This window comes from Ctenopharyngodon idella, chromosome 18, assembly GCF_019924925.1.
Source record: "Ctenopharyngodon idella isolate HZGC_01 chromosome 18, HZGC01, whole genome shotgun sequence".
Classification (NCBI taxonomy): Eukaryota; Metazoa; Chordata; class Actinopteri; order Cypriniformes; family Xenocyprididae; genus Ctenopharyngodon; species Ctenopharyngodon idella.
Window position 1 is genome coordinate 30,635,167 of NC_067237.1, and position 103,155 is coordinate 30,738,321.

At 36.8% G+C, this 103,155-nt stretch overlaps 3 protein-coding genes across 3 annotated transcripts; 1 reads left to right on the forward strand and 2 right to left on the reverse strand.

The window, feature by feature from the left end:
• Nucleotides 1-327: 327 nt before the first annotated feature.
• Nucleotides 328-26,761, reverse strand: zfhx3a (zinc finger homeobox 3a). Its single transcript, XM_051869823.1, has 9 exons — nucleotides 26,394-26,761; nucleotides 16,368-19,109; nucleotides 15,470-15,695; nucleotides 12,185-12,283; nucleotides 11,770-11,891; nucleotides 11,168-11,368; nucleotides 9,472-9,568; nucleotides 3,934-9,243; nucleotides 328-3,839 (listed from the first exon to the last, which is right to left on the reverse strand). Exons 2-9 carry the CDS (start codon nucleotides 19,092-19,094, stop codon nucleotides 2,524-2,526), a joined length of 10,098 nt encoding a protein of 3,365 aa, XP_051725783.1. The 5' UTR covers nucleotides 19,095-19,109; nucleotides 26,394-26,761; the 3' UTR covers nucleotides 328-2,523.
• Nucleotides 26,762-32,381: 5,620 nt separating this feature from the next.
• On the forward strand, nucleotides 32,382-38,589 carry LOC127499494 (uncharacterized). Its single transcript, XM_051869852.1, has one exon. The coding sequence runs from the start codon at nucleotides 33,284-33,286 to the stop codon at nucleotides 34,127-34,129; it is 846 nt and encodes a 281-aa protein (XP_051725812.1). The 5' UTR covers nucleotides 32,382-33,283; the 3' UTR covers nucleotides 34,130-38,589.
• Nucleotides 38,590-40,238: 1,649 nt separating this feature from the next.
• On the reverse strand, nucleotides 40,239-93,972 carry LOC127499479 (Golgi apparatus protein 1-like). The gene is given in 27 exon segments (XM_051869828.1): nucleotides 40,239-43,762; nucleotides 44,770-44,876; nucleotides 45,306-45,426; nucleotides 48,142-48,249; nucleotides 50,858-50,959; nucleotides 51,525-51,667; nucleotides 51,865-51,988; nucleotides 53,140-53,205; nucleotides 53,207-53,278; nucleotides 56,165-56,257; nucleotides 56,428-56,545; nucleotides 56,844-56,932; nucleotides 57,655-57,768; nucleotides 57,849-57,911; nucleotides 58,822-58,908; nucleotides 59,018-59,155; nucleotides 60,178-60,331; nucleotides 62,002-62,103; nucleotides 63,909-64,030; nucleotides 64,657-64,871; nucleotides 67,079-67,265; nucleotides 67,536-67,607; nucleotides 67,920-68,123; nucleotides 70,198-70,413; nucleotides 72,152-72,238; nucleotides 74,301-74,330; nucleotides 93,513-93,972. Coding segments are annotated over 27 exon segments (3,444 nt in total). The 5' UTR covers nucleotides 93,855-93,972; the 3' UTR covers nucleotides 40,239-43,594.
• Between the last annotated feature and the right edge of the window lie 9,183 nt (nucleotides 93,973-103,155).

Below are 103,155 nucleotides of genomic sequence, written 5' to 3' on the forward strand. Positions count from 1 at the left end.
TTGCTAATACACATGAACTTGAATCTCGGTTTGAACTTTAGCTGCATTGATTTTGTCTCGTTTAACCTCCATTGATTTCTAGTGCTTTGGATGATTGCCCGTCTCCTTTGCACTGCCTCAGCAGAGTAGGGTGCATGCAATCAGATTAAGGACATAGCAGAAACGCATATGATCAAATCACAGAACTTCGATCACTACAAATTTGGTGTGCATTTTCAGTGAAAATATGTTACTTGCAACTTTCAATTTGTCAGACAGGGGAGTCAAAAATATCTTTTAAAAAGACAGATTGCCTAGGCACCCCGAGGACCATAGAGACATGCCAAATTATTAAAAGGAAACAGATTTTATTCACTTTGAATGCTTGTATATAAGAGGACAGGAGACATTAGCCCAGTGAGTCACATGAATAAACACAAGTGCATCATGAACGTACATTATTTGGCGATCGCTACAGTAATAACATTTCCAGGAACACGCAGAGAAAACAGTCTCTCACAGCAGGTCCAGACTTAGGAGTGAGAGCATACGTTACAGTCCCCTTAGAAGCAGAATACAACAACAACAACAAAAAAAGAAAATCAATTCAAATGACAAATGTGATATTTGGAATGCAAACTTTGTATAAATATATCATCATTGGTTTTCAACATTGGTTGGCTAAGAGGAGAACATAATGTAGTTTATGGAGAGTCACAGTCTTCACAGTCATGTGTGGACAGAACTGCGGTGGAACAGGGACAGGGTTTGTGGCTACTGACGGTCGTCATTAAAGCTTCAGCAAAAAGCAAAATCAAGCATGCATCTTAGTACAAACCTACATTAGCAGCACACTCTATTTCCTCAACAATTAGACCCAGTACATTTAGTAGAACAAACAATAAGAAATGAAATCAAAAGAGATAACCAGACAAAAAGAAAGGCCAGACACAGAGAAGCAAACTGTGTGATCTCCACCTCTATAATACAAACTACAATGGCTGCACAAACAGTGCTGTCCCATATCCTCAGAGTAAGCTTTCTGTTTTGTTTTTATTTTTGGTTCTCTGGTTGTTTTATATATGAGGTCACAAATGTTCTAATAAGTTAGCTAAAACAGTATTCTCATAGCTGGCTCCATCATCTAAAAAGATTTCCATTCCTTAAAAACAGTAATATTTTTTAAAGTATAAAGTTTTTTTTTCCATCCTTTGTATGCACCAATGGTAAGACTACTTTATCTTTGGATTTTCCATTAAAGCAATACTGTAAGTTATTATTGTTTCATAATAGCGTCATTGTTATTGTTAGTCATGGCAAGTGCAGAAATGTTAAGAAATAAAATACCGTGTACTGAAGGAGAAATAAAAAAAACTACTGCCTTAAGTGAAATTACAGCATTGAAGGCAAAAGAAGAAGAAGAAAAAAAAAAAGATAAGTGCACAATCGAAATGTTCTGTTTAAAAGACAACAAAAATAGAAAATATCTTAGATGTCATCGATCTAATTCATACACAGATAGGGTCTTTCAACTTGGCTCAGTGCAGGAGAGGAAGTTGGTTGTACAGTGACAATTTTCAACAGCATTAGAGGGTAAATGCTATGTTTTAACATGAGCATGGCTAAACAGCCTCAAGTGTCTTTGACTGGGACAATACAAAAGTTAAATATACAAGTCATTTGTTTTAAACCTACCATACAATTAAGTCATTTGAATTCAACAATCTACGCAACACCAAAATGTTCATACATTTATCTATCATTAACACAGAATGTTTTTTGTCATTTTTCAGAAAGAAAAAAAAAAAAACTAAATTATATTTTTCCACAATTTACAACGGTCTGCAATACGCTTTGTGTCTGGACAAATACATGTCCATGAAAAAAAAGTGAACATCTACTAGCTTAGTTTCAGGACTTTGAATACAAATCAGAATTGTACGTTTTCATTCATTACACATTTCTTTTGGGCTTAATATATTTTCTATTGGTATGTCTTGTAACAGAACAAAATTGAGAGCTGTTGACCTGAGAGAAGACAACATCAAAAACATTACATCACTTCATTAAGCCAATAATATAATATTTTAACACTTGACAGGGCAAAAAAATAGTGTGGGTGTTTTATGGGTGTCTGTTAAAACTTACACGTTATAAACAGACTTTTGGTTAGTTAAGTAATCATGAAACCATCTTAGGTTCTTCACCAGTCTTTAGCTGTGCACCCTTTAGTTTTCAAACAGTTTACATATACTCAAGTTTTCATTAAAAACCAGCATATTGAAATGGAAAAAAACATTCTACTGACACTTGTTTTTGGTTACAAGCACTGGTAATGCAAGTTGGATCCTACTGGATTCAGTCCTTTTAAAACAGTCTGCCAAACTAGCTCCGGGTCATATCTTTTCCCCAGTATAATCTACAGTGGAGACGTTTTGTTTTACTTTCCTCTTGTTTTTTTTTAATCTCATGGAGTCTATTCTGAGGCTTCAAAGCCATAAAAACGAGTGTTATGAAAAGCATCAAACCTCTTGCTCCAATATATTATGTCGAGTCTTGTCCCTCCTCTGACTCGTTGCTGTCGCAACGCCCATCCACAGAGTCTATTGGTTTTATGTGACATGTCTTTGCAAGGCTTGTCAGGCTTGAGGTAACATTTGAAGGCGAAAGAACATGATGTGAGTGAGAAGCCTGTGAGCTTTGGGAAGCCTCAGGTAAAGCTGAAGTCAGGGGTGAGCTTTGGAGACGTCTACTGGTCTGGTCAGAACTGGCTGGGGTAGGGATGGAGGTTTCAGAAGGAATCCCTAAAGAAGACTGGGCAGTTGAAGAGGATCTCTGTTCACTGGATGGGTTTGACTGAGAGGTAGATGAGGGACTGACGTGAGGTAATTGAGGAGAAGCATGCTCTTTGGCATTCAGTCTCTCTGCCACTTTGTGTCTATGCTGAGGGAACTCTAGATGTTTGATGAGCTCTGCATTCCCAGTGAGAGACACCTCACAGGCGAGACAGTCATAAAGATGACCATCCTTGCCTTCTGTTCTACACTCTGTTTTGGAAACAATACAGTGGCTTAGAAGAAAGTTGTTATCCACATCTGGCTGCTTAGTGTTGACAGAGTTTATGAAGGGGGAATCTGTGCCATTGAGTGTGCCTTGCTTCTTGTCACGTTTGGATGAAATGATGTCCTCTGCATGGAGGCGAGCAGAGATTTGGCTAGGTTTTGGTTTCTCTGGTAGCTTCACTAACTGTTTCTGTTGCAGCTGCAGTCTTTGTTGCATCAGTGCACCCTGCAGATTTTGTTGATATTGCTGGAGAATGGAGCCTGGGGACAGCCCCATTAGAGCCTGCGGCAAGACTGGACCATATGGGAACATGCTTTCCATGCCAAACATGGGCTGCAGGAGGCCTCCAGGCATAGGTGTGGGAATATGGGGAGAAAAAAGTGGAGGGAAGCCAGGCATCAGACAGGGCAGGAGGGGACTAGGGAGCAGAGCAGCTTGGTCAGTTTTCATTGCTGCATGAAGAACTTGTAGCTGAGTTGGGTCCATGGCATATTCCCTTCCAGTATTTGGAGTAGATACTGTTGATCTGGAAGAGTCAGACTTTTCTTTACTGTTGCAAGAAGAATTTGCACGAGTAGCATTTCCCAATGGAGAACTGTCAAGTTTGTTTGTGGGAATTCTGTTACTCCCAGTATCATTTTCTTTGGGTAACTGAAGTTCTTGTTCCGTGGTCTTTGGGGTCAAGACAGAGTTGGTTGTGCTAACTACATCTTTGTCATCCATAGCTGATATGGCAGAAGAGGACATCACGTTTGGCTTGCGGGTCAGCTCATTTACAGGAGGGTCACTGGCACCTTCTGCGATAATGAATTAAGAAAAAAAAAGCATGGATTACAAAAGATCAGAATTTTAAGTAAATTAATTAAAAAACAAAGTGTAGATTAAACATACCTGTTTTTATGGAAGAAACACCCTCAGTCATTGTGCTGCTACCACCTCGTATGCTTGTAGTGGGCTGCGTCTGTAGACTTGAGTAAACTGAAGACTGGCTCAGACAATGAAGGGCAGTTTGGTTGAGGCCCACTGAGCTCAGTATAGCTTGTGGTTGGACAAGTCCCAGAATGTCACTTGTTTTTTTTGGATGATCCACCTCTTGTTGAGCCATCAGCTGGCGAGCAGATACTGAACCCAAATATTCCTTGTCCCTCTCCATCTGGCCACCCAGAGCCTCCTTAACTTTAGCAAGATGTTGCTGGGAGAAGACATGGTCACGAATAGACAAGCAGCCACTGTATTTAACCGAGCAAAGAGTACATTCAGTCTTAGGTCTATCAATAGAAGTACTCTCTGTACCAAACTGTTTTGCAAGGCTAAGCTTGGCCTTTTTCTCCTTGGCACGAGCATTCTGAAACCACACCTGAACCACCCTCTTGGCAAGACCAATGTCATTGCCCAAGGCTTCACACTCAAGCATTGTCGGGGTTTTATAGTCACTAAAGCAGGCTTTGAGCACTTTCACCTGCAGATTGCTCATTTGAGTGCGGTAGCGTTTTTGGCTGTGTCTGTCATTATCAAAGCCCTGACTGTTGGAGCTACCAGGGCATGGTGAAGCTGGATCAGCCAGGCTGGAATTTTCACTGTAATCTAGGACTAAATCATTATCAAAATCTTTAGCATTAAAGCTCATTGCAGGGCTAACCAAACCAGAAGACATCTTTTCATCACTTTCAGAAGAAGCCTCTCTTTCAGTGCTGGGAGACATGTGGTCGATACTGCCATGTTTACCCTCTAGAGAGTCATTTCCTTCATCAGTTGTATGGTCATCGGTCGTGTTTGTGTTAGCCTCACAGTTATTCAGCTTGCTCTGTACAAAAGTCTGATAAACTGACATGGAAGGCATCTCAAAATCTTCCATACCCTCACCTTTTATAGGTTTTGGGCTCAGACGCTGCTGATGTGAAGACAGGTCCATGCTTTTGCATGCTGGAGAATCTGCATCATCAGTGGAGCTCAAAAACTGAGAATAATTGGCTAAATCAAAGAGATCAGATTTAATTTGAGAACCTTCCTGATCTTGAGTCATACTAGACATTGCCATACTATACCCTGCATTCCTTGCTTCATGCCAGTGACGTGAACGTATGTGAGCAGCAAGAGCAGTCTGTGCTTTAAAGAGAGCTCGACAGAATGGGCAACGACGATGGATTTGAGATGGTCCCAATGCCCGAAACTGGCCTTTCCTCTCACGAGCTCGGGTGTTTTGGAACCAGACTTGAACCACTCTTTTCTTAAGCCCGACCTCGCTGGAGATATGGTCAAGCATCTTGCGTGTTGGATTGGAGTCCAAAAGGTATTTCTGATATAAAACCTCTAGCTGCTCTGGTGTTATGGTGGTCCTCATACGTTTGTCTCGCTGGGGTTCCTCCCCATTATTTTCCCAATCATTTTCCATAGAACTGGTTCCTGCTTTCTCTTCAAGTTTCCTCTTCAGAGAGTTTATTGTTGAATCTGGAATGGTCGTCACTGCAGGTGGATTTGCCACTATCTGAGAAATTGTTCCTGAAAGCAGATGCCTTGCAAGTAGGGGATTAGCAGGATCAAACAGCATAAGAGGCATGTCTACAGGACGGTCGAGGAACTGTGGGCTGGGAAAGTAACTTTGTGTAAGGAAGTGCATTTGCTGGTGCTCTTGCCAATGTTCAAAAGAGGGGAAGCTCAATTTACACTGGATGCAGTGGTAAGGGCTCATATCCTGGGCTGGTTTCTGTTGCAGTTGTTGCTCAGATGAAGGAATCTCTAAAGGACTAAAAATGTTTTGGGAGCTCTGTGAGGGAGCTGGGTTTGTTTCAGACGTGCAGGAAACCTGTTGTTGTTTAGGAGGTGAGTGAGAGTGAATCTCTGTGCTTATATTTTGGTTCTCCTCACAGAGAGGCTTTGGCTGCTGCATTCTGTTCTCCAATTCCTCTAACTCAGTGTTGATAGTAACAGCCTGTTTAGGGTCAGAGGATGCTTCATTTGCTTGTTCAAGCTCTCTAGTGAGACTTGTGTGCATATGCTCAGAATCAGTGGACTTCATAATAGTACTAGACACAGAACTGGAGGGGCTTGAGCAAGAAGTTGCTTGTGTATAACAAGAGGGTCCAGATATTGGACTATGACACTCAGTCTTAGAATCCATGAAAGTGTCATTCTGATCATTCTGCATTTCCTCCTCCTCATCTTTGTAACACTGTTTTTTCTGATGATTAATGAGATCAAAAATGCGTTGAAAGACTATGTTGCATTTCTTACACTGGAAATTGTTGTTGGAAGTACGAAAGTAGCGGTCATTAGATAAGTCTCTGCGTTCACTGTCCTTCACTCCCTCTCCTTGGTTCTCATAGTTCTTCCGAGCTTTTTGTCTGGCATTTTGAAACCATACCACAATCACACGGGTAGAAAGATTAAGGAGGTTGGACAGTTGCTCAAACTCATCATCTTTGGGGTATGCATTGGCATCAAAAAAATCCTGCAATAATCTTAGCTGATAGTCAGAAAACCTGGTTCTTGAGGACCTCTTACCCCCATAAAACTCTTGTCTTGGTGGCTCAGGAGAGGGTGGTCTAGAATCCACCTTTACATCTTCCAGTGTTGTGATGGGAGGGTTACTAAAGTTATATGGAGAATCCTTGTTGCGCTGGCGTTCTTTAAATAGAGTGTTCCGAAACCAATGCTTTATGACTTTATGTGGCAAACCAGATTTGTTGGCCATCTCATGGATTTGGTCTTCATTTGGAGAATTGTTTATATCAAAATACTGACGCAGGACTCTTAGCTGATCATCCGTGATCCTGGTTCGAGGTCTTTTATTTTGCTGCTGTAACATGGGTGGAGTTAACTGTTGTTGATAAAGCTGTGTCAAATCAGGACTCAAGCCGGCCTCCACTGGGGGCAGATGGACAGGGCCCTGAGGAGTTAAAGCTTGCAAAGTTATGGGGGGCATTAGGAGTGGGGGGAAGAGTGGCAGTTCCATGGGTAAGGGAATCTGAGATAATGGAGCTTTAACTTGAGGAATGGAGACAGTAGCAGGAGTAGCACTGAGTGTAGAAACAGGTACAATTGGTTGCACTGGTTGTTGCTGTTGTGGCTGCTGCACTGAAGGGTTGGGAATCATAGGAGGTGTAGGAGAAGGGGATGAGACAGGAGAAGCCTCTGGAGTTGCAGGTCTCAGTGGAAAGAGTTTGTCATATTGCTCCCTGTAGTCTTTGGCAAATTTCTCCAATGACTTGATAGGGAATATGGAATGATGAATCTGCTCTTTATGGCTCTTCAGAATCAGTGCATTTGAAAAAAGCTTCCCGCAAGACTCACACTCTAGCTTCTCCATGCCTTCTATATGATCCACCTCTTTGGTGTCAGACACATCCCCACCATTTGGTATCGCCTCAGTAAGATTTTTCTGATATCGTTGCTTATTTTCATTGAATTGCATGACTAACTCAAAACCAATGTTTTCAAGCAAAACCTTTGAAGCATTTCCAGGGGCATCATGGGCTATTCTGGGTGGAAGAAATTCATCAAAACCCTCCCCACTAGTTGACATCTCTTTGTTTACATCTTCATTTTCTTGCATTTTGGGATGATGTGTTTTTTCTTTGATACCCACATTATCGATTTCTTTTGAACCTTCATTACCGTTCTGTTCATCTCCATCCTTCACACACTGTGGATCACTGGTCAGTTTTTGTTCATTAATTTCAGGACGAATTACCAGATCTTCATTTTGTTTTTGTTTAGAACAATATTTCGAGCCATCTTTTTTGGAAGACTCAGCAGTATCCTCATTTACAGTAGGTTTTAATGTGCTTAAGTTTAGACCAGAGCCTTTAAGGTTCACCTCTGGATTCATGCGGAACTCTCCTCCTGGAATAAGAAAAGGAAGAAGCAATTGCTGTTGCTGCTGCACTGGAAGAAGAGCCTCTGTTGCCATAGGAAAAGGATGTAAAAGTGCAGGATTAAATAAATGGGACTGAAGAAGAGCAGCCTTCTTTTGGAACTCTTGCTGGAGATGGGCTTGAGCCTGGGCTAACTGCTGCTGCTGTTGTTGTTGTAATGACACCTGTTGTTGCTTGGCAGCTGAATCAATCATGTTTACCAACTTCTTCCTCATGTCAGATGTTGAAGGATGGCTGGTGTCTGGGTTTACAGGTGTGCCATTGAGTTCAGTGTTTTGTTGGTGGCTTAGACCAGCATTGCTCATGGAAGTAGCAGGCTTCATGGTTGCAGGGGTGCTGGAAAATGCCTTGCCTGGGGGAGGGCCAACAGATTCAGAACTAGAAGTGGATGAATCAAGCTTGGATGCACGAGCTTTTGTCTGGTGCAAGACAGAACGCATATGAATCTCTAAGGTTGAACTCTGACTATATGCTACATTGCAAATAGTACATTTAAATGGCTTGTGGTCTGCATTGTTGACAGGCTCTTGCAAGCCAGTTGACGTGTCCTGCAGAGACCGTTTAAGTTTGTGTAAGTGTGACACCGAGTTGTAGTGAACCAAGAGAATATTCTTCTGGGTGAAAGATTCCTTGCAAACAGTACATTTGAAAGGCCTCGATGGATCCAGAAATTTCTCCATTGTGATATTCGGGCCCTTTCTAAGTGGAAAAACAGGCTGCTTGGGGTCACATTCAGCATTATCTTTAACCAAACTTGAATCATTGTCTGTAGGACTTAGTTTTTTCTCCAAATCACATTCTTCATCATCTTTCATCTCAGTTTCTTCTGGTGATCCCTCCTCTTCACCAAATGTTTGGTCTCCGGAGATCAGGGTGTCACCATTCATCATTAAACCACCGTAAAGCTGCTGTATCTGGGTTTCACTTAGCTCCAGGTGGCTTGTCTCAAGGTGTTTCCGAAGGGCCTGCATTGTACGAAAACTGCGTTGACAGAGGCAGCATATGGTGGCAGCTCTGATAGCATGGTACTGAGAATGCAGTTGCAACTTTTCAGGGGTTTTGAATGCTAGGCTGCACTGATTACACCGGTACTTGTAAATGTGGCGATCAGATATTGCCGTTTGAGATTTCTGGCTATGAAGCTGGTTGAAGTGTGTCTGGAGTGCACTTGAGGATGTAAAGACTTTGTTACAGCCCTTGTGCCAACAAGGAAAAGCAGCATTGTTTTCCTTTGTGGATTCTGCATCCTCTGATGGTTGTTTATAGATTTTTGCTGCCTCCAAGTGAGGTGTGGTACCTCTCTCAGGTTCGGCATCGGTTGAAATTTCTAAAGAATAAACAGAAAAAGGTTTGCTCTGAATATATAATTAAGCAAAATTAATTAAAATCATAATTTAGTAATTAAACCAAGCACAAATATTGATAAATCACCTTCAGACTAATTATTGAGTCAGATCATAACTGTCAACCTTATTTAAAATTATGACAAACAAAGAACCATGCTCAACCTAGATTATTTATTTATTTATTTTCAAAAAGTAATATTTATACTAACCATCCAGTCTCTTTGTTTCATTAGCATTTATTAGCTGTGTATCAGAGTTGTGCACTGGTAAAAACATCTTCTCTGGCAGCACGTCTGAAGCAATCACCTGATCACAAGGGAAAAAAGAAATCATAATAGGTTTGATAAATCCATTTTGTGGATTAATTAATCCACAAAATCTCATTATTAAGTCATTTGATTGTTATCTCTGAAAATGATTGGTCATTATGCCGTGTTCCTGCTACGTGTGCATTAACGATGCATCGTGCAAGAGAATAGACCCTTAACTTCAGAAAGCAAAATGGAATCGCAGTCATGAACCAACACTTAAAGCAGTTCAAAGGTTAAGTATGAATGGAAGCCCTCTTTGGTCCATGACAACACAATTAGCTAACTTTGGATGTAAAAAAGCCACTTTATTTATCTTCCTCTCCTTCTCTCCTCCTGTACCCACTCAAATTTAAAATGTGTAAATCAATGCAACTTTAAGGGGGGGAGAGGGAGGGAGAGCAACCAAACAAAATGGCTGCTATTTCCATCACAAAGCACACCATTTCAGGAAAGTGCTGTATTAAAGGGACACAAAGCAGCACACAAGTCCTCTTCAAGGTCACATTTAATTTAGAACATAATTACCAGGCACGGTTCATAACGAAAATCACCTAGCACTGGCTCAGAACTAATGAAGCACAATTATTTTCATTACTGTATTTCAGTTCAGCTGGGGAAGGGGAGAGGAACGGCAAGTGCCGAAGAGAGAAATCAAGAGAGATGGCAGAACAGAGGGCAAGGAAGACCAAGAAAGATAGGAGAGGGAAGAACACATGAAATGGAAAGAAAAAAAAAAAAAAGACAGAAAAGCCTTTTACGCAAGAAAAAGCACTCAGCGCAAGCTGACTGAATTGGCAAAAAATGTCCAACCTTTCAGAAACAGTGAGGCATGTCTGCTTCAGGTTCAAACAAGCTCTGGGTGCATTAGTATCAATTTATATTCTGCAGATAAAAAAAGCTAATTTTAATATTCATTGGATCTGAGGCAGCTACCTCTCCCCTCCCCCCACTCAATGTCATTACTTGTCTCCGTTCGCTCGTGCTGGAGTCACTGAGGGTTTAAACACCCCTCCGTATACACACATGGACATTGTGCTAAACATTTTCTTGCATAAATACAATTTTTACACCATGTATAAAAATAGCGGTCCACTGATTTTTTTAATATTAATATCTAGAAAGCAGCATGGCTGATGGCTAATATAACATAAGCGACTAAGATGCAGGCTACACAAAATTGCAGAATTTAATCAAGCACTATGCAATATTTACCCATTTTTTAAACTTCTCAAAATTGCCAAATATCAGCTGATTATTTGGCTTGCCCCTCTAGTAAACATAAAAATCCTTTTAAAAGATTAAAAATCCATTCTGTTTTAACATCAGTAAATATTGCCTATGGGATAAAAAAAAAAAAAAAAAAAAAAAAATTCAAAACATATTGTCTTTAAAAGATTCTTAATACCCAAAGCAATTCATCTTGTTTTAAGGGAGTTTAGATGTTTTTACTAGGGAACAGAACTAATAAAAATTGTTTTTGCTGTGAGAATTGGACATGTGTTATTGTTTAAAATCTCTGGTTGCTTTAATTATTTATATAGCACTAAAATACTAAATCTGCATGATACATGCGTACTGTCTTTTCCCCCCTCACCGTGTTGATGAGCTTCTGAGTGCAGTCTGCAGTGACACTGTGCAGCTGTGTGAGGTGGGTACGCAAGAGGGCAATACTGTGCAGTGTGTCTTGGCACAGTGGGCAGCGGAGAGCAGGCTGAACTGCATGCTGGTTCATCACATGACTCCTAAGACGCTCAATATCAGTATGACGGAACCGACAGAATGGACACTGCCGCATCTGAATGAGAGGAAACAAACAGAAACACTTATAGAAGAACAATAATTACATACAGAGGTACAAGAATTGCATACTGTCTTTGCAGTATATCTTTAAATAATATTAGGCTTTGTTTCTATTCTTATTCCTTGCACAATGGTATAGTTATTAGTAATTTAATTAAATTAGTATTAAATTACCATATTATTATTCCATAACCCTAACTACTCATTTATACTATTATGCTAGTCATACAGAAAACTAATAGACAAGCCAATGTTGTTTATCTATCTTATGTAAACAATAATATGGAATGCAGCATCAGTAGTCTAATAGCACTTTTTAAGAACTTGTAAAATAAACACTGCAATACAAGGTTACATTTTATAAAAAAAAATAGTGCAGAATGTATTCCAGCAGACCTCTTCTTGTATTCGTGGCCGTTTGCAGAGAGAGAGCTCAACTGACTCGTCAGATCCAGATGAGGGACGCTTAGGACTGGAAGATGACTCATTTTGCTCCACCTCCGTTTGAATGAATCCTTCTAAGAGCAAAAAAGAAGCAAACAGAAATTTTTAAGTTTAGCGATAATGTTAAACAAAATTATTATTTAACAACACTAAGCTTATTGTAAAACAGTGGTTCTTGGTTTGTATCATGGACAGCAGGGAAAACAACAATGCACAATGCAAATAACACAATTGGTGATATGGTAATATTAATAAGATAAACAAACAATATTGGTGTGGGGTCACCACAGCATCTAATGTAAAATCTGGGTCCTGAAGCAAAACCAGCTGAAACAAACAAACAAAAAAACATCATTTTGGTAAAGACCTGTTTTTTCCCCCATTATGTCTCCATGTTTACTTCTGTCTTCTTGGTTAGCCGTAATCTCAGTGGGAGAGTCCATCCCATTCTGATCTCCTTGAAGAGCTGAAGAGAAAAAATATGTATATATTCAGAGAGTACATCACAATAGAAAAATTCATATGTACACACTCAAGGTTGTTTCTTTACTATTTGAATTATCAGGCCCACTATTTGATTTCAAGGCAACTGGTCATTGCAAAAAATTTCTTGCGTGCATGAGCCACTGCAAAACAAGGCTGAATGCAGGAACACATTCTAACCTATAGGGGTCAGTCTACACTAGCTCGGCGAGACCCAACCAACCTGCTCAAACACATTAACAGACAGACCGACACAATACTGTAGCTAGTAATCTACAAATTCTCTTTCACACAAAAGAAGCTAAATATATTGATCTTCTACAGTAAAAATACAAAGAAAGATATATGAGAAGAAAATCAGGAGGAGGATGAGTTAAAGTCAGCGGCATCAGCAGAGCTTCATTTGACCTGTGGGGATTTGAGAAGTCACAGGAGGAAGATAATACATCAGAGGTCAGGAGGGTCACACACAAAGAGTCCATTTCAAAGCACAAATTGGCAAACAATGCTGCCATGACAGCCTTTAAAAATTATCTTCATACAATAGGTCTTCTCATCGTGCTCAGTTTGAATCTGTTGTACTGGTTGTAGCTTTCTTGCTAAAAGAAGCATTTTCTAAATCACTCCCTGAAAATTGAAACGAATGTGTATATCCAAAACATGTGGGATGGCATTTACTGACAATATTTTGACAACAGTCTTTTTAAATATTTTCATCAACAGTTTTTATCTTCCCGATGAACTCTAAAATCAAAAAGAGCGAGCATGCTCACATTAAGATGGAAATTCAAAAAGGGCAATGATGCTCTGTTGTTCTTTTGCAGCGTCTAAAAGCTTCGGCTGAGCTTTGTAGGTACAAAACACACAGCCTCGGGACACACTAAACCAGATACCCCATTCAACGCCCTCCCTCCCTCTCCTCATCCTCTTCTCTCTTGCTTTCTGCCTTTCTGCTTTCTTAGCAGAGTAATTGTTCTGCTATGTGGGGGGAAGGGAAAAGAAGAACAGAGTTGATTTGGGTGGGTTTTGGGCAGGGGGGTGGTTGGGATATGGGGGGGGGGCAAATGGAAACAAAAAAAAAAAAAAAATGCATGAGGGTTGTCATAACAGACCAATCAAAGGCAAGCCGAGGTATCTTCTGGTAATTCTTTGAGAAGGTGATTATGACAGAGGGTGAGAGAGAGAGCGAGAAAGGCCATCTGAACACCAATTATCCTGACAGACACGCTATTGATTTCCTATCAAACCAACACACCCATAAACACAGAACACATAACCTGAAACTGTCAAATCCGCTCTAGTTACGACCGCCCCATTGAGCCCTCTCGCTCAGTCATTCTCTCAGAGTCACACACACCGCGCCGAACCTGACCAAAAAAAACGAGTCTATTGTTGAGCATCTCTCACAGGGAAAATCACAACAAAAAAAGCTTAGGGATGGAAATTAAAAATAAATACATCAAATGAACAATAGCAACTAAATGTATAGGACAGAAGGAAATCATTAGTGAAAATTCATAATGTGTTGCATGATATGTTCAAATTGTGACAAAATGGCAAATTATCCATTTAATGCGAAACCTGTTAGTTAACTCATACATTTCAATTCTACAAATTTATAAGCCAATTTTAATCAAATGCATATGTGTGTTTTAGACTTTTTTTTTTTTACTCATGTAACTTAATTATCAAAAGCACATATATTTTAATTTTGAAGTTGCATTGAAAATGCACATCAAAAATCAAAGGGGACATGTGCATTCACTTAGAATGTTCATGACGCTTCTTGGACAAAACAGATGGCCGTGGCTCAGCGTGGTGAGGTCATTTTGGCCAGTAATGAAGTGATCAGATGCACCCACACATGCTAACACACTCCAGGCGCACACTCAACACACACTTCATCAGCACTTCCTACTCGTCCCGGGGATCAATATACAAATGCTCAGCAGCATTGATCCAGTATTGATTATAAATTAGGCAATGCCCTGGTGTTCCTAAAGAGATCAATAACCAGCCATTCAGCTGCGGCGCTCCAGCAGGTCGGAAGCAGCGCTGATCCGATGTTCCTACAGGTTCAAATTCACACTGAAACAGCTACTCACTCTCACTCACTGACTTTAGTATTGATTGTACACGACACACTGACTACTAACCTTTTCTTGTACGCTGCGTGTTCGCCATTTCTCCTCATCGGGAATATAACGCTACTATACGGTATTTCAGTATTTTTTCTTTTTTAAAATGTACCATGTTTAGGAAGGGCAGCTTTTCTATTTGTCTTTTTTAATTTAAAAAATGTGAGATTTAAAAACATTAGTAAACAAATCTAATCAAAATTGAGAAAAAGAACATTAAAATATAACATTTTTCTTAACACAAAAATAAACAATGAATATATACAAACACCTGTCAGCCTTTAGGAATCTCTATCAGACTTTTTCCTCCGTCTTTCCTTTAAAATGTTAATTTGAGAATGTTAATTAACTCATGCCTCATTAGTGGGTTGCGCCTTTATTGGCTGCATTGACTGGCTAACCCTCTAGTTTAGCCTCTTTCTGGCCAGTGAAGATGTTACAAATGTGATTATTGGCAAGTCAATTACCAAAATCAATTCCTACCATTCTGTACAAAAAGCACACACTCACTCTCTTTCTTTTTCTCTCTCACTCTCACACACAAATGCATATGCAAATATACACACACAAACAAGGACCGGGTGCCAAGGTCGGGCTATTGTTCAACTCATTAGCTGAGCTTATTTTGTGTTAGAACTAAATGCTAATTGCATCCACCACCCAGGTTTTCTCAATTACCCCAGTGTAAATATCTGCCCTCTTTCTTTTTCTATTCTTTCTGTTTTTCAGCATGTCTGTCAGCCCCTCCCCCTCTGTTGTTCTGTTGTGTTTTAGAGCCTTGAGCGTCATGAGCACAACACACAAGGGACAGTTAGTCTTTTGATTTGGGTTTTAAGGAATTCTCCCTGACTTTCTCCCCAACATTAATCTAGCATCAAAAGCTGGTGTTCTGCTTATGAGTGTGTTGGGTTTTGCTTATTTTCTTCCCTTGAAATTTGACTGGTTTGAAAACAATTTTTGGTGCTAACTCTATAAATTGTAAACGACTTTGGATATGGAGAACAAAGCGATCGTGCATGTGTGTCTCATACCATTTTCTTGAGCAGCGCTTTTTCGGATTGTAAAGATGGCACCAAGCTCCTCCTCATCCTGCAGACCCTTCTGGATTCGCTGTAGTCTGAGCAGCCCCTCCCCTCTCTGGTGGCTCAATGAATGGGAGTGCTGCACTAAAGAAAGGCTGTTCTGAGTGGAGAAATCACACAGCACACAGTGCAGCCAGACATCTTCAGACTCCACTCCATCCAGCTGCTGCAAATACTGAGAGAAAGTGAAGATAAACATTAATCATATATGAAGTGTGAGAGTGAATGGAAAGGAAGGATATAAGTAAAGAAGTTATATCACTTAATAAAACACTCTTCTACTTCGCCCATCTCACATTTCAACACCAGCATACTTAAGGTGCTTTAGCGGAAGCCATATATTGACCATACAGTCATAAATGATCAATATGTGGCTTCCTCTAATGTTGACAGCACAATATAGATCAATGCAGGATCAATACAACCCTATAAAAACACCTATGTAGATGTTACTTAACATGCTTTGCTCTAATAAACGCTAAATCTCCCCCACTGTCTGCGGTCTGGTGAAAGCTAAGCAGACAGATTCAAAGCAAATGAATCCAGTGAAACATTACATGCACACAGTCAGACACAAAAACACATACACACAACCACAGTGAGAAACACCAGTCCACTTGTTTTACAGAACTCTAAACTGATTAGAGATGTGCTGAGTTAATGGACCACATTAGGAGGAGGGAAAAAATAACATACAATCTATCTCAATTACCAGAGAGGCCTTACAGGTTTTGGGAATAATGGCGTCACTGAGGGCGCCTTGGGCTTTTGTGGATTTTACTAACAGGAATACCAGGCCTCAGACTTTTTGTACATAGAGTTTCTAGCTTTGAATTGTGAGATTTACCTTGTATAGTCTCAGGCTAGTCTCGTGTCTGGAGTTCATGGTGTGTAGCTTCAGTTTCTCCAAGCTGCTGGCCTCGTAGTCACATGCATTGCACCTGAGCTGCACTTGGCTTCCAGCAGCGACACACCTGAGGCGCCACTCTTCTTCCTCCTCTTCGATGCTTACATGTTGACTACTGGCCTCGCGAAGGTGTGCAGCTAGCTGGTAGCGCTGTACGTGTTTGTCTGTCTGGCAGTGCAGCTGGAAGTTTGCTCGCAAAGGCGTGGCATAATGGCAAAGCCGACAATGATGGGTGTCTCCGGTTGTGCTCCTCCAATAGGAATTGGGTAATGAACGCTGCATGGTCAGGTGTTGACTAAGCTCCTCTAGAGTGTCACAGGAAAAGCGGCCACATAGAATGCATTCAAAGAGTTTCTGTGAAGAGGTTTCATTGCAGGACAGAGGAACGATGGCATCGGACAGTTTGGTCTGAGCTTGGCAGTGGCGGTAAAGCTCGGTGGCATTGTGCTTACGTTGACGTTGCATGTGTGCCAGGTTCTGCTGCAGTAGAAGCACGTTGTGCGTGTGCTTTTCACTGGTCATGTGGATTCGGAGGTTCCGTGCCACGTTGGTTTCGTAGTCGCAGACTTCACACCGCCACGATGCACGTCCCCGAAGCTTAGATGGAGAAGGGGAGTTGGCTTGGGTGGGGTGAGTGAGAGTAGGATGCGAATGGGTTAAAGGATTGGGCTGGGCTGCTGGGCTGTGTGCATGTGACTGCGTCTGCAGGCTCTGCATGTTGTTGAGGTGTTTGTCCGATTGCATGTGGATGCTCAGGTTGCCCTTGGTGGTGGTGGAATATTGGCAGACCTGGCAGCGGAACGGCTTGTATCCGCAAGAATAAGTCTCACCTCTTGCTAGGCGTGGGTGGCTCTGACCACTGCTGCAGTATGGACACTGTTCAGACTCCGACTCTGGGTGCTTCTCTTTCATATGGGCTTCAAGAGTTTGCTGGTACTTGTAGTGCCAGTTGCATTTTGGACACTTCAATGTCTTGCAGGAGTTTCTGGAGTGTACCATAGAGGCCTGAACGCTATAACTGAAAGATGATCCTTGGACATCATCCCCAGCTGCAACAAAGCCTCCGTCACTGGCCACCAACAGCCTTTTTCTAGAGGCCGTGTCCAAGTGCCCTTCTTCAAGAATAGGCTGACTAGTCTGGGTTAAGGTAGGACTCAGTGTAGGGGACGGGGAATGGCTATGATTATTGGGCAGGTCAGAATGAGTGACAGCATGTTTGTCATCTTCAGACAACCTACTGGTTGGTTCCATTGCTATGGCGCTACCATTCTCTAACTGGTCATTTGGTTCGGTTGCTGTGGCACTCTCTTGGTTGGCAAGTTGTTCTGTAGTAGTGACAGTGGACGGGTTTACCACAACAAGGGAAGCAGGTGCAGGGTCGTGGCAGTTAAAGCTTGTTCCACACTCTGACTCAGAGTCTGTAAGGGTTTTGGTGTTGTTCATAAAGCTGGTTGCTATTGTTACAGAGTTTGGAGGTTTTGAAATGCTTTGGTTTGACAGAGCAGCTTCAGTAATGTGCTCTTGTCCGCTACTGCTGCTAATACCGTGAGCACTGTCATCTACAGTGCTGCCTACCTCTAAATACAATCTCCTCTCTCCCTCCTCACTACTTTCTCCATCCTTCCATATCTTGTCCTCCTTGCCTCTTTGTGTGCCCTCTCTTCCCAGGGTTGAAGGGTCTTTGGCAGGGCTTGGTATTGAGGTAGCAGGGGAGGTTCTGGGTGGAGAGGGCAGGAGAGGGAGTCCTGGCTTAGAGATCAGAGGCTCTTCATTCTCTTTCCGTCTTGCCGTGTCCTCTGTGCTGTTCCCAGAGGTTGGAGATGCCAGGTTAAGTGGTACCACAGACTCACAATTCCTTTTTGGTTCTAGGAAACAGAGGAATGGGTGGTTGCCTGGGCCGGCAGGCTGTAAAATGGCAGAGGTGTGTTTAAACAAGAGCAGATGTTGTTCTTCATCGCTGAAGGTGATGTTGTGTTGCTGAGAAGCATGAGCCCTAAACAAGTGTGAACGGCCAAAAGACAGCCGACACAGAAAGCACATCAGGATGGGTTTGGTTAGACCAGACCATGTCACCCCTTTCTCTGATGATCCTGCCACGTCAGGAGCACTATCTTTGGATTGGCGGGTCACCAGAGCTAGACTATCACTGTCGTCAAGGTTATGCATTTGGAAGACACGAAAAATCTGTGGAGTGGAGCTTTGAGATGAGGAAATGTAACAGGTTCTAATGATGGAGGAAGGGGCACCTAACGAGGAGGAGGGTACACCACTTGTGAGTTTACTCTCCGTCACACAGGCGGACCCATCAGGCTGGTACAAGATCTCTCCGATAGGTCTCTCCACATCATCACCTTCTTCCTCTTCATCTGCCTTCTCCCTCTCCACTACATCTTTTAACATCTCTCTAGTTGAACATTCATTAACCTGTTTTTCCCTAACTCTTTCTTCATATCTCCCTGCAAGTCCCTCCTCCTCGGCCCGCCCCACTAGTCCACCCTGCTTGGACAGAGTTGCTGTGCTCCGATGAATGGCTTGATCTCTGGCCAGTAGGAGTGGATTGGGGGCCAGTGGTCTGCAGAGCCCAGGAGGCTGTTGTGTGTGGGGGCCAGAGGCTCCATTGTTGGAGACAGAGTCACAACACTCCATCCTCTGAGCTACTGAGCACATTCATCCCACCCTGGCCTAGAAAAAGAATGAAAGAGAGAGAAAAGTTAAATTACCCAAACTTTACACCTACATTATGATTTTCTAAATCACTTTGCATAATTAAATCACTAAATCACGATACATAATTACAGCAACATATGAAGTATCTTAAACTTGAGCAGCATAACAAACTTTAATGTCACTATTCAGAGAGAAGCAACCCTGGAATGATGAAGGAAAGTAGAGAAAGGTCTCGACTGTGATCAATAGCTCTTTGCCAAGCTGTATTAAAGACAGCTGAATATTACATGAGAGACAATTCCTGGAATCACCAAGATCTGCTCAATTAAATGTCTCTGTCTGTCTCTGGCTCTCCCATCCCCCTCCATCTGAATTATATTTCCCTTTAGGCAACTGAGCAGAACATAGGGCCGTGTCTACGGGGGATTGCCCCATGACAGTGCCTCTGGAATAAGTTCCCTATTGACTCTAGTCCCAGGTTTCTCCAGAGACACGGCCCCCACAGGCCTTGATCAGTAAAGCAGCTGAAGTGAATTAAATTGAATTATATTAAAGCAGCCTATCACAACAGGGTTCAGCTTATATTAGGCGTCTATAATAATTGCAATTTGCATTAATGCTAAGCAGAAACAGGTTCACATTTGGATAGGCATTTTAATTGTACCAGCAGCACAAACTTATACATTTTACAAATGCAAACATATGATGTAGTGACTTAAGCCTGCCTTGTGGTTACACCGTGGGCTATAGTTAAATAATTAAAATGTGCTTGTCGTTATTACTGGATTTATCTACAGTTAAATCACCTAAATAGTGTACAAACGTCAAGCATTTGCACAGAAGGTGTCTGAGGAGAGTACAGAGTTTGTGGATTGTAGTTCGGGGCTAATTGCTCTGTTTCCATGTTGAAGAGTGCAGATTCTTGAACTGAGATTCAAGCTGTTATATTGAGCTCTCTCTGATCCTCTCTACTGGAGGGGGCTAAAGTGCTAATGGGAAAATCAATAGCATGAATGCTAAGCATCTTACTGGAAGCAAGAGCAGGATGCTAGCACACCAGGCTAAAGGATGCGTTCACTGATATAAACTCGAACTGGACCTAAAACAACGGACTTAAAGGGCCAAATGTTTCAAAAATAATAAACAGCTCTTATACATAAGAGTCCAATTATTGAAATGAACACAAATGCTTATAGAGTGCTGGAGATACATATTCATAAACAAACTGCCATGCTGTCACAAACTAGACTTCCTGTACAGATCAATGAATATCCAGTCTTTTTTTTTCTCTATGTGTGCATGTGTGTGTGTGTGTGTGGTGTAATTAGTGATGTATCTCATTAGCTGCTAGGTTAATTACCCATCTCTCTGGGATACCTGATAGGGGGCACACAGCTGGAATCAAGACACATCTTAAACCAATTACTCTCTGTAAGCGTGTGTGTGGATTAAGACCAAGATGTCGGCTGAGAATTAGACAAAACAGCACAAAAACTAATATTAACCCTGACACTAACAGTACCAGCAATAACCCTTAAAACAACAACAACAACAACAACAACAACATATACAGGGAAACTATTTTTACTGCACAAAACTAAAATCAGGAAACCTTTGTTTCTAGTGACTAAATTATTTTCTAACATAAAATTAACCCACATGTTGTGGGCAATCTCTGTAATCTCCCACTTTGCGAAAATTTGAACATTTATGGCACTCAAGAAGTAACATTTTTTGGAGTTTTTACAGTAAGGCAGGGAAATACTACTAGTTTACTACTACTAGTTTATAAAAAAAAAGGACAAATAAGAAACAAGTTCCTTAATAACCACTAATTAATAACCACTGAACTAATCTTGCTCTTAATGAAAGCTGTAACATCTCATTATAGTGCATTATTCTGTTAATTTTGTCTACTTCAATGTTTACTTCATGTTTACTGATTGTGAGAAAGGTTGCAAACGTCATATAAATTAAATAGAAAATAAAACAGCTGATTTAATATTTAGTTTGACCTCCTGAGACTGACTAGCAACATTTTCTGACCGCTGAAAGGAAGTGCTTAACCTGACAAAAAAGATATTGTGTGGGAAGCCCCGTTTTGTTAGAGAGAGTGATTTCACATTCACAGCACAGATTGCTGATTCAGGGGCTCAGCTTCCTGTTTTAATGCTAATGTAATATTGCCTCAGTTTCTTAGCAAACATTCTATTGCACAGATATGACCGTACAACACACCTAATCCTTATAAAACATGCTTTACATGTCTACAACATGACACAGCAGCACATGGCTATACTACAGAGCACCAGAGACATCATAAAAGCATTTAAAATGATCAAGTGTGCGCACAATCTTTCTTTGTGCCAGTGTTTTTATCCTTTTAAGCACTTGCAACATGCATGAATGCATGAGCACACAAAAAACAAAAACTGTTACAAGGGTTGAACTGAAAAATGACAGTATCAAATCAAACCAAACTTAAACCAGCTAACCCCACACCCTTCTCTCTCACAGTCACGCAAACACAGACACATTTTCTCCCACTGTATTTAGACAGCTGTCCTCTCTGCTGTGCGCTTGTCTTTGATCTTTGATTTAATGCCCCATTTCCATTAGAGACACTAGCCCATTCAGGAGCAAAACTTCAAAAGAAAGAGAGAGAATGATAGAGAGAAAAAAAAAAGAAAGTGTGGACGAAAGAGAGGGCAAGAGTGGTGGGGAAAATGTATGACTTTTAATTTAGAAAACTGAGGCTTTAATTGTTTCTAGTTCAGTCAGCCAGCACAGAACAAAATATGTAAGCAGGAAGTAAAATGCTGATGCACTTCCTGTATGACATGCAAAAAGGAAGTGGCAGACAAAAATGCAGGGTCAAAGTTCAAAAGGTAATGCTAATGTTATGGCAGGGCCATGACAGTGTTGTGACAGCTGCCTCCTTAAAAATTAGCCTTATATTATAGTTCTGGGAAAAAAATACATTTGCTTACATTAAGTTTCCAATAGGCAGAGATGTAGGACAATGTTTGGCAAACGCACAGTGATGCATTCTGTCAGTATGCTTACAGTAAGTCACACACGCTTCAGTTTCTAGTGTGAAAGTCTGAGCGTGATGTAAACGTATTGATCTAAACTGCAGCAAGATCCGGCGGGATTATGAAATCAATGCTACACTGAAAGAGTTCTTATTCATTTGACTTGATCTTATGCCTCTGACAACGCATGGGAAACGCTTGTGTATGCTGCTCTTCCACAGTCAAATTGCGGCACTTGTTACACACATATCAAATGGAAAGTGGCACTGTGTACTAAAGCTTTTATCTGTAAGGATTATTCATGTAAATATTCTGCATTCATTACCCGAGTATATGCACTGTGAAATGAGAAAGGAAAAAGAAAACATTTGTGCAAGATTAACTCCTTTTAACAGCTAGATCATAATCCAAAATCCATAATCCTGCAGAGCTGAACAACATGCAAAACAAAAATGGAATTGACTAGCTAGAAAAAAATTATAAATGTTACTGCTATGTTGTTTTTAATCATTGGTATTAAAATGATTAATGCAAGCTCTCACAAACTGACAAGAGATTACATTCTGTTAGAGAATAATTACTGTTGAAAATGGGTAGTTGACAAATAATATAACAAATAACATTTTTTATCCATCAGGAATTGATTGAATAGTGAAAGGTGGGCCGAAATTCCTTTATGCTAAAACATTAACTAACGTGACAACTGGTTAGAAATCCAATAGTTCGTTGGACGTCATGTTGAGACCTATATATATATATATATATTATATATATTATATATATATATTTATTTCGCACGGGTATATTTGTAGCAATAGCCAACAATACATTGTATGGGTCAAAATTATCGATTTTTCTTTTATGCCAAAAATCATTAGGATATTAAATAAAGATCATGTTACATTAAGATTTTTGGTAAATTTGTTACCATAAATATATCAAAAATGTATTTTTGTGAGTGGATATGCATTGCTAAGGACTTCATCTGGACAACTTTAAAGGCGATTTTCTCAATATTTAGATTTTTTTTTTTGCACCCTGAGATTCCAGATATTCAAATAGTTGTATCTCGGCCAAATATTGTCATATCATAACAAACCATACATCAGTGAGAAAGCTTATGCTTATTTATTCAGCTTTTAGGTTATGTATAAATCTCAATTTCAAAAAATTGACCCTTATGACTGGTTTTGTGGTCCAGGGTCACATACATACATATACATATTATATACACATATTTATATATATATATATATATATATATATAAATAAAGTAAACTTTGTTTATACTTAACTTTTAAAATATCAACATGACGTAATAATGTACCCTTGATGCATGAGCTACTGGATTTCTATCTATATATAATGAATAAAACAATGTTATTTGTAATATTATTTGTATGTGTATATATATATTATAGCATGTGTGTGTACTAACCAAATACTAATATTAATATTGGAAATACAAACTGTAAAACATGACATCATAATATTTAAGAGTACATATGTAAATATTTAAATATGTAAAGAGACTAAATTGTCATGCAGAGCTTTCCCTTTTTCTTTCAATAAATACCATCCTTTTTCCATAAATCTAAGAAAAATGGTAATAATATACAGAACCCCTACTGAAATACATTTCAGCATTATTTGAAAACACTGCAAAATCTCTGTCTCTCACTACAGGCGCTGTCTGTCTCAATTTCTAGTCCATTTTCAAGAATAGGTGTTCAACAATCCCACTGACCTTTGCATGACTGTGGTTTATGCACCTTTTATAAACTATACCTTCATTCTATATAATCAACATCCACGGCAAACAGCACACACCTCTTTCTGCCTGGACTAAGGCAGACAGTGTAATATAGTTCAATATTTGCAGTGAATTCTGGTGAGAGTTGACAGTAACACGGAGGTGAGGCAGAATCACTGATCACCCTCGTTTCTCCTGTGCGTACGCACACACACACACACACACACACACACACACACACACGGTCTGTTTAAGGCGTGGATGGAGAGCAGAATTTGAACTGACAGGCTGGGCCCCTATGCATTGTTCTCTGGCTGAGTGTGTGTGTGCGCTGTGCGCGAGTGTGTGTGTGTGTGTGTTCGAGAGGCCTTAGTGACTGATCTGCCGATGTGCCTCACTTCTCCACAACCCCAGCTATTATTATGATAAACAGAAAAAGTCAAACCCTGAAGGCAGTGTGTGCACACAGACCCACAACTGAACACACACAATTCATTATTCAGATGTTGCAACACCTTATTTACAAACACAGCAACAACTATACAATCTTTACAGTATCCTGCAAGGTTGAAGACTTTACTAACACATTTAATAAACAAAAAGACCTACATACACACCATAAAATGGGACTGTTGTATATTTTTTTATATTTTTATTATATACGAATAATAAGAAACAACATTTACCCCATATATATTTAGATATTTTACAGTGCATCCACTAAATTTTGCTACTGCAGTAAAAGAAATAAATGCTTCAATGAAACCGGGAACAATTTCCTTTAAACACTCTCATTGGCTCAGCACTATCTGTTTGACACCGCTACCCTGCAGAGTCCACTTTTCTCTTCCCTTGCTGTGCCCTTTCATCCCATCTTCTTCCTTTCACCCTGTTCCCTAACTCTGTGAACTCTGACCTGTGAGCCAATCCTCTTTCGCCCCACACCATCTCCTGTGTATTTGTGTGTGTGTCAGTGTGTGTGTGTGTGTGTGTGTATTCTCAAAAGAAAGTCTCTGCTCGCTTCATTTGTACCTGCTCCTCAAGCACAGGCAGTATTTATTTTCTCGCAGTAGAACTGGTTATTCCAGTGTAAGCACTCTATTTAAGGCCAAACACTAAAATTTTTACCTAGAAATATAAAATTGTATATATTGTATTTCAAAAGTTGAACATTCTTACATTAAGTGAGCTAAATGAACAATTTGAAACAATTTTTGTTTTTTTTCTAAATCCATCCATGCTTTTTATAAGACCAGCTGCTCAAAAACAACCAACTGAACTATTAAGTCAAAAAAAACTATTGTATAACGTATAAAAGAAGAAACTATTTGTCACAGTGTGACAGATTCACAAAAGGACAGGAAAAAACAATACCCAAACACACGGTCAGTCGGTCACACACAAGCGCATCCACACACACTCACACACACTCACACACACACACAAACAACACGTTTATCCAGCTATCTAAATATGGACATACTATAGATTTGTATTGTTTTTATAAATATATTGATTAAAATTACAACACACTCGCTAATAAAAAACATTAACCTTATTTATGAATCATTTATCATTGATAACATTTGATATCATTTTTCTCTAAACAAGTATAGGTTTGTAAACATACAGCACATCCTATGAACTTAAAAAAATTATTAGTTCTTTTGTGCTTCATAGAATGTTACAAAATATACTCTCTTCCTTATATGACTTCTAGGTTTTATCATATTTACCTAACTTCTGGGGACAACACACCCACCCACCCACACACACACATACACACACACACACACAGTTGAAGGAATAAGTCCAAACAGGCTTGACCAAGCATGCCCAGAACATCAGGGCCAGCTTAATTCTTCTTCTTATACCATCTATACTTCATTTAAGACGGAAAAACAAAAAGTTACACCCTTGCGACCGCTTATCTTTTTAAAAAAAATAAGGCTCAATTGCGTCGCGACGCGGACGACGCACAGAGGCTTCGGCTCCTTCGTATCGTATCCTTACACGGACGGATCTGGACCCGTAGCGCGTGTCAATACTGATACATTCGCTGAAAATGAGCCTGATGTGTCAGTGTTGACACACACAACAGCAACAACAGCACTCGTCTAAGCAAAAGCATACACAGAAAGGACGTTTCTTTACGCTTTTCGGGCTTTTTCTTTTGCAACTAACAAGAGGGCGACAACTCTTGGAGAAAACAGGTAGGAGAACACCAGAAGAGCTTTTCTAACTTCAAACCGAACTCGAGAAAGACGCTGACATCAAAGAAAGTGAATAGGATGCGCTTTACATTCGCGACTATGTCATACATATGTAATGACAGCTACTAGTAAAGCTCAATAACAAAGCAAGGGATTCAAAATAATCATACATAATGTAGTTCGTAAGTGTTACGGTTTATACTTTTGTAAATACGCTGCGTAAATAAAATGCGTAATGAATGAGCTGAGCAAAGAATCAACTATAACGGGGAAGAACAGTCATCTGATACAAACTTACATTTGGACGCGTCGCTTTGTATTCCGGTAAACACGTTTATAGATCCCATTCGCACAGATGCATGCGTTCACACATCATGCTGCTGAAGTTAAACGAGGTATTTGACTGTTCCTTAAAGCATTTAAAAGGGTTTGTTTTTGGTTGTACTGCAGACGACAGACGCGCCCTGGCTTCGGTTCGAGGAAGGAGGAGAGAGTGAAAAAAAATCAGTCCGGTCTTTATTCCTGCTAATTACTTTCGTGCAAAAAATGGCTGGAATTAACACACTGCGCATGTGCTGATTACACAGTCACGAGGGGAAGAGATAATTAGCTCCTCCTGGATCAATAAGATTCCAGGATGGGAGAGAGAGAGGAGGGAGATGTAGGGAGGAGAGAGGGGGGAAGTGATGGAATTAGACTATAGGACAATTTTACATCTGCACATAAACAACAAACAATAAAGGAGGATAAAACAACAAAGTTGCCATGAGATGAGAAGCAAGTTGATGGAAAAAAAAAACGTTTATTGTAACATTTAATAGGCTACTCAAAATATGATTATCCACCAATGGAGAATGACCCGCGTTGTTTTGTTATAATCATAATCATACATGCTCTGCAAATCCTGAAATCATATATATATATTTTTTTTTTTTTTTTTTTTTTTTAAAAAGGTTCTGTCAATCAATAGGGCTGATGGAAAGTTTGAAGCGCTACTGTAAAAAGTGCATTTATGTTTAAAATACATCGATTTATTGGTTGAATATTGGGTAGAAATGCAACTGGATACGATATTCAATATAGGCTAATTAATGCAAAATTGTAAACTTGAGCATCAAAACAGAGCGGTTTATTTTAGCAGTCGTCGTTGTTCGGGGATGGACATAAAGATAAATAGGCTTACATTTATAAAATTTCATATTTATGTTTTTAAATTCTATAAATGATTGTCATTAGTGTAGGTACATTATAATTAACAATGTACAGTACACAATGTATCCCAGTGTCTCAAAGCGTTACGTTAAATAAAAACTCATCTGAACCGATTTTAAATCGTGTATATTGAAGATTTTGTAGCCTATAAATAAAAATACACATTATAAATAATAATAATAGTGATAATAAATTATTATTATTATTGTTATTATAAACAAATTAATATAATGTAATTTTACAAAGGAAATAAAATGTCCAGCGTTTTACAATTCAGTGTATAACACATTTAAATAGGGTACATATATAACATATATGAAAAACATCTTTAAGGTAGAGTAAAAGGAGCATGGCATATAAACACAACAACATCTCAATAATAATCGCATCAATATTTTACCAGTAGCACATGGCATATGTTTCATCTGTGCACGAGCAGGAAGAAAATTGTTTCCATTAAAACTTCTACATGAAAGGAGCGAGTGTTGAAGTGTTTTTCACTCTACTTGTGTCTTTTGTCATGATAATTCTTTTGTGTTCTTTGTGAATATATGTGTGTGTGTGTGTGTGTGTGTGTGTGTGTGTCCGTGCACGCGCGTGCTTGAATGGCTGTTGAGCCGTTATGGTCAACGTTTCCGTTTTGTCATAAAAACCGACTCTGCAGTACATAAAGATTTGATCTTACTTCTATGCACGAAATATATTGTTTGGTCTTTTCTAAGTTAAATATGAATTTGCAAATTTTCAAACTGGAGAATCCCAGCGAACACTCATTTACCATGCCTTAAAAAAATAGTCATTTATAAATAGCCTAAATAAATAAAATATCGTATCAAGCTAATGGATAATATGTTTCATATTTTTTGTTTATAATGAGCCAAAAATGTAGGCTATACACTTTCCATTGACCACCGACACACACGCACAGTCATATTCTAAGTTTGTTATGGTCAAAGTTTGATGAGTAAATATTAGCCTATAGGCTATTTGCATAAGGGGGGAAATCTGTATACAATATAAGCTCTTTGTGTTTGTGCATTTAAAAATGCCGTTCCTCACAAAATCTTGGTGCAATAATCTTTTTTCCATGCAATACTAGAGTTTTATCATTTATACACATGCATCAACAGAGCAGCAGAATCATGGTCATTTTCAAGCCCATATAATGACGTTTGCTTGAAAAGCCTTTATGAACAAAAGAGCAGAATTCATCAGCCACAGATGGACCAACAGCTGAAAACAAGTTCTGATTCATGCACCCATCTGCAGGACACACCACTCACTACTGCTTTAGAGAGATTTTGGGTTTGGGCTGATTTTTTTCTGGTTTATAATACTCGTTTTTCTAAATTACAACACTATGCAAACTTAGACTACATCCTGTAAAACAAACAAACTACATCTTATTTAAATAAGCAAATGTAGGCTATTTCGTACGCAAGCAAAAAGATGAAATATGCGGAGCCCCTAAATTGGAGTTAAAAAAAAAAAAAAAAACTAAAAAAAAAAAATCTAATTTTTGCCACACGCTCACCGATCCTCAGAGTGATGATTAAAATGTCTTCCAAGTAAATATATTTGTCATGTAGTCACAATTATAAATCAACTTAAATTTGTCTAGGACTCTCGCAAACTATACAAATGTGTTCGATCAGCATATGACCAGTGTGAGGTGATGACAGAGGCAAGTGCTTCTGCAGCGCCCCCTTATGGCTGCTTTGAAAGTTCAACCGCTTATAAGAACATCCTTTCCTCGCACTGAAGTGAACAATGCATTTAATGTTAATGCCAAAGCCAGCAGAGTATAATCTAATCGATATTAAAATAAAGCCCAAACAATAAATGTATAAAAATACAATAACCAAATGAGAGGCTTTTGGTTGTTTAAATGAATTATTATACAAAGATCAAAGTAATAACATTTATTAGCCTTAAAGACTATATATTTTTACAGACTTTTGAAGTCTAAGGATAAATGACAAAACATGTTACATATTAAATTATATGAGTAGAATAGTTATGATTAATACATGCGATTTTCCTATTCTAACAGCACCTAAATTTACCTGAACTGTTGTTAATGTGATTAAATTATTGTTCTGAAGCTTGTATACATCTCTTACACATCTGCAGATTAATGAAGTCAAATATACCTGCAAGACAGAATTCCTCGCATCTAGAAGCAGAAGCAGCATTAAAATATCTGGCCTATACATTTTTTTTTATTATTATTATTTATTATAGCTCTTCTAAGCTTAGAGATCGGAATATGTTGAGCTCTATTGTATAACCATCTTTTAAATGAAGGATTTGCTTAAATCTTTTATATGGAACAGGTAAATCAAAAATTCAGCTAAATTATTCATACGGACTAGTCTGTAAAATGTGTAAATTTATATGGTTAAGCCAAAGGTGGTTTACATAAATGTGGGAGGCTTGCAGCAAGGCCCGTTTCTTGTTGTAATTTCATGACTCATGCTGGATATATATTTATTTGTAAAACAATACAACACTCCAGAAGCAGCTATCATTTCTGGGAGTCGTTTTTCATGAATGTGGGCCACGGCACAAGCCACTTTGCATAAACACTATTTCTCAGCTTGAAAAAAAAAAGGAATTGGAATAATACATGTCTGCTGGGAAATCCCATTTATGTTCCCAATGTGATACCTGTGTTCAGGATCTTCAGAGGTTGTGAGGATAACAGAACACAAGAGCCCTAAATCCAGTCGCTATTGATCCAGGGTAAAGTTTCAATAGCTGGCAAATCCTTCTGTGGATTTAAATCTTTTGGAAGGAAATTATTAGGATAATCCAAGTGGGAATGTTTAGCCCAGATTTGCTAGATTCTGTATTATAAGCACTACAACTGATGCATTATCCTTAAGAAATGTTTACACTATATTTGTAGGAGTAAAAAAAAATGTGTACATTTTGAGGTGAAATCATACTACTTTGCTGTGATGGATGGATCTGAATGCATTATCCCTTGGATCGTTCCTGCTTGTGTGAATGTGTGCGTATGCATATGTGTTTGTTTATGCACGCGTGTGTGTCTGGCCCGGTGCCAGACCTCTATATGTCTGTGAGCCCCACGGCAGTGCTGGGGGTCACTGTTTTCATTGTGATACAAATGCCACCCTCGTAGATTAATCTAATGTGGGTTAATTACCCCAACATGCTAAACACACACACACACACACACACACACACACACACACAGATATTCCTATCATTATGGGGACATTCCATTGACATAATTATTTTTATACTGTACAAACTGCATATTCTCTATATATCTTTACCCCTAAACCTACCCTTCACTTACTGCATTTTTACATTTTCAGAAAACATCATCATTTAGTATGATTTATAAGCCGTTTTCCTCATGGGGACCAAACAAATGTCCTCACAAGGTCAAAAATGACTGGTATTACTATTCTTATGGGGACAATTAGTCTATTATTGTGGACACACACACACACACACACACACACCACTGGATGTGTTTTTAGCAGCATTATTTATTTGCATTATTCCATTTAGATTTGATTTCCTTGTCAAATCACAGATGTTAATTGATTAAATAATGGAATATTTTTGCTACTTTCTATAGACCAAGTTGCCTTTATGTGTTTAATATAAGGATATTTATGTGCATTATTCTAGTTACATGTAATTTCCTCATCTAATGCATATTTAGCTTTTTATCATTGTAAAATTATTCTCATAAAGTAGTAACCAATCAGATACTACACTCTAAAAAATGCTGGGTTAAAAACAACCCAGGTTGGGTTAAATATGGACAAACCCAGCGGTTGGGTTAAATGTTTGCCCAATCTGCTGGGTAGTTTTATTTAACTCGACTATTGATTAAAAATTACGGTATGTCTGGGTTAAAATGAACCCAAAATAGGTTGGAAATTAAAAATCAGACACATAATTACTAGAAGCAACATTAAGGTGAACATTTATTAATAAGCAATTTAATGTTTATTATTTAATTATTATTTATTAATAAATGTTAATTTATAAAACATATTAATAAATGTTAATTTCCAACCTATTTTGAGTACATTTTAGGTGAGCAATATAGTAATTTTTAAACAATAGCTGAGTTAAATTAAACTACCCAGCAGGTTGGGTCAAATATTTAACCCAACCATAGGGTCAAAACAACCCAATTGCTGGGTTTGCTCATATTTCACCCAACATGGGTTATCTTTAACCCAGATTTTTTTAGAGTGTATACTAATTTATTAAATAATGGAATATTTTTGATACTTTCTAAAGGCTAACTAGCCTTTGTGTGTTTATTATAAGGATATTTATGTGCATTATTCTAGTTACATTTGATTTTCTTGTCTAATTTAGCCTTTTTATCATTATAAAATTATCCTAATAAAAGTAGTAATCAACCACAGATATTAATTTATTAAATAATATTTTTACTACTTTCTAAAAACTAACACGATTTTATGCAATACGAGGATATTAAAGGATATTGCAATGAAGCACAACTCTTCCAGATGTATTATTTTTATAAGAAATATCTGGGATAAATAAATTCAGATCCATAACAGCATCTGTAGTATGCTGTCAATCAAAAACAATTGAGTCATCCTGAATTTTGTATAAAAAATGCACTGACAATGCACATTATATTGGTAGTCAAAGGGCATAACTGTTAACGTTGACTGTGGGTTGAGTTGACATTGTCAATATGTTTTAACTTGGAATTAAAGGAATATTCTTAGTTAAATAGAATTCAAAATTCTTTCATTTGAAAGTTTATGTGTACAATGAGAGAAGATGATCATCTCAAAAGACTGCAACACTGGAGCTCTCATCAGAAATACTAACCTTGTAATCAAGTCTATATTTGACTGTTCAGCAATATTACAATTATCACAGTTATCAAAAATAATTATAATGATTTGTGTGTGTGACACGGACAATAAGCACACTGTTGATTTGTGACCAGAACAAATGTCTTTGTTTGTGTTACAGTACAAAAGTCCCATCAGACAGACGCTGCATCTGTTACTACGTCACACCACTGACCCTTGAGCATCACTTCACTCTTGCCTCTTTCTTTGGACACAAATGTCACCCCTCTCCATGTCAACGGGTCTCTCGCTGTCTTAAGACGCTGTTCTTGAGAGCAGTCCTGCAGCGAAAGGGTTTATGGTCTTATAAGGAATTAAGATCCGCCACAAAATTTGAAACTAGCTGCTATCAGTCCTCTTTTGACTAGTAGCATTAGAGACCAGTATTATTCCTCGTTTCATTCTTTTTTAATCTAGATGTCCCTCTACCCCCTCCACCTTCACCCCTCCCTCTCACCCTTAGATGGGACATCTAATAAGCGGTTTCTGTCTAATACTGCTGTTGCCACAGTAACACGTCAGGTGGCTGGTTGATATGGCAACCACGGTCCTCTATTTGAGTTTTTGGAGAGAACGACTGGGGTTCAACACAGAGCCTTTAAAATCTAAAAAGACAGACTGACAAACTCAAATCTTAAATTGCACATTTGCATGTGTAAATGATTCATTGATAGCCCTCTGATTGATAATCAACCTGTCCTACAGCATTCTGTAGTCCAGTCTAAACGAATATAAACTCTCTGGTTTATTATATCCAGAATAAGGCCTTCAGATATGTATAAATATACACATACTAATAATAACATCCTCATTCATCTATGTACATTTAATTAACATTCTCTGTCATTTGGATTTAAAATTATTATTAGCATTTAATGCTGATTTTTGACAGGTTTTGATAGAAAAGGTGCTATTATTAAATACATATAAATATTTATTTTCTAAGATTCAGAAAGCTGCAGTACCTTTTGGAAGATCACGGTAATGACAAGATTTGATATTTTATCTAGTTATTGTATTAGAATCAGTGAATGGGCAAAATATAAACACTTTAAACTCTAAATTAATTCCACAAATAAAGAAAGAAATGCAGGCAGAAACAGAAAGAAATGCAGAAATGCAGAAAGAAAGAAAAACGCAGAAAGAAAGAAAAAAAGAAAGAAGCACAGAAAGAAATAAACGCAGAAAGAGAATGAAATGCAGAAAGAAAGAAAGTAAGAAACGCAGAAATGCAGAAAGAAAGAAACACAGAAAGAAAGAAACGCAGAAACGCAGAAAGAAAGAAAAAACGCAGAAAGAAACGCAGAAAGAAAGAAAGAGAAACGCAGAAAGAAATAAACGCAGAAAGAGAAAGAAATGCAGAAAGAAAGAAACAGAAATGCAGAAAGAAAGAAATGCAGAAAGAAAGAAAGAAACGCAGAAAGATACGCAGAAAGAAAGAAAAACGCAGAAAGAAAGAAAGGCAGAAAGAAAGAAACAAGAAACGCAGAAAGAGGGAAAGAAACGCAGAAAGAGAGAAACGCAGAAAGAGAAACACAGAAACAGAAATAAAGAAACTCAGAAAGAAAGAAACGCAGAAAGAGAAAGAAATGCAGAAAGAAAGAAACAGAAACGCAGAAAGAAAGAAATGCAGAAAGAAAGAAACAGAAAGAAAGAAACGCCGAAAGAAAGAAAGGCAGAAAGAAACACAAGAGAGAAATGCAGAAAGAGAAATGCAGAAAGAGACGCAGAAAGAAAAAAAAACGCAGAAACAGAAATAAAGAAAAACTCAGAAAGGAAGAAACGCAGAAACAAGAAACAGAAAGAAATGCAGAAACGCAGAAAGAAACGCAGAAAGAAAGAAAGAAATTCTGTCGAATGGGGCATTTTGCAGAAAAGTCATCTTAATCTTGCAGTAATGGGGGAAAAAAAAAAAAGAAGAAAAACAAAATAATCACATTTTCTCTCTTCAGAACAAATGTCAAATAGTGGAGACTGAAGCATCTTGATGCTATTCATGGAATTGTAAATCCTTATTTAACCCACCCAATTTCTGCCCTCCATATGACATCCAATGTGCTCTGCAGTTTAAAGCCCTGACTGCTGTCTGTCTGCTGACCCCATGACCTTCACCTCAAACAGCAGCCCGACACCCTGTCTCACAGCGTCTGCTCCTCAAATCTCTCAAAAATCATCAGACAGGACAACCACAAGCCCTCTTCTCTTCCTTGCCTTTTTTTTTTTTTTTCTAAAGGTAAGTCCATTTTGTAAATATATTTCTCTGTTCCTTCATGTGCAAGGCTATTTTCCACTTTGATTGCTTCTTTAATGTCTTTCATATTATACTGTTTCCTGTCATCATTTATAATCATTCAGTAGGCTATTTTCTGAGAAGACTAGGCCTTATGTCTGGCGTTAATAGATAGCTATACAAAACTAAAGTGTTGCAGCCTGAGAAAATATATGATGTAATAACCTTTTTAAAAAGTCTTTACATTTTAATCACAGTAAGTTCTTTTGCTTTCTTTCTTGTATTTTTCTACCTCTATAAAATGAGCTGCACGTGCTGTGAACATGAACTTGACTGGAAATCGCCGGCCTAAATTGATCGGACAGGATCAGAAAGGTCATTGAATTACTGTGGCGTTTTAATATCATCTTTATATATATGTGAAGTACATTTAGATGATATTATTGCTCTATATTTTCCTTTATATTTGATATCTTTATAAATGTAATTTCACGCGACGTGTTTAAGCAATTTAAATTGTCGGATTTCGCGGGTCAGTGTCAAAAAAGAAAGACAACGACACATCAGTTTGGATACAGTCCGTTCACGTGTGTTGTTGGTTGATATATGATCGAATTATACAGCGTAAGTATATCTGTTAGAAGATAAGCTTGAGAAAATTAGGAATTTTAATGAACAAACGACAGTCCTGATGCGGAAATGTATAGCCTAAATGTTAATTAGCTTCGGAAATTCTCTTCTTATAGGCTACCTGTAAAATTTCATCTCATTTTAAATGTTCAAACTGTTTAACCTCTGTACCACGTGCTGAAATATAATACAGCCTCTTCTGAAGTAAAATGCAGCGTATAATTATGACTCATGGCATATTATAATTTGATATCCAGCCTATGATTCGACAATTAACATTTTAACATTCAAATTGTAGGTAAATCTTTCAAAGTATATTTAAGACGTGATGCCCTTCTGCTTTGAATAATAATAATAATTATTATTATTATGACAAATAATGACTACAAAAATAACTGTTGAAATAAGAATTACCCTTAAAGTCAGTATTTTATAAACTTAAAAAGATTCGTTCGTTCAGACATTCAACCCCATTCTCTTTTACAAACAATTCAGATAATTATAATTCAAAATATATTAATATAAAATTACAATTATCCTTATATTAGCTAGGCTATTATAACTAATACGCTTATATAATTAGGCTATATACTACACAAAATATTTAGCATGAGAGCTCTGCTAAACAGTAGGCTATGCGTAAACAAAAACAGAGGTACCATTTAGAAAATATTCATAATTCACCTCATTAATAAAACCATTTTATGCCGTGAAACCTAAATGTTCGTCATTGTTATTTATTGAATGGTTTCTTATGTAGACGAATCAAAAAGCTGAAGATTATTTGATTCACGAACTCCGATGGTTTTAAACAATCGTAAATTTATCGTCTCAGATTTGTGTCATTTGCATCTTCGCAACATTCATTCGTTCGTTAGAAAGAAACGCAAAGAAATTAGTTACAACGAAAGAACAAAAAAGAGAAAATATCAGTAAGAAGCTTAGGTAAATTTGACATTTGAAAATCTTAAAAACGGAGCCTTATAAAATCCTCTAATGCTTCACATTAAGAACATCCACGTGTCGTTAGATTTAATCGCAAGTTTATAATGAAGTGTACAGTCAGTCTCTGAACTTTATGCATGTCAAACCCTCTTGTCAATGATTTGAAGTCCTGATATCTGGAGCAGACAGTGTCAGAAGAGCTCGTGGTGCAGCAGCTGTTCGGCAGTTCAGACAAAAGGTCAAGTGCATGACCCCAGGACAAAAGCCCAGAGCAGCCCGATGTGTTTATCTGCCCCTCACACACACACACACACACACACTTTATATAACATTGTCCATTTTACACATAGGCTATTGTAATTAAACAAGATTAATATTGCGAACAAATAGCAAATACTAAGCATATTTACACGCTTTTTTCAAGGTTGCTGATAAATATCAACAATGTAAATGTGTTCCTACTTCAAATACAATATCTCCAAAGACATACTATATGCTCAAATTATTTAAACTTTAAGAAGCACGAGAATACAGAGGAATAAAATAATTGTAAAATGAATGGAAATGCATTGTGTTTATTTTAGGCAGACAAGTCTAAATTAATAGCTTAGTAGGCAGATAAACCCGTTTTATTTTTGTTTGTTTTTTAGATAATAGGTTTAGTCAACCACCAATACACATGGCAAAATCAGATTACAGCTATTTAAACCCAAAACCGAAATTCGAGAAACGACAAGGACTGCCACAGACAGGGAAGATTTATAATGGAATTAATTGAGGCCGGATAAGAATGCGTTCTGAAAACGGTCGGTGTTATTGCAACATTTTTTTTATGTATCTAAGATAAACTATATGTTGAGCTACAGTATAAGCTCACTGACAGAGTGAGGAATTACATGAGCTGCTGTTTCATATGAAAACGCTGACAAGAAATGCAAGTGAGCAAAATCTGTACACACACTGCCATCTGCTGGACCAAAGAAGAAATACGTGACGGACAAACAGGCGTAGCTATATCAATCAAATAAGGTCCATAAAAAAGTGAATTACTAAAGATTAGTAACTGCAATTACTCATATGAAAAGTGAATCTGAATGGCACATGAGCATTAATAACTTAGTATATATAAAAAACGTCATACTAGTCATTATTACCACATGATAACATGAAACACAAGGATAACAATCCAATAACTGATCATTTTGATGTAGAGAGGAACAAACAACAATAAACTAAACATGCCAACAGCACTGCAAATAAAACACCAGCAAACAGTCCCAAAATGTAACTATATTATATAACTATTCATGCCCCAGTGCATGCTGGGAAGAGGATGAATTGGACACAAACAGGATATGATTTAAAATCTAAAACATATTCACCAAAATGAATAAAGCCAAAGTAAATCAGTGATGACACTTTGTATGAACTATAATAAAGGAACAGATAATCTAAAAATGAGAATTCTATCACTCACTCACCCTCATGTTGTCTTAAACCCGTGTGACCGTCATTCCTCCATTGGGCACAAAATATGGTCAAGGAATGGGAAGATGATGACTGTCAATTCCAAAAAGTGCCATGAAAAGTAATCCATATAACTGGTGCGCTATCCTCCATTATCAGGGTAATCATCCTGCTGAGCTACCGGACTGACGGGTTAGTTTGCCAACCACAAACTAACTGAAATCACAAAAACAAAATTGATACATGTATTGACACATATAAAATGGAGAAGAACTTGTCCTGAACACCCCTGCCATGGCTTCTCTGTGTGTCCTTAACCAGATTTAAATGTTTGTAAGTAGGCCTAAATGTGACTTGAGAACTCTAGGGAGGCCAAAGTTTATCTTCAAGGTGCTCTTTTTTTAAACACCACACTTAAAATGTCCTTATGACCTGACTGGACTGATATCACTGAAATAATTATATTTCCTGAGACAACAAACTTGTCTCTGCAGTCTGCAACAAACCAAGGCCTTGTACTCAACACAAAAGCGTCAAACTGTTTATAGCCAATTGGATTTATTCTCTGCCTGTCAATCATTGCACACAGTCAGGTGTGCTGACATCGGGTTGGCTGACATGTCTTTGGAGGGCGGGGCTTTTGATAGAGAAAGGGCGGGTCATGAATGCTAGCAAAATGGTAAAGCTAGCAAAAAGACTGAATAAACACGTTTACTTTTATGTGTAGATGCTTTAACGTTACTCGAGATTATTTTGGATGGATTTAGAAACCTATATTATAACTAGAGTGTAGGATATAAACTTATCTATTTGTTTTTTTATTATTAGGCTACTGTATGTGTTTTTTTCGTTTCAGAATGACAGTTTGCAAAGTAAAGAACAATACATTAGGCTATGCGATATTTATTTTATTTGTAAAATACCATATATACATAAAAAGATGTGGGCTTCTTATATTTTATAAATGATCTTAAATTATACATAAAGCTTTTGAAACAACCTAAAAAGTGCTGAAAACGTATGTTTTAAAAGCTATGTTGGCCTAATAACTTGTTCTTGTGGCATTAAATAAAAAAATATATAATATCAAAAATAAAACATGTTCAAAATCGTAATAAAAAACATTTGTGTGGATTCCTTGTCTGTTGGATATTGGCAAGTTTTTTCCCCCTCCATTAATCATTAATCTTATATAAAGTCTATTATATTAGAAAGTGCAGTGTTAAATGATCACTATCTACCTATGGTTTCTATTAAGTTTTATTTTTAATCTATTGCCTGGACATATTCTTAACATCATTGTGTTAAAGACATTGCAGGATACACACTAAACATGGATATAGCCTAGGCCTCTTCTTCTAACTAGCCCACACTTCTACACAGATAGCTAATAAAAGTTTTAACAAAGTTAAAGTTTGCAAAATGTCATGTTTCATTATATGGGCTGATTACATCCATGAAGTTTGGCTGGAAAGGCTGTTTTCCTGAAAAGAAATAAAAATGACGGCTAAACAGCGTAGCCTACAGAATATGCCTGCAGGAGAGATAGTATTGACCTCCTGGTATTTCTGGATGGATGGATGGATGGAAGACGGATGACTAGTAGGTAATAAATTATTTGACGTTTATGGCTGTCCACTTGTTATTTATATCTAAGCCATTCTGGATTGATGTCATTAATCTTTGTCCGTTGGTCCATCACAAACCTTGGCCACATTTTATAAAAGCATTTCAGTCCAAACACCACTAGATGGCAGTAAATGCTACACTTGGTTTATGATCGACTTCACACACAGCTTTCAATGATGCGTATGTCGAAATATGTTTAATAATAGTGTTTAAAATACTAAATAAGTAAGTATTTCACCACTGAGATTTGTATGTTTGGTCACCAACAGTCTAGAATTCAACAACGAACGTTTTAGAACTCTGAAACATTTAAAACGAACAAACACTGAGACGTAAAGTAGCATACCTATTCTCTATTTCCAAGTCACTCATCAAATAAGAATTGATCATGTGACTTTTTGTACAGATAATCAGATGGTCTTGCTTCAGTTGAAGCTCATGATGGATAAATTTCAAATCATGCTGCTCCAGTGCTGCTACTATTAAAGCAAAAGGAGACAAACCACATACTAAGACATTCTGATATTCATGTTATGCCATTTTGAGTACTGGGACTCTCATTATCCAGGTCCTCCTGGGTTACATAAGCCTCTTAATGCAGAGGAAGACTGGCTTTGACTAAGACAAGTGCCTCATTATTTTATGCATAGAGTATTTCATTATCATAATCATTGATGGCAGCAGCCCAAGTGACAGCAATCCTCAGGCCTTCTACAGTTGTATTAGTAATAAGAATTTGAAATAGGTCATCTTTAACCGAACTGAAATGTCATGTTTTTTTGGTTTTCTGCTGGCTGTATTTTTAAGACTGTACTGCTGATCTTCTAATGAGACATCCTAAACTTCTCATCTCTGATTAATTTGTTCTTTAATGGACATGAACTAACAATGAACAATTGCATTTTTATTAACTATAACAAAGATTAATAAATACTGTAACAAATGTATTTCTCATTGTTAGTTAATGCATTCATTAATGGGACCTTATTGTAAAGTGTTACCAAATGAATTAAACAGACACAGCCAGTGAGAAAGTGGTGTTATAATTTTGAAATTTGTGTAGCTTTAGCTGAATAACTGAATTAATATTCAATATACCATATGAATAATAAAAAAAAAAAAAACTGGAGACAAAACAGAATGGTAAGAAAATCTACAGCATTTTATTAAACTGAATTCATCATCTGTACAGAATTAGGGAAATCAACAAAAATCTGATTTGTCACAATGTTAAATGGCAAGATGAAGAAACTGAGAAAATATCACAGCCATAACTTTTTACAATGTTTAGTCAATTTGAAGTTAATAAGAAACTGAATAAAAAAACAAAAACCAAAAACAAAACAAAAAAACACGAAAACATCCAGCAGATGTTGGAGCTGCTTAAGAATCTTGTAGAGGAGCATTTTAAACAAAGCAGGATCATCTTTGGCTCTGCACTGACTGTTGGGAAAATGTGACTGGCAATGTCACTTTTCAGAGTAATGGAATCAGGTTTTGCTCTTGCTTGTGGCTTTAAAAGATGCTTTCAAAATGAGACACACACACACACACACACACACACACACACACACACACACAGACAAACAAACAAACAAACAAACAAACAAGAAACAATGGTCTTTCAACATATGGACTTCTACATTTTGTCATAAGAAAAGGTATTAAAATCTTCCAGGCAAAAAAAAAAAAATTCTTCAAAGAGAAAGCAAGCATTTCTAGTTGCAATAGTTGGAAAGGCTCGATATTCCATGCACATTCTCCAAAACTGTTTAAGAATCACTTGATTTCCAAATCGAACAGAACATTGGCTCACTTTGAGTTTCAAAAGAAAGTGATCAATGACCCATCACAGTCAGCTTTGTGTTTTTTACACGCCAATGACTTCCAATGTGTCAAGTCACCATTATAAACCAGTTATATGTAAAATATTAATTAAAAAAAACAAAAAAACAACATCATCATGATCAGTCTCTAAAAGCATGAATTAGGAGAAATATATTTGGAATAACATTTACTTATCTACAATATATATTCAAATGTGATCATATGATCAGTAAAATTTTACAGTCCAAATTTCAATCAACCAGAAATCTCAGACACTGTCATTTGCACATTAGATCTATTATTTACAGAAGAACATTGAGATCATCAATGCTAGAGGTAAAAGCAGTACGCCTGTGGCCTCTCGAGCTCAAAAATAGAAAAAGAAAAAAGCATTACAACATACAAATCTGTTCCCAAATTTGGGAGTCTGGGATTTTTAAATCTGTTGAAGGGATAGTACACCCAAAAATGAAAATTCTATCATCATATTCATTGGGAACCAAAACTGTTTAGTTACCAACATTCTTCAAAATATATTTTTCTGCGTGCCGCAAAAGAAAGAAATACATACAGATTTAGAATGACATGAGGGTCAGTAAATTATGACAGAATTTTCATTTTTGGGTAAACTGTCCCTTTAATACAAGGATAGTGGACAAATGGATTTCATAGAGCTCTGCACACTCTTTGAGAGACGATATACATAATGCACAATATATTTTCTATAGTGGTACAGCTTCTGTTAAGAAAATTAAATAGGTGAATCTCACAAAACCCCTCAAAATAATAGTGCAAATTTTTACTATATATATATATATATATATATATATATATATATATATAGTCTATTTTTGCAAAAAGCACATTTTTCTCATGTATGAGGGGATACAGAATGAGTTTTGGGGGAAAAGCATGCATGGATCTTTTCGAAAAACCCTATGTCTTCAGCAAATTTTATGCATATAATCATCACAGTTATAATCAAAGTAACTCAGTGACAAATAGACAAAGACAAGTAAGTCATTCCTTTTCATCCTAGAGATGTTTGTGGGTACAGCTTTGAAAAAATACAGAGCCACCATCAGTGGGGACTAATGGACGTTTCCTTTCACTGGTGTGACAGAGAAAGAGAAAAGGCAACATTAGAACATATTTAACTCTGCACACACACACGCGCACACGCACGCACATATTAAACCAAGATCAGCACATTTGTTGTAAACAATAAATAAGGCTTAAGCCAAACATAACAAAACATCAAAAAAGTGCAATCGTCCTGTGAACATTCAAAGTACCTCTGAAAAAAAACATCTAACAGGGTATACAGTCGAGTTCAACCTTGCAAGTTTGGTCCGCAGGAAACTTGGCCCTGGACAATCAAAGCATCTTTAACACAGAACCTTCTCTAAAGGTCTATCTGAATTTCGTACTCTTTGTCTATTAATCCTAATAATTGTGCGAACCGGATGTTTATAATGCTTCAGAACACTCAGATATGTAAGTGAATCACAAAAGAGCAGAGCAGTTTTGAGATATTGAGCTTCAAAGTTTTTGCATTCCATTTGACTTTGTAGACGGAACCTTTTTGTTTTCTAAATAAAAACTTCCAAAAAAAAAAAAAAAAAAAAAAAAAATCACATAACGTAAATAATCTGTCACAGAATTAGTGAATTTGTGAATAACTCAATTTTGACAAAAATGTCAGATAGAACCTTATAATTCCAAGGGGACGATATTTCCCTCCAAAATAAAAATAAATTTTGTTCAAAGTAAACTAAGCATTTTATGACTTTATTTACTTTTGCTGTATTTGTTGTACTACCTTTGCATATTTAAGCCAATTTGTATTACAGTGACCTTTTTAAAACCATAAAATAGTATAAATGAACAATGAGAAACACTATTGAGAATAGTGGGAAATGTGCCGACGTAATGGGCATTTTGGGGGGAAACCATTATGAAAATAATGTCACAATCTACAAAATTTTAATGCAGTGTTTGGTGTTTACTAGGTGTATTCGAATATCATAATCTTTGTAAGTTTACTGCTTGATGTTTAATGTAAAATAAAATGTCTTTTACCTAATAAAGACCACCGTTTCACGTGTCACAATCATTGTAGTTCATCATACTGGACTAGAAAAACCATCTTACCTCCCCAGTGCCAAAACATTCAGGAGACACCCAAAAATCAATCCCACCCAAAGTGGACTAAGATGAAAAAAACACTAGTGATGACTTGTTTGTGAAAACAAAACAAAAACAAATATAAAGATGGCTTCTGAACTTTCATGTAAGCTGCTGTTTAAAGCCCCATCTATGACCACACATTCTCAAGAACTGGAAAAGATACAACAATAAAAATACTGCATTGACACATGACCATATTACAGTCAAGAAGTAAGGCTGCCACTCTCAAAACAAAAACAAAAACCATGTATAATCAAGGCATAATGTCCCAAAACGATCTTGATCCTGTCCGAGAAGCATTTCAAAAGTTTAACGTTTGGATTCAGTGGCTGGGTGGGCTAGAGAGGGTTCCAAACATGGCACCAGCCCACAGAAGGTCCACTGACAGCTCCCAAAGTCTTCGCAGGTGTAAGTACAAAGAACAGCGAGGGCAGGAAATGACGTGTGAAACAGGAGGGGTGGATGGGCGGCATCCTCGCTCTACCTGTCTTTCAGCTCTCTGGTCACACGTTTGGTGATGCGGCCACACAGCAGCCCCACAAGGAAGAGGATGGACACAGCCAGTGCAATCACGAACAAGATGTAGTTCTTGGAAGGTGACGTCATGACTTGCACAGCGAGGTCCGAGAAACCTTCAGCTGGTGCCACCTGGGAAATCACATACCAGAACTCATAATAAGGAAGTGACTTTGTCCATAGAAATTAGCTTAACCTGACATAACATCCTTTAGGCAACATTCTCAAAGTGAAAATTTGTTAATAAATAACCATTAATAATAATAATAATAATAATAATAATAATAATAGTTTATATATAATATAATGCATATATTTATTATTAATAATAATACTAATACTAATATAACAACAAAGAAAATGTATTGTAATATAATAATTTCTTGTTCTAATAATAATAACAACTATTTTAATATTATTTATTAAATTATTAATATTTATTAAATTATTAATATTAATCATAATTTTTAATACTATTATTATGATATTAATATATAAATATAAATAATTTTTTTTAAATATAAATTATAATTTATATAAAATCTAAATTATATTTTAATATTATTATAAATATCTACATTATAATAAATTATAATAAAATTAATTTAATAAGAAAATATATTATATTTAAAAGTATTATTTTATATATATATATATATATATATATATATATATATTAATAAGACTTATTTAAATATATATTTTCTTATTAAATTAATAATTCATTTCATTATAATGTATTATTATAACAGATATTTATAATATTAAAATTGAATTAATATTTTATTAATAATATAAATAATTTATTTTAACAATTTCTTACTATTGTTATTACATTAATAATTGGTGCTGTGAAATCGATTAATCGCGATTAATCACATCTAACAAAAGTTTATATATATATGTGTGTGTGTGTGTGTGTGTGTGTGTGTGTGTGAGTGAGTGAGTGAGTGTGTAGATTCGTATTTAAACAGCACTAAAAAAAATAAATAATAATAAATACATATTTTTTAATGCAAAGGGGCATCTTTTAGTGCTTGAGGCTGGACTTGTATGTAGTAATTATGTTTAAGAAAAGTTATGAAATAATTATTTAGATCTCCATTTGGACAGCTAGTTAAATGTGTTCGTGTACTGACCTTCGCTGCATAGCCCCACATGTCTATGCGGTCCTGTAATCTTCTCTTACATTCAGGCTGTAGACGCACCTGCTTGTCCTGCAGAGCTTCCATCAAACAGGACATTTCTGGGAAAAGAGTACAAACACAGGGAGTCAGAAGCTCCAAATTGCAGAGTTTAGATGAAGAAGAAAAAAACAACACACTATAATCACACCATCTGTCAAGTTCCACATATTTCTTCCTCTCTTTCTACCAACACAGAAACAAGGTCTCTAAAATAGACCCTCAACCCAGTTATCTTGACTAGCCATCATAAATTAAACAACATGAAATTGTATTTATGATGCATTTAACTGTGAATAAGGAAAATTCAGTGTGAAATTATGTAGGATGGGAGTTCTTTTCCGAATGAGAAGCTACTGAACACATGACAATCAGAAGATATTTTGGGGTTTAATATGCAGATATGTGAAGCAAGAAAATAACATCTTTAAAAGTATTGGTGTATATTGTGAATTTACAAAATATATACATACAATATAGTGAATACTCACGTCTGCCCCTTCCAGGGTTGATGGCTGCACAGTGGTGTTTCAAATCCAGAGCACAGGCTGTGTGCAAGACAGGATCCACAAATATGTCTGCTTTGCTTTCTTTGAGCATGTTCAACACCTCCTACACATGAAGAAGAGGACGAAATGAGCGAAACGCGGACACTAAACCTGTACGTCTAACTATTATAGATGTGTGTGAGCGGACTGTAGCTCATTTCACACGTGAAGCACAAAAGAGCAGCAAAAAAAGCTTGTTTAATTCTTAAAAAAAAAAAACTGGGGTCAGTAAGATTTTTAAATGTGTTGAAAGAAGTCTCTTATGCTCACCAGTACTGCACTTATTTGATTAAAAACAGTAATAATCTGAAACATTAAAATTTAAAATAACCCTTTTAATAACTATTTGAAAAATAACTATTTGAATATATTTTAAAACGTAATTTATTTCTGTGATGGTAAAACTGAATTTTAAGCATCATTACTCCAGGCTTCAGTGTCACATGATCCTTCAGAAATCATTCTAATTTGCTGATTTGCTGCTCAAAAAACATTTATTATTACTATTATCAATGAAAACATTTGACCGTGATACTTTTTTCTTCTTTGATTAATAGAAAGTTCAAAAGAACAACAATTATTTGAAATAGAAATCTTTTATAACATTATAAATGTCACTTATGATCAATTTAATGTGTCCATACTCAAAACTATTAATTTCTTTAAAAAAATTATATATATATATATATATATATATATATATATGTATATGTATGTGTGTGTGTGTATATTATATATATATATATACACACACACACACACACACACACACACACACACACACACAACCCATACACATATATACACACTGCTCAAAAAAAATTAAAGGAATACTTTGAAAACACATCAGATCTCAATGGGGAACAACATGATGCTGGATATTTATACTGATATGAACTGGGTAATGTGTTAGGAACAAAAGGATGCCACATCGTTTGATGGAAATGAAAATGATCAACCTACAGAGGACTGAATTCAAAGACACCCCGAAAATCAAAGTGGAAAAAATGATGCAGCAGGCTAGTCCATTTTGCTGAAATTTCATTGCAGCAACTCAAAATGGTACTCAGTAGTCTGTATGGCCCCCACGTGCTTGTATGCATGCCTGACAACGTCGGGGCATGCTCCTAATGAGACGACAGATGGTGTCCTGGGGTATTTCCTCCCAGATCTAGACCAGGGCATCACTGAGCTCCTGGACAGTCTGAGGTGCAACCTGGTGGCGTCAGATGGACCGAAACATAATGTCCCAGAGATGTTCTATTGGATTTAGGTCAGGCGAGCGTGGGGGGCCATTCAATGGTCTCAATACCTTCATCCTCCAGGAACTGCCTGCATACTCTCACAAAATGAGGCCGGGCATTGTCGTGCACCAAGAGGAACCCAGGACCCACTGCACCAGTGTAAAGTCTGACAATGGGTCCAAGGATTTCATCCCGATACCTAATGGCAGTCAGGGTGCCATTGTCTAGCCTGTAGAGGTCTGTGCGTCCCTCCATGGATATGCCTCCCCAGACCATCACTTTCTGATTGTTTGGTCAGAGACATTCACACCAGTGGCCTGCTGGAGGTAATTTTGTAGGGCTCTGGCAGTGCTCATCCTGTTCCTCCTTGCACAAAGACAAAGACTGGCGCCGCGTTCGTTCCGTAAGTAGAATAAGAAAGGCGTAGGACATACAGCGTAAGCTTTTTGAAGAATACGGAAAGCGGAAGCACGTGCAAGGCGAACATTTGTGTTTATAAAGCTTATACATTTGTATATGACCGATCGTTTCGCTAGATAAGACCCTTATTCCTCGTCTGGTATCGTTTAAAGCCCTTTGAAGCTGCACTGAAACTGTAATTTTGACCTTCAACCGTTTGGAGAGACCATTGAAGTCCACTATAAGGAGAATAATCCTGGAATGTTTTCATCAAAAACCTTAATTTCTTTTTGACCGAAGAAAGCAAGAAATGAACATCTTGGATGACATGGTGTGAGTAAATTATCAGGAAAATTTTATTTGAAAGTGGACTAATCCTTTAAACTACGCCAGAGCGCATACACACCTCACACACCGGATGCCGTGCACAAGGCAGTTGGACATAGTGGTGTATTAGAGGTAAAAAATGATATAAATACTGTTCGGTTTCTTGCACAAACCGATCGTTTCGTGTCTTAGGACATCAATGTGTCGTCACGAGCCGCATGGTTTAATTTGGATTTGTCTGTGCATGTTTTTTTGACTCTTATAGATGGTGTTTCCCATTGACAAGCATTATACGACTGACAGACCGCAACGGTTGGAGTTAAAAATGTGTGTTCTACTGAAGAAACATAGTCACCTACATCTTGGATGCCCTGGGGGTAAGCAGATAAACATCAAATTTTCATTTTTGGGTGAACTATCCCTTTAACTGACCAGATCAATATCCAAGGAGTTTAACTGACTCTGATTAAAAAGTGTTCCTTTATTTTTTTGAGCAGTGTATATGTGAACTGAAGTATTCATATTTCAACATATCTAATATGACCCATGCAGCCAGTCAAAATCTAAAAATGCTCATATTATATTATATATATATATATATATATATATATATATATATATATGAGCATTTTTAGATATATATATACACACACAAACATAAAACAACCACCTATTTGTCTAGTGTGGGAATCTCAACTGATCAAAAAGGCAGATGTGGGTTTAAAGACACTGATGGTGTTTCCATAGCAACTGATACAGAGGAAACCAGTGTGTAGCAGATGAAGCATGTTTGAGGATGTGTTCTGTACCGTCTTGCACTCCTCTTGTTTAATTTTCAGTAGGTTGTTCTTCAGACACTCCTCCACTTGACCCGTCTGTTCCTGTGCGGCAGCTTCCTCTGCGCACAGCCGCGTGATCTTACACACACACACACAAACAGACACAGACATGTTATGAAGTGACTTAAGATATAAAATCTCCATTTTCTTCCTCAAAAATGTGTCTTGTCTTTGTCTGTTGGCCACCTGCCAGCAGAATATAACAGTCAATTTTCTTTACTGACCCATCAAGAGACCCATTTCACACAGTTTCTGCTTGATTGCTCCATGAGGGCCAATGGCTCATGGAGACCATAAATAAAAGGCTTTTCTCAGACAGCCTGCAGGAGGAGGGTCCCTGTCCCATTGCGTTACAAACAAGCCATTATAATCTGCAACACTCTCTGCTGAATAGCAGATCAAACAGTCCTAATACAATAACAGTTTTCAAAACCTTTCATTAAAACCCATTAGCCTTGGTGCAGCGGCAAGCACAAATTCTTGTGACATAGCATGGAGCAGTTCAGAATGTCATTTCCAGATACAATATTAAAGGTGCAATAGGTGATTCTCTGCAGAAACATTTTGTTATACTGGTTTAAAAATGTATGTTTTTACATTCCCTCACGCACCCTGTTCGTGCAGACATCACACATAATCAGCACGTTTCATGCTATGCAGAGTTTTGGAGGAGGTATGGCTTTGAAGACACTCTGAAGGGATTTGAAAGCTAGCTTGCTATTGCTAGCCGTCTCCAAAAATGTCCTATTGCACCTTTAATTAAGTTCCTGTCATTCTACACTGTCTAGGGGTGACCCTGAATAGTCGACGATTCGATGCTTCGATAGGAGGAGCCTGATTCGACTATCTCACAGTCGAATCTTCGCAGAGGTGTTATGAAACGAGATATGGGGGTGCTCAATATCTGATTTTACGTACCGGTTCTCTCCCAATAGGTTAATATACAGCCATGATAATGCTGTAAATAAAAATGTGAAAAGAAAGAAGCTTTTAATAAATATTTTTAATGTGCATGAATAAATCCAACCACCCCTGTGACAGAGTTAAGTTTCACTTTCCATGATCCGTGACCGACAGAGGGCATCTTGGCGGCAGGGATTAAATCTTTAACAATGTCTGGGATAAGAAAATCTAAAGTGTAGAATTGGATGCACTTTGAAATGGTAAAAGATGATCCAAAAAATGTAAGATGCAAGTTACCACTCAACAACGACAAACACTGTGGCGTGCTTCTGCCGGCCAACGTTAACAAGTTGACTAGAGTACTATTTGAAAAAACTCAAACGGACACGTGCAGATCACGGGAAAGACTGGATTTTTTTCTCTCGATCAGGAGGGGTACAAGTGATTCCAAAACATTTCAGCTGGTTCTAATTTGATTTTTGGATGCTGTGAAAGTTTAGCTAAAAAGACTGCCACTCCAGTTAGCGTTTATTGTCTCTGCAGTTAAAAAGACAAAGTTGACTATTTTGGCTATACTTTCGTTATTTTAATAATTTCTTTAATTTTAATTTATTTATTGATCACTCTGGGTTATCTAATTGAACTATTTGTGGCTTGTGTTTTGAATATATGTTCCCCTGCACTTTAGGCATTTTGCACTTGTGACTTGATTATGACTATTGTATTTTTTAAATAATTTTTATTTATTAGAACGGTATATTCTGTTCTAATTCAATTCTGTAAAGTAATTTTTTATTGTTTTTTGGTGCATCGATGTTGATCAGTTAAAGCTTGCACAGGCAATTTAGCCGATTTAATTTGATTTGTCGACATGTGAAATGCATATCTATCTGCAGTGTGGCCTTTCTGCAGTTATTTATATATATTTTTAAAGTTTATTGATCCAAAATGTTTTTATTAATTTTCTTCTATATCTTTTGTGTAAATGTTTATCCACACTGCCTTTCATTTCAGTTTAAAAAAGATAAAATCATTGTCAGTTTCGTCTAACAATTGACAGGCAGTTTGGTCGCTTTATTAGAAAGTTGTTTCTCTGTGCTGTGTGTGAAAGAAAATAAAAGTTTTCTTAAGGCGCGGGTATAGGCCTTACTTCATTTTCCGCGTCCCGCTCCATCTTGTGCACAGTTGAGCGCGCGAGCCTTTCAAAGTAGCCTATACTCCTTTGGCCTTGAGTGCGGAAAGAGTTTGTGCGCACTATCTAGTGAACTGCTGTTTTTCAAGCACCCCCCAACCCCCCAATTCAAATAAATTGTAGCCTTGGTGAACATGAGAGACTTCTTTTAAAAATTTTACTGACCCCAAAATTTGGAACGGTAGTGTATATTTATGAAGTTAGCTGGTGCTAAACATGGCAGTTTTTTACTTTTTTAAACTGGAAATCTGTGACATTACAGATTAATTTTTCCTATTCACTTGAAAACAGAACTGAAATATTTCTGTAGATTAATCATTAGAGTTATTCTCAGACACCCCCTCACTCTCTCTGTATAGTTCAAAATGAGTGTTTAAACATACTGTTAGATCTCATAAAGATACTGTGTGTTGAAGGCCATGGGCTTTGTTCCTACCTAGACAGCGTTTTAGGTATCATTTTAAACAGTAGGCAGTAAATGATGCTGATTTATATACACAGTTTGGTCAAATTTCAAGTTTTAAGTTCAAATTGTATGTATCCTTTGCAGACAATGCAATCCCAAACTGCAGAGCCTATGTTTCCACTCACCTCATTATTGCAGTGAGCCTGGAGCTGCGGATCGAGCCGGTAGTCGAGTGCTGACTCCTGAAGAATCACTCTGATCTGATCCTCACATTCTCCAGACAACCGCTGAGAACAATGACAATTTTTTAACCAATTTATAATCCATTAAATCAAAATGGGTAATTCTTATTATGGAATATTGCAGTGTTTATTATGAATGATTTATGAGTGCACATCATTTTTTTTTTTTAATCTACATGCCCTCATAACCTGTTATGTGCTTGTGTCATTATTATTTTTTCTTTATATTTCTATATAGCTGTAATTTATTTTTATTCCAGTTTTAATTTAATTTTAGCCCATTTAGGCAGCATTTCTTTTTTTATTTAATTTATTTGTATTTTTTTTTTTGAAGTTTAAGTTTTTCATCTAACATTTATATTTAATTTCAGAATTATTTAAATTATTAAAAGTGCTTTTTTAATAGTTTTAGTTAACAATAATTAATAATAACAACATTTATGTAAGTAAGCACTAGCTGTGCAATAAGCAGGATAATGTACAGTCAGATGGTCATTATCGCAAAATAGATCCTTCGGTAATGATACAAGACTATAATTTTGCTATAATAATCGGCTGACTGTACATTATCCCTTACTTATTCATTGCTAATATTCAGTGACACACATACCTGGTCTGCATACTTGAGTTTGAGGCAGGATATGACTTGACCCTCCAGTTCATTGGCATCACTGGCTTTGTTGAGAATGTTCTGACAGAACTTGGGAATGTCTGGCTTACAAGCCTTCCTCAACACTGGGTTCAATCTGTAGTCTGAATACACCAAGACAACAACGACAAAAAAAAAAAAAAGTTCTGATCTCAAGGTCAGGAAGTAAAGACAGAAACTAGCCTCAAAACAGAGCCAAACAGAGAGATTTTTAGATGAGAAAGCTTCAAATTAAACATCTCGACTAACTAGCTAATTGGAAATGAAAGGTTCTATTGGTGGAGATGTGTTTGGTCTTCACCTGTATTCTGAGTGATTTGTCTCTTGGTGATCATCTGCTTACACTTTGGATCCATTAGCTCGCTGTTCTTGTTCAGTTTTAGACACTGCAGGACGTTCTTAGCATCTGACTCTGTGCAAAAACGCTAAACCAAGAAGAAATAGGTTGAGAAAGACAAAGGAGAGACAGAATACTGACTGGACAGATCTATGGGAAACATACGAAAGCTCATAGACTCTTGGGTAAGCAAGCATGTAGTCATTTAGCATGTGCCTTTAGACAAAATGAATTGCCCTTAATGCAGATTCAGAATGTCTGTACTCGAGAGCAAAATAGTGATAGCTAATGGCTCAGTCATTTTGGCAAATTAACCAGCAATTTTGTGATTATAAACTCTTAGCTTTAACCGCTACATCACTCCATTGCTCTTCTGTGATGTAATGTGGCATAAAACAAGTGATACATTTAAAAATCAGGAGCCTTTTTAAAACCACACTACTTCACAAACATTTGAATAATCTGCATTTACATGCATTAAAAATACAGCATTAAAATACAGTAATAACGTGAAATATAATTAGAATTGAAAATAACTTTTCTATTTGAATACATTTTAAACCGTAATTTATTCCTGTGATGCAAAGCTGAATTTTCAACATCATTACTCCAGTCTTCAGTGTCACATGATCATTCAGAAATCATTCTAATATGATGATTTTTGTGGTCAAGAAACATTTGTTATACAGAAATACAGTTGCTGTTTAATATCTTTTGTGGTAACCATGGATTCTTTGATGAATAGAACGTTCAAAAGAACAGCATTTATTTGAAATAGAAATCTATTGTAACATTATAAATGTCTTTACTGTCATTTTTGATCAACTTAATGTATCCTTGCTGAATAAAAGTAAAACATTTGTTTCAAAAAAGTATTTATGCGTTTCAAAATAAAAATGTTACTGACACTAAACTTTTGAACAACACTACTGTATTTGTTCATTACATAACCTTTAAAGACAAGGTGATGAGTTTTGAGAGTTTAACACTCTTTTCCAAACCAGGTCAAATCCATCAACTGCTTCACTTCGGCCTGTTGATGTTGATCTTATTGAGCTTAAGTAATTAAAACGTGGAGGTTACACTATTACCATTGATCTTTGACAATACAGAGTACGTTTATAACCATCAGATCGCTCTGTTTGACAGGAAAGCTTTAATGAAGCTAGATACGTCAGGGCATGACTGAAGGAAACCGAAGAACTTGGCCTAAGTTAGTTACCTGCTAAAACACCTCACCTTGATCATCTGCTTGCACACTCTCATGAGCTGATAGTCCAGCTCTGGATCCATCATCTCAGTTTCCCTGAAGCTTAAAGACCTTCTGATGACACACCTGGGAAAGCTGCTTCTTGTTCTCTTTGAGACACTCAATGATCTGAGAGGAAGAAAAGAGATACCAATGAGAAAAGAACTCCAAAAGGAGTTTGTTAATAGGGCTCTATTCTACACTTCTCCAGCATTTTATTCTTTCCACTTATATTGTCAAGTTAAAGGTGCAGTAAGCGATTTCTGAGAAATGCTGTTGAAAGTAGATTGAACTGAGCACCACAACACGCACTGTAGCCAATCAGCAGTAGGGGGTGTGTCCAGGCATGATGGGGGAGGACAGAGAATGAGCGAGAGGAAGATTTGAAGAAAGACTGTAGAAAAAGAGATGGCTGAGAGACATTACAAAAGAGAAAAGGTCAGAGGAATATCAATGAAAAAAGAAGGGTTATGATCAAGCAAGAGCTTTTTCATCACAGGGTAATGAAGGGAGGGGTGTGTTTGTTTGGGTTGATTTCAAATATCAACAGTGTTTCTCTGAAATTGCTTACTGCACCTTTAAGGTTAGTCAAGGTTTCTTGTTTATGGTCATCAGGGACATGACTAAGTGCATTAACTTTTTCAAATAATAATCGCACTGAATTAAAACGTTAAACTGACACATTTTTTATATATTTTGTAGGTGGTAGTTAAAGCTGGAATTGTGCTGAAGGTAGAAAAATTTACATTTACATGTAGGTCAGAGGGCATGATTAAACGCATTAATATTTTATGTTACACACATTTTTTCCCCCACATAAATATTTTTTTTAAAAGACCCATTATGATTGGCTAACCATTGCTGTTACATGACTAAAAAGGACCCTGCCAGGTTGTTGACTACTGAATAAGTGTAATTATGTTAATGTGTGTGGTCATATGTTAATATTCTCACGACTGTGTCAACATGATTTATGACTGAATCATTTTTATAGCTTAGTTTCAATGGAATGGGTGAGAAAGTTAAGAGTGTAGCACATTGAAAATGTATTTACAAAGAGTAAGGAAAATCCCATTTAGTATAACATGCAATTTGAACTTTGCATGTTTACATACTGTATATGCGTGACACCATCTGTCTGTAACGTAGGGTTTTTTCACAGGGTTCCTACATTTAACCAGTGGATTTCCATGACTTTTACCATTCTTTCATGATCACTCAATAAGTATTTTTAATCATTTTATGGAGATTGATGGGGAAGATTTCCATTTGTACTGTATGTTAGACAATAATACTTAAAATCAATGGATTTAAATCAGTGGTTTTCAACTAGGGGGCCTCAACAAACTTTTAGGGGGGACTTAATAATTTAAAATAAGACAAAACAAGTCTTAAAATAAACTAAAACAGATAAAAATCAAGATGTAAGCCAACATTTTATTTCTTATTTTTAATTTGGTTCCCACAGTCATGCAAAACAAGCATATATAAGGAGAATTTAAAAAAATCATGGAAATTAATAAAATAAATATTTGGTAACACTTTAGTTTAAGGTTCATTCTCACTATTAACTAGCTGCTTATTAGCATGCATATTACTAGGATATTGGCTGTTTATTAGTACTTATTAAGCACATATTAATGCCTTATTCTGCATGACCATATTCTATATGCCTTAATCTTACCCAATACCTAAACTTAACAACTACCTTACTAACTATTAATAAGCAGTAATTAGGAGTTTATTGAGGCAAAAGTCATAGTTAATAGTTAGTTAATGTTACATCCCCAGCTAGTCTAGGGTAAGGAACAGGTAACAGAATAAAAATGGTGAGATGTGTGGAGGCAGCAAAGGTGCAATTCCCAACCCCAGAGCTGTAACAAAGACCAAAAACAACTCAATATCAAAAACAACAAGTTCTTTTATTTACTAATGTGGGAGGGTTAAGGCTTCAAGAGGGGGCAAGGCCAAAATAACAAACATAAACCCTCTAACTGTTAGTTTCTTTCTAACTAAACTACAAAAGAAAAGAAAAGAAAATACAATAATAAACTAACTCCCTAACTAGCTTAAACAAGAGAAAACAAGATATAAAGAAAATGGCACCCACCTCTCTACTAACCCTTCCCCAAATATTTAATATAAACTTGGTAAAGAAAGAAACAATAACAAAAGTATGTACAAAAGAGATGATAACTTACAAAAACAAAAGGGTTTTCTGGTAGCACCAAGTACAACAAAAGTGTCAACACAATAACAAAGAAATTAATCAACAAGGTATAAGTCAAAATAACAAATAAGTCTTTCTGGGTTGGGAAAAGAAGCCTCACAACGCAGCCTCCACACACACACACACACTGCTCTGTGCAATGGCTGCTTAAATCTCCACAGCTTTCTCCCCTCCTCCAATCAAGTCAGAACACCAATTATTGGAGTCAGGTGGCAGCCATCACTTCCTGCTTATGGAAGTAGTGAGAGAGAAAAAAAAAAAACAGAGAAAGGGAAAAACAAAAAACAAAACATATGTCCTTGGATGTAACAGTTAATAATGAGAATTGGACCCTAATCTAAAGTGTGAGATATTTTATCAAGTAACATTTATTTAATATATATATATTTTAAAATCCCTGTAATTACAAATGACTAGAAAAGTCATGTATATTAATTGGTAAAAAAAAGTGTAAAAGCTGAAGAACATTCGTTTATTGAAACTTCTGGAATTATGGAATGTAATTGTTTCATTTATTTTAATACAAACCCTAGTTTACGTAAATAAAAAAATGCACAGAAAACAGATATTTAAATGTGGTTCAATGGAGGATTTACCTTTTCTTAAGACATTTATATGACACAGAAATCTCAATTTTAAAATTCTCTACTATTTCCAGGTGTGCCATGACTGTGGGAATCTTGTTATATGAAGCTTCTTTCACTAGTTTCATCATGTGTCTGCATGCAGCAACTGTAGGTGGGTGCATAAAGCTAGAAAAGTAAAAGATCAAAGTAAAACTTTACCTGAGCATTTCCATAGGCAAAAGAGGAACAGAGCTTGTTGATATCCTTCTTACAAGCGTCATGTAGCTCAGGTTCTAGTCGAATGTCCTCTGACTGTAAACGAATAGAACAGAGAGTGTGACATCTGAAAGTACAGCTTCAGTGTAATGAAGTTTTAATGATGCTTTTAGGTCCTTGATTGTATAAAAATCACAGTTCAATTTTGTTGTACAGAAATAAAGGTCTGAACGACATAGTGTCTCATTTAACTTAAGTGAATTTACCATCTCCAGCTCTTCCACCCTCAGCTGTTTCCGACATTTCAGAGAGACACGCTGATCTTTCACTTCCTGTAGTGTGTCGTTCCTCACTGTGGTGCTCAAACAGATGACAACATCTGCCCTGAGGTGGAAGAAACACGAAATGACACATGAAGAGGGTGAAAGAGACACTAGGAGGCAGGGGATCAAGAGGATAAATTTGTGTCAGGGAGAGAGAAAGCAAGAAAGTGCCAAAATAAGAGGAGACACATAGACTAGCAGTGATGATTTAAGCCTCTATGGAAAGATGTTATATAATAAATATAAATCACCATCAAAATTAAATTACAAAATCAAAACAGTTTATGCAGAATGCTTCAAAGCCTGCAGAACAGCCATGAATCATATCAGTAATGGATCTCTGGGATATGTGAACTCACTTCTTCTTAATGTTTGGACAGAGTTTGAGTACGTCCTCCTTGCAGGCCATTTTGAACTTGTAGGAGAAGCGGAAGTCCTTCATCTGAACCTACAGGGTAGACAAGTATACACTTGAATAAAAATACATCCCATATCTCAAAACTCACAAAGACTGTTGGGTAGTACACCTCATTTCAGTGTGATATACAGTACCATTCAAAAATATTAAGCAGCAAAATGGTTTTCAACATTGATAATAATAAGAAATGTTTCTTGAGCAGCAAATCAGCATATTAGAATGATTTCTGAAGGATCATGTGACACTGAAGACTGGAGTAATGATGCTGAAAATTTAGCTTTCCCATCACAGAAATAAATAACATTTTAAAATATATTCAAATAGAAAATAGTTATTTCAAAATGTAAAAATATTTCACAATATTACTGTTTTACTGTATTTTTGATCAAATAAATGCAGCCTTGGTGAACAGAAGAGACTTCTTTCTAAAACATTAAAAAAACCTTACTGACCCCAAACTTTTGAACGATAGTGTAATGTTAGTATAAAGCCTATGTGCATTATATAAAAATTTTTGTGATAGTAGTTAATTTTCACAATATATACACATAATTCACTCAGAAAATATGATGTCAATCTCAAAATGTCAAATGTCAGCTGATTAATTAGCATGGTCAACATATGCATCAATACCCCAAACCAACCCAAAACCATTCAGTAGGATCTCTGCTGGGACAGGATGACATTTGGGAAAACATTTACTGTCATCATTCAAATGTACCATAGGGAAATTGGTTGTGTGACTAGCTTACCAGCTGGAAATGAGTGACGCCCACAGCACATTTATCATTCATTTCCCTCTGATGTTTGTTCTGCACCAGGCATTCTAGAAGATTCCCTGTGTCTATCTGATTATCAGCTATGTCCTGGGAGGAAGGATACAGAAATAAGAAATTCAGATTTAATAAATACAGGGAATATTTAGATGTGTGCGGTTAGTACTTACATGGCAGTGGTTCTGGATGACCTGTTCACAGGCTCGGATCAGCAGGGCTTCAATCTGAATATCCTGTAAACACAACAACAGTATGGCCATAAATAAAAAATCCTACAATTATTTATATATGTATAGATCTTTTAAGATATAAGATTATATATGATAATTTAATGTTTTTGAAATAAGTATCTTATGCTCACCAAATGTGCATTTATTTGATCAAAAATACAGTAAAACAGTAATATTGTGAAAAAAATATTTAATTTAAAATGACTGTTTTCTATTTGAATATATTTTAAAATGTAATTTATTCCTGTGATGACAAAGCTACATTTTCAGCATCATTACTCCAGGCTTCAGTGTCACATGATCCTTCTGAAATAATTCTAATATGCTGATTTGCTGCTCAAGAAACAGTTTTTATTATTATCAATGTTGAAAACAGTATTTGCTGCTTAATATTTTTGTGGAAATTGTGATAAATTTCATGAGAAAAATGAGGAAAAAAATTCAGGATTCTTTGAGGGATAGACAGTAAAAAAAAAAAAAAAAAAAAAAAAAAAAAGCATTCATGTAAAATAGAAACCTTTTGGTACATTATAAATGTCTTTACTGTCACTTTTGATCAACTTAATGCATCCTAGTTAAATAAAAGTATTAATTTTATTAAAAAAAAAATAAAGTAACTAATTTAACTAGATGCTGAAAAAAAAGCATAATATTTATAAAAAAAAAAAAAAAAAAAATGTATATATATATATATATATATATATATATATATATATATATATATATATATATATATATATATATATATATATATATATAGCACACTTAATGCTAAAATGATCCACAAACCTTCAAATGGAGTTTGTAAGTTAAGAAGTTGAAGCTGAATTAATTGAAAAACAGTACCTACCTTGCAAGCTATTTCTTTTACACAGGTTTGTGTACCTGCAGTGGAGTAAAATGTGAAATGTACCTCAGATTCTAGTTCCGTCAGGTTTCCCACCACGTCTCTGCAGTTTGACACCAGGTCCTCTAGATGGTCCTGAAGACACTCCAGTTCCTGAGACAGAAAAAAACTACCTCTGAATCACTGAAGTAGAGATGCTCATCGTTCACTGATACTCCTGCAAGACTGAGGAGTTTCATCCAAAATTTAATGCATTTTCTACCTGTCCAGTGTCTGTCTTCTCACTGCACCATTTTCCCAGGTCAGTCATGCAGCGTTTCTGGAGCTCAGGGTCCAACTTAACATCCAGAGCTCTCTGGTGAAGAATTCTCTGGACTTCCACCTTACAGTCCCTCGTGAGCTGGACACGGGAGTCAGTGAATTTTTTCCACATCAGTTGAATATTGTGACAGAATACCAGTCCAATTATCTATCAAATTCAATGGCTGAATCCAAAACCTCATGCTCTCTATTCTACATGCTTTTTGTCTCATATAAAGTGATCAAACACAGTTGACTTTTATATGTTAGTCAAAAGTGGGTAGTTCCTAGTCAGAATAAACTGTAAAGTGGACCAGACCTCATTCTGATTGTCTCTTCAGTGTCTTAAATGGTTAGTTCACCCAAAAATGTAAAAAAAAAAAAAAAAAAAAAAAAAAGTCATCATTTGCTCACCCATGTGTTATTCCAAAGACTTCCGTTCATCTTCAGAAAACAAATGAAGATATTTTTAACGATTTCTGTCCCTCCACTGAAAGTCTATCCACCCACAACTCTGACGCTCAAGTTCATAAAGAGATCGTAAAATAAATCCATATGATTCAAGGGGTTTAAACCAAGTCTTCTGAAGAATCAAAATTATATGATGAACAGATTGAATTCAGGCTTTTATTCACATATAAACTTTGATAAGCAAACATAAACAGAAGCCCAGCCGTACTTGCTTGACGCACAAGAACAAATCTCACTGGTCCTTGAGGAAGTTTAAATGCGCTGCGTAACACACGAGAACAAACCTCATTGGTTCTCAAGTGTCAGGCAAGCATGCATGACCAAATCTAAATGCTGTACACAGTGTTCACTGATCAAAAAGGTTCATCATATAAAACGATTGTGTCTCTTCAGAAGACTTAGATTAAACTGCTTGATTCATTTGAATTTTTTTTTATGATCTCAGAGTTTTGGCTAAATATAGACTAGTCAACAGAAGGACAAAAATCTTTTAGATTTCATTAAAAATACCTTCATCTGTGTTCCGAAGACGAACAAAGGTCTTATGGATTTGGAATGACACAAGGGTGAGTAAATGACAGAATATTAATTGAATTAACTCTTTAATGAGAACTGACAAACTAAAAAAAGCGCATTATTTGTGTCTCTCACCCTTCTGCCCTGCTCTTCTGTCCGGTAAGCATGGCGGTGCAAGCAGGAAAACACAGCGCCAGGAGGCATGAGATCAGTGCTTTCATTCCAGCCTGGTGTGTAGCACAGTCTGGATGCATCATTCTGACATTTACGGTATAAGACAGGATCAAGCCTGGAGGAAAAAAAAACACACAGCAGAAAAAAAATAAATAAATCAGTCACATGCCTAACCCAGGTAGTTTTAAAGAGGACCTATTAAGCCCTTTTACAAAGTCTTGATTTTGTTTTTGTGGACTACTAGAATAGGTTTTCATTCTTGAACGTTCAAAAAACACCATGTTTTCCACATATTTTACATTGTTGCAGCACCCTTTCTTCCTAAGTCTGGCAGTAATGCTCCGGGGTGCATTTCCCCAAGCCAACTATGGTCGCAAGTTCCGTCATTACCAACACAATTCAATGGAACTTGCGACCATAGTTTGATAACGATGCTTTTGGGAAATGTACCCCTATTTAATTCCTGTCTCTATGAAGCCCATCCTTCTGAAAAGCACAATGTGTCCTGATTGGTCAGCTGGATCAGTGTGTTGTGATTGCTTTAAGTGTGTTTCGGAAATGTCACGCCTCTTACCATAACTGTGTTAGATACGGGTTGAAAAAAAACAGAGTTTCTTGGATATGGTGACAACACACTACTAATACACCTCAACCAGGCCTCGCCCCTTTATTTTGCGTATGCCTTGGGCAGGAATTATGTAAATGAGGAATATTGTTGTGACGTGTACGTTCCTGGAACAAAACTCAAGACTTCAATCGAGGCATTTCAAGGAGTTCAGAAACAGTGCTTACTGATATAACCTCTTTATCCTCTTTAACCTCAGCCACTGCTATAAAAATGAAAGCACAATTGTGTATATACCTGAAATCAATCCTTCATCGAATAACAGTAAGTCTATGTATATATGCATATAGTGTAAAGTACACTACCGTTCAAAATTCTCAGTAATACTAAGTAATGAATACTATTTAGCAAGGATGCATAATTTTACAAAAGATTCCCATTTCAAATAAATGCTGTTCTTTTGAAATTCCTGTTCATCAACGAATCCTGAAAAAAAAAAAAATTAAATAAAAAAAAATCAAGTTTCCACAAAAATATTAGGCATTACAATTGTTTTCAACACTGATTATCATAAAAATGCTTCTTGAGCAGCAAATCAGCATATTAGAATGATTTCTGAAGGTTTATGAGACATTGAAACACCCAAACTTTTAAACTATAGTACACAAATCTCACAAATGCATTCTGTGCTATTTGAATGAATCAGCATCTAATAAAAGGGGTACACATCAAGCTAAACACCTTTTGTCATGATTCGGCCACAAAAGAGAACAAAACAGCAGTCTCTCTATGGCTCTAACAAGCAAAGCTGTCACACGGCCAGTCTGTCACAATGGACCATCAAACCAAATTGCGGTTTCAAAATGCTCTAATTAAAAACCACTTGAATCTAATGGGATGTGAATGAAGTTATGACCATCTAATGGTTTTATTATAATGGCACTGTGTGGGCATCCTTCTCAAATTGAACAGATGAGAGAAACACACAGTGAAGGTCGCATCATGCAGGCAAATCAAACTGCAGATGAGTGCTGAGCTATTAAATGCATACAATAAAGACCTCGGACTGACTGAATGGATTTGAACGACAGGCTATTGCACAAACACACTCGAAACATCAACTTAAAAGCATAAGAGGGGGTTTCAAGAGTCTTATTTTGTATGAGTCATCGGGTAAGGTCAGGTAAAAAAAAAGGAAATGGAAAGGTTAGGTTGATTACTTCCAGTCTCTTGAAATGAAGTACTGCAGCTCCAGCAGGCGGTGTTCACAGTCCTGAACCATCTTCTCTGTGTAAAGGTGCTCCATTAAACAAGACAGAATCCTACACACACACACAAACAAAATAAATAAAAAATAAAACACTCTGTGAATTCAAGTAAATTTAGGCACAACATTATAATGTACAGTAGAAAAAAAACGTTAACAGTGTTATTGAATTTTTAGTGTTTTAAAGATTAAATTTAAGTGAGAATTAGATTACAATGTACAATCCAATCTCGGCTGATACTGATACATTTAAAATCCCCAAATTATGAAATATTGACTTTTTATTACTTTTTTTTTTTTTTTTTACTTATTCTTACAAATATCATAAAATACATTGAATGAATAAATGAACGAATGAAAAAAAAAATGAACAATGAAATAGTTTTGGTTATGTCTTTGAGTATTACAGTCTCTTCCAAAGCACAATTTTTCTACAAAAACAAAAAACAAAACAATTATTCTAAAAATAAAGTTAAAAACTGAATAACTAAATAAATAAACACATTAAAAAGGCATATACTAAAACAAGTATTTATTTATTTATTAATTATGATATTTAAAAAATGCATTGGAAAAAGAGACTGTATATAATACTCAAAAAAAGCCATACAACAGAACCTTTTTTATTTGAGTATTACATACATTTTCTTCCAGTGCAGACATTTCTTTTTACAAATATCACAAAAAAGTAAACAAATAAAAATATTAAAAAAATAAATAGTTTCAGTTATTTTTTTTTAGTTCTTCCAATGCGAACAATGTGTAACTGGACTCACTAGACATTTATTTATTTATTTATTTTTTTTTTACAAATTTCACAAGAAAAAAAAAATGTAACAAACAAATAAATAAAACGTTTTGGTTATCAGTCTCTTCTAAAGGCCCTGATATTCTTCAAGAGAAATTGAAGAAATTGTCATTTCAAACAAAATCAGTCCAAAACTGAACTGCAGGGCTCATGCAAACATAGCTGTGATAAGATGCTTTCTTAACTGCTCTTTTCTCACCACTGTAATTTTTGTTTTCTGTTTATTTTGTTATTGAGAGGAACACGCACAGCACATATTTACATGTTCATCTAAACGGCGCTCTCAGCAGCGTGGGCGGTGTTGGGATGTTTACTGAGAGTATATCGCTGAAAAGGTATTTTGAACTCCTTTTTACTCCAAAAATGAAAATTTTGTCATCATTTACTCACTCTCAAGTTGTTTCAAACCTGTATATATTTCTTTGTTCTGCTGTACAAAGAGTTTGTAACCAACCAGATCTCACCCCCCATTGACTACCATAGTATTTTTTCCCCCTACTATGGTAGTCAGTGGGGGGTGAGATCTGCTTGGTTACAAACATTCTTCCAAATATCTTCCTTTGTGTTCAGCAGAACAAGGAAATATATACAGGTTTGGAACAACTCAAAGGTTGAGTAAATGACAAAATTTTCATTTTTGGGTGAACTATCCCTTTAATGCAGATACTGTGTAACTGGACTGCGTTGTATTCTACAACTTGAATGCCTGTACCATCTTTCCTCCTCTTAGAAAAAGTGAGTGACACATTTACACTCTGCACACACTTAATTGGATTTGACTCTCTCCTCTAAATCCACTCCAATTTAATATGGTGCCTGCGAAAGAAAGACTTTGAGAGGAAACTCAATAACCAGACAGTATCGAAGCTTTAAACAAAGCATGAAGTCAAGTGGAATAATCTCTACAGGAATCTTATCTCACCAAATAAATCCTGTGACAAACTACAGTTGCCTACTGATTAGCAGTTTCCCCTGGAGTCATGAACATTGATGATAGAGTAAAATACACCACCATTTCTTGAAAGTATTTTCACTATGTTAAGATGACTCACATAGGATCTCCGCTACGGATGTGTTTGCAGGCTGTCTGGATCACAGACTCACAGGCTTCGTTCAACGCGCGATCAATCCGGTAATCAGTGCCGGGGTCTGCTGACTGGATAAGAGTCTGAAGCTACAGTAGACAAATAATTAAAGTCACAGATGGAAAAAAAATTTTTTAAAAAAGAAGACAATATAAAAAATTAGCAGTAGTCTAAGTAAATAATAAATAAAACAAATTCTGAGAAAGCAATTCATGCTTATAAGACTACACTACCGTTTGGGGTAAAGTTTGAAAGAAATCAATACTTTTATTCAGCAAAGAAACATTAAATTGATCAAAAGTGACAGTAAAGACATTTATAATGTTACAAAAGAATAAATGCTGTTCTTTTGAACTTTCTTTTCATCAGTTTCCCCTAAAACAAACAGTTTTTGAGCAGCAAATCAGCATATTAGAATGATTTCTGAAGGATCAAGTGACACTGAAGACTGAAGTAATGATCCTGAAAATTCAGCTTTGCATCACAGGAATAAACTTAATTTTAAAATATATGCAAATACAAAACAGTTATTTTAAACTGTAATAATATTTCACAATATTACTGTGTTTACTGTATTTTGATCAAATAAATAAATGCAGCTTTGGTGGGCATACTGAAAAGTAGAATTAAACTTATTGAAATGATGACTTGTTTAAAAAGTACAAAGTACTATTAAATATCCAATACCCTTTCCCACAATCCCAACGGTTCTTACTGCTGTCTGACAGAGGTTGTCCACCATGCCCTTGTCCCCTCGGGCGACTCTCATGAGGCAGTGGAGGGTTCGGCCCTTGCGGTGCAGTCCTGAGCAGTGCGCCTCGATCTCTCCTCGACAATGCAACACGATCTCAGGGCTCAGGGAGAAATCCTCCATTAGCATGCGTCTGTAGTCCAGCATCTCACCCTGACAGTCTCCGGTCACCGTACGGCCTGAGATGACAGCGGTCAAACCCGCGGGAAGGAACATAACAATGAACAAACTTATTAGGTTGCAGCAAATCAATAAATAGCCTTGAACAGAGGAACATGCATGAATGAAAAGAAATATGCCTGGAATAGAATACTAGCGCATTGCTGACGGCATAATACGCAGTATATACAGTATACTGCATTTAATGTTTTTAAAAAATGCAAAAGAATGCTCTAAGAATGCATTTTGTGCAGATATGTGATACTGCACACTTTCACACTTGTATACTATATACAGTTGTGGTCAGAATTATTGGCACCCTTGATAAATATGATCAAAGATGACTGTAAAAATAAATCTGCATTGTTTATCCTTTCGATCTTTAATCGAAAGGATAAAGGATATTAGCAAAAATCTAACCTTTTATTGAAGGAAAATAATTAAAAGTGGGATTGAAAGTGGAAAAAAAAAAAAAAAAAAAAAAAAAAAAAAAATCACATTATGAAATAAATGTTTTTCTCCAAAACACGTTATATAACATCTGTTTAACTTATAACATGAAAGAGTAAGGTTAATAATATAACTTAGATTACACATTTTTCAGTTTTACTCAAATTAGGGTGATGTAAAAATGAGTACACCCCACAACAAAAACTACTACATCTAGTACTTTGTATGGCCTCCATGATTTTTAATGACAGCACCAAGTCCTCTAGGCATGGAATGAACAAGTTGGTGACATTTTGCAACATCTTTCTTTTTCCATTCTTCGAGAATGACCTCTTTTAGAGACTGGATGCTGGATAGAGAGTGATGCTCAACTTGTCTCTTCAGAATTCCCCATAGGTGTTCGATTGGGTTCAGATCAGGAGACAATGAATCACTTCCACCCTGTTCTTCTTCAGATATCCAACAGTGGCCTTAGATGTGTGTTTAGGATCATTGTCATGTTGGAAAAGTGCACGACGACAAAGGGCACGGAGTGATGGTAGCATCTTCTCTTTCAGTATAGCGCAGTTCATCTGTGAATTCATGATGCCATCAATGAAATGCAGCTCCCCGACACCAGCAGCACTCATGCAGCCCCACATAAGGACACTGCCACCACCATGTTTCACTGTAGGCACCATGCATTTTTCTTTGTATTCCTCACCTTTGCAACGCCATATAGTTTTGAAGCCATCAGTTCCAAAAACATTTATCTTAGTCTCATCACTCCAGAGTATAGAGTCCCAGTAGTCTTCATCTTTGTCAGCATGGGCCCTGGCAAACTCTAGGTGGGCTTTTTTAGGCCTAGGCTTTAGGAGAGGCTTCTTTCGTGGACAGCACCCATGCATGCCATTCCTCTACAATGTACGCCGTATTGTGTCACGGGAAATAGTCACCCCAGTTTGGTTTTCTACTTCTTTAGATAACTGCAGTGAACTTGCATGCCAATTTTCTTCAACCCTTCTCATTAGAAAAGGTGTCGAGGTGTTAACTTCTGTGGACGACCTGGACGTCTCTGTGAGATGGTTGCAGTTCCTTCTTTTTTTAATTTTTGTACCACTTTTGTTACAGTATTCTGATAAGTAAAGCTTTGCTGATCTTCTTGTAGCCTTCACCTTTCTGGTGTAAAGAAATTATTTTCTTTCTCAAGTCTTGTGACATTTCTCTTCCATGTGGTGCCATTGCTGACAGCATAAAATGGGAAGGAGTTTTAACACCAACACCCTTTTATAGTCAACTGTCTGCTTGACACCAGTGTAATGAATAATTAGACTCACCTGTGGTTGAATTCTTGTTAAATTAGACATCTGTAGTCTAAAATTTAGCTTCGCTCCAGAGACTTTCAGTGGGGTGTATTTATTTTTGCATCACCCTAATTTGAGTAAAACTGAAAATTTTGTTCTCCAAGTTATATTATTAACCTTACTTTCATGTTATAAGTTAAACAGATGTTATATAAAACTTAGTCTTGTCAAAAAATTAAAAATTAGTTTAACGGGATCTTTTTATGAAAGACGGCCAGTCTCACTGATATCAATACTGCTACTGATGTCTCTATGAAAATGATTTTTATTCCTCAATTTTAGCCACTAATTATAGCCATTCAACATTACAAATAAATAAATAAATTAATTAAAAAAACGTGTAGCATGAGTAGAATTAAGTAGCATGAGTACAATTGTAGTATTCTATTACAAATATACCCAAAGTTTGGGTAAAAATCTGTATATTAACAGACCTCTGTGAACAGCAGATTCCAGGCAGAGGAGGAGGTAGGAGAGTCTGGCCTCTCGGGCGCGGGGCATGCTGGTGTCCGGGTTACAATGGTATTTGCGTAGGTCGGCCTTACAAGCCTTTGCAAGGGAATAACTGACTTTATAATCTTGAGCAATGAGCTTTTGCCGAGTGGTCAGGGCGTTTCTGCACTGTGGACAGAGATGCTTATTAAGTACACAGACACTCAGAAAGGACAAAGACATTCACTAAACTGACCACCAACATTCTTGTGGATTCTTCTTGACTATGACTTCGGCTCAGACACTACTCTCCCACACTGACATTTTATGCACAAACTGTTGCACTGAACTGGTTGAGAAACAAAACAAAAACTGCTTATGTTTCCGATAAATTTGCATTTACATTGCATAATCATGCGGTTAATTCCCATAATATCGATAACTGTAGATGTGGCGCACCTTTTCTGACATTGCTTCTTCAAATTTATGGTTGAACAGGCATTTGTACACTCTGCCCTCTCCCACTTGGGTCTGCAAAAGAAAAACATCCATAAAACGTTAAGCAGGTCAACCGAGAGATATTCAACACTTCACGTTCACACATATCAGATGTGCACACATCAACACATCGGCCCACATCTCCTACACAAAGCAGCTATGTGGTCTAATCCTGTCATTCTGACTCAGAGCACATGAGGGGCAGCTGTCAATCATGTCAGCCCACCCCCTTCATGGTACTGAACCAGCAAAGTACATACTTGTAGTGAGTAGTACAAGTATGCAAATTAGGTTGCAGCTGATTAGGTTGATGGATGAGATGATATTAGAGAAGCTGACACATACATTTTCACAAAAGCGCTCCCGGTCGTCTCGGCAGGAGAAGTAGAGGTAGCGGTCGAGGTGGAAATCATCCGCAGACAGTTCGGCCACTCTCATGATGGACTTTTTGCAGTCGCTCTTGATTTGATGAGCCTTTTCCTGCTGCTCTGCCTCCCTGACCAGAGCCCTCTCCAGACACGCAATCACCTCACCCTGGGAATGCAGGTCCTAACAGGAAGAAAAAAAAAGGGGACTAATTATTTGGCTTTGGGACTCAGGACAACTTGGCTTAGGGTTTATTTTGGGACAACAGAAATGTTAGACTGAAGGGACAAAAGGGAGGGAAGAAAAATGTCAACTAGTTAGATATTTTTCATTGAAAATCAAAGAGACTAACAATGACGTTTTTAATTATGAGACAAAAATCCTGCAGAAAAGTGCAGAAGAAGTGGAAAAAAATGATTTAATATAATTATTTTATTAATAGTGTTATTTTAGTATTATTTAGTTACTATCATAGTATTTATTAATATTCTGCATTTCATTTTTTTTTATATTGTTTTAATAAAAATATTATTTATAATATGTACATATAATTCTTTGTATTTTTTTATTTATTTATTTTTTATTTTTTTATTTTGATTAGTTCTATTTATCTTTTTTTAGTTATAGTAATTTTAGTACTTCATCTTAAAATGTAAGTTCTTAAGTTTAAGTTGTATTATTTTTTTTATTTCAACTTTAGTTCAAACTATTAACAGTTTTAGTTAAGAACAACACTGGGAGAGTGAAAAAACATATACATTATATATATATATATATATATATATATATATATATATATATATAAATTAGTGCTGTCAATTGATTAAAAAATAACTAGTTAATCACACATTTTTCTGTAATCATGATTAAATCACACCTAATATTAAACTTTTCAATACATTTTATATTGTCATTTCACATTTAATCTCCAAATTAATGTAGAAACAACATAAAGACAGTATATTTTAAATATTTGAATAAAGTTGTCAAACACTTCACTGCATAAATTAAAAAACTAAATATAGATTAATCCTTATTAAAGCTACAAAAGTTATTCAGTCAAGAGCAGTGAGTGATTTTCTCTGTCTTTTGTTCCTTGATTAACATTAATAACAGACATCACAGCAACAGGTTTATTATTTAAGATCTGACGCACATGATGCGGATCTGACACACATTCGATGTCCTCACAACTCTTTACAGTCAATTAAAACTAGTTTAAGACTGTGATTATGAGGATACTTGACAAAGCGGGCATTTTGGCATACTTTTGTGTGTTTTTGTCTGTTTAAGCGCGAAAGAGAAGTCAATGAGGCCGGCACGCTGTCTGAAGCGGCTTTCTGTCCGCACGAGTCGCATGTGTGTCACACAGACAGGAGATTCACAAACAACGTGCCAGTACAGATTTAAGTTATTTTTTGCGTCTCATAGTTTGAATGGTTTAATAGCAGATGAATGAATGATAGTGTGATCATATAAATGTAATGCAAGCTAAAGTATGACGGAAAAAATGGATGCTGCGTTAATTGTGCGAAATATTTTCAATGCGTTAAACCGAAAACTTTAATCGCATGCGTTAACACTTTAATTTTGACAGCACTAATATATATAGTATTAAATAAAACAAACCAAAAAAATTGACAATTTTAGACACTGGCCCGTGATTTTAAGTGATGGCCCTGCCTTTAACCGCTAAACACTTTTTGAGGCCTGAAAAAACAAAAAAACAAAAAAAAAAAAAACACCACCCAAGAAAAAATATAAACTAGTAAAACAGTGTTGATGACATCCACTCAGTAATTAAGAGTCATAATTTAAAGCACGCAACTTAATGTCAGTTCCTCATATACTAAAAAGTACCTAAATACTGCATAGCCCATGAGCTAAAAAGACATCGAAAATATGTGTACACCCACTAAGACGCCAAATATAATTTTCATTCCTCATCTTGTATGTGTGGCAGTCTGCGCTTATTTAGGCTATTTTAAGTCAACGAGCAGACAAGTCTAAAGTTAACTTTTTTAATTTCAGCAGAGTGCGCCCGGGGGAACAAGGCAAGTGTGGTGATCGGGTGCCCATATTTAATCATGCCTGGAGGAATGTGGACACATTGGGAATGGCAGAGTCACATCATCACAGAGCCATCTGGTACCAAGCCAACATCCTATGGTTTCCCAAAGGGATATTCTAGAGCTTTGCGGTTTTAAGTGGGCTAGGAGTCAAAGCATTCTTCACTATTATTGGAACGCAAGCTTACTTTTTCTCCGACAGCGATGCTTCCACACTGCAGGATGTTGATGTCTTCTCTGCAATTATCCATAAAGCCGCATATGAGCCGATAGTCGCTGAAGATGATGCTGGTCATCTTGGTGATGTACTGATGACACTGGCGTTCTGTGATGTTAGCACGGTGGTCCACCAGGCAGGACATCAGATAGCCTTTCCCTCGCTCCTCATCTGCGCACTCTTTCAGCTAAGAAACAGATTAATGTTTTTTACATTATCCGTGAGATGGAGCAGTCAAGCATCAATGCTACAGATATGAAGAATTTTCATTCCCTATTTAATATCAAGTCAATTTCACTAATGGTAATTAAATTGTGAATTCAACCACAAATGTGCATCAAAATACACACACTCGTGAAGAGGTTAGTGACAAACTTTTGTCCATTGAGATTCATTTTAATTACATTATGGCAGCTTAGAGCGCAGTCAAATATAAAAACCACACTGCATTACAAGACGACGGCAGTTCCTCTGCACTGAGATGAGGGCTGCACAATATTGAAAAAAACTGACATGCAATATTTTGTTTTCCTGCGATATATCTTTCGCTATAAAAATAAATAAATAAAAAAACCCAGGAATTTCTGCCAGAGCCTTGAATATCTATATTTGGATTAATCATTCTAGAATGATTGGGGTGGTTTTGTTGGAGAGTGCATCTTCATAAAAAAAAAAAAAAAATAATAATAATAATAATAAAAAAAAGTTGAAAAATTACTTAAGACTTTAAGACTGAGCCCTCCTTTGAGAGCTCAATGATTTGGGAAAAACTTGGATGTTCACACTTGGGTATACTCTTTACAAGACCCAACTTAAACCTTTTTCAGTAACTATAAAGTGAACAAAAGGTTTTAAAGGAAATTTTCTTTCCACTTGAGTTTTCATAGGCCACATTCCCATTGGTTTTGACCAATTCAATATGACTATAAAATAATAAATGATTTTTATTGCGATTATTATTAAATAAAAATATTAAATTAAGAAAAGTGCAGTCAAAAGGATATTCGTTTTTAATGACCCTGCAAGTTTGATTAAACCATCAAAATGTGAGGAAAATATTTAATTTTTTTTTTTAATATTTTAAATATAAGGGAAGAACAAAACACTAACGTTAAGGTATTTGGCAAAATTATTTTATTACAATTATTTGGCAAAAAAGGCAACCTACAGCTACAGGTTTTATTTTACTATGAAAAAAAATGCAAAGAAAAAGCTCTCAGGAAAAAGCATACATTGACTACAACATAATCAGTTATTAATATTTCATTAGTTCTCTCTTGTTTTGGTGTTCTCTGTTTTTCTTTGTATGACAGCCTGGCCAAAAATTATGTCCGCAAAATTATTTAGCATGTTTCATTGCATTATCACAAATAAAACAACTGACACCAAGCACAACAGTGCAAAATCTTTAACTCATTTTTAATAATATTTGAATAAAGGGTGAAGATGTCAATTTTCCTAGGCTAGACATCACATTTGGTCACTACTGTAAATTAACAATGCTGTGTTTCACTCTGAAACCTGCAGAGCATAGATTTATTTAATCAAATTACAGCATTCGTGATTTGAAAAATTGCACTAAGCCATACTGTGCAGCCCTAATAGTGTGTTCAAGTCCTCCTGGGAAGTTCGTATTTACGAGTTAAGAAGTTGAATTTACGATGTCAGGTGCGTTCAAGTCACTTTCGTCTGAGCAAGATGGCGGTGTGCCTTATTCATTAATTACACAAAAAAAAACAGCAAGGTTTTTAAACTCTACTTCTAGAAAATTAAGAACAAAGAATGTGCATCAGGTGTGTTTTGCTTTTTAATGTTTTTAATTTATGAAGCCATTGAAACTTTATTGTTACATATTATATTGTTATATTACAATGCTATTATATTTGAGAAAAGGACCAAAAGTAAAATGACTGGCAGAAACTGACCTCTAACATGGTGCTCGTACACACTTCCAGCGCCACGGACTCAAACTTCGGATCTGTGGTCAGGTTCAGCTTGTAGTTCCACAACAGCTAGAAAAAAAAGGAAAGGTAACATTATTAGAAATATGAAACATTAGAAATATGCATTTTAATATAATTTATGTAGTGTAGTGATGTTTGTGAATTCTTTCGAGTCAGTTCACATTGTTCATTCATGATTCAGACTGTTTCAACCCACTGGTGGGAATGATTATCAGCAAATAAAGATGTACATTTTAATCTGTTTGTCACACAAAGCTATCATATGACTTCAGAAGACTTGAAATAGAGCGTACATGTGCATGACTTCTACTATGTGTTTGCATCCTTTTTGAAGTTTGAAGGCTTTGGTTCCCAATTTCTACCTTTGACGTTCCACAGTCATACCAGTTTGGAATGACATTAGGGTGAGAAAATAATGACAGTTTAAATTTCAAGGTGAACTAGTCCTTTAAAGGATTAGTTGACTTCATTAAAATTTCCTGGTAATTTACTCACCCCCAAGTCATCCAAGATGTTTACGTCCTTCTTCAGTTGAAAAGAAATTATGTTTTTTATTATAATGGACTTCAATGGCTACCAACGGGTTGAAGGTCCAAATTTCAGTTTCAATGCAGCTTCAAAGGGCTCTACACAATCACAGATGAGGAATAAGAGTCTTATCTAGCGAAATGATTGGTCATTTTCTAAAAAAAGAATTAAAAATTATATACTTTTTAACACAAATGCTCATCTTGCACCGCTCTCTGCGATCCACCATGCATTACGTAATCACGTTGGAAAGGTCACGCGTGACGTAGGCGGAAGTACCGCAGTAGGGCAAAAAACTCCATCTCATTTTCTCCTCAAACTTCAAAATTGTTCGACTTCGTTGCTTTACCTTTTTTTGTAAAGGCTGTTTAACTTAGTCTTTGCACGTTTGCTTTGTAAATACTTGCTCGGTACTTTTGCCTTCGTCACGCGTGACCTTTCCAAATGTGATTACGTAATGCGTGGTAGATCGCAGAGCTAGTGCAAGACAAGCATTTGTGGTTAAAAAGTATATACATTTTTATTTTTTAGAAAACAACCTGACCGTTTCACTAGATAAGACCCTTATTCCTCGGCTGAGTTCATGTAGAGCCCTTTGAAGCTGCACTGAAACTGCAATTTGGACCTTCAACCCACTGGTAGCCATTGAAGTCCACTATATAGAGAAAAATCCTGGAATATTTTCCTCAAGGACCTTAATTTCTTTTCAACTGAAGAAAGAAAGACATGAACATCTTGGATGACATGGGGGTGAGTAAATTATCAGAAAATTTTAAGTCTGTCCTTGCAAAAGAATCTCTAGTTTTCTGGAGTCATGAAGTTTAATGCTGTACTGAGGCCAAGCCTGGCAACGCAGACGAAAAGATGCAATGCTTTGTTTATTTTATAGGTTCGCGCAGAAAAAAAACTGCTCAATATAAAGTAACTGATTTCAGTTTAGAGAGAAAAAATGAAACGCTCTATTCAAAACAAAAAGATCTCAGTTGAAGTAAATGGCCTTGTAGTTACTGTATCATGCACCAAAGCTCAAACCTCTAAGTGATAATATTGCACATTAATAGTGGCACTAACTAAAAGTGCTGAAAAATGTAAGTTTCAAAAACGCCAGAATGAGGTCTTTATAATAATTATTGCTCAACTATATGCCTTGCATAATGAGATGGGTGACTCAGGCCTGAATCATATTCCTCATTTCTGATTTGTGGACCAGGCCTCGGCACTGCGGTCTTAATGAGAACATCAAAGCCACGAACGTGAGGGAAGGAGATCAGAAACAGATACCTCTCTCGGGACCCCACCAAATTAATTGCGTGCTGCAGTCATCATTAGACAGTGATTAGGCCATTATTCTTCTGAAATTACTTGCTGATGTTACTGGTCTCTAAATCCTACTGAGGCATTCTCTCGTAAAGCTACAAAGAATTGTCTGAAAGAATAAAGTGCGCACAGAGGGTCTTGTAAACAGGTGAATGAGGGAGAAACATCAATAAAGAGATGTGTGAAGCTGTGAAGGAGATGAGTCATACTGGAGTAGAATGCTGATGGTAATTATTATTAAAGGCAGGCTTTTTTGAGTACTTACATGGTTGCAGTCCGTAGCAATCTCTGTGTCCTGTAAAAGAAAGAGAGAGATTTTTTATTTTAAAATGTGTCTTTTACTTTCCCCTTCATTTCCTTCTCCTTATTCATTCTGTACGATTTCCAATACTGAAGTTTTATGGTCCGAAAATTATGATTGTAAATCTTGGCAAAAGCTTTATTGCCAGCAGTAAATAGAGACGATATTATATATATATATATACACACACACACACACACACACAGACACTAACAGTGCTCAGTGTAAATGAGTACACACCCTTTGAAAAGTAACATTTTAAACAATATCTCAATGAACATAAAACAATTTCCAAAATGTTGACAAGACTAAGTTTAATATAACATTTGCTTAAGGGGTTAGTTCACCCAAAAATGAAAATAATGTCATTTATTACTCACCCTCATGCCGTTCCACACCCGTAAGACCTTCGTTAATCTTCGGAACACAAATTAAGATATTTTTTTGAAATCCGATGGCTCAGTGAGGCCTCTATAGCCAGCAATGACATTTCCTCGCCCAAGATCCATTAATGTACTAAAAACATATTTAAATAAGTTCATGTGAGAACAGTAGTTCAATATTAATATTATAAAGCGACGAGAATATTTTTGGTGCGCCAAAAAAAAATAAAAAAAATAAATAAATAACGACTTATATAGTGATGGCTGACTTCAAAACAGTGCGTCAGGAAGCTTCGGAGCATAATGAATCAGCGTGTCGAATCAGCGGTTCGGAGCGCCAAAGTCACGTGATTTCAGCAGTTTGGCAGTTTGACACGCGATCCGAATCATGATTCGATACGCTGATTCATAACGCTCCGAAGCTTATGAAGCAGTGTTTTGAAATCAGTCATCACTATATAAGTTGTTGTATTTTTGGCGCACCAAAAATATTCTCGTCGCTTTATAATATTAATATTGAACCACTGTACTCACATGAACTGATTTAAATATGTTTTTAGTACATTAATGGATCTTGAGAGAGGAAATGTCATTGCTGGCTATGTAGGCCTCACAGAGCCATCGGATTTCAACAAAAATATCTTAATTTGTGTTCCGAAGATGAACGAAGGTCTTACGGGTGTGGAACACCATGAGGGTGAGTAATAAATGACAGAATTTTCATTTTTGTGTGAACTAACCCTTTAACTTATAACATGAAAGTAAGGTTATTAATATAACTTAGATTACACATTTTTCAGTTTTACTCAAATTAGGGGAAAAAAAAAATATATATATAAAAAAAAAAAAAAAAAAGAAAGGAAATGACACAATCCAATTCATAGTCCAAAATCAACCAATACTGATACATTTTTAAAATCCCAAATTTATGACACAAAATAGACACTTTGGGCCCTATCATACACCCGGCGCAATGCGACGCCAGGCGCAACGCAAGGGTTTTTTGCTAGTTTCAGCCCGACGCAGTTATCATTTTCAACGTCCAGCACCCACGCAGTTATCATTTTCAACATCCAGCACCCACGTTGTTTAAATAGCAAATGCACTAGCGCCCATCTATTCGGCCATGGGCGTGCTGGTCTAAAAACGAGGTGTGTTCAGGCGCATTCTTGGCGTGTTGCTATTTTAAGGCAAATGAAAACGACTGCACCATTGACCAACAAAAACCTGGTCTAAAGTCAATGGCGCAGCAATTTTTTTTTTTTGTTATTTAAAGGGCGCATTAGTAATATGCACCTATAGGTGGGTGCACAACGTGCGTACACTCTGCTTATTACACACGCATAGATGCACTGCAGCACACAAACATGCCAAATATTAAAAATAAAAGGATTACAAATGTAAAAGATTATTATTGTGTACATCAAGATAAAAATGCCTACATGTCATAATGGATAGTCATTGCATGTATCAGAATTACCTATTTGCAGTAATGACAAATGAAATTGGCTAATTATTTGAACAATCGTGGCAATATTGTATACCCCTCACATTTCAGCAACCATTTTATTATATGTTCTCAAGGGACAATACTATAGAAATGAAAATTGTATATACTTTAGATTAGTCAATGTGCTGCTTGTATAGCAGTACAGACTTACTGTCCTCTAAAAATAACTCAACATACATCCATTATTGCCTAAATAACTGGCAACAAAAGTGAGTACACCCTAAGTGAACATGTTAAAACTGTGTCCAAAGTGTCAATATTTTGTGTGAGCACCATTGTTATTTAGCACTGCCTTGATCCTTCTGGGCATGGAATTCACCAGAGCTGCACAGGTTGTTGCTGGGATCCTCTTCCTCTTCTCCATAATGACATCACGGAGCTGTTGGATGTTAGACACATGGCGCTTCACCTTCCGCTTGAGGATGCCCCACAGGTGCTCAAATAAGGTTTAGGTGTGGAGACATACTTGGCCACTCCATCACCTTCACCTTCAGCTTCCTCAGCAAGGCAGTTGTCATCTTGGTGATGTGTTTGGGGTCGTTATAATGTTAGAAATCTGCCGTTCAGCCCAGTTTCTGAAGGGATGGCATCATGTTCTGCTTCAGAATGTCACAGTACATGTTGGAATCCATGTTTCCCTCAGTGAAGCAGAGCTCCCCAGTCCCAGCAGCATTCATGCAGCCCCAGACCATGATGCTACCACCACCATGCTTGACTGTAGGCAAGACACAATCTTCTTGGTACTCCTTAACAGGGCGTCGCCACACATGCTGGACACCATCTGAGCCAAACAAGTTTATCTTAGTCTCATCAGACCACAGAACATGGTTCCAGTAATTCATGCTCTTGGGCAGGTTGTCTTCATCAAACTGTCTGTAGGCTTTCTTGTGAGCCAGCTTCAGAAGAGGCTTCCTTGTGGACGGACGACGGCCACGCAAACCAACTTGTTGCAGTGTGCGGCATATGGTCTGAGCACGGACAAGCTGACCAAAAATGCATCCCTTTGCTTCAAAAGGCCTTTATTAACCCTCCTGAGTCATATGGATTCATTTTTTCATGGATGGATGCATTTTTTCTGTCTTCAGAAGTTGGCCTACCATTCACAACCGTTATAAACCTTGGAGGACGAAGGACATTTTTAAATATATCTCAGATTGTGTTTCTCTGAAAGAAGATAGTCATATACACCTAGGATGACTTGAGGGTCAGTAAATCATGGGAAAATTTTCATTTTTGGGTGAACTATCCCTTTAAGTGCACCTGCACCATGCGCTTCAGACCATGCGCTTAGATTGTTAAAATAGGGCCCTTTGTTTTTCTTTGTTTTTGAGTATTACATACAGTATCTTCCAAAGCAGACACATTTGTTTTACAAATGGTAAACAGTTAAAGATGCTGTTAAGCATATGGAATTTCAGATAGTTCTGGTCCTTGATGTGAAATTCTAACACGTTCCTGTTGTACTGAAACGCACAGTACAGTATCAGCTATGTAACAAAACATTAAAGTCTCTTAATAATTCAAGCACATAAACAGAAGGCCTTAGAACCTCTTAAACCTTTAGTTTTTCTCCCTCAACAATATTCATTATTTCAGCAGCCTGTCTGTTTTATCTCATTCTAGATGGGTAAGACCACTGTCTGCTAACTGTCAATAACCACAGTCTCTAACCTAGCACAGTAAACAACTGCTGAGTGACTCATAGAGCATGAAAATGCAATTAGCAATTGTCAGGGGACGACAACAACAGAGTCAAAGAGGCAAAAATCAATGTGCATTAACATACAATGCTCTAACAATGGCTTGACAATAACATGTCATCCTTCAGTTGCCCTCAAAGACATGGACATCAAAACAAACCTGCCAGCCTGGACACAAAAGATGTAGTGTATATTATAAAGCTTATTGAGAGTAGAATAAATATATGATTAATACTTATTATTAATAATAATAAAAAATATAATAATTTATTCAGACAGACAGACAGACCGATAGACAGATAGACAGATAGATAGATAGATAGATAGGTAGATAGGTAGATAGGTAGATAGGGGTGATATGTGACCTAGTTCCTGTTTTCATGACATTCTTACATTAAAAATAAAGCAGCATGTGTACTAAATCCTCATAGCACTAAACCAACAGCTGATAAAACTAGTACCAGTAGTGTTCTATACCCACATAAAACAACTAAACAGATTCATCATCAACGTTCTTGAAGGGGATCAGAAGACGATATTGCAGCAGTGCCACATAACGCAGCACAGGCCCTAAATAGGAACAGACCGATATCTGAGCTCAGTCACCACACCCGGATCAATCATCCGGTTCCTCGTCGGCAGCCAGAACAGGATATTTCTATCTGTACGTCAGGGCTCTGTGATTACAGGGCGGCCGGGGCGTACATGGATCATCTATTGATTCTCCGAGATTATCACATTATTACAGAAAAGCAAGCAATGTATAAAGGTTGAATTTGGACCGTTTGGTTCAATGAGCCGGTTCAACAAAAAAGAATTATCGACTGAGTTTGTATCATCACTCACAAGAAGTCTGCTGGGATTCGCTTGTTCAAACTACAGTACAATCACTAGTTTTTATTAGTGACATCAATCTTCAGTGACTTTTTCTTTTTCAATTAATTTGTTTCATGTATCCTGTGATCAATAAAAAAAATTAAAAATAACAAGGCATGTGTTTTGGATCACATAGCAATGAGAGGTTGTCGGGTGGGTGGAACAGCTGAAATGTCAATGGTCTCTATGCAATGAATATCAGTTATCTTCTAAACCTTGTAAGTCAGTCTGTTTCATTAAGAAGCAGGAGGAAATATTACAGACCACTGGACCATTTTCTCCATAATCCACATCAGGCAATGTGGTTTGAATAATAACTGCAGTCTAGGCTGACAAACCCTTCTTATTACAATATCTTGTAGAGTGTAAACATTTGTGAATGCAAATGTATTGTTTTCAATTATTTCTGCTGGTAGTTGGCCATCAATGAGTGTTGGTTATGCTCCAATAAAAACTTTCTTATAACTTTCAAAAGAAATAAAAAGAAAAACAACAACAAGTCCAACTCTCCAGCTCTTTATTAACTTGTCTGACTAGGGTTGTCAAAAGTACCAGTACTTCGGTACCAAGTCAATACTTAGTACCGGTAGTATAGAGTGCTGGGTCAATCCGGTACCTGCTGCTTTCGAACACTTCCCATGCGTATTTGTGTGAGCACTCTGTTCTGTTACCTGTAATGTGCTTCTTTGTTTTTCATTTAAACTTTAAAAGGGAAGAGAAATGTTTTACAATAAGGACAAAGTCTTTTTCCAAACTTCCTTCTTAAGAACTAGTGAGATAATGTTTAACTTGGCTGATTCTTTGCTTAGAAGGAAGAAAAATAAGGTATCACCTACACTACCAAACAAACGTTGAGAGTCGATAAGATTTATGGGTAACACTTTACAATAAAGTTCATTAGTTACAAACCCGATTCCAAAAAAGTTGGGACACTGTACAAATTGTGAATAAAAAAGGAATGCAATAATTTACAAATCTCATAAACTTATATTTTATTCACAATAGAATATAGATAACATATCAAATGTTGAAAGTGAGACATTTTGAAATGTCATGCCAAATATTGGCTCATTTTGGATTTCATGAGAGCTACACATTCCAAAAAAGTTGGGACAGGTAGCAATAAGAGGCCGGAAAAGTTAAATGTACATATAAGGAACAGCTGGAGGACCAATTTGCAACTTATTAGGTCAATTGGCAACATGATTGGGTATAAAAAGAGCCTCTCAGAGTGGCAGTGTCTCTCAGAAGTCAAGATGGGCAGAGGATCACCAATTCCCCCAATGCTGCGGCGAAAAATAGTGGAGCAATATCAGAAAGGAGTTTCTCAGAGAAAAATTGCAAAGAGTTTAAAGTTATCATCATCTACAGTGCATAATATCATCCAAAGATTCAGAGAATCTGGAACAATCTCTGTGCGCAAGGGTCAAGGCCGGAAAACCATACTGGATGCCCGTGATCTTCGGGCCCTTAGACGGCACTGCATCACATACAGGAATGCTACTGTAATGGAAATCACAACATGGGCTCAGGAATACTTCCAGAAAACATTGTCGGTGAACACAATCCACCGTGCCATTCGCTGTTGCCGGCTAAAACTCTATAGGTCAAAAAAGAAGCCATATCTAAACATGATCCAGAAGCGCAGATGTTTTCTCTGGTCCAAGGCTCATTTAAAATGGACTGTGGCAAAGTGGAAAACTTTTCTGTGGTCAGACGAATCAAAATTTGAAGTTCTTTTTGGAAAACTGGGACGCCATGTCATCCGGACTAAAGAGGTCAAGGACAACCCAAGTTGTTATCAGCGCTCAGTTCAGAAGCCTGCATCTCTGATGGTATGGGGTTGCATGAGTGCGTGTGGCATGGGCAGCTTACACATCTGGAAAGGCACCATCAATGCTGAAAGGTATATCCAAGTTCTAGAACAACATATGCTCCCATCCAGACGTCGTCTCTTTCAGGGAAGGCCTTGCATTTTCCAACATGACAATGCCAGACCACATACTGCATCAATTACAACATCATGGCTGCGTAGAAGAAGGATCCGGGTACTGAAATGGCCAGACTGCAGTCCACACCTTTCACCCATAGAAAACATTTGGCGCATCATAAAGAGGAAGATGCGAAAAAGAAGACCTAAGACAGTTGAGCAACTAGAAGCCTGTATTAGACAAGAATGGGACAACATTCCTATTCCTAAACTTGAGCAACTTGTCTCCTCAGTCCCCAGACTTTGCAGACTGTTATAAAAAGAAGAAGGGATGCCACACAGTGGTAAACATGGCCTTGTCCCAACTTTTTTGAGAAGTGTTGATGCCATGAAATTTAAAATCAACTTATTTTTCCCTTAAAATGATACATTTTCTCAGTTTAAACATTTGATATGTCATCTATGTTGTATTCTGAATAAAATATTGAAATTTGAAACTTCCACATCATTGCATTCCTTTTTTATTCACAGTTTGTACAGTGTCCCAACTTTTTTGGAATCGGGTTTGTACATTAGTTAACATGAACATAATGAACTGCACTTATTACATTTATTAACAGCATTTATTAATCTTTGTTAATGTTCATTTCAACATTTACTAATACATTATTAAAATCTTGTTAACATTAGTTAATGCACTGTGAACTAACATGAAAACACAAACTGTATTTTTATTAACTATCATTAACGTTAGTTAAGTAAACTTAACTTTAAGTAAATACAGTAACAAATGTATTGCTCATGTTTAGTTCATGTTAGTTAATACATTAACTAATGTTTAACTAATGAACCTGATTGCAAAGTGTTACCGATTTATGTTTTTGTAAGAAATCTCTTTTGCTCATCAAGGCTGCATTTATTCGATCAAAAACACAAAAACAGTAATATTGTGAAGTTTTTTTAAAATATATTTTAAAATGTAATTAATTCCTGTGATGTCAAAGCTGAATTTTCAGCATCATTACTCTAGTCTTCAGTGTCACATGATCATTCAGAAATCATTCTAATATTCTGATTTGCTGCTCAAAAAACATTTCTTATTATTATCAATGTGAAAACTGATGCATTATTTTGGAATTCTTTGATGACGTTCAAAAGTCAAAAAGTCAAAAAAAAAAGAAAAAGAAAAAAAGCATTTATTAAAGGACCTATTATGCCCCTTTTTACAAGATGTAATATAAGTCGCAGGTGTCCCCAGAATGTGTCTGTGAAGTTTTAGCTCGAATTATTTATTATAGGATGTTTTAAAAGCCCCTATTTGGGTGGCAACAAAAACGCGTTGTTTTCGTGTGTATCTCTTTAAATGCAAATGAGCTGCTGCTCCCCACCCCCTTTTCAGAAGAACTACTGATCAATGGTTTGACAAAAGATGTCTGCAGGGCATGCAGTGACAAGCACAAAAAGTGTTCTCTATAAACGATTAAGCAGTTTATGGCAACAGTTTGGGTTCTGTTTTATGTAGATTAATGACCAATTGGATATATGATGATCAATTTCATAATAAATCTCAATAGCCAATCATTTAAGTACTAAATTGTTCTACTGTTCACTTTATAAGCAACCCCTATCTTGCCCTGACTCAATCTCTTATGACAGGATGGATGGTAAACCGATCTCTTTTGAGCATGCGCACCTAAAATATTCAAGTCTTTATTTTCTGACAAGGTTTATAATGCTTGATTCACTTCTTTCTGCTTTCGCTGGTAAAATAAACCAGTTGTGATGGACTGAAATCTCTCCGCTGTGTGACACCAACAGCCCCTCTGCAGCACCGGGTTCAGGTTTGTCATAAGTAATAAAGAGTAGACGAAACAAGCCATGGATGAACCATCGTCAACAGGTGCAGCTTCAGTCAGGTTGAGACCTGATAAAAAGGTGAAGTTTCACTCAGTCAGGGATTTGCTTGCGGCAGAACGCATTAAGCGCTCGCTCACCTCTTTCATGCACAGATGAGTGACTCCATGACACCAGCCATGAAATCTCTCCCTTCAGAGAAACCCAAACGCATTGCTACCATATTAGCATAACTATCGCCGGCACCTTCTCACCTCCCAGAAAACCACCTCCTGCACTTGCAAATGAAATGCTGATTTATGATAAGTGATTGTCTGATCAGATGTGACTTAAATTTTCACCTGTAGGAAAGCAGAGCAGTGATTATTTGCATTGAATAATGAATAATGTTTAGATCTTGTGGCTATACTACTGACACTGAGTATTTTAACAGTAATGTCCCACTGTAACACAGATTGTTGCTTTTTAAGAGAACCTTTTTTCTTTAGAAGAGGTTATAAACATTACGCCATAAATTGTCATTTGAGCTTAATTTGTGTTGAACCTGGTATATTCCTTTATATTCACTCTTTAAACGTTGAGTCTAATTAATGAGGCGGCACTATTTGAATCTATATTTGTGAATCTATACAGACTGTGGGCAGTGTCACAGGAGAAGCATTGTGGGAACAGTGGTAATGTTTAACATTATATGTTGTAGCACAACCACTTAACAGCCTGCCAAGTGCAGTGATCACAGCACGACTCTGAAAGGTGTGGAAAGTGGAGAGAAGTCAATGCAGCAGACTCTGGTTTCTGTTCAGTGAGATGCAGTTTCAGTGAATATATCATCCATCCTCAGATGCAAGAGTGAATGTGGAGATGAGGGAAGAGAGCGAGGGATTCTACAGGGTGCCTATCTTTATTCTGAGTGAGAAACAACAGCTCCCTTACTAACTTTATTTACTTTGTGGGGAAAAAAAAAATAAAATAAAAATAATAATATGTACAAATGAAGGGTCTGTAGTACATTAAACAAGACCAGTTGAATGTTTATGAATATTCTTAGGCAGCAAAGAAAAATCTCACGGCTGAATGGGTAATAAATTAAAAATTAGACAAAAAAAAAAAAAAAAAAAAAAAAAAAAACTTTAAACCTGCCACTGCAAATAGCAACAGATAACAATGAGATAGTTTGAAACCACACATCAAGACCCTGCAAATGAAATAAAAACAAAAATAAATGTACATGCTAGTAAATCAGCCAGACTGTTTCAACATTATGCCTTGTCTTTCAATTGTTGGAGTAAAAAAAGTTGCTTGTTAACATAAAAAAAAAAAAAACACGGGATTTTTATGTTGTAAATATAATTTATTCTGAAGAAATATCAGTGTTCAATCAGCTTTGACATATTTAAATCTGCATATTTGTGATATTTAACCCAAGGGCATTTTTTGTTACCTTTATAAAGGGCTTTTTCCCCCTAATTTTATTAAATGTATGCTTCATCTTTCATTTTAAATTCTTAAAATTGACCAATATATTCAATTGGAATAATAAGACACTATAGGGCTGTTACGACCAAATTAAAGCATTTACACTGAAAAATTACAACTGCATTAAATAATGTTATGAGATTATTTTAAAAAAAAAAAAAATTATTATTTTTTTTTTTTTTTTTTGAAAATACAAATTAGAAATGTTGGGGAAAAAATGAACATGAAACTAAACCGCCAGTAGGTGGCGGCAAGTGACCGTCTTAATGAGTGAGTCATTACGATTCGTTCAAACTGTTGATTCATTCAAGAATGAAACCGATTCGTTTAAAACCGCTGAATCATTCAGTAATGAAAACACAAGTGTTTCTGTGAGATGTGCAATGGTTCTGCTGTGATCTTTGTTTGGAACTATTTCCACTGCTGAAACAGAACAAAAACAGTCAATATTGCATCTAAAATATAAGTGATTTAATTTTAACTACTTGTTTATTGAACATATGAAATCAGTGTCACATTTTCAATCTTGATGGTATTCAGGAAAGCACTCTGGTCATGTGATGTTGCTTATCTGTATCATATGTTATGTTATAAATATAAAAACTCCACATTTTGAATTTTTACCACAGTATGTGAGATTATTTGCTTGTTCTTCACTCATTTGTTTCGATTTCTCCTCAAGAGGATGCGCGAGCCTCAAGAGCGCAACCTTGTTACCGTCAGTCCATATTATTCATTATCGATCGCTTTGGTGATTGCCTAGTTTTTTTCTATTCTTTTTTTTTTCTTTGTTATTGACGCTTTGATGTACAAGTAACATTCTTTCATTAGCCCTTTTAAAAAAATCAACTTGTCCCAGACAAGTATTAATGTCGAACCCTGTGTAACTGTTCTTTTCATCTTCTCTCTTCAGCTCTTTACATTTTGCGCGTTAGTTAGCTCACTGTCACGTGACAACGGAGCCAGTGAAAGCGAGTGATTGACGGCTAACATTAACCAACCTAAAATCTGCTTTTAAACTTAAGAATGTAAAGATTAAGTTTAATTGGCTGTATGATAGAACGGTGGACTGGTCACTGTATCACCTCACAGCAGGCACATACTGTGCAGTAATTAACTAACGTTTTGTAGAGAAATGAAAACAGGTTGCACCTCAGCAATTATTTTCACTCGCACAAATGCTCCCAAATATATTTTGAGGTCACACACATTAAATTTAGGGAGCATATGCGACTAAAATGGTCGCAATTTCGAGCCTTGTTAATCATAGAACAATAAAACGTCCATTCTAAAAAAAACAGCATACAACTATTTTCTGTTTTTGTCAAAACCAAGTATCGGTAAGTCTGTTTTGTTGGCTCTCTCTCACTCTCTCTCTATATATAAAAAACAGTAGAACTATTTTCTGTTTTTGTCAAAAAAAAAAAAAAAAAAAATGTATAATTGAAATTTAAATAGTGTACACACAGTTATTTAAAATAATTATATTTTCTATTTCACTTGCCTGTATATATATATATATATATATATATATATATATATATATATATATATATATATATATATATATATATATATATATATATAGGCATGTGATATAGCCATAGCCATTCACAGCGTGCTGATATACAGCATGGCAACTCATGTGATATTGCATTTATACAACAGTTCGACAGCACAAGTTAAAAAATAAATAAAAACAACAACAGAGTGTCTTTAAAAACCCTCTCTTGTGCAGAACTACTTACTTCTGCCACAGATTCAAATCTCAAGTTGACAGTATAACAGTTGAGCCCAAGCCTCCATTACTTCTGATTCTAAAACTTTAGAACTAGTAACAAAGGAACGTTGAGTTGCTTCATTGAAGCTTGTAGAGTAGAGTATTATGAGAGAGAGAGATAGACTAAACGAGTGTATTACTTGCATCTGATATAGCATTCATTCTTCAGGTCGATGTCCATAATATTATATCCATTATAAAAAATCAGTTTGAATGTTTGCTGAGGAAGGCGATATCTTTGTCCTTTTAAAAGATTTCCCATGACAGCGCTAAGACAACTTCCTTGTTTACAACCAGTCCCTTTCAATTTGATACTGACTCACTCACAAAGACAGTCTTTTCCACCATCTAATGGTGTAATAATGTAACTTTTACTGAAGTCGAAATCACAATCACTAACGCACCCTCTCTCAATCCTAAATATGGCATATTATTTATATATATATAAAAAAAGTGAATTTATTAAACAATTATATTTAAATTAACAACAATAGCTATTAGACAATAGAAAAACTCAAGCAAACGTAAAAAAACAGCGCTCTAGTACAGGATTTAAGTTAAATGTAGCATAAATAGTTACAAAACTTAATTTTCCCCTTTATCCAAATCGATTTGCATCTGGAACAAGTAATAGATTAATAAGACCAAAGATTGCCTGTTTGATGTACCCCAAATGAATTATATTCCATGTTTAACCACTATCTACATAAGAGCCAGCAGCAAATTCCCGAAGGACTGGCCGAGATTAAGCTGTTCTCTCCGGGTACACAAGCGCTGAACAGCTGAATCTCCGAAAGTCTAAACAAATTGTAAAATGGGCGCTGTTTATATATGAGTCACAAATTTGAGGTCTAAATAACTACATTCTTGCCTAAAAAAAACTTGTAAAACTACATTCCGTGAACCAACAACAGTAGTATTAGTAAAAAATATGGTGGATTTGCTTGACCGCCATGACAGTCACCACAAGCGGATTGATACAAATGGTGAAACGGTTCCAGTGCTGACACTGGGGGAATATTGCACGGCTTTCAGCCAATCAGATTCGAGATCCAGAAATGACATCCCATTCTTAATCTGTAGGGTTTAATATGGAGTTGGCCCACCCTTTGCAGCTATAACAGCTTCAACTCTTCTGGGAAGGCTTTCCACAAGGTTTAGGAGTGTGTTTATGGGAATTTTTGACTATTCTTCTAGAAGCGCATTTGTGAGGTCAGGCACTGATGTTGGGCGAGAAGGCCTGGCTCGCAGTCTCCGCTCTAATTCATCCCAAAGGTGTTCTATCGGGTTGAGGTCAGGACTTTGTGCAGGCCAATCAAGTTCCTCCACACCAAAACTCGCTCATCCATGTCTTTATGGACCTTGATTTGTGCACTGGTGCGCAGTCATGTTGGAACAGGAAGGGGCCATCCCCAAACTGTTCCCACAAAGTTAGGAGCATGAAATTGTCCAAAATGTTTTGGTATGCTGAAGCATTAAGCGTTCCTTTCACTGGAACTAAGGGGCCAAGCCCAACCCCTGAAAAACAACCCCACACCATAATCCCCCCTCCACCAAACTTTACACTCGGCACAATGCAGTCAGGCAAGTACCGTTCTCCTGGCAACTGCCAAACCCAGACTCGTCCATCGGACTGCCAGACAGAGAAGCGTGATTCGTCACTCCAGAGAACACGTCTCCACTGCTCTAGAGTCCAGTGGCATCGTGCTTTACACCACTGCATCCGACGCTTTGCATTGCACTTGGTGATGTAAGGCTCGGCCATGGAAACCCATTCCATGAAGCTCTCTACGCACTGTTCTTGAGCTAATCTGAAGGCCACATGAAGTTTGCAGGTCTGTAGCTACTGACTCTGCAGAAAGTTGGCGACTTCTGCGCACTGTGCGCCTCAGCATGAGGTGACCCCGCTCTGTGATTTTACATGGCCTACCACTTCGTGGCTGAGTTGCTGTTGTTCCCAATTGCTTCCACTTTGTTATGATACCACTAACAGTTGACTGGAATATTTAGTAGTGAGGAAATTTCACGAATGGACTTATTGCACAGGTAGCAACCTATCACGGTACCACGCTTGAATTCACTGAGCTCCTGAGAGCGACCCATTCTTTCACAAATGTTTGTAGAAGCAGTCTGCATGCCTAGGTGCTTGATTTTATACACCTGTGGCCATGGAAGTGATTGCAACACCTGAATTCAATGATTTGGAGGGGTGTCCCAATACTTTTGGCAATATAGTGAATATATAGATTGTCTGTCATACTCATACCGCACCTACACTGAATCATATCACTACAAGACATTAAAAAAAATCAGAGTGCTACAAGCTTTACACCTGTTTTTACACTACAGAGGTAAACAAGAACAGACGTTCCTCATTGCCATTCGTGCTAAATCTTTTATGTGACAAAGCTAACAAGATGGAAACAGCAAGCAGGATGTTTATTTTTAGGTGACAACATTGTTCAAAGAATTAGAAGTCACAATGAATAATCGGCTTCACATCAGACTAAGGAAAAATTCTAACCCCTAAAAAAAGGCCCATAACTTCTATTTTAATAATGTTTTTAGACAGCTGAATTAATGGATCAAAGCTACTGAAGAGAATAGCAGCAACCTCTGTTTTGTCCTTACACTAGGCAAGACAAAGATTGGCTGGCAATTTTAAAAAGTGTTCCACTGTCATCAAAAAGCAACAAAAGTTGGACAAACAGTTGAGAGAGATCAAAAACATGTCATGCCTTTGACTAAAGGTGACAAACAAAAAAAGATTGGCTAAAGAACAACCACATGATTGTAGTCCTGCGAGCTAAATTTTGTGACTGCAACACATTTGAAACTGACAGTTGCAATCAAAACTATGATATCTGATAGCTTTTCCTCTGACAATAGCTGTCAGAGACTTGCCTTTGTTCAAGCCATTACAGGATTTCTGCACCATTAGTCAAAATGAAAGCAATTATTCAACACTGACCCTCACCAATTAGTGAAACTTATGAAACCTGTCAAGAACATTTCTAAATCACATTTCATCTTGAAAATCCGAAAAAAAGACATTGTATTTTGCTGAACGAATTAAGGCTATTTTTAGAACCATTATTGTCTTTATTTTAAGAGAAAGCAATGTAATTACAACATTCAAGGTCCAGAAAAGTAATAAAGACATTGTTAAAATAGTCGAAGTGACTGCAGTGGTTCAACCTTGATGTTATGAAGCAACTTTGATGTTATGTTTTGTTTTTTGTGCGCAAAAACAAAACAAAAATAACAACTTTATTCATCAATTTCTTCTTTTCCCTGTCATTCTCATATGCTGTTTCTGTAGTAAACTGACATAGAACCTGGAAGCGCTGCACTAAGTCTACAACGTAAACAGCGTAGGACAGGGTTGGCAATTAAGTTTGGCATCGGGCCCAAAAAAATTTCGCCACTAGATGGCGGGCCAGAACATAGTCAAAAAAGACTTGAATAAGCCCATTAATGGCATGTTTGAGTCATGCTCTTAACGAACTATGTTTTATTTCCTCTTTCCATATTGTGAATAATAAATGTGTATCATTTTAATTTGCTTGTTACACAATGGATCCTAACGTATTGTAATAATTATTTGACGTAGCCTGCTTTTACACTCAGAATTATTCCTTGGCATCCTCACCGACTAAACTGTATTTATTTAAATTGTTTGCGTGCTGGAGGTATGCTATTACGGCGTGTGCAGAGTGATGTTAACATTTAAACTAGCTGGTGAGAGAAAATGGCACTATCAAAAAGTCTAAAGAGGAAAGTTGACAGCGAAAATAGGGCATACAAAGAAGAATGGAAAGACAACTATGTGTTCATCCTACCTGGTTTTGTGAATGCAAAGCCGGTGTGTCTTATCTGCAATGAAGTTGTCGCTGTTTGCAAAGAATATAATATTAGGGGCCGTTAACATGTCGCGTCTAAAAACGCGTGGAAAGCGCGCCTACGCCTCTTTCGCCTCCTTTCCAAAGCGCTTGCGCTCCCGTGGCGTCTGTAGTTGCTATGCAACCATGAACTGCGCTCTCCAGACAGATCTACTTCAGAACCAGCCGCTATCAAAATAATCTGGCCGCGGGCGCGGGCCAGATATATTTGTTGGCGGGCCAGCGGGCCGCTTATTGCCGACCACTGGCGTAGAAGAATGACAGAGAAGAAAACCTCTCGGGTTTCATCAAAAACATCCTAATTTGTGTTCCGAAGATGAACGAAAGTCTTACGGGTGTGGAACGACGTAGGGGTGAGTAATTAATGCCAGAATTTTCATTTTTGGGTGAACTAACCCTTTAAGAATCATCATTGAGAATAATAAGAAATACAATAAACGTAAATGTCCAGAAACATTAATAAGAAATCAGAGAAATCAAACATTTTAACTGACATGAAAACAATGTCACAATGCCAAAAAAAAATAAAAAAAAATATCATAAGTCACAAAAAATGGCATCATTTTCTTATTCAAAATATATATATTTTTCTTTGTTTTTTGGATTTGTAACTTTACATATCCTTTTTTATTTTCAGTTAACACATTGCTTTGCATTTAAGGAAGTAACCATCTACCAACACGAAGACCATCACACTATGAGCTGTCAAAGCCACAAGACATGTGATCTCCCCCTCAGCAGAACACTGAAGGAGTTCATTCCACTTCATTTTAGATTTATTAGTGTTTATTTCACACTGACATTTCCATACTAACAACAACAACTTTACAGCCAACAAACACACACACAAAAATGAGATAGCTCATTCGAAAAAAGCAAAAACGCAATCAGTTAGCTGCCTTATTCATTCGATTCTGTTATATCAAACAAAACGTTTGATTAAGAGCGAAGCTCCTTCATTTACTTTATCAGGATGTCTCCCCTCAGCCCCGAATCCCCGCGGGAGGTTCTCATATCAGTCACGCTAGCTGCTTTGTTTACAACAAACCAACCACGCTGTCCCACCAGTAGAGGAACCTGCTAAAAATGCAAATTACATTGAGACAGACGTGCTGCAGCTGTGCCACGACCACCTTACCTCCCGCCTTCAAGCGTTTGCAAGGGTTCGTTCACAAAAAGGCCGACCGGAGGGGTCTGACCTCAGGGAGATGGTAGAAAGAGATTTATGGACACCATTTACCTCTTCAGAAGGCCACAGCTGTTACCGAGCCTCTGCAAAGCAATTATCCCAATAATTAGAGCTGCGGTCAGGACTGCTGAAGCAACCGTTCGCGGGCAAATGAACTTGGCATGCGGTGCAGGAGGAGAGACTGTGAGATGAGTTTACAGCTTGTCTTGATGTTTCATTCATGCTAGCATAATTATCATTTTCTATCTGCTGCCAATGCCAAAACCAATGGACTGCTGTTGGCATGGATGCTTGTAGTGGCTCTTTTGTATACATAAAATATAATTATTATACATAATATTCTATATATCACAAAGGTAATTGTTCCAAAAAAAAAAAAAAAAACTGAAACTCCAAACAAATAAATAAATACTATACATATATACTACCACAATTTTTTTTTTTTTTTTGGATGAGTATTATCCACAAAAAAGTGAGTAATTCCAAATAAATACTACATATATATACATATATATATATATATATATATATACACTGTATATACACACTTCGGACGTTCTCTGCAAGCTACAACACACCAATATTGCTCATACATACACAGCATTTAGACCAATTAATACAAGCATGTTACCACTGAATACATCAGAGCAAGAAATGAAGCCACCCACATTTCAATTTTCACAGGCAAGAATGGATAATTAAAAAGAAATGAACTTGAAGCGTACATCCAATTGCATTTCAAGGCTAACGAAACAAAGATTTGACACCCTAAATGGGACGCACATAATAGTCGTGTTTCAGACAGACCGCTATCTGAAATGTCCCTCAGGTGTTGAAATTAGTTATCACGGACCAGAGAGCAAGACCTCGCTTCAACACTAATGAGAGCCTGAGTCTGTGAATTACTGAAGACAGAGAGAGAGAGGCATAGTGCCATCAATATAAGTTTAAAGCTGTGACTGTAATGAGAGCTGGATTTTAGCATACTGTGGGCGAGACTCCGAAATAAGAGACATTTAAACAGAAGTTCAAGAGGTTGTTAAAGTCTAGCACAGAAAACTGCTACTGTAAGATGTTTCTCGGCCTAAATGAATTTGTGTCTAGCTGCAAATGAACTTTGGCCCTTGTGATTGCCAGATGAAAAGTGGTGCACAATCAGAGCCAAGCAGTGACAGAGGAGGAAAAGCTTAAAACAAATGTTTAAGTATAGCTAATGTTTAATATGCATACGTCTTCGATCACACCGAGATCTACTGCACAGATAAAAGTCTCATTTTCTACTTATCGTGGAACTCAAATAAAATTATGAAGCATGCTTACACTAACTTTTTAGTGACCAGGGACTTTTAAAATCTAAAAAGGAACAGTAAAGTACATTAAAAGTGACTTGTGGACTATGTTACAAGTGAGAAGTTTGTGTAGTTTGTGTAAAAACAAAAATACAGTTTTAAATACAGTATTATTCACTGTGAATTAAAATTAATTTTCATAAATTAAAATACGGTGCATCAAGACATGTCACGTTTGCTGTTAATGACAAATGTCAAAAAACATTTGTTTTTTGTAGCCTATTTTCAATGAAAAACAATTTGTGTAGTCTGTTCAGCACACAAAACTATTGTATGGCTTCAGAAAACATATTTTATATTCACTTTTATTGGATTATTATTATTATTATTGTACAAAATATGTAAGCATCAAGACTTTTCATCATTCCAAACTAATTTTATTCTAAAAATAAAACTTATCATAGGGCATCAGCTGTGGCAGGACAAAAGTTTTCCTATAACCGTTTCCTCATACACAAAACTAGGTCAATGTGCCAACAAGCACGGCACGGCAAACTACAAAAGACAAATCTAGTTAGTAGATTTTAAGCTTGTTCTTAAATTAGTCCAATCCACATTAAAGGTCTGTGTTTGTGCAGCTGAATAAAGGCAAAGAAAAATAAGAAAGTTTACATACTTTATATAAACATTTACTTGGATATTATGGTCAGAGTCAAGATTATGCACCTGCAATTAAAGACTTCGTGAAAAAGTTTGCATGGGAGAGACAATCACCATGGTCAGGATGTCATTTTCCCACAGCTCCACAATAATTAGTCACAGTATGTGGTATTTACAGCTCAAATGACTGGCTGAAAACAACCTGGCAGCACAACTGAGAAACTGCACTTGAGATAAATGGGAATGCTAACACAAAGCTTTTATCAGATGTTATGGACCTCCTTGGTCAAAACAGGGAAGACAGATAACTATTCAACAAGGCATTTCATGGAGCCTTTAATATCAGCTACAAAATTAAATAGGTAATATTTGGAAAAAAAAAAAAAAAAAAAGTTTCACTAGGAGTTTAGATCTGGAAAGCTTGACTATAATATAATATATGATATAATTGTAAATATATATATTATTTAATATTATTATGTTATATTATTAATTAACAAAATACTACAAATAATTATTATTAAAAAACTTAATTATTTATATAAAATGTATTGTATAAAATTATTATTTTGTATTTGTTAATTTTTATATACAAAAATAAGCATCATCATCAGGATTCTTGCTCACCTCCTTTTTGTCCTGCAGGCATTCCAGTACAGACAGGTTATTTGTCCAGGTGTGTTTTGGACACAGCCGGGTCACGTCGTCCCGGCAGGCCTGCTCTTCTGCCAGCTTCCAGCCGGTGGATCTTCTAGACTGAAAACCGGAGGACGCGGCGGCAGCAGCAGCAGCAGCGGCGGCGGCGGCGTTATTCCCGGGATTCGGTAGCGCGGCTCTGAGCTGCTGGTTCATGGCGACAGCCGGAGGATGCACATTCCCGAAACCTGGAAGAGGTTTAAGAGCCTGTACGGTGAGAAGGCAGAGAGACATGAGGAGCAGCAGCAGCTGAACACGTCTACACGCCGCCATCTTCGGCCACAACAGCTGAATCGAGCTCCACTCACTCCTCCTGCTGCTGAAGACACAGCGCTGACCAACCGACCCTACTACGGCGAAGGATTTGCTTATGAATATGAATTACGTAATGTGACGTAAGCCCAGTAAGCTTTACTGATTGGCTATATAACTCACGTTCGTAAATAAGCCTCTAACAGCTGTCCAATAAAAGATTCTTATATAAGGAAGGCATGGATCATGAATATTAATTACGTTAAGTAACAGACACTCCAGGAAAGTTACCAAGCAACGTCTATTGATGTATCAGTTAGGCCTTCGACATAGTGGGATCAGAAAATCGAGTCCGCCTCAGAAAACTTGGCGAGTTATGTAGGACTCACTTCACTGCTTACTGCAGAGGATTTAGCACATATACTCTACAAAAAAAAAAGATTAATTTTTACTACTGAAATCATGTGAACCATAACATTCAGTGCTGTCTGTGGTCGAGGTATAGGCTAAGGCTATAAGTTTGTTTGTTTAATATAGTAGTTTAATATAATATAAAATAATATAATATAATAAGTAAATATACTCACATGAGTAGGAGTGCAATATGGCTCTATATCAGCACGGCTGTGATTAGGCTAGAGGAATCATAGCCGTGATGATATATAGATAGAGCATGACTAGTGATATTGCTTTTATACAACATTAGACAGCACACGTGTGTGAATTATTAAGAAACAACAACGAGTGTCTCTTGTGTGCGGAACTACTTCTTTCCGCCACTGAATCAAATCTCACTGAAGCGCATTGTATTATGAAAAAGCAATAAGCCCCAAGAAGCCGTGATTTATAGTGAATTTATAACAGCTATGGGGCGTTGTTAGGCACAACGCGGAGCGGAGTAGAGTAGTAGAGTACTATGAGACAGAAAGATCAACTAAGCCAGTGTATTACCTGCATCTGATAGATCTATAGCATTCATTCTGTCAATCTTATATTCATAATAAAGTTTGAATGTCCACTGAGGAAATTAATATCTTTGTCTGAGTAACCTTTTAACAGAAGCTAATCAATGCATTTGTCGGTTGCGTCTTAAAGTAAAAATAATGTCCTTGTTTCTCCAAGTATGTCCGCAGTACTACAAACCATGCCCCTACTACAAGTTACGCCCCTACAATGAAAGCATTTTGGGATGTCATCAGAGCCCCTCTTTCTGGAATCGCTGATGTCGTACTAGAATCGCTCTTCTTCTACTTCACTTTCTTTGCTTTTTAAGCTATCGCCACATAGTGATTAGTCATTTTTGTTTTCCTCAGTTTTTTTAAAGTATTTTAATTATGACGCTCTACACTAAATTTTACTTTTATGGAAGGGGTAGGTAACAGTTCAGGGTTGGGGGGTTGGTTTTTAGCTGTAATTACCATAAGTTTGTATTAATTTGATTGTATTTATTTTATGTTTGACTAATAGCTGTTATTTCATACTTCATAAGGTTCGAAAGCAAAAAGTTAGCCTTACAAACATTTCATACATAAAACATGAAATAATTTACTTTAAAAGATGGTTTTATAGTCAATGACATTTTTTTTCTACACGGGAGTCATAATTGTAGTAGTAGGCATAACTTGCAGCGGCGTGGTTTTTAGTAGTGCGGGACTTGTGAGAAATCATAGACTGTAAGAAATATGCTGCCAGTATAGATCCGGCAGAAATAAGTGGAATGATACAAATTTTGAATCTGTGTCTGTGTGTGTTCGACTTGAACACACACAGACATACTTTGATGTCATACAGCGATTGGCTGTGCATCTCCTCTTCAAGTCGAACACACCTCCTGTCTAGTCCTTCTTTCACTAATAGGCTATATGCATGGTTACTTCTTCCTGGTTGTCGTTAAGCCAGCTCAGGCATTTCCGGTGAACTGTTAGCTGTTCATTCTGTAGTCGCTGTACATCGACACAAAACCATCAGTGGTTGACTTTTTAATGTTGTATTCATATTTTAATGCAGTTATCACATTTACCTAATTTGCCAATAAACCAATTCTATTGATTGCAATAAAGACGAAGCTATTGGGAACGCCGTGTCTGTAATTAAACACGCACATGCATTTTTTCCCCAGCACTTCAAATGTTATTTTTAATGTGATGACCACAAACATTACTTGTTCATCCTTCTGAGATTGTCCCCATTGTAAAACCGAACGTTTAAAAATGTAGGAAATTCAACATTTGATAGAAAACACTTATTTAAAAATAAAAAAGACAATAATTACCACTTTAACCAGCAGGTGGCGGCAAAGTAGCATTTATTTGCGCATATATCAGCCATTTCCTCTAATAGTTTTTCACTTCGTTTTTGACTAAATATTAAACATTATAAAATAACACATTTTGTCAATGTGAAGTATGAAATACTCAAAAAATCTTAAGAAAAACAATAACTTTTCTTGTGAATGAATGACACAGAAAGCGAGCACCGCGCTTTCCCTTTGTAATCGCACCAGCTGTCAGTCAGTGCAGCACAAGATCAATGATTTCAGCACACTTGTAAAAACACACATTTTATTCAATTAATCTAACTAAAGTGTACAATAAATATTTAATTTTTTAAGCTTTTTTTCACATAAAAATGTGAAAACTGATGGTCGAATTGAATTTAGCCGAGGAGGAACAATGATGTACGTCTTTATTTATTTATTTATTTTTTATGCTGTCTTACGTTTGAATAACTAAATTAATGCTATGCCTGACTATTTAAGTGACTATATTCTGATTATAGACTAAGTATTACACTACTGATGCTCAACACACCAGCAAATGATATCTCACCGGACGGTTTCGAGCTGGCTTATATTATTGCGGAAGTTCCAAAGAACGCTCCGTGCATATAGCCCATTGTGCTCACCTAAGGGCCTCATGTATAAAACTTTCCATAGATTTCATCCTAAAAGTGTGCGTATATGCACAAAAGCTAGATTTTGCGTACACAGAAAAGTTTTCAAATTATAAAACCATGCGTACGCCAGAACCTATGCAAAATTCCCTTTATAAAACCCAGTCAGTGGAAGATTGTAGTAATCATATGAAGCTTACAACTCCTAGTTTTACTATGCATGACATTATCTGCATATCATTTCAATGCACATTCTCATCCACGTGATACCATGTTTACAAGACATAAGGAAAATATGAGATAGGACTACAGGTGCTGGTCATATAATTAGAATATCATCAAAAAGTTTATTTATTTCCCTAATTCCATTCAAAAAGTGAAACTTGTATATTATATTCATTCATTACACACAGACTGATATATTTCAAATGTTTATTTCTTTTAATTTTGATGATTATAACTGACAACTAAGGAAAATCCCAAATTCAGTATCTCAGAAAATTAGAATATTGTGAAAAGGTTCAATATTGAAGACACCTGGTGCCACACTCTAATCAGCTAATTAACTCAAAACAAAGGCCTTTAAATGGTCTCTCAGTCTAGTTCTGTAGGCTACACAATCATGGGGAAGACTGCTGACTTGACAGTTGTCCAAAAGACGACCATTGACACCTTGCACAAGGAGGGCAAGACACAAAAGGTCATTGCAAAAGAGGCTGGCTGTTCACAGAGCTCTGTGTCCAAGCGCGTTAATACAGAGGCGAAGGGAAGGAAAAGATGTGGTAGAAAAAAGTGTACAAGCAGTAGGAATAACCACACCCTGGAGAGGATTGTGAAACAAAACCCATTCAAAAATGTGGGGTAGATTCACAAAGAGTGGACTGCAGCTGGAGTCAGTGCTTCAAGAACCACTACGCACAGACGTATGCAAGACATGGGTTTCAGCTGTCGCATTCCTTGTGTCAAGCCACTCTTGAACAACAGACAGCGTCAGAAGCGTCTCGCCTGGGCTAAAGACAAAAAGGACTGGACTGCTGCTGAGTGGTCCAAAGTTATGTTCTCTGATGAAAGTAAATTTTGCATTTCCTTTGGAAATAAGGGTCCCAGAGTCTGGAGGAAGAGAGGAGAGGCACACAAGCCACGTTGCTTGAGGTCCAGTGTAAAGTTTCCACAGTCAGTGATGGTTTGGGGTGCCATGTCATCTGCTGGTGTTGGTCAACTGTGTTTTCTGAGGCCCAAGGTCAACGCAGCTGTATACCAGGAAGTTTTAGAGCACTTCATGCTTCCTGCTGCTGACCAACTTTATGGAGATGCAGATTTCATTTTCCAACAGGACTTGGCACCTGCACACAGTGCCAAAGCTATCAGTACCTGGTTTAAGGACCATGGTATCCCTGTTCTTAATTGGACAGCAAACTCGCCTGACCTTAACCCCATAGAAAATCTATGGGGTATTGTGAAGAGGAAGATGCGATATGCCAGACCCAACAATGCAGAAGAGCTGAAGGCCACTATCAGAGCAACCTGGGCTCTTATAACACCTGAGCAGTGCCACAGACTGATCGACTCCATGCCACGCCGCATTGCTGCAGTAATTCAGGCAAAAGGAGCCCCAACTAAGTATTGAGTGCTGTACATGCTCATACTTTTCATGTTCATACTTTTCAGTTGGCCAAGATTTCTAAAAATCCTTTCTTTGTATTGGTCTTAAGTAATATTCTAATTTTCTGAGATACTGAATTTGGGATTTTCCTTAGTTGTCAGTTATAATCATCAAAATTAAAAGAAATAAACATTTGAAATATATCAGTCTGTGTGTGATGAATGAATATAATATACAAGTTTCACTTTTTGAATGGAATTAGTGAAATAAATAAACTTTTTGATGATATTCTAATTATATGACCAACACCTGTATATGTGCTGTCACATTACATAGCTAAAAATCATTCAGTATCCTTGTCTTGTTTTAGAGAAAGTTTTCAGAGAAGAGTTATTCTCAATCTTTACCACTGGCCAAATTGTATTAATTGTTTTAAACAAATCTACGCAATTATGCCTGTAAGGTAAACATATTTTAGGATGTTCATATTCTTTAATGGAAACAGATAGGCCTTATTTTTATTTTATTTTTTTATTTTTTTTTTATTTTTTTTTTGCAGTGTAAATAATTGTCTGACTCAGCGCGTCACTGACAAAACTTAAAAATAAAACGTATCTTACCATTTCCTTCAAATTCTATCCTTCAAATACAATGGTATTTTTCATAACATTGGGAAGACCACGAAAATGGTTATAATTAGGCTATACTGTCTGTCTGTGCACGCCACCAACAGCACACCCGAGTGCAGCAGAGGTTGTACAGTAGCCTACTGTGTCATCGGACACCGAGCGAGTCCTTCGTCTGCCATTAGCCTATAACGTCTTTGTTGCTGAGTAAGCCTCTTAGACGGAATCAAGTGAGCATCATTGACCATTATTCACGCTAAAATATTTTCTCAGAACATTAGTTCTGCTATTTAGAACACAATTTAAAGCGGAATTATCATATGCCAAGCAATCCTCGCTGTAGTTAAAACATTAAAACACAGCATGCCACAGGAAAAGTGTTCAAAAGCAGCGCATTCACTATATTTTCAATAGTAACTAATTAATATAAAAAATGTTGTAACTTCTGGATAATGATTTCATAAAATTTTACTGCTTAACTCCAATAATGGCATGGCATATTTAATCTAAATGTGTATATCAGATGCAGTGGTGTATAAAGTACTTGAAAACCATACTTAAGTAAAACTATGGATATCTTACCAGAAAATGACTTCGGTAGAAGTTAAAGTCATGTTTAGAATATTACTTGAGTAAAAGTATGTGATATTTTTTGTAGCCTACTTAAGTATGAAAAGTATTTAATATATATATATATATATATATATATATATATATATATATATATATATATTAAATGTACTTAAGTATTGAAAGTAAAAGACTAAGTAGACTACAAGTAAATGTAAAATATAAAAGGTGCGAAAAAATATTATTAAAAATTGTTCTATACACAGTTTGAGCAGCAAGATTGTGTTCAGTTTTAACTCTTTCTTACATTTTGTTTTCTTTGAATTAAAAAAATGGCAAAATGTTTATTGTAAGTTAAATACTAATATATTAATTATACATTGATCATTCGTGTTAATTCATAGTGCATTATAGCTAATGTAAGAGACAACTTTAAAATGTTAAAATGTAGATGTTGAAATTAACAATGAACAATACTTTTATTAACCTTATTTAATGTTAGAAATGGACTCTTATTGTAAAGTGTTAGTATCATTTCATTTAAATCCAAACAGTCATGCTTAAAAATTGCCATATTTACACACAAAGGCATAGCATAGGTCTATATGTATACTTTTACACATTATTTGCCTCTATTTTAAAAAACTTGATATGAAAACATGTACTGTAGTGTACACTGTATAACCGTTTTGTTGTCTATGTTTTAAATCCGTTTTTGAAGTGTCCCGCTCTGTGCAGCGCGCAGCCTCACGTCACGTGTCAAAACAAACTCTAGGGGGCATCAGTGATAGTTTTTACTTTCGCCTCTAGAGGCCGCTCTCGTAGAATATAATGACAGCGCACTTTTCTCAGCCGCTCCAGCAACGGACGCAACCGGAAAATGAAATTAACGGCCCTGTCCCAAATGGCACGCTTCATGTGCACTTTCGGTCTTGTGGACTTACAATGGCCGCTGCGTGCGCGTGTCCGTTAAGTCCACAAGATCGTAGGGTGTCCCATTCGTTATTTACGCTTAAAGGTCTTTGCCTTGGTCTTTGCTGTGATTACAGTGTACCCTTTGCTATTTGGTCTTGATTTCTCTTTTGCTTTGGTCACTATCTTTAAGTATTTCCTTTAAGTATTTACTTTAGTTACTCTTGAGTCATCTCCACTGTACATGTTTAAAAGTTTCCAAATAATGCTTCATATAATCTAATTTCATATAATCTATCCCCATCTGATATGCGTGTATCTTGACAACAGTATTATCTTAATGCTTAATCTATCTTGATGTTTAGTATTGCTGTGGAATTCCTGTTCCACAGTAATATGACGTTGCTTGAAAAGGGTCGCAGGCAGGTCAGCTGGCTCACCAACCGTAAATCAATGACAGAGTCCATATTAATCCACTTCACTGACACTAAACAAGCTGACATCAATAAGAGCTAGTGTGAATAAGAAGCACAAGACAGCATAATATAAAAGCCTTCTCTGTTGAATGAAGGTAATAATAAGCCACATAATGATCGATATAAGACTAAAGTAATGTGCATCTGTAAAAATCTTTATACAATAAGTGCACTTCAAGATGGTAAATGAAGGTCCTTAACCTTTAAGTCATGCTTGAAGACTAGAGAAAAAAACATACTATATTTTGTTTTGTTTTTTCTCAAACCCAAAGAGGAAAATTCCTTTTGGATAAATCAGAAAGAGCTTTATTGCCAAGTATGTCCTCAATGTTGATACGTTAGAAGCAGGAAAAAATGGGCAAGCGTAAGTATTTGAGCGAGTTTGACAAGGGCCAAATTGTGAGGGCTAGATAACTGAGTCAGAGCATCTCCAAAACTGCAGCTCTTGTGGGGTGTTCCTGGTCTGCAGTGGTCAGTATCTATCAAAAGTGGTCCAAGGAAGGAACAGTGGTGAACCGGCGACAGGGTCATGGGTGGCCAAGGCTCATTGATGCACGTGGGGAGCGAAGGCTGACCCGTGTGGTCCAATCCAACAGACGAGCTACTGTAGCTCAAATTGCTCAAGAAGTTAATGCTGGTTCTGATAGAAAGGTGTCAGAACACACAGTGCATCGCAGTTTGGTGCGTATGGGGCTGCATAGCCGCAGACCAGTCAGGGTGTCCATGCTGACCCCTGTCCACCGCCAAAAGCACCAACAGTGGGCACGTGAGCATCAGAACTGGACCACGGAGCAGTGGAAGAAGGTGGCCTGGTCTGATGAATCACGTTTTCTTTTACATCACGTGGATGGCCGGGTGCGTGTGCGTCGCTTACCTGGGAACACATGGCACCAGGATGCACTATGGGAAGAAGGCAAGCTGGCAGAGGCAGTGTGATGCTTTGGGCAATGTTCTGCTGGGAAACCTTGGGTCCTGCCATCCATGTGGATGTTACTTTGACACGTACCACCTACCTAAACAATGGTGCAGACCATGTACACCCTTTCATGGAAACAGTATTCCCTGGCTGTGGCCTCTTTCAGCAGGATAATGTGCCCTGCCACAAAGCAAAACTGGTTCAGGAATGGTTTGAGGAGCACAATTCCCCATCTGTGGGATGTGCTGAACAAACAAGTCCGATCCGTGGATGCCCCACCTCACAATTTACAGGACTTAAAGGATTAGTCCACTTTCAAATAAAAATTTTCTGATAATTTACTCACCCCCATGTCATCCAAGATGTCCATGTCCTTCTTTCTTCAGTCGAAAAGAAATTAAGGTTTTTGATGAAAACATTCCAGGATTTTTCTCCTTATAGTGGACTTCAATGGTCTCCAAACGGTTGAAGGTCAAAATTACAGTTTCAGTGCAGCTTCAAAGGGCTTTAAACGATACCAGACGAGGAATAAGGGTCTTATCTAGCGAAACGATTTGGAGACCATTGAATTCCACTATAAGGAGAAAAATCCTGGAATGTTTTCATTAAAAACCTTAATTTCTTTTCGACTGAAGAAAGAAGGACATGGACATCTTGGATGACATGGGGGTGAGTAAATTATCAAGAAATTTTTATTTGAAAGTGGACTATTCCTTTAAAGGATCTGCTGCTAACATGTTGGTGCCAGATACCACAGCACACCTTCAGGGGTCTAGTGGAGTTCATGCCTCGATGGATCAGAGCTGTTTTGGCAGCAAAAGGGGGACCAACACAATATTAGGAAGGTGGTCATAATGTTATGCCTGATATATATATATATATATATGGGTGGTTCTGCAACTACAGGCACTTTTTCAGTCCCAGTAGTGAAATTTAAGGTTTATGTTAAAATTTGTCATCTAAAGCTTCATAAATATAAACACTGTGTCAAACTCTAAAAAATGCTGGGTTAAAAAGAACCCAAGCTGGGTTGAAAATGTGCAAACCCAGCGATTGGGTTAAATGTTTGCCCAACCTGCTGGGCAGTTTTATTTAATCTAACTATTGTTTAAAAATTACTAAATGGGCGGCTTAAAATGAAACCAAAATAGGTTGGAAATTAAAAATCAGACACATAATTACTAGAGGCAACAATAATAATCAAAAGGTGAACATTTATTAATAAGCAATTTAATAAATGTTTATTGTTTAATTGTTATTAATTAAACTTATTAATAAATGTTCATTAATTAAACATATTAATAAATGTTAATTTCCAACATATTTT

Bases quoted from the DNA above. Each gene is read 5' to 3' on its own strand.
- zfhx3a (XM_051869823.1), bottom strand. From the start codon at position 19,094: ATGTGCTCAGTAGCTCAGAGGATGGAGTGTTGTGACTCTGTCTCCAAC. The intron at 11,369-11,769 runs GTCTGCTGGAAT...CCTCTCATTCAG, and splicing joins GGCCACGAATACAAGAAGAG to ATGCGGCAGTGTCCATTCTG. The intron at 3,840-3,933 runs GTATGTTTAATC...TCATTATCGCAG, and splicing joins TGTTTCTTCCATAAAAACAG to AAGGTGCCAGTGACCCTCCT.
- LOC127499494 (XM_051869852.1), top strand. From the start codon at position 33,284: ATGCAGGCAGAAACAGAAAGAAATGCAGAAATGCAGAAAGAAAGAAAA.